The 129,517-nt window shown below is 50.8% G+C and overlaps 36 protein-coding genes across 36 annotated transcripts; 16 read left to right on the top strand and 20 right to left on the bottom strand.

The window, feature by feature from the left end:
- Positions 1-841, bottom strand: LY79DRAFT_497157 (uncharacterized protein; the record flags this gene model as incomplete). Its single annotated transcript, XM_060553346.1, has 2 exons — positions 1-659; positions 727-841. Coding segments are annotated over 2 exons (774 nt in total), but the record flags the coding sequence as incomplete, so codon positions are not given.
- Positions 842-9,323: 8,482 nt separating this feature from the next.
- LY79DRAFT_584126 (uncharacterized protein) lies at positions 9,324-11,231 on the bottom strand (the record flags this gene model as incomplete). Its single annotated transcript, XM_060560375.1, has 7 exons — positions 9,324-9,343; positions 9,486-9,827; positions 10,271-10,341; positions 10,434-10,569; positions 10,685-11,027; positions 11,166-11,171; positions 11,208-11,231. 7 exons carry the CDS (start codon positions 11,229-11,231, stop codon positions 9,324-9,326), a joined length of 942 nt encoding a protein of 313 aa, XP_060408410.1.
- A 4,584-nt stretch (positions 11,232-15,815) lies between these two features.
- LY79DRAFT_527117 (uncharacterized protein) lies at positions 15,816-17,657 on the top strand (the record flags this gene model as incomplete). The annotated part of the gene is made up of 3 exons (XM_060555901.1): positions 15,816-16,557; positions 16,769-17,371; positions 17,455-17,657. The coding sequence occupies 3 exons, from the start codon at positions 15,816-15,818 to the stop codon at positions 17,655-17,657; spliced, it is 1,548 nt and encodes a 515-aa protein (XP_060408411.1).
- A 3,211-nt stretch (positions 17,658-20,868) lies between these two features.
- LY79DRAFT_527168 (uncharacterized protein) lies at positions 20,869-21,912 on the bottom strand (the record flags this gene model as incomplete). Its single annotated transcript, XM_060555905.1, has 1 exon — positions 20,869-21,912. The coding sequence occupies one exon, from the start codon at positions 21,910-21,912 to the stop codon at positions 20,869-20,871; it is 1,044 nt and encodes a 347-aa protein (XP_060408412.1).
- Positions 21,913-22,875: 963 nt separating this feature from the next.
- On the bottom strand, positions 22,876-23,579 carry LY79DRAFT_45620 (uncharacterized protein). The gene has a single exon (XM_060553191.1). The coding sequence runs from the start codon at positions 23,433-23,435 to the stop codon at positions 22,959-22,961; it is 477 nt and encodes a 158-aa protein (XP_060408413.1). The 5' UTR covers positions 23,436-23,579; the 3' UTR covers positions 22,876-22,958.
- Positions 23,580-23,983: 404 nt separating this feature from the next.
- Positions 23,984-24,811, bottom strand: LY79DRAFT_570044 (uncharacterized protein). The gene has a single exon (XM_060559113.1). The coding sequence runs from the start codon at positions 24,620-24,622 to the stop codon at positions 24,170-24,172; it is 453 nt and encodes a 150-aa protein (XP_060408414.1). The 5' UTR covers positions 24,623-24,811; the 3' UTR covers positions 23,984-24,169.
- A 491-nt stretch (positions 24,812-25,302) lies between these two features.
- Positions 25,303-27,827, bottom strand: LY79DRAFT_674091 (mRNA cleavage and polyadenylation specificity factor complex subunit; the record flags this gene model as incomplete). Its single annotated transcript, XM_060564253.1, has 7 exons — positions 25,303-25,433; positions 25,489-26,341; positions 26,390-26,741; positions 26,798-27,001; positions 27,061-27,191; positions 27,247-27,412; positions 27,484-27,827. 7 exons carry the CDS (start codon positions 27,825-27,827, stop codon positions 25,303-25,305), a joined length of 2,181 nt encoding a protein of 726 aa, XP_060408415.1.
- Positions 27,828-28,975: 1,148 nt separating this feature from the next.
- Positions 28,976-29,341, top strand: LY79DRAFT_594389 (uncharacterized protein; the record flags this gene model as incomplete). The annotated part of the gene is made up of 3 exons (XM_060561679.1): positions 28,976-28,983; positions 29,047-29,174; positions 29,253-29,341. 3 exons carry the CDS (start codon positions 28,976-28,978, stop codon positions 29,339-29,341), a joined length of 225 nt encoding a protein of 74 aa, XP_060408416.1.
- Positions 29,342-29,815: 474 nt separating this feature from the next.
- On the bottom strand, positions 29,816-31,893 carry LY79DRAFT_527136 (Sds3-like-domain-containing protein; the record flags this gene model as incomplete). The annotated part of the gene is made up of 4 exons (XM_060555902.1): positions 29,816-30,253; positions 30,305-30,788; positions 30,846-30,915; positions 30,969-31,893. The coding sequence occupies 4 exons, from the start codon at positions 31,891-31,893 to the stop codon at positions 29,816-29,818; spliced, it is 1,917 nt and encodes a 638-aa protein (XP_060408417.1).
- Positions 31,894-32,459: 566 nt separating this feature from the next.
- Positions 32,460-34,655, top strand: LY79DRAFT_570054 (uncharacterized protein). Its single transcript, XM_060559114.1, has 4 exons — positions 32,460-32,630; positions 32,684-32,747; positions 32,804-33,904; positions 33,967-34,655. Exons 1-4 carry the CDS (start codon positions 32,620-32,622, stop codon positions 34,498-34,500), a joined length of 1,710 nt encoding a protein of 569 aa, XP_060408418.1. The 5' UTR covers positions 32,460-32,619; the 3' UTR covers positions 34,501-34,655.
- Positions 34,656-34,698: 43 nt separating this feature from the next.
- LY79DRAFT_570055 (tubulin/FtsZ family protein) lies at positions 34,699-37,113 on the bottom strand. The gene is made up of 5 exons (XM_060559115.1): positions 36,860-37,113; positions 36,603-36,661; positions 36,205-36,515; positions 35,635-36,138; positions 34,699-35,582 (listed from the first exon to the last, which is right to left on the bottom strand). The coding sequence occupies exons 1-5, from the start codon at positions 36,869-36,871 to the stop codon at positions 35,104-35,106; spliced, it is 1,365 nt and encodes a 454-aa protein (XP_060408419.1). The 5' UTR covers positions 36,872-37,113; the 3' UTR covers positions 34,699-35,103.
- A 4,758-nt stretch (positions 37,114-41,871) lies between these two features.
- On the top strand, positions 41,872-43,791 carry LY79DRAFT_642567 (3-beta hydroxysteroid dehydrogenase/isomerase; the record flags this gene model as incomplete). The annotated part of the gene is made up of 2 exons (XM_060562379.1): positions 41,872-42,486; positions 42,551-43,791. Exons 1-2 carry the CDS (start codon positions 42,243-42,245, stop codon positions 43,789-43,791), a joined length of 1,485 nt encoding a protein of 494 aa, XP_060408420.1. The 5' UTR covers positions 41,872-42,242.
- A 4,060-nt stretch (positions 43,792-47,851) lies between these two features.
- On the top strand, positions 47,852-48,680 carry LY79DRAFT_527157 (uncharacterized protein; the record flags this gene model as incomplete). The annotated part of the gene is made up of 3 exons (XM_060555904.1): positions 47,852-47,966; positions 48,059-48,135; positions 48,285-48,680. 3 exons carry the CDS (start codon positions 47,852-47,854, stop codon positions 48,678-48,680), a joined length of 588 nt encoding a protein of 195 aa, XP_060408421.1.
- Positions 48,681-49,503: 823 nt separating this feature from the next.
- LY79DRAFT_527144 (uncharacterized protein) lies at positions 49,504-51,809 on the top strand (the record flags this gene model as incomplete). Its single annotated transcript, XM_060555903.1, has 2 exons — positions 49,504-51,571; positions 51,676-51,809. 2 exons carry the CDS (start codon positions 49,504-49,506, stop codon positions 51,807-51,809), a joined length of 2,202 nt encoding a protein of 733 aa, XP_060408422.1.
- Positions 51,810-52,776: 967 nt separating this feature from the next.
- LY79DRAFT_674098 (uncharacterized protein) lies at positions 52,777-53,901 on the top strand (the record flags this gene model as incomplete). The annotated part of the gene is made up of 1 exon (XM_060564254.1): positions 52,777-53,901. One exon carries the CDS (start codon positions 52,777-52,779, stop codon positions 53,899-53,901), a length of 1,125 nt encoding a protein of 374 aa, XP_060408423.1.
- Positions 53,902-55,336: 1,435 nt separating this feature from the next.
- On the bottom strand, positions 55,337-55,737 carry LY79DRAFT_570080 (uncharacterized protein). The gene has a single exon (XM_060559116.1). It carries the CDS (start codon positions 55,634-55,636, stop codon positions 55,430-55,432), a length of 207 nt encoding a protein of 68 aa, XP_060408424.1. The 5' UTR covers positions 55,637-55,737; the 3' UTR covers positions 55,337-55,429.
- A 1,945-nt stretch (positions 55,738-57,682) lies between these two features.
- On the bottom strand, positions 57,683-58,306 carry LY79DRAFT_527097 (cupin domain-containing protein; the record flags this gene model as incomplete). Its single annotated transcript, XM_060555898.1, has 1 exon — positions 57,683-58,306. The coding sequence occupies one exon, from the start codon at positions 58,304-58,306 to the stop codon at positions 57,683-57,685; it is 624 nt and encodes a 207-aa protein (XP_060408425.1).
- A 1,731-nt stretch (positions 58,307-60,037) lies between these two features.
- Positions 60,038-62,316, bottom strand: LY79DRAFT_45877 (oxidoreductase family protein). The gene is made up of 2 exons (XM_060553192.1): positions 62,271-62,316; positions 60,038-62,199 (listed from the first exon to the last, which is right to left on the bottom strand). The coding sequence occupies exon 2, from the start codon at positions 61,981-61,983 to the stop codon at positions 60,364-60,366; it is 1,620 nt and encodes a 539-aa protein (XP_060408426.1). The 5' UTR covers positions 61,984-62,199; positions 62,271-62,316; the 3' UTR covers positions 60,038-60,363.
- Positions 62,317-62,631: 315 nt separating this feature from the next.
- Positions 62,632-63,350, top strand: LY79DRAFT_527173 (exonuclease; the record flags this gene model as incomplete). Its single annotated transcript, XM_060555906.1, has 2 exons — positions 62,632-62,676; positions 62,748-63,350. The coding sequence occupies 2 exons, from the start codon at positions 62,632-62,634 to the stop codon at positions 63,348-63,350; spliced, it is 648 nt and encodes a 215-aa protein (XP_060408427.1).
- Positions 63,351-63,811: 461 nt separating this feature from the next.
- Positions 63,812-66,050, top strand: LY79DRAFT_570087 (phosphoglucomutase/phosphomannomutase). Its single transcript, XM_060559117.1, has 5 exons — positions 63,812-64,031; positions 64,207-64,304; positions 64,378-64,581; positions 64,644-65,657; positions 65,709-66,050. The coding sequence occupies exons 1-5, from the start codon at positions 63,979-63,981 to the stop codon at positions 65,999-66,001; spliced, it is 1,662 nt and encodes a 553-aa protein (XP_060408428.1). The 5' UTR covers positions 63,812-63,978; the 3' UTR covers positions 66,002-66,050.
- Positions 66,051-66,644: 594 nt separating this feature from the next.
- Positions 66,645-69,011, bottom strand: LY79DRAFT_45895 (uncharacterized protein). The gene is made up of 8 exons (XM_060553193.1): positions 68,136-69,011; positions 68,001-68,077; positions 67,878-67,945; positions 67,676-67,821; positions 67,394-67,620; positions 67,212-67,323; positions 67,016-67,143; positions 66,645-66,905 (listed from the first exon to the last, which is right to left on the bottom strand). Exons 1-8 carry the CDS (start codon positions 68,567-68,569, stop codon positions 66,658-66,660), a joined length of 1,440 nt encoding a protein of 479 aa, XP_060408429.1. The 5' UTR covers positions 68,570-69,011; the 3' UTR covers positions 66,645-66,657.
- A 693-nt stretch (positions 69,012-69,704) lies between these two features.
- Positions 69,705-70,801, bottom strand: LY79DRAFT_570092 (uncharacterized protein; the record flags this gene model as incomplete). The annotated part of the gene is made up of 1 exon (XM_060559118.1): positions 69,705-70,801. A coding segment is annotated over exon 1 (857 nt), but the record flags the coding sequence as incomplete, so codon positions are not given.
- An 830-nt stretch (positions 70,802-71,631) lies between these two features.
- LY79DRAFT_674105 (HMG box protein) lies at positions 71,632-72,214 on the bottom strand (the record flags this gene model as incomplete). The annotated part of the gene is made up of 3 exons (XM_060564255.1): positions 71,632-71,661; positions 71,729-71,946; positions 72,151-72,214. The coding sequence occupies 3 exons, from the start codon at positions 72,212-72,214 to the stop codon at positions 71,632-71,634; spliced, it is 312 nt and encodes a 103-aa protein (XP_060408431.1).
- A 5,998-nt stretch (positions 72,215-78,212) lies between these two features.
- On the bottom strand, positions 78,213-79,358 carry LY79DRAFT_46036 (centromere protein H (CENP-H)-domain-containing protein). Its single transcript, XM_060553194.1, has 3 exons — positions 78,977-79,358; positions 78,756-78,921; positions 78,213-78,685 (listed from the first exon to the last, which is right to left on the bottom strand). The coding sequence occupies exons 1-3, from the start codon at positions 79,134-79,136 to the stop codon at positions 78,310-78,312; spliced, it is 702 nt and encodes a 233-aa protein (XP_060408432.1). The 5' UTR covers positions 79,137-79,358; the 3' UTR covers positions 78,213-78,309.
- A 386-nt stretch (positions 79,359-79,744) lies between these two features.
- LY79DRAFT_498361 (uncharacterized protein) lies at positions 79,745-82,132 on the top strand (the record flags this gene model as incomplete). Its single annotated transcript, XM_060553349.1, has 3 exons — positions 79,745-79,812; positions 79,875-79,986; positions 80,042-82,132. Coding segments are annotated over 3 exons (2,271 nt in total), but the record flags the coding sequence as incomplete, so codon positions are not given.
- Positions 82,133-83,221: 1,089 nt separating this feature from the next.
- LY79DRAFT_494810 (autophagy-related protein 11-domain-containing protein) lies at positions 83,222-84,013 on the top strand (the record flags this gene model as incomplete). Its single annotated transcript, XM_060553334.1, has 1 exon — positions 83,222-84,013. A coding segment is annotated over one exon (792 nt), but the record flags the coding sequence as incomplete, so codon positions are not given.
- A 1,628-nt stretch (positions 84,014-85,641) lies between these two features.
- LY79DRAFT_642605 (uncharacterized protein) lies at positions 85,642-87,631 on the top strand (the record flags this gene model as incomplete). Its single annotated transcript, XM_060562380.1, has 2 exons — positions 85,642-86,399; positions 86,455-87,631. 2 exons carry the CDS (start codon positions 85,642-85,644, stop codon positions 87,629-87,631), a joined length of 1,935 nt encoding a protein of 644 aa, XP_060408435.1.
- Positions 87,632-88,359: 728 nt separating this feature from the next.
- LY79DRAFT_527114 (Sodium:dicarboxylate symporter family protein) lies at positions 88,360-89,906 on the bottom strand (the record flags this gene model as incomplete). Its single annotated transcript, XM_060555900.1, has 2 exons — positions 88,360-89,531; positions 89,621-89,906. 2 exons carry the CDS (start codon positions 89,904-89,906, stop codon positions 88,360-88,362), a joined length of 1,458 nt encoding a protein of 485 aa, XP_060408436.1.
- Positions 89,907-92,769: 2,863 nt separating this feature from the next.
- LY79DRAFT_677727 (vacuolar sorting protein VPS1) lies at positions 92,770-94,993 on the bottom strand (the record flags this gene model as incomplete). Its single annotated transcript, XM_060564488.1, has 4 exons — positions 92,770-93,000; positions 93,048-93,353; positions 93,426-93,569; positions 93,617-94,993. 4 exons carry the CDS (start codon positions 94,991-94,993, stop codon positions 92,770-92,772), a joined length of 2,058 nt encoding a protein of 685 aa, XP_060408437.1.
- A 2,228-nt stretch (positions 94,994-97,221) lies between these two features.
- On the bottom strand, positions 97,222-97,526 carry LY79DRAFT_570108 (uncharacterized protein). Its single transcript, XM_060559119.1, has one exon. The coding sequence runs from the start codon at positions 97,485-97,487 to the stop codon at positions 97,239-97,241; it is 249 nt and encodes an 82-aa protein (XP_060408438.1). The 5' UTR covers positions 97,488-97,526; the 3' UTR covers positions 97,222-97,238.
- A 3,348-nt stretch (positions 97,527-100,874) lies between these two features.
- Positions 100,875-102,042, top strand: LY79DRAFT_584149 (uncharacterized protein; the record flags this gene model as incomplete). The annotated part of the gene is made up of 2 exons (XM_060560376.1): positions 100,875-100,935; positions 101,015-102,042. 2 exons carry the CDS (start codon positions 100,875-100,877, stop codon positions 102,040-102,042), a joined length of 1,089 nt encoding a protein of 362 aa, XP_060408439.1.
- A 3,161-nt stretch (positions 102,043-105,203) lies between these two features.
- Positions 105,204-106,612, top strand: LY79DRAFT_570112 (uncharacterized protein). Its single transcript, XM_060559120.1, has one exon. The coding sequence runs from the start codon at positions 105,658-105,660 to the stop codon at positions 106,366-106,368; it is 711 nt and encodes a 236-aa protein (XP_060408440.1). The 5' UTR covers positions 105,204-105,657; the 3' UTR covers positions 106,369-106,612.
- Positions 106,613-107,785: 1,173 nt separating this feature from the next.
- Positions 107,786-108,733, top strand: LY79DRAFT_594409 (HAD-like domain-containing protein; the record flags this gene model as incomplete). The annotated part of the gene is given in 4 exon segments (XM_060561680.1): positions 107,786-108,016; positions 108,026-108,232; positions 108,287-108,395; positions 108,636-108,733. Coding segments are annotated over 4 exon segments (645 nt in total).
- A 2,706-nt stretch (positions 108,734-111,439) lies between these two features.
- On the top strand, positions 111,440-112,790 carry LY79DRAFT_677739 (uncharacterized protein). Its single transcript, XM_060564489.1, has 4 exons — positions 111,440-111,795; positions 111,855-112,221; positions 112,277-112,421; positions 112,477-112,790. The coding sequence occupies exons 1-4, from the start codon at positions 111,502-111,504 to the stop codon at positions 112,553-112,555; spliced, it is 885 nt and encodes a 294-aa protein (XP_060408442.1). The 5' UTR covers positions 111,440-111,501; the 3' UTR covers positions 112,556-112,790.
- A 290-nt stretch (positions 112,791-113,080) lies between these two features.
- Positions 113,081-114,241, bottom strand: LY79DRAFT_527106 (aldo/keto reductase; the record flags this gene model as incomplete). Its single annotated transcript, XM_060555899.1, has 1 exon — positions 113,081-114,241. The coding sequence occupies one exon, from the start codon at positions 114,239-114,241 to the stop codon at positions 113,081-113,083; it is 1,161 nt and encodes a 386-aa protein (XP_060408443.1).
- A 4,191-nt stretch (positions 114,242-118,432) lies between these two features.
- On the bottom strand, positions 118,433-119,776 carry LY79DRAFT_594412 (histidine acid phosphatase; the record flags this gene model as incomplete). The annotated part of the gene is given in 5 exon segments (XM_060561681.1): positions 118,433-118,722; positions 118,756-119,274; positions 119,329-119,440; positions 119,450-119,726; positions 119,763-119,776. Coding segments are annotated over 5 exon segments (1,212 nt in total).
- Positions 119,777-129,517: the final 9,741 nt, after the last annotated feature.

Consider the following 129,517-nt stretch of genomic DNA (forward strand, 5'->3'; position numbering starts at 1 on the left):
TGTAAACTGGCTGCTGGCTATTGACTCAGCAATGCTGCTTCGCCTGGAGTCGAGGTACGCGTCATTGGGGCCGATCCGCTGTATGTCCTCCTCGGGAAACGCCCATGCCTGGCCCTTTGTGGGCTCCGCTGCTCTCGCAATATTACTCGTCGCGGGACCGGTGATGGCTGGAGCAGTCCGAATGATCTTGGGGTTCTCGGGGTTCCTGTCGTTGCTCGGTTGGTATCCGTTGGAGATGCGGTGGACAGAAAGGTTGTCGAGGCCATTACGGGGGTTGCGTTGCTGATTAAGGGTGTTCTGGATCGAGGTTGTCGATTGATTGTGGCTTGCATACGGGGAGTTCCCGCCCAATCGCATGTCGTGAAAGTTCTGGTTTATTCTACTGTCGACGCTCTCTCTGCGAGACCCGGGACCCATCAAGTCGTGGGCCATACCGGAGTCCAATGACGTCGGGCGCTCGACTCGACGCGGGTCGGTGCCGCCGACAGTTGGCGACACCATCGAAGCAACGCTCATGTTGCTTTGGGCAGGGGACACCAGCGGCTGAGGAACCATGTTTGCGGTGACAGGTGAGGGTGTCTTGTCGGCCAGCGAAGACTGGTAGCCGGAGCCGGTGGGACTGAGGACATTGGTGCCCATGCCTGAGGCGGTTGAGTTGTCTGCACGAGTATCGGGTCAGTCACGCTTGATCTCAAGGCACGTTTTGTTGGCTCTTGGTCAACATACGCTTGCTCGAGGCATCTGTACTGGAAAAATAAGCCGAGTCACGGTTCTCGTCCGGGTTTAAAACACCAGCCAATCCCGCGGGGAGCTTCTGAGAGCTTGGTCGCTGCGTGTCCATGATGTGATTCGGAAGTCGTCTGAAAACCGGTGCCAAAGAATCACGGCCGGGTACGAAGACGACGCGCAGGCCTTGTAGTTGTGCTAAACAATGCGGTTGGGAAGAGACGAGGAGATCAATAATGGGCGGTTAGTTGGTAGAGGTAGTTAGCGCGGAAGATCAGAGCTGAATTATGCTGAACATGCAAAAGCGACGGCGGCGTCCCGGAAGGCGTCTGCACGCGCAGGCTGGTCGAATCGTAGAGGGGTTGACAGTAAACGAGCGGGGAGATGGCGAAAGGAAAACCTGAGCAAGGGGACGAGGATGGGATAGGGAAGGTTGTATAGGACGGAGTCGAGGGGCAAGGAAAAGGAGGACGTCTAGTAAAGTCGAAGGTGAAGGTGCTATAAGGCAGAGAAAGGCGGGTGTGGAGGACAGCCGGGCTCAAGGCAGTCCAGTTTGAATAATGGGGAGCTGGGGTGGGAGGGGATAAGATGGAATTGAACAGGCGGGAGCGCTAGGTGGGTGGGTGGAAAGGTGGTCGACTTGGGCCTGAGCAGATAAGTACCTCTGGAGGGTACGGTAATAGTGTACGGGTACACTGCAGTGGTGGTGGTAAGGAAAGCGGAGGGGTGTAGCGGCAAGACGACGGCGTTCGTACGGGGGTCGGGTCGGGGCAGAGAGGATGCACGGGACAGACAGGACAGGTTAGGACAAGTCCAGGACAGGGCAAGACAGGACAGGGTTTATGGATACAGAAGGTGTGGCAAGGGGGAGGGGGGGGAGTGAAGTTAAACTCTCTCTCTCTCTATCTCCCATCTCCCCCTAAGGCTCGCTCGCACATACCCGGTAAATAGCACGAAATGGCATGGCATGGCATGGCATGTAACTCTCTCTTCCTTTTCCTACGTCCCACCATCACAGCAAGGAGAACCGACTACCGGTATTCATCCACAAAAGACAAACGAAGACAGGGGAGGCTGCGCAGATAGACTTGCGGATACTCACCTACCTAAGTAGCTAGCTAGGTAAGTGGGTATGTATACGGCGGCAACAGTCAGTTGCAGAAGCAATGGGCAACAGTGCAAGAGGAACGGACTGGTATGATGCGACGGCGGCTCTGGCAGAGAACGTCGTCATCGGCAGCCACCATCCACTCCGCCTTGGTCTTCTTCTGTTACTCGCCCACCACCTCCCATCTTCCAAACCATCCAGGGCGTTTGGGGTGTCCTCAAACCTGGAAATAAGGTAAGGTCGGGAAGGTATCCGTACCTACTGTATCGCCATCGCAGGAGGGCGCTCCTTGAATAAAGTGTAGCAGTAGCTCGATCGAGTGAGTGCATGCACCGCGCCAGCCCACGCCTCCAAGAGGGAGCAGCCAGTGCACAGGGGGGGTGGGGGGGGGGGGTTACGCTGTACAATACAGTCCGCTTTGAGCCAGGCGAGGCAGTACTTGACGGCCGAGTAGCCTCGACTCAGTCCTTGCACAGCGTGCTCGGGGAGGGGGGGTGCCACCCGATCCATCTCTTTGTCCTACCCTGCAGACAGCTGGCTTAGGGGGCTACATGGCCGCGTAGGCGGCAAGGCCGAACTCTATTCGGGGAGTTTTGGGCACGCATGGGCGTTGTTCACGTTTCTTATTTCCCGGACTCGGCTGTAGCGAGTACATAGTCTGTATGTCTCGGCCCACGATCGCCATCCCTGTGTTTGTGAGCCCCATGACTTTCAGAAAGGCTGGCATTGCACATGTATCGATACGTACTCCCTACGCCCTCGTGGATGTGCCATTCCTCTTCTGGGAAGCTCGAGGGGTGGACCGTCTCCCGATTAGAGTGGGGTCGTCGCCCTCACATGCATCGAGCATCCCCCCATCGTCGTGTGGCATCCTAGAGAAGGTTTTTGCTAGCAGCCGCGTGTGGTGGGCGTGTGTGTGTGGTGTGTGTGGTGTGTGTCTGCGTGCTCTTGTGTTTTGTATGCCCTCCAGAGTAGGTAAAGTATTCTCGGGATAACAAAGCCTCTCTGTTCAGCTCCAAGGTAGATGGCTCGGAGGCAAAACATCTTTCTCCAGCAACCTGTGTGCCATCCCATATACCGCCCCTTTCCCGGTGTCTCGTGTTGTTTTTCTTCTTCTTGTCGCTGTTGTTCGGTCTTTGCCGATAACCTTGATCTCGTTGTCCTCCAATCCTAGTTTAGTAGCCGTAGAAGCGTACACCGGAGGATTTTCCGACAGAACGAATGCTCGAGATGGTGAGACGGTAGTGAGATTATGGCGGCGGCGGTTGGCAGCAGCAGACACGTTAGGCACCTCGATGCCATGCCCGACCTGGCCAGACCGGCACGTTGGACCTAAGACTGGTCTCGGGGACGTCGAGAGGCGGCTACCAACAAAAGGAATGGATGATGATGATGGTGATGACGATGATGATGTGGGACTCTGATGACGGGTCCGTTGTTTTCATGTTTCGTCTCACAGCGACCGAGACCAGATGCCGGGCCCCGGGGCTTGCGAACTGGAGGGGGCCAGAAGCAATTTTGAGAGGCTCGGCGGGCCACGAATGCCAGACAGGCCGACGCAAAGAGATAAGGAGGCCGGACCGGTGTTTAAAACAGAATGTATCGACGCCATCGCGGCCACGTAGGCGTCAGTCTCGTGGTTCGGACTACGGTGCCGATCTGGTCCCTGGATCAGATGTCGACGATGGGGGGGGGGGTTTGTCCGCAACCCCGGAATAGGGTCACCAATGCCCGTCCGTACCAGGACAGGTATCTGCAAGCCGTGCCACGTCGTAGCGCTAAGGTCCACAGTAGGTACCATGTCGACTTTTTGGGAGGCAGGTACATGCGCCGTACCGTACAGAGGGCAAAGGGGACGAGGGCTGGCCGAGAATTCCAGCGGCGGCAGCGGGGGCCCATGTGCTGCCAAATCCAGCACATTTCCCATCGTGCAACGTGTTGATGTGCTACGGATATCCAATCGATGGCACGGGGGTTGCATAGAGTGTTCCAGTTAACGACCTCCACTATTACCTACCGGTAGTGCCAAGCAAGGACAACTAACAAACAAAGCAAGGGAGTCGACCGTGCGTCCCCTATAGTATGTGCCTGGAGGCCCAGTATACTTACCTACCTACCTACCTACCTACCTATCTACCTACCTACCTATTTACCTACCTACGGAGTACTTTGTACGCTATTCCCGATTCACAAACTCGGTCGAATGCGGACTGCTCTGCTGCTACAGTCCTGTGTAGTCGGCCATCTTGGAGTTTTACGCGTTGTAACTTGCCGAGTGGAGGTATAAGACAGACGGGTATGGTGATGTCGGACGCCGATGGAGTTGGAAAATATAAAGTCCAGGGTGCCTGCCTAGGAAAAACCCGCTTTCCTCAGAGAAGGGAGGGATATGGGTGGAAGCACAGGGCTGCCCACAGCCTACCGTACCATACTTAGGTACACTATCCGTACCTACCTACAGTACTTATGTCTAGACGTACGAGTACGTTACGATACACTACACTATGCAGTGTAGAGTGAAGAGCCCCCGGTTCCGGGGATGAGCCGGAAGAGGACGGTGCCTCTTGTATCCCGGTCGTAACTGTGGGTAATTAATCACCTTGGGCAGTATCCCATATATGGCAGGGGGCATACACTACGTACAGGTATATACCTTGACAGGACTTTTGAGTTTGTGCACATGCGCCGAGTGGGCACCATCACACAAGGCGTGGCACCCGCGTGCGGAGCTGGTAGCGGTCATGGCACCTCGCGCGTTCCAGCCGGGGCCTTGCAGGCTGCGTTGGCTGCTTGCCTCGTGCGTACCGGGCTGGGAACAGCTGGGAGCGGCACCACTTGCGACGGGCAACGGGCGGCGGGCGATAGGTGATGGGTGATGCGGGATGTGCACGTCCATTCGTGGGTGACGGGCCCATCCCGCCATGTCAGTAGCGTAGCAGGTAGTAAGTAATCCATTCCAGGCGACTGGATTTGGGCCGATCGGTCCCATGTGCAGACCATGCGGTAGAGTGCCAGCCAGCGCCAGCGCCAGCGACGAGGTCGGATCGACAAAGCAGCTCCATGGCCCACCGTCATTCGCCTCTTGTGGTTCATAGCATGCACTACGTACAAAGTCTACTATGTAGTAAACCAGGTAGGTAGGTAGGTAGGTAGGTAGGCATAATAGGATGCTTACTCCGTCCGTAGCCGTTCGCACCTGGAAACGTCCAGCGCCAGCGGAGAGAAGCGTACCTACGAGTTCCTCGACCCGGACGATGAGCAGGACGACAAGAAGGAATCCTGACAATCCACTCTGGGAAACTAATCACTATGAGATACCTAGGTAGGCTGTGGGTGCGTACCATGTCTCGGTTCTTCCGGGCACCACTTTGCTTTTGGCTTTCGGCGAACCATGGTAGTTACGGTCCTGTCAAACAGGACGTGACAGTGCAGCAAACTGGCCGTCTGCCTCCTTGGCCGACAGCTAATTACAGGTACCCGCTGGGCTTGATTGTGCTTGTTTGTGTCACTGACGGCGATGCGATGCGTAGGCAGACAGACGAGGAAGGGATGCGCACATAGTACAGTGCGGCACAGCACAGCACAGCACAGCACAGCACAGCAGAGCATAGCACAGCACGGCACGGCACCAGTACATTGCGTACACGACATCCAGGGAAGCAATCTCGGAATGGCCAATAAGGTGATGCTACTGCTTGGTGTCTGTTGTTGTGGCAGGCAAAGATGCAAGACAATTAAGAAAAACTCCACGTTGGGCGCCCCCCCCCTTTGGGATTCAGAGTTCCCACAGTACCTGGCACACGATGCAGACTGTTTGGATTTGAGCCGAGCTGTTTTATGTTTGCACGTTCTAGGACGACCATCTTGCAAGAACACCTCCCGACGGCCCATCTCTGTTTGGTGGACTGGTAACTGTGCTCGTGAGCGAGGTTCGCACGAGTGCTCGGCTCTGAGTCCACCCCAACTCAGGGCCTGGAACGTCCGTCTGATTCAGACAAACGCCCCGTTTCCATGCAAATACCGTCAAGTTTGTTTCCCCTCCTAACGTGCCAACCAAACGACAAATATTGACAAGCAGCTCCGGAACCCATTAGGTCCGCGCCTCAGTGGCTGGCGGCTACGACGGAAAAGTGGAAGAGGTGGATAGGCCCAGTCCGGTTCAGTGCGGTGTGTCTCTATTACGGATAGTTCCTACGTACACTATAGTCTACACTGATCTGGTGTATGTGTGAGTGTGTATGCAAGTGTCCCGGTGTGGTGTGCGCGTGTGTGTTTATCAAAAGGTGTGATGGCGCTAGCTGCTAAGTCTCGACAAGGGAGCCTCGTGCGAAGTGGGGCAGGGAAGAAGGTCTTTCTTTTTTCTTTACTTTTTCCCTTTTCCTTTTCCCCCTCTCCTCGACGGCACAGTCTGTAGGTAATCTGCACCAGATGAGATGCTGATATACAATACCGGGGCTTGTCAGGTCCAGGTCAGGTATGAATCGACACTCTGTAATTGCTCGCTCTCCTGATCACCGCCAACTGCCATGTATCTCGGCTTACCACTGATAAATCAGAAGATTCTGTTGTGCGTTACATCTTGGTCGAGATGAAGACCAAAACTGGGCATGGGGCACGGAGACCAAGTCCGACGGCCACCGCTGTCAATCAGGTCGCGCGGCAAGTGCAGGTGCTGCAAACTACCTACCACCTACTAGTAGGTACCTCCCATGTGCTTGCACTTTTGTACATGGCACTACTCCGTACCTAGCTATGTAGGGGGCCTCAGCTCGGGAAGCATAGAGCATCCCGAGGCCAAGGCACTTGGCTTTCTCGGGCACGTGGAGACGTATCTAGATTCCCATGCCTGCCTGCACACATTTTGGCCGGCCGTGACTTCCCACACTGCCTCATCGACGTCCGCGTCTGATTGGCGGTTGCCAAAGCGCCTGTGGGGTTTTCCTCCATAATACCCACGCGCGACGTACCGGTATTGTGTGCATGCACCTGTTTATACTTGGATTAGGCAGTAGCATGCGATGTATTTGTACCTGTCTACCAGATACCTACTGAGGTACCTACCTACCTACCTAACCAGGTATCTGACTATTTGTGCTCGAGGCACATTATCCACCTACCTACTGTATTCGTCCACTACCAATACCAGGTCCACGTCCACCGTTGATCTTTCCGTCCTTCCTGCTTGGCCCATTTCCATCCTATTCTTCCCCACCTGACAGGTGCTACAATGCGCGATCTGCCGACCACGTGAGGCTTGCACCGAGTACTGGCCAAGTGCAAGATACATTCAGCGCTACCTTTTCCATTGGGAGAATGGGGAGGGGTGTAGTGTGTGTTAAGAAAGAGAGAAAAAAGAAGATAAAAAAAAAAAAACTTTCACCCGTCGTCAATCACCTGGTTACCGCAGCCCCAGCAATTGCGCCTTCATGGCTGTCGGTTCGTCTGTCCTCGCCATACTACATCATCGCAGATACCGCGCCAGTCACGTCTGCTCTTGAGTAACCTCAAGCGTACGAATACGAAAGCCTACATATGAAAACACATCCTCTCCTCCTCGACACCAGGTCCTACCTTTCCGGTTCCCGCCTTGCTAGGTACTGCCTCACCATCCACGGACAGGGGATCTGCCATTTCTCCATTGCGGCAACCCTCCCGCACAACGGAGGCTTGACGTCGATCAATGCTTCTTTACGTCTTTTGCTACCGCAGGCACGCTCCCGGTAGCCATCGAAAACTCTTTCGGACTTGACCTCGTCCGCGGAGACCGAATGAATGCAGCGGAGAGTACGGTGCTGCACCGCCTTTGCCGAAGAATGCTTGCATGACCACACAAAAGTCTAACCTGCCGCGAGCCACGTTATCCAGACCGGTCGGCAAGCCGGACCACTGGCTCCCTCTTCTCAGCCCGTCGTCTTCTACCTATTCCCATAAGTATGCACTATCGTTCTGACTCGAGCAATTATTACAAAGACGAAAAGAAAGGAGAAGAAAAAGAAAAGAAACCCTCCGATATCATTCACCAAAATAAAACAATTACCTAGTTCGGGGCTTGCTTTTTCGCCGATGAACATCCTATTCCGGTATCGCCGTTTACCAACCGCTTGCTTGCTTTGGATGCCTCGACTAGATAGCCGTCTGGAAACTCTCGTCACGTCACCGAATCCTGTTTGCCCTGAGGGGACCGGTCAGGTACGTACCCAACTACCTCAACAAGGTGCCTGCAAAGTGAATGTACTGCGTATGTACAGGTATGTGGCCTTGCCAAGCTTTTGGCATGAATCTGTGTACACGGTCACCTCTTGACGCCCATCATTCGGATGGGTCCGAGTTAGAGACTTTCTGAGCTTTTATAGACGCCGGTCCTCTCCACATTGCTACCAGCAAGAACCCTGAAGAATCCTTTCGGCAAAAGGATGCTTGGTTATACGTAGTCCACACTAGTATAGTGTGCGCGGCAATCTTCGCTGTTGTCACAGTTCCGCCGATCTAACTCCCATCTACGATTTGAAACTCGGCCTGAATTGACACACCTTCACGTCAGCGACTGTCCGTCTTCTTCCCCACGTGGCGAGCACAGCTCAGGACACGTTAGTGCAGCTAAGGAACGCAATCATCAAGGCTGCTCGGCAAAGTCTCCCGCGCCATAGAGACATGGGTTACAAAGCGACCTCCCAGGTTGCCGTCACCGGTCGATGGCTTTCGCAGACCCTTTCCTGGGCATGTGTCCAGATTAATCTGGACCGGGTCTTGCTTGACTCGATGGCTATCAATCTTTTTCCAAACATGCTGCATCACCGCAAGCCCTACGGCGACACCGACACCGCACCCGCCACACAGGCAGGGAGTTGGGGCTAAACAAGTACCCGGGGGGGGGATGCCGAAACTACTCAAGAGAGCCTCTGCGTCCAAGCGTCTGTTCCTATGATTCAACGCTCATGCCCATGTCTTTCTTCGGTTGATGGCAGCGATATAGCCATGACATGCGGAGTCATTACATGGGGCAGCGATTGAAAGCATCGCCGCTAGGACGGGAGCGAGGGGCACACAGTCCTCAACACTAGACCTACTCTAGTGAAAGGCTTTTCAGTCCCCAACGGCGCATACACGCACGCGATCCCTCATTTTCTTTTCCGTATCAATGGAGGCCACAGAATGGCATAGCATCCGAGTCAAGTTCCCAGAAGGTGTCTCCACAAACAAGCTTGGGAGTCGTCGCACCACTCCAGACATGATCAACAAAATCTGCTTGCTCAAACATTGTGAACCCTAGCTGTCAGTCTCGACGAGTTTTCTTTATCGGTTTGGCGGCCACAACTGTCCTCACCAGTGAAGGGCAGCACTGGATGTCAGCACTGACGTACCGTATAGGTACAATAATACTCCTGCCACCAACCAATTCCAGGATACCTACGGCACCTTGCACATCATCATTAAACGCAAAATAGTGGGTCTATGGTAGTCGTCCCACGTGGAGTTGCAACGAGGGGAATCAGGCAGCGCCATCGTCGGCTATTCAGTACTTAGTTACACTACAGATACTGCAAGTATGTCGACATGCTCAGTCACCCCCCTCTCACACTCTCTCTCTTTCGCTGAGCGATGGACGCAGAAGAAAGGAAGGGAAAACTAGAACAGGACTGCCCGTTCATACCATGAGCCAATGCAGTCATCGGCGCATCTGAAGCATGCTGCGTGGGCAGGTCTATCCGCACACCTTCAACATACACAGAAATGCGCGAGTACCGGTACCACTCTGGCTGGACCTCGACGGTCGATTCGATTCGACGGATGCGTTTCTCGAGGTGCGGGGGGTTGGCCTTTGGGTTGGTGGGAAAAGGCACCTTGCTTCGCACGTCCGCCTGCGTGACGGCCCATCGGTTCCTCGCATTTGTGTGCCACGTTTCTCCCACCTGCCAGTGTGTAGGCACTGCTGAGGATCTTCGCTGCTGGGCGGCTTCCGGCTCCCGGGGTACAACCCACCAGAGAACGTTTACTAACGGCATGGGACATGCATGCAACACACCACGCCAGCATTCCCTTGTCGGGCAATAGCAACAACATGTTTTCCTTACTCTCTGGCCCCGGCGCCGGCTTTACCCTTCACGGCCTGTAGGGGAGGCGGACGCTTCCTCCGAAAAGGACGGCTGCCCGAGACACCTGCTGTTATACACGTACATTCGATCGCCTCTTCACAACCAGATACCTAGATAGATACCTGCTCTTCTGCAGGCATGGACCATATTAGTGTTATTTGGTTGAAAAGCCCCGTCCCAATGGGGGGAGAAAAGGAAATTATCCCTTCTTTGCAAAAAGAGGGCCGGGAAAAAAGAAGAAGAACAAGAAGAAAGGGAACGAAGAAGAAGAAAGGCCAAGGTAGATCGCATGAAACAAGCCTACTGTGCCATCAAGTTCCGCAAATGGCAGCGATAATTTTACCGCGGCTGGGCATGGCTTTAGGCACTGAGAGCACAATATTAGGCGCCGTCCAGATCGCCGGAGACCACTGCCTTTATTTATTTGTTTGTTTGTATGTAAACTGTGTACGCTTCTGCAAGGTGAATACTGGTTCTGAGGCCATCTCGCTCGAAGTTCGGCTTACCTCTCATCTTCCCCCAGTTCATCGCGATTGAGCTTCCCCACCAATGGAAATGCGGTTGTTTGTTCACCGTCTCCGCATGATTCATCGAGTTCGGACATGTGGCCTTCTTTGTTCGTGCCCTCCCCGATGTCGGGCCCTTGACGCGGGTCGCGGCGAGTCGTGGTAGCCCGCCTCAGATCAAGGTCGCCCCGTGAGAGATTTCGGACGGACAGGCAAACGCCCTGCTCGTTTCGTCCATGTACCCAGCTTACGCTGCATTTCACCGATACAGAGCCGCCCCCTGACCCATGGACCTCGCAAGACAGGATCGCTTGGTCGGCCGAGTCCGTTTTTGTCCATGTGGGATCGTTTGCGTCGGCCGCGTCCACCGTTCGGGATGACTGCCTTACGGATGCCGAGCAGCACATGCAGGCAGCTTCCAGTTTCGTTGTATGCCAGAGATCTATCAAACCTGGCGCAAGAAGCCTCTACCTTTTCAGTTTCATCGACATCGCCTTGCTTTTCAGGAGTAGTCGCTTCCTGCCTAGTCAACACTCTAACAACGCTCCCAAACTTTTCCGGTTTACTCTTCTGGTCAAGGAAGACCTCTGTCGCCTGTCAGTCCCCAATCAGTGTGCTTCTTGCGGGCATCAAGACTACTGTTCCCAGGCACGCGCTATTGAGAATTCATCAGCACCGCGTCCCGTCTGCGGCCGAAACTCACTCGTAATGCTCTCAGTACGCTGTACTTACTATGACCTATTGCGCGTGTTAGGCCATCAAACGCGTGCTCACGTGTTTGTTCTCTGAGCAGCACATTTTCCCGTCGACCAGAGTCCCCGCCACTCCCTCGGCAGCATCTGATTCGGCTCCCTTCAAACAGTTCAGCGACCCGAATGTGCTTGCTTTCAGGCACCGTGGCTCCAAATGAGCCCCTTCGCCAACTGCTGGGTTCGTAAGCGGCCACCCCAGCCCGGGCACGGGCGTATCACCAAAGTTCGGATGGATTATCCAGGTACCAGTACTTGATTTTGAGCTCGACGTCTAACCTTTATGCCTTTTCGCCTCATACGTAGCACAACGCGCTATGCCCAAGCAATCCTCAGACGGCATCTGCATGGTTGCCAGCATGCTCAGAGTTTCCTCTTACAGTCTCGCTCGGGGAGCCCCCATCAGCCACGGACCATTGTTTGCTGACTGGCAACCGTTGGAAAACCGGATCCTGGCAGGAAAACCAGTCTTGCGGTTGAACATCCAGAGACTGGGTGTGCCCGGGAGAAAGGAGCCAAGCACGCCGTCAACGGCTTTTAGCTCTCGCGGCTTTCGGACGATGTCTCACGCGCCGTCCAAAACAGCAACGATGGCCAATCCATAGCGTGATGCTTCACGCTGCTTCCACGCGAGCCAGGCGCGTGGGTCCAACGAGTCCGTTCAGGGGTGGGTGTGTGTGTGTGTGTATGTGTGATGCATCTTGTCCCTGTCCCGACCCGATCAATGCTGCACGACAGGATATGGACACAGCAGCCAGTGTCACTGGGTGTTGTCCCAGACCAACGGGCTTTTGATGGTGGTTGTCTTGACCAATGATCTACACCAGGAAGCGTACATAATATAATGTACAATGCAGCCCCTTGCGGTCCGCACAGAACAGCCGATGACCCCGGCGTCCTGCAGATATGGGTCCGGAGAGGCAGGCCGCGTCCGGCAGTGCCAACACTCTGTGGCGGCGGAAGAGGGGCGTCAGGAACAACGAAACAAATACATCACCGCCTCCGACTCATATACCAAAGGGGGGGGGGGGGGGGGGGGAGGAGTACCTTTGCTGAGTCGGCGAAAGGACCAGTCTGTGAGCATTTCACCTACTGCGAGTAGCGGCTGCAGGTGGCCCTCACATTGACCGAGTCTGGCATGTTTAGGGAAGAAAGAGGCGGCGAGCCAAGCACTGTATCCCCGCGCAGAGTCACTCGGAATCTGCCCACAATGCCTCAAGGCACAGGCGCTTTTGTCGTCAGTGTGCTTTACCTTCCGAATGTCTTCGATTTGCAGCGTCCACTCGGCCCATGGCTCTCCCTCCGATAGAGAGAGAGAGAGAGAGAGACTTGCCAACGGGCCTACTCTTCCGTGATAGGGGCGGGTACTACAAAATGTGCCAATCGGTGGGGGTTACTTGTTCTGCATTGGTTCAAGGCGGGCCCGGTATTCTTCCTTTCTGCTTTGACACCCCTGCGACGAGACCGAGGACCTAATCTTGTTATTTTCCGACCTGTCAACGATGCCGAAGTCATTTGGCTCGACCCATAGCGCGCGCGCGCGCGGAGGCTGGAACGCGACGGTGTGGACCGTCAATGCTGACGAAGCTTGAGGGAAGGCTGTGGAGGGCAGTTTTTGGGCATAGGATACAACGTGTTTGTCCATCTCAATACGCACTAGGCCGCCGCCACAACTAAGATATTGGAGGTGGGGGTGGGATGTCTGAGACACTCAACCTGTGCGACGAAAACCTGTTTGCAGCTTTCGTCTATTGCCTCGTGGCGTCGTGCCCTTCGGCGGCCCGCAGCCAAAAAGTCTGGCTTGCGTTGCACCCACTCCTCCCACCAGCGACGAAGGGGAGTACAAAATGCAGATAGCCTTTGTCTCCGAGCCATTGGTAACCAGGCAAAGAGACGATGCTTCCGAGACATGGGCTGTCTTTGAGGCATCGTGTGCGGCCAGGAGGCCATTCTTCGGACGACATGAGTACGAAGAAATCAAACCCTCACCCCCCCTCCCCTCCAAGAGCCCGCCCGCCGCCTCTCTTCCCAAGAGATGCCTCTGCTCAGTAGCGTGGTTTCAAAAGGCACTCCCAGTACACGAGATCGTGACAAGCCCCCCACTTGCTTTTCTGGACAGTAGAGCGCCACCGTGGGCGGCCAGGAGGCTGGCGGAGGAGATTGCTGTCAGTGACACCAAAATGTGACGATCTCATCGCGATCCGGGCATCGGCCTGTGCGCCGATGTGGCGGCAGCCACAAAGAACAGGATACGGCCCCTATCCAAGGCTCATTCTCGACCATTTTGCTGCTCGCCGTTGGCCCTTGGCCTGAACCTGCGAGGGCAGTCCAGTGATCTTCGTCGGACTAGCTGGATCTTGCCATTGCTGATTCGGAGGACCGTATTCGAGGCCCATGGGGGTTCGCCGGCATTGTCCATCGCGATATAGTTACGTTAGAGGCTACAAGAAGGCGCCCCGGGCATGATCGTGATGGGCACTACCATCGGGAACGTTTGGGTGGGCGCATCCATCCCCGTGGCTTGAGCTGGCTTGCACGGCCCAGGGGGAGAGAAACTGCGGACGAATGTCGGGCTCCCCGTTGCCTCTCATTCCCTCTTTTCGATCATGTTGCGTAACGATGCGCAATCCTCGGGTGTCTTGTTTACTGTTGCACCAGGAAGCACTGCTATGCTCGTGCCACGTTTGCTAGACCCCCACCCCATGATGAGATGAATGGACGCCTGTTCGGCTTTTGAAAGGTGGTGTACCATGGCAACCCAAGGTGATCCCCGCATCTCCCCTTCCCGACCTTTCGAACCCGACCTTCTTTTGAGACCAGTAGATTGATACACCTTTGTCAGTGGACCTAGATCGTGTGTTACGCCCGGGTATGCTGCATACGGGGGCCGGGCCCTCCAGCTTCCTTCGTCCGGGGATCTCTTCGTGGCCGGTCCGTATAGCGAGCGGCATGGCAAAGTGCAGAAGGGATAGCAACAACGACCGGTAGCGGCTGACATGGCCCGGCCTTGCTATTTCTTCTACACCCTGAAAGGTTTCGCGGCTACGAGCGAGGCTGTCTGGCCTGCACTCCACCACTCCTTCGGCAAAGGCTTGAACGAGGTATGGCTACGACCCGAAACGAGCGCTGGCGAGTCCGGGCTTGACCAAATCCGATACGAAGCAAAGTGTTGCTAACAATGGACGTCGATGTAAGGAGGCATACCCGTCCGCGGCTGTCATATTCGGGCGTATCGGGTTGGTAAGGTGTGCGACACGTAGCCAGGTCCGGGGGCCCGAGTGGCCTAGATCCTGTGGAGATAACGGAGAGTAGGCGAGACGGAATCCAGCTGTTCGGTTCAGCGGATAGCCTGTGGCAACCCCATGGCAAGGTCCCTGCTAAACGGCAGCTTTGGGTCGGATGAGGTATGGGGACCATCATATGGTCTCGGTGGCGTGGGCGATCGCGACGTTACCGGCGAGAGGCTTCGTGGCAGGTGGGAGAAAAAGGGGGAGGGTTGGGCTAAAAGTCAGCTGCTGAGGTTCAAGCGCAAGGCCGCAATCAGCCCCATGTCGGATCGCGAGAAAGATTCAGTGGCATCGGGCCGGGGATGGCTCGCCCGGGCGCGGCTGTTGGACTAACTGGTGCGTCGATCATGAATGGGAGGATGGGCATGTGAAAGCGTGCAGGGACGCGTCGTAGGGCGATGGCCTGCCGCAAGCAGAAACTAGCAAATTATGGGGATGTCATCGACGGTAACGGAAAGTAAATTGTGGGTGGGTGTAAGAGCTCGGTAGCAACGCGAGAAAGCGACGAACGATACGGGACGCTGTGGTTTGGTGGGTGGTTTCTGGGAGCCGTCTGCCGTTGGCGGCGAATCACTAAGAGGGCCTCGGGCTCTTCTACATCGCCGGATTCTGATAGCACAGCATGGCCAAATGATTACTTGGACGACACCATGAGTTCATCCCTTTTCCGCAAACAGATAAGCGAGCAGGTGGGTGAGGCGGGGCCGAGACGAACTGCGGGAACGTGGCGACAAAGTGCCGCCAGAGCAGTGGTGGCATCCGCTTATGTTCACACGTGGCATTGCATGCTCGAGGGAAGGGTATCGCGAAGTGGGTTGGGCAGATGCCAGTGTTGCGGAGTTTCGGTCATCGTCGTTGCGGAGTTGTTCATTCATTGCTACGGGGAATCTCTCCCACGGGTAGCGGTGGCCGCCGGGCGGGGCCGCGCATCGTGCGGACTTTTGGGCTTACGCGCGGAGCGGAGTTTGAACCTCCACAACGACATTCCCTCCGGCCCTCTCCGCCCCGCCCCAAATCCCAGCAATCTGACACTGGGAATCAACCTCCGCCCAACGGCTGACTGACCAAGCGTGCTTACGGCTTACGGACATAGCCTACGTAAGCTCAGATCGGGCCTTTCTATCACTCTCGCTCTGAGACCATCGACTTTCGACGTGGGGATCACAAGATTCTTGTGGCCCTTTTCTCAACCTTACACACTCTTCTCACGCATTGTTAATCGGACCCAACTGCGCGTACCGACCTTTCTGTCCTTTGCCCCTTCTCTGATGCTACTGCTTAACAGGGGGGAACAAAGCCTAGTGCCCAGTACAGTCTCCTCCCAGCAACGGCAGGGCAGACCAGAAATGCCAGCTGCCGAGGGCCTGGATATGGTGAGTGACGTAGTGGACGCCGCGGACAAGTCGCGGCAGAAGAGCTGCAACGCCTGCGTACGGAGCAAGAGGCGCTGCGACAAGCGGACCCCACGGTGCACCCGCTGCGCAGAGAAGAACTTCTCGTGCGTGTACCAGAACATGCCGCCTGCCTCCTCCGCCGCCCCCGCCGCTGGGAGTGGTACTGGAGCCGAGGCGTGCATGCCCACCGCCAACAGCAACCCCGGCCTTGCAACCTCCTCGTCCTCTCCCTCCTCTTTACCTGCGAGCTTTGCTGCCACTGGCCAAAACGAACCCCTCGAGGCCATGGACCTTGGAGACGACGATGACTGTATGCCGTCTTTCAACTTCAACACACTCGACGCTCACCATCCTCAGCATCAACACGAACAACAACAGCAGCAACAGCCTGGATCGTCGTCATACATCGACGGCGGACTCCGGACTTTGGTGGTGACAGAGGACATGAGAGATAGCGGCAACAACAGCACGCCGTTGTCGTCGACGCCGTCGCTGAACCTCGGCATAGACGCCACGAACGCATCCTTCGACTTCAACTCCGTCATGGACTTCATAAACGCGGACCCGGTGACGGGCGGCGAGATACAGCTCTGGGAGACGCCGTTGACGCCTGTCGTGCAAAAGACCATTACGCCCGAGCTGAACCGAACGAATGCCTCCATTTGGGAGGAAGAGATGCCGGGCATGTGTGTAAGTGATGGCTTTACTTCTTCTACATTGCCTTGTCGCGCATATCGAATTCGACTTACCCGCGTATCCCGAACTCTGACGTTTCTCTTATCCTTCCGTTTGCACTCTGCCTCTTCCTTCTACTTCTACTCCTTCTTCTCTTCCCACATTCTCCTCGATCTCCTCCGTCACACCAACCTGACAGAAAAGAATGAAAACTCATGGACTGCAGCCAGAGGGCGGCGCGTTTAGACCATGGGAGATTCACGAACCCTCTTCGCGGGTTGGCCACCTCGTCGGCGCTGTTAAGAATATGCACGTCACCTTCGCCCAGACAAAGCAGACTCCTTTCCTCCATCGTCATCTCTACCGCGGCACACGCGAGACCCCACGTCCCCTCTTGGCCGCCTACACCGCGATCTCGGCATACGTGGGGCGCACCGAGGCCAACAAGGACTGGGCTATTCGCGCCCTGTGTGAGGGCACGAACGAGGTCCTCAAGGGGTCTTTGGGCACGGCGTCGCACCTGACGGGGCACGAGAAACTCGCCAGGACGCAGGCACTGTGGCTGCTGCAGACGATTAGGTGCTTCGATGGCGACATATATTTGAGGGCGCAGGCGGAGCAGGACATGGCCGTCCTAGAGGCGTGGGTGAAGGAGCTTGAAGTGATGAGGGACAACTTTGACGAGGTCCACTTTCTGGATGAGGGAGCGGTGAGAGGGAGGGCGCCACGGTCCTGGGAGGTATGGTTGTTTAACGAGTGTGTGAGGAGGATGGTTTTCATGGGACACATGTTCATAAGCCTTTTTGAGATGCTCAAGGCTTCTAATGATCAAGGTACGTCGCCGTTTTTTCTGTCTTGGTTTCATCCTCTCCATGTTCGACGACGGTGACCTGTGGTTTACTGACATCTAGGACAGGCCCGGACACCACGCGCTGGCTGTTGCCGCACCGATGGACCTTCTCGAGGCACCTCTGGGAAGCCGAGTCGTCGCCTGCCTTCTACTCGGCGTGGCGCGAGAAGCCGATGTTCCTGGTCAATAGCTTCTTCTTGCAGCAGGTCGCCAAGATGGCGCGGCCAGCGGATGTGGATGACTTTGCGAGGTTGTTCCTCACCATGTAGGTTTTCTTACCGTGTCTGTTCTCGGCGGCTGCTCGTCGCTCTTCGTAGACGGGTTGCTAACGGTTTGGGATGACAGGCATCTTGGCGTTGAAGAAACGAAGCATTTCATGCTTGAAGTATGAGACGGATACTGATAAAGCGTAATGATAACGAATCACTGGCCTACAATTTTTTTTAGATTTTTCTTTCTTTCTTTCTTTCCCCCCCCCCCCTTTCACAGAATTAGAGACAGGGTTTAGGATGAAGCACCCGGATCGGTTTTCTGTCCAGTGGCTAGGGATCAGTTGAGCCATCAGGCTGGCGCTAAAGCTGGCTTCGACTCAGTCAACCTATCGAGTACTGCCTCTGAGACAAGCAGGTGGCAATAAACCGGCCAGTCTTTGAGAAGCAAAGGGATAAGGGACCTGTGTATGTCCAATACCTGGTATAAAATGTTTCAACGAACGCCGGGAGAGGAGGATGTTGGGCCGTAGGATCTATATCGCGTCCAGCATGCATGGGACGTTTACAGCTTGTCTGGGATTCATATTTAGCGTATGTACTTTGACGATCAGAAATGATCATTCTGAAGGAATCAAGAGGAAATAAAGCGCACGACTTTCGACGGCATACAACCCTTGTCAGATGATCGACACCGCACAGTCGATATACCAGCGTCGATTACTTGGCTGAGTGAGGAATCTATTGTGAATAGCCTCTTCTATCCTGGCGGCGTGTGCAGTTAGGAATCCGACATTCGAATATTGAACATAAAAATCTTTCGTAATTGTCTTCTAGAATGATTGATCGTTGCATGGCACATACATAGCACATGGGTTAGAAGTCAAATCGCATCCCTCTTTTCCCTGGAAGCATTAGTCGCTTGTCGAACGACAATGATGACTCGGGCATCCGTTACTTTCCTTTCGTGCCCGAAGCACAAACCATATCTCCAAGCCTCTAATATCAGTTGGCAAGACCTGTTTGCATCCCTCATGTTCAAGCCCTGCTGCCTCAGGCTTTGCCACAGTGACAATCCCCGCTGGATTAGTTTCCCGTGATATGAAACGATGCCATGCTACCACATGATTTGAAAGCCATCTCATTCACTGATAGCCCGGTCGGCTGCGACCACTCCACGCACCCCTCCGTTCCTGGCGTCAACATGCTTCCTGCAGGACGGTGCTGTTGAGACCTCAAAGAATGCTATCGCATCGCTCGTCATCCAAAAGATGAAGCAGTTCGATGTGAATCATCATTAGCGGTAAGGTGTGAACCACAACAGTGGAGGAAAAAGGCAGCATATTCACCTGTCCATAGAAGAAATGGTGCTTGGTATAAAGGCAAAGAAGGTATAGAGAGATTCGTCTTCTCCTTCATTAAAATAACGAAGCAACCGGAGCGCACCGAAGAAAGATCTTAGCCTATCCCGTCTCATTCGCCGAGCAAAAGCGAGAACATGTCGGACAAGAGAACCCCCATATACTACCACGACCCCACAAACCCTCCATGGCAGGACCCCGGCCGTGGAAAAGGGACCTTGAGCCACGGGGGCCATGGCGGGGAAAAAACACACGGCAGCGGCAGCGGTGGTTTCCGTGGCTACGGAGGGGGCAACGGTGGCGGCGGTGGCGGCCAACAGAACAGTGGCAGCAAAAGTGGGAAGAGTTAGTTACTGGTATTCATTCAATCAGTGCAAAAAGTATAAGGAAGCCAGCCCATAGACTCCTAGGAAAATAAAAGCCATACGTCGACTGTGTAGTTAGTTGTGCTTCACTGTTCTGTATTCGAATATGTTCTTATTGTAAAGAGCATATTGAACCGATGGTCAGGCAACGAGGCCTCCTCCTGGTCACCTAGCCCCTTCTGGTGTGAGAACTCGAGAAAGAGCTCCGACTAGAAGACTCGAGCATGATTACAAAACGGACCAGAGTCAGTCCTTCCCAATATGATCCATAGCCCGATATCAGAGCGTAAAAGATCCCCAAAGCTCTAACATGTACATTGAGAGCCAACATGTATATCAGCAGGCCAGAATGGCGTCGCCAACGCCCAGACTAACTCGTGCTGCCGCCGTCAGCCCCGTGCTTCCGAGGGCGGGCACCGCTTGAACCCAAGAAGGCGGCGGGCCGTCTAGCCTCCCGCGCTTACGGCTGTCTTCCGCGCCGAACCGGGTTCCGCCATCCGCATCGCCGGGTGGTCCTCGTGCGCCGCCGTCGTTTCTCGATCCTTGCCCAGGTTATCCACCGGGCCCGTAAATGATGCATGATTCTCTGCCGCCAGTCAAAAAGCAAGAAAGCAACAGGAGCGCGGAGCCCTGACGTGTTCCGTATACTGTTTCACTGCTCGCGCGCAGCCGACGTGTTCATGTCAGTGCGCCGATATAGGCAGAGCGGCCGACCCAAGGGCTTCCGGCGATTATACGAGGGCGAGAGCGCCCGGGACAATGTTAATCAAAACGTGGAAAACTTTATATTGTCTTTAGCCCCAAGATATTTACTCATGGGCACACGCTCCTGAGGCGTCTAGCTTTATAGACAGTCGACATCGACTCGGGAAGAAAAGCCTCTCTCTGTCCCGCAACCAAAAACTCGATCCAATTTGTACGCCTGAACTCCCGTCTCTGATAGTCCTTTGTATTTGAGATCAAACCATTTTCGGCCCAGTTTGGCCTACTCCGATGCCTTCGAGTGCCCCTCCGGCCCCAAGCTGACCTTTCCGTATTGTGGGAAGAAAAACAGGAGTTGTAAGAAAAGAACAAAGCCCAGCGGCCCCTGTATACAGAAACTCCCTAGAGTCCATGTCTGGTCTATTCGTGGTTCTGTTTTCAGCGCATAAAGCTTGCCCTTTGGGTGCCATTGGCCGAATAACGTGAAGAGATGGGAGGCAACGAATGGAAAAGAAAAAAGAAAAAATCGGACGTGGCCCCTAGAGCTTCATTGTCTATGAATGGACGTGCCGTGGCAATGGTTTCGTTGGGTATACGCGACTGTCTTCGCTTTCTTTGCTATGCTATGCTGGCGCGGTGTAGATTGCCGATATAGAGCAAGAGTGGTGTGCGTTTTCGGCGTCGTAGGTGTTGAGTTAGGTTATGGGTATAGTTGCGGTTTGGCGAGCGTGGCATCGGCCGGGCATGGTTCGGCGGTTGCATTGGATCGCGGCGGAGCCGGGAGGCGGGCGTATATATCCCAGGCACTGGGAACAATATCCGGGTGCGAAGCGACCGAGGCAATCATTGTAATAGGTCCTTGACGTTTTCCTTGACGTTTAACGCCCATTTCAGCCTCGCCAAAGTCGACCTTGTCTCTTCGAGCAGCCTTTCTTGCTCGGTGTCCCTCGCGGCCGCACCCGCTTTAATGTCCTTGAGCAGGAATTCCTGGTGCGCCTTATAAGCCTCGAAATTCTTCTCGATCTCGTCTTTCTGCCGCCGAAGCTCTTTGATGTTGCCGTCCTGCTGGTCGCACAGGTCCCGCAGCGTGGCGATCTTTTCGTCGTCGCGGCGGCGCTCCTCGACGAGCCCGGCAATCTCGTCCCGCAACTTCAGGTGCGCGCGCTTCACCTCGTCGCCCTGGTCCTTCCAGTGAGAACTGATGGCGTTGTAGCGGCCCTCCATGAGAGCGGCGTAGGCATTTGCGTCTTCAACTTGCTTAGTGGTGGTAGCACGCATCTTCTCCATCTCATCGCGCCACGAGCGCTCTCTCTCCTGGGCGTCGGCCGTGCGTTTCTTCTCGAGCTCGACGTTGGCGTTGAGAGTCTCGACCTGACGCTCCTTGCGGCTGAGGAGGGTCTTGGTGACGCTCGCCTCGAGAAGGCGGCTCTCGTAGTCGCTGATGAGGCGCTCCATCTTGTCCTCGACAAGCTTGGCCGCCTGCTTGGCCTCCTCGGCGCGTAACCGCTCAATCTGGATGTCGCGCTTGAGGGACTCGTTGTCGCTGACGAGCTTGTTGATGACCCGTCCCGTCTTGCCTAGCCCCGCCTTGCCGATGGTCGAGTCCCATCCCGAACCCTGGGTGTCGGGCGTCACGCCGACGACGTTCTCGTCGTCGTCTGCAATGGGCGGCGTTTCTTCTCGTACCTTCATGGCGGTGGAGTCACCGCTGTTCCAGTCGTGTTTTAACTTGACGCCGGGCGTCCTAGTTTGGTGATTCGATGACATGCTGGCGGCGCTGACGTTACTGTTTACGGAGCTTGAGAAGGCGGAATTATGAGAGTGGGTGTCGGAGCTTGTGTCGCTCGCGGCTTCGAAGCTGGATACTGTTCGGATGGTCTGGACCATCTTAGGGGTGCCTCCGAGAGACGAGGAAGGGCTGCTCGTCGTCGACTGCTTTCCGTCGAGGCGAGTGTTTACGGTGCTCTTGCGGCCGGTGCGAAGGGCGATTATGGCGGGTGGTGAGAGGGTACGGCTGCTCGAGGTACCACTTGACGAGGGCGCCGTCGCTTGGGAGGAGGCTTTTGCGGGGAGTCGTGTTTTGTCCTGCTTGTTGAGTTTTTGCAGTCGATTAGGCATGTCTCTGAGTCATCTCCTCTGCAGGATGCTCGGCAGGATGCTCGGCAGTATAAAATGTGTTTGGCCTCTCGTCCAGATAGGCTAGTCGGCACGTCGGTAGGTGGTCGTGGCACGGCTAAGGCAGAGTTCGATTGGTGTTTCAGTGATGGTGGTGGCGGCGGCGGCGGTGGTGGGAGCGGCAAAGGAGAACTGGAGGGGGCGCGTTCGTCTTCGGAATCGGGGGATGCTTGTATCTTCCCCGGCGTAATCAGATGCGGCTGGCTCGTCTGAGCCTGAGGCGGGATGCGGCTTGGGTGGATTTTTGGGGAAAGCGTGAGGAAGAGGGGGTTGGAATGTGCGGATGTCCCGGTCCAGGTGTAGCGTAAGGTCGGAGATTCCGGCACGCAATGCAACAAAAAGGGTCGGGAATCCGGAATCCCTCTGCAGTCCTTCTCCCTCTGGGTATTCGTAGGTAAGGTACGCAAAGGGGAAGTAAGTGGAGAGAGAGAAACCACTGGGTCCGGTCAATGCGAAAGTACAGGGTCGTGCCGAACTACGTCAGTCTTCTTATTCTCCATCTAACGCGAGGTGGGAGAATAAAGGAGGGTTGAGCGACGAAGGGGAAGGCCTAGCTACATAAACCAGGAAAGGCGGCCGAGACAAGCATAACGTAGTAGTAGATCAGAACGCGCTCTAGTGTTTGTCTGGGGCCGGTCAAAGTGGTCGTTTTTTTTCCTTTCGCCTGCGGCTCACCCACCCCAGGTTTTTCCCTCTCTCTCATTTGCTGTGGACTGACTGATTGCATGGGACGGACTGTTCTCAGTTAGATGTCTGGTTCAGCCGGAATTCGGTTGCTTTCCCATGTCTGGTCTGCGCACAGCCCAGCCCCACAGGTACAGGGGCAAGGCAGCATCAACATCAACATCAACACCAATACCAACACCATTGAGACCCTTCTGCAAAGCAAACAAAACGCAGTGCCGCATCAAGGCCGCATCGGGACACACGCACACCATCCCTTTGTGAATGCTACAGTGGGCAAATAGCGGCACGGTGGGACGGGGGTTGCTGCAGACAGAGCAGCAACCTTGGCTGACCACTCCACGCTGTTCCCCAGCAACGAAGATCGCTGCTGCATCCCCCATCTCCCTCCCGGTGCTGTGCCATAACACCACCCTGCATAAGACAGACGCGTTGGGCGAGGCGTAGGTAGCAAGGCAATGAACGGGGAAAGGGACGCGGAAGTAGGTAAGCTGACATTTTCGCGAAACGAATGCGCATAATGTCGAATTTCCTCTCTGTTTGAAGTGCATATACCCGCCCCGCCCCTCTTTCTTCGAGATAAGTATAGCGCCCCAAACTATTAATGTGTTGTTGCATAATCAAAGCAAATCGCAGAATAGAAAGTTATACAAATCATCATCAACTCAGCCTCTCCTCCCGTCCCATCTAATTCGTCCCAAGTGCCAAACCCTTCTCACTACCCGCGACCCCCTGGCGCAGATCCAATCTCAAGGTCTGTCCCCCTTTCACGTCACGATCCTGGGCCCCCTTTATCTCACCACTATGTACACGTATAACCCGGCAAGCGGGGCCATCACGTCAATGACAACCCAGCTGAACAACCACAATATACCGTAAGGTATAACCGAGAGTTTTGCACTGATTAGTATCTGGCGAAGGAGCCTGTGCCTTAGAATAAATCTCGTCCTGGTAGCTCAAAGGATTGTCCCAACCATCCACACAGTGACGTGAGGGTTGCCACAAAGGGGTTTTACAGCAACAGACCCGCATATACATCTATGCCCCTCTTCCATTCTGAAAACCCCCCAGGCGTGCTACAACAAACTGAAATGAAAAGGGAACATGAGGAAAAAAGGAAGGAAAGAAGGAAAGAAAAAGAACGGAAAGGAAAGGGAAAAAAAAGAAGAAAAAAAGAAAAAGAAATTAAAGAAAAAAAGCAAGGCGAAAAGAAAACACCTAAAAAAAACCGTCTATTCTCGGAACCCCATGTCAAAGGCCACCCCATTGCATCGCCGCTCATCTGTCAGAAAAGGGGAGAGTTGGGGGGTGGGGGAGGGGGTGTGTGTTGGGGAGTTGAGAACATCTCTAGGCTTTCGGTCTGCATCAATCTACGCCACCTGGAGACCCGAACCAGGATGTCCTCGAGCACCTTCAAGAGTTCGTAGAGCTCAGGGCAGCTTTGCCCTGGCCTAGATTTGTACAATTCCATCCCCAACCAGCCCGGAACACGTCCCCTATGGTCCATCACCGGGTCCCTTCCCGCCCGCCGCATAAACCTGCCAACGCTTTGTATGTCCCCCAGTTGGATATCCGTCAACGTCCAGTATCCTCGGCGCCCAGACCAAAACGAGCCCCGGGACACGGTGCACATCCCGCTCCGGCAAGGCCCGTGACATACCGCGCCAAGACTCCAGCTAAGGAGAAGAAGAAAATCAAAGAACAAAACAGCACTCACCCAGGCAAGAAGCCGGAGCATCGAGGCCACCACCGAAGACACCGACACAAAACGCCAGACCACCTCTCCACCAAAACCCCGTTTATGTATTGGATCTGAGCATACCCAACCGTTGCCGCGTTGCAACAATGGTTGACGGAAAAAAAAGAAAAAAAAAAGGAAAGAGAACAAGACATCAACGATGGCATAGGAGGAGACCCAAAAAAAAAAGGGTTTGCGTACATTTGAAACGCCGCCGCTTTCCCTAAACTTCATTTTACTGACTTTTGTTTGCCAGGCCTGTTTCCCAACCAGGCCGTCGCACCCCTAAGTTGTATGTATACATGCCGGTCCATCCTTTACACTTCCCACGGTCTGAACGGGGAGGCCTATGCCATCCCGAGGCTTCTGCGATCCACTTTGTTCTTTCCTCCCAGTTCGCCTTCTTCCGTGTTCTGCCTGGATGCTGTCTGTCGATGCTTGTGGTTGTCTCATCATTCCAACTCCAGTTTGTTAGGGTATGCTAGTCGGACTCCGTGACCATCAAAACTCTGCGGACCCCGTCGCCTCCAAAGGGAGATGCTGTGGCGTGGTCCTCCCATCCCATGTGTTAATGATACTTTTCTCGGTAACCAAATATGCGACACTGCGAGAATGCGTTGTGCTCGTCCGTGTTACGTTGTCCAGTGGCCGCATACCGGCGACCTGCGCAACGGCCTCAATCACGTTGAGATTGCCGTCGCGTTGTTCGCCGCGGGGTTACCTACGCCCTCCGCTGCTGCTTTGGCCGATTCCAACCATGCCGGTCGGAATTTGACCAAGTACTTGGCCGCCAGAGGTCGCGCGTCCTCGTCTACAACGATCAGTTAGCATGAGGTCATAAAACACTCAGGCGACGAGAAACCTACATTCTGTCCAGATGTCCTGAACCGTGTCCAAAGCAAGCTCCTTGGCCGGCGGTCTCATCATGACCAGATACAGCAGACTCGTCAGAGCCAGCGGCACCACCAGGGGATCGCGACACATGAGCTTGACGCGCGAGAGGATGGCAGGACTAAGCTCAGGGACCTCGCCTAAGAACCGGGTGAGGACCTTATCCTGGGCATTGAGGTATTGCGAGAAGCCGTCGATCAGCTTGAGCGCCCATTTTTCGTAGTGAAGGGGGCGGTTTCCCTCTTGCTTCTTCTGCAGCTGATCGTTGTACCACTCTTCGTGTAACCAGGTAATAGCGACATCAATACGCCGTCTAAAGTCCTCGAGTACGTAGGTATACAGTGAGTCTCTTATGCTGTTGCCGAGAGACGGCCCTGACACAGAACCGCTGGCCTCATCCTTAGGGCTAAACTCTTCCAAGCCGGCCGACGAGCGGCTAGCCAGACGTGTGATGACGGCAATCCAGGATTCCCGATCGTTAGTACTAGCCGCTAACCGGTTGACACCGGACTTGGACTTCTTGCCAGGCTCTTCCAGAGTTTTCACAAACTGGAACAACGACATTACGGAGCCTTGACCCGCGCTTAGCGCCAGTTCTGGCGTAAGTGCAGGGGGGGGCGGCAACTTAAATGTTCTCAGACCAAGATCGGTATCGTCTGGTCTGTTCAAGGAATCGCCATCAAGCTTGTTGAGAATCTGCTCATTGTCCTCAGCGGCAGCGAAATCGGGCTCGTAATCGTCATCCTCGTCGACGCCTAGAGGAGCAGTCTCGGGGTTGATTTGTGGTGGGGGCTGTGCGGCCAACGTGTTGAGCCGTCCCCGAATGCCCTGCAAAACGTCAGAGTAAACTCTTGCCAATGTCATTCAGAGACCTACCTCGATGGCTTTCGCGAGAAGTTGCGCGTCTGTTCGGATGAGGGTGTTGATGCTGATTCTTGCAGCCATGGCTGTCGGGAGTGTGCCCACGTCGAAGGCCTTCAGTCCTTCGCTCCCAGTGAGAGTAAAGACATCGCCTAAGCTGTGAGGACCTGGAGGTAAAGGTGTGACTTGGATCTGCGGCGTCGTTGCCATCTGAGGCGCAACCCGCTGGCGCTTGGCATCCATCCCCGCGTGCTGCTGGGCTTCAAAGGCGCGCTTGCGTCCGGACTCGTCGAAGATTTCGTGTCTCATGCGCATCATTCTCTCCACATGCTGCTGAATCCGAGGCCCCATTGGGTTGTGAGGGTCGCTGCGTTACGAGGTTAGCAGGTGAGGTGGGATTCATGGAGAAGCTCTGGGTTGTACCGTTTGGACAAATGAATCAAGAGCATACGAGTAGTCTTCTCCATGGACTTGACTATCACGCGGGTTCTAGGGGTCATGGGCGAGTTCACAAGCTTCATGGGGTTGAAGTTGAGTACGGCATTCAGGATCCTGTTGGCCGTACCCGGCCGACTGCGGATCAAGATGGACAGGCAGTTCAAAGTAGCATCAACGAGAAGAACATCACTGTCACCAGAGTGCTGTGGTTAGCTGTGATCAAACAGGCCCTCCATCGCAGTCCTTACCTGCTGTTCTCCTGCAGCACGCTCAGCATCCTGTCCAACAATCCAGCTCCTTCGGCGTCGAGAGTCCTAGCATCCAACGTCTGATGGTTTGGTGGAATCTTGTCTAGTGAGATGTCCAGGGAGTCACCACGCTGTGCAAGATGTCAGTAAGCCCCCCAAAAGGAAAACGTCCAAAGCTCGGCCTACTCTTGGTTCGTTGGGGTTAGCCGCCGATTGCGCGAGGACGACTCGTTGCGCAAACTTGATGCAGCATATCCGCACCGTTGACCCGGCTTCATCCCATATCTGAAGAATGCGCGTCTTTATCGCGACCATTCGTTCCCATGTGAGGGTGTCGTACGAGTTGTTAATGCTATCAATCTAGTCAGCCTCCCGGCCTACGCGGCCAGAGCTCTCGATCGGAAGCAGGGCATGCACACGTACATCCACCGCACCGCAAAGGGATAGATGCTGGCGGCCGTCTGAATAGCGCTGCGCAGGACGTGAGGGTCCTCGTTCGGGGTCTCGACCATGGTTTGCAGTGTGTCCAGCACGAAGAGCTGCATCGTCTCCTTTTCGCTCCCGGGCAGCGCCGGCGTCGAGAAGGCCTCGGCCAGGAAGTCGGCGCCCCATCTTCGAAGTTCGACACGCGCCGTAGGCCCGACGATGGGAAGGATGCTCTTGACAACGGTCGGGTAATACTTGACGTCGCCTAAGACGAGCTTCCTTGCATCATTGAGCTGGCGAATCTGGTCGCTCACGGATGCCTGCGGGGACGGAGCCGCCATGATCGCGGGCGAGCTCGAGGCACAAAGACGCTAAGAGTATGGGTGTGTCTGCAGAGAGAGGAACAATATGTCAAAGTTGGCTTGTGTGCGGCCGTTGCAGTTGGACGTTGGCAAGGCGAAAGGGGGAAACTGGGGATCACGAGGGTGAGAGCTGTCGCGACTTGTCGAAATATGGAGAGCTCAGGCTTTTCCAGATCACCATCCTCCAGCGCGCAGAAAACAATCAAGTCGCAATCGGGTAGGGTCGTACGATTCGTCGGCGTGAATGATGGGGAGAAATCGAAAGGACGATGGGGCGACTCTAGGCTGATTGATGGCTGCTACCTGTCGTTGCAATGGCCTCGTTTTCCCAGCTCTAGGAGTTTGACGAGTTTCCTGCCGTGTACTTTGCAAGGAGGCAGCAAGCAAGTAACCTGGCCGATGTCGAAAGACTGCGTGACGGGCTCCAGCGACGCGGGTAAACTACCTATGACGGGGCGTGTCGACCACCACTGCTGGCTGTTTTCGGTTAGCGCACCGGCAGCCCTAGAGCCTCAGCTGTTTGTGCTTGGCCGCCGCTCTAAGAAGAGAAGTTGCCTTTATATACCACCCAGAGGAAAATGGCAGGAGTAGGGAAGCAAAGGAGATGGTTATTCTTGTGGTATAAGAACCATGGATTTATCTCATGAGACAGAAGAGAAGTCGCTTGCATATGTACCTAGATAGGTAAGTAGGTGGTAGGTAGGGGAACAATGGAATTGAGGATTTTAGAGCCTGTTGCTGCAGTGCATCTACTACGAGCACAGCAGGTCAGAAAGGTACTGCGCAGTTTGCGACCACCACCACACAAAGATGACCCGGCTAGACCCTTGCCAAAGCTTATCGAGCCAATCCTACGTCACTATCGATTTTGCCGTACTTTTCCCGTCTTATCGATAATGAATCGGCGTGAAGGGAATGGCTCGGCCTGAGTTTCCTCTGATTCGATCCCCGGGCCTTTGCGACAGGCTGAGCATTGAATATTCAAGCTCTTAAAACTCCACGGCGCAACACCACGAACTGCCCCCAAGGGCCCAAATCGAAGAACCCCTCCTCCGCCCCTAATCCTTTCCCACAGGACAGCCGCCCAAATATCGTCCTTTCGCGGGGCTCCTCAGCATCGAGTCGCAATGGCCATGTACGCCACCCCGTTCCCTCCCGTCTGCGCCGGATGAGTGGTCTGACAAGTAGAGAATTACAGCCCCCAAAAGTCATCGTACTACGACCGGAACCTCCGCCAGGGTCCCGCACTGATTCGAGCCCGCAAGCCTTACCTCGTAAAGAATCTCGCTGTCGGTGCTGGGCTCTGGTGCTTTGTCGGTGCAGTGTGTACGTGATCAACCACCCCACATGCTCACCCGATGCGATGCTCGAAAAATTATGTTGGACTGACCAGCATACCCACAGACTGGTACACGATCAAGGCGGTCGGCCAGGACGAATTCGAAGACGTCAAGGTCCCCGATGCCCCGAGGCAACAGGCCAAGTCTAACTAGACAGGAGGAGTCGAGAGGATGAAAGCAGTCGTGTGAACAACCCATCGCAGGAGAGAGCTCCCAACAACACAAATGCTGGAATAACTGGGCGTGCGAATGGGCATTTGCATTGTGTAATATATACCAGCGAGTACCAACTTGCTTCCTACGCCGTTTACATCAATGTAAAATACCAAATCCTCAATCAACAACTCTGTACATGTCTCATTACAGGATTGGACCTGACCATCCCAATGCAGAAGTAGCTTCCTACACCACTCCAAACCCCAGCTTTTGATAAATCAAGGACCCATCTCGACTCCACGCGAGCCCAGAAAGCAAAGTCCGTCGTGGTGTCACGTCTGTACGCCAGTATAGATAGCTAGTAATAAGGAGAAGAAAAAAAAGGGGGTGGGGGATCGCCCTAGCCGTCGTGGGGTATCATAACAGTATACTAAGCCTCGAAAACGCCGCTGGCCGTCTGGTGATGCCGCCCTAACTTGCCATCGCCGACACCGGTTCCTGTTTAGGAGCCGTGTCCTTCGCAGCTTTCGACGTGCGGCTCCCCGCGCGCTTCATTTGAGCGCTCTGGGTCAGAACATTGGCTGTTCGCACCATCTCGGGAGACGCTGAAGTGAACCGATTCATTTGTGGCGACGCATGCGCGGCGGCATGGCCATTTGTGATGATTGGCATTGGATGAGCGTGAGACGGGCCTGCTCCTGTTTTACTTGCTTGCGTTGCTTGGGGTTTTGCGCCAACAGCAGGTACTACTGGCCCCGTGGTGATCTTATGCGCAATGTGGTTCGGGTTGGCCCAAGGAGTGTCTTTGATGAACTGCTCACCAGCAGGTCCAAGATTTCCCCCGAAGGCAACCGCCTGATAATCCTCAATTGGCTGCATGATTGATCGCTGACGTGGCTTTGAATTGCGCTGTGCACGGTCAACGACTGTCTAAATGCAAGAGTCCGGCTAGCGACTAACCTTCATGGCCTCCAGATCATCTTCAATCTCCGACCCATTTGCGCCTCGCATGGGCGGCACTGCCGGGAAACCCTCGTGTTTGGCAAGCCCAGCCAGAAAGGAAACTTCCGAATTGTACGCGACAGCGTTCCTCGTGCGCTGCGTAGGGTTGGTAGGAAACAGAAGTCCGTAGTCCGGAACACTGTGTGCGCTGCGTCTGGCATTCTGCGTCTCGTACCATTCCTTGTTGAGGTGTTCGAGCATCTTTGAGCGTGATTCTCGAGCTCCCTGGTAAAACTGATTCCATATCTGAGCCCGACGCGCCACAGCCAGTCGCTCCAAGGCTTCGACCGATAGCTCATACTCTTTTTCAATGTTGCGGAGCTTCTTTTCTAGCCGTTCGTCCAAACATTGCTTCATGTTTAGATATTCAGGGTGGCTCGGCGGCTCGGCTTGCAGGGACTGTTCTTCTTGTTCGAGGCGCTCTAGTCGATCCTTGTATAATCTGTGTAATATTCATCAGCATGTGTTCTGTGGCATATGCTTAGTGTAGAAGACGTACCGTTCACGGAAGACCACAAACTTCTCCTCGAGATCAGTCCACTCCTCGACTGCTGCACGCTTTCTTTCCACTGTCGCAATGGTGTCAGTTAAGCAATAAAGTGTCAATTGAGATGCTTCTTACTCTCTTCATCATTCTTTGACGCTTCCGCATCCTCCTCGCCTTCTTGCTCAGCATGGTCGTCAGCGTGAGGTCCCGAGTCTTCGTCATTGCGACCGTCATCCCGACCGTCACCATCGAGACCCTCGTGCTCGTTGGTCTCTGGGGCGTGACCCTTCCGCCTGCTACCGTTGCGGGTAATCTTTTTCGTTATTTGTAAATCCTTGACCGGGCTGTGGCCGTCTCGCAAGGGACCACGCTTGATAGGCGGCAGCTCTGGAGCATTGTCGTCGGTCGCAGAGTGGTCGTCAGTGTGGGAAGCTATGGAGGGGACCTCGTCCTCTTGCATCTCCACGTCATTCTTGTGCTGGTCCTGCTCGTGGGGCACAACCGACCCAGTGCGCTTCCTGGCGGGCTGGCCTGGTTCAGACGACTCCGCGACCGGCGATCGCTTTCTCTTTTTCGTATCAATATTCTCAGTATCATCCTCGGTAGATGGGAGCGTGGTGGATTTCTTGGGCTTGCTTGGTGAGGCTTCGTCGGCGTGGCTTGAGATCATCGACACGTCGTCGCGGTCGGAAAGACTCTCGTCGTCGCCATCGTCAGTGGCGTCGACGGAAAATGTTTTTTGGAGCTTGCTTGGTGTGCGATCGAAGACCTGCCCGTCGTTGAACTGATTGACAACCACGTCCTTGTGGCGCTGGTTCTGCGGAGTGTCGAAAAGACGCTCAGTCTCCGCCTCAGTGTCGTTCGCCTCGGACAGGTTGCTGTCGGAGTCGAGCGCTTCGTCGGGGTCTTCCTGAGGACGGTCCAGCTGCATGCCGTCTAGCGAGTCACCCTCGCCGTCCTTGTCTTCGACATCGCTCAGAGGGCTAGAGATGTTGCTGTCGTGATCAAGCGTCGCCTGCCCCGGAGAGAGGGCAGGCGGCGCTGACGCCGTGGCTGCCATTTAGGGAGAAAAGGTTGAAGCTGTTCAGTGGAAGTTCAAATTGGGTGGTCTGGAGTAGATGTGTGTCGTGAAGAGGTGCAATTCGGGTAGACTACTTTTCGTGGTAACGGAGATGGGCCGCGGAGGGACGAGCAGCAGCGACAGCGTCAGGTCGAGGAAGCGGGCTGGGTGCTGAGGGGAGGAAAGCAGACGTCTCGCAAATTGAAGTGACAAAAGAGGGTTGTCGAGAGCAGCATCAACGCGTGTGATTGTCTGGTCCCAAAAAGCAGACGTGGGTGAGCGCAGGTAGTGTGGTGTTGTGGTGGGTTTTCGGAGGAGGAAGAGAAGCGTTAGTGACCTGCCGCTCCGTGGAGAGAGATGCGCTCACCTGCTCTGCTCCCTCTCTGCCGCCTACACCTCCCCCCCCCCCCCAGCCCGGTGCGGAACCAGGATCGGTCGGCAGAAAGTATTCGCTCTGACAGCGAAAGCGGTGAGAGCTGGCACAACAGTGGGCACGGGGCACTTATTGACGGCAAATAGCGGTCTTCTGAAGTTTTGCACCAATTGACGGTTGTTCCGCCTCTTATCGGTGCCGCCTTAACCCTCCGAGATTTCTTATCGGTTTGCGCGCAGAGATAGCTTGATATTTTTTCTTGATGCGGGAGCGTATTGGGGAATCGGTGCATCTACAGGAGGCCCATCGCAATACATTTTGATCGAATAATTCGAAGGGAAACTGTCGCAGCAATGGCGAAGAGGTATGTACATTGTGCGATTAAGAAATCTCATATATTAATATTTGTCGTTAAAGCGCAAAACTGGCCGCGTCGGGCAAGGCCATCGACCCCACCCTTGATGCCCTCTTCGCATCCAGTGTAAGTCCTTCAGTACAAATTGAGCAATGAGAGCAGGGAAATTCTAATATGAATAGGCTGGACCTGTGAAAACTCCCGAGAAGACGAGATACGCGGAACTGTCGGCACCAAAGGCAAAGGCTGACCCCGAAACCGCCGACTCCGACGAGGACCTTCCAGACGCCGACGAGGAAGACGATGAAGAGCTGTCCGAGCTTGGCAGCGAGGATGACGTTGACCTTGACGATATTGCTGAGGATGAAACTTCACCCGAAGCAGACGAGGACGCCGAGGACGTGTCAGACGCTGATGAAGAAGAGGAAGTCTCAGTGGTAGCCCCGAAGACAAAGAAAGAACGGAAGCGCAAGCGGGAGGAGGACGATATTGAGGGCAAGTATCTGAGCAAGCTCGCGGAGGCAGAGGAGAAGGAGAAGCCTGCCGAGAAGCGCACCAAAAAGGAGACCAAGGCCGAAGAGGATAGCGAGGAGGCGACCTCGGACACATCGTCCGAAGGCAAGGATTCTGACGAGGAGACACCCCTTGTCCACGAGTCCCTTGCCGCCGACGCAAAGGCCAAGGACAGTGAAATAGAAAAGGCGAACCGCACCGTCTTCCTCTCCAACGTCGCCGCCGACGCCATTGACAACAAGTCGGCTAAGCGCACCCTCGAGGCCCACCTCTCTAGCGTTCTCGACAGGGACGCGACCCCGCCACAAAAGATCGAGTCGATCCGCTTCCGCTCCGTCGCCTTCTCCGGTGGCGGCCTTCCCAAACGCGCGGCTTACATCACAAAGTCCCTTATGAAGGAGACGACAAAGTCGGCCAACGCCTATGTCGTCTTCTCTACGCCCGCCGCCGCGCGCAAGGTCTGCGCCGAGCTCAACGGCACCGTCGTCCTCGACCGCCATCTGCGTGTTGACAGCGTCGCCCACCCAGCGCCTACGGACCACCGCCGCTGCGTCTTCGTCGGCAACCTGGGCTTTATTGACGACGAGACCATCGTCTCTACCAACGACGAGGGCGAGACGGTCCAGAAGAAGCGCACAAAGGTCCCCGCCGATGTTGAGGAGGGGCTCTGGAGGACGTTTGGCAAGCACGCTGGCAAGGTCGAGAACGTGCGCGTCGTACGCGATCCCAAGACGAGAGTGGGCAAAGGTTTCGCCTACGTTCAGTTCTACGTAAGCATATACATGCCTCTGTGATGCTTCTTTTCGTACACGGCAAAACTGACAGAAAGCAGGATGGAATCCACGTGGAAGCTGCCCTCCTCCTGGACGGCAAGAAATTCCCCCCTATGCTCCCCCGCATCTTGCGCGTAACCCGCGCCAAGGCCCCTCATAAGACGGCCCTCGCCATGGAGCGAAGCAACAAGGCCAGGGCTGCCCAATCAGGCGGGCCGGGCGCTCCCGGTAACACGAAGTACCGGGCCAAGATCACCCCCGAGCAGCAGTCCAAGGCCGGCCGCGCGGCGCGCCTGTTGGGCCGCTCCGGCGCCAACCGCGAGCGCCTCGGCAACAGAAACGACAGGGAAAAGCCGCGCGCCCCGGGCAACGGCTCCGGCGTCGTCCCCAAGGACCAGATGAAGGCGCCCGAGGACTTTGTCTTCGAGGGCCGACGCGCCAGCGCCAAGGACGGCAGACCCAAAGACCTCAAGTTCAACAAGCGGAGCAAACCCAAGGGCGCCGGTGGCGGTGGCGTCAAAAAGTCGAAGCCTACCGGCCGCGGCGCCAAGAGAGCGTCGGAGTGGAAGAAGAAGCAGGGTGGATCGAAGTAGACAGGGATGTGTATAAGGCAGGGAGACGTCTCGCATGTACAAATTTCTTGGCATACCAGAAGTGAGCATAGATAAGCGTCGGGAAAAGGAGTCCAAAATTAATCGTCATTTCAAAACAAATGCCTGTTCCTGGTTTTCGACAGCATTTACACCAGTCAAGTCACAAAATAGTGGCGCGTTGCTCGAGACCGTTAACATAACGCCTCGCCGTGCTGTTCAAATATCTGGAAAAGTAGGTAGGTGCATTTACAAGTGACTGCATTGATTCCCCCGCGGCTTCCGACAGGCAAGTTAGTGTGGCTAACACATATACACTTATGTGGAAGAAGAAATTGACTTGGGTCTCATCTATTATCAACTCGAGCTTCACCCAGTAATATCCATTCATGGCTATAGGGGAATCCAGTGCCTTTCCGCGCGTCCATCTTCGTTCAGCGAGAACGACAACAGAGAAATCTACCGAACCGAGCCTCCAACGACCGCCAAAGAAACAAGCTTTTTCATGAAATTCGTTCAAAAGGCTGCCAACAGGTTCGTGATTTGTTCGTCGCGGCGGCCGGCTTACCGCAACACGAAAAATACAGGCAAGTCGCCGAAGCCGGCTTAGTACTCGGCGTCGTCCTCATCGGCCTCGAACGAGTCGGCAGCAACCTCCTCGTAGTCCTTCTCGAGCGCAGCAAGGTCCTCACGGGCTTCGCTGAACTCACCCTCCTCCATACCCTCGCCAACGTACCAGTGGACGAAGGCGCGCTTGCTGTACATGAGATCGAACTTGTGGTCCAGTCTCGACCAGGCCTCGGCGATAGCAGTGGTGTTGGAAAGCATGGAGACGGAGCGGTCGACGGAGGCAAGACCACCGTCGCCGGCGGCGGCGGGGACAGCCATGGGCTTCTGGTAGTTGATGCCGAGCTTGAAGCCAGTGGGGCACCACTCGACAAGGTTGAAGGAGGACTTGGCCTTGAGGGCGGCAATGGCAGCATTGCAGTCGCGAGGGACGACGTCTCCGCGGTAGAGGAGGGCGACAGCCATGTACTTGCCGTTGCGGGGGTCGCAGACGACCATCTGGTTGTTGGGCTCGAAGCCTGCAGTTGGTTAGTCTCTTGGCGCCTGCAAGCGGGAGAGGGCGTGACATACACTGGAAGGTAAGCTCCTGAACCTTGAAGCTCTCGTGGGAGCTCTTGTTGGCGGAGATGACAGGAGCATAGCTGATCAGAGGGTAGTGGATACGGGGGTAAGGGACCAAGTTGGTCTGGAACTCGTTCAGATCGACGTTGAGGGCACCGTCGAAGCGGAGGGACGAGGTGATGGAGCTGACAACCTGGGCGATCAGGCGGTTCAGGTGCTCGTAACCGGGACGGGGGATGTCGAGGTTGCGACGGCAGATGTCGTAGACAGCCTCGTTGTCAACGAGGAAGGTGCAGTCCGAGTTCTCGATGGTGCTGTGGGTGGAGAGGACGGCGTTGTAGGGCTCGACAACGGCGGTCGAGACACGGGGGGCGGGGTAGACGGCGAACTCGAGCTTCGACTTTTTGCCGTACTCGGTGGAGAGACGCTCGAGCAGGAGGGCACCGAAGCCGGAGCCGGTACCACCACCGAAGGAGTGGAAGATCAGGAAGCCCTGGAGAGAGTGGCAGTTGTCTATAATAGTGGTTGGTCAGTCTAGGCGCGGCCCGAGGGGTAAGTGGGCGGCAAGTGGAGACAAACCAGCGACACGGCGAACGCGGTCAATGACATTGTCAACCATCTCCTTGCCGATGGTGTAGTGGCCGCGAGCGTAGTTGTTGGCAGCATCCTCTTTGCCGCTGATCAACAGCTCGGGGTGGAAGAGCTGGCGGTAGCCTCCAGTTCGGATCTCGTCAATGGGAGAGGGGTCGAGGTCGACGAAGAGGGAGCGAGGAACGTATTTGCCATTGCTAGTCTCGGTAAAGAACGTCTCGTAAGAACCGCCATCGACGATATCCTTGGCGTTGGGATCAGGACGACCATCGGAGCCGAGGCCATGCTCGAGGAGGTAACTGTGCGTTGAATTGGGCCGTCAGCTTCATCGGCTTTCGCATCTCCCTTCTCGGCAATAAGAAGGAATGGGATGAACATGGACGTACAGCTCCCAAGCAGAGTTACCCAGCTGGGTACCGGCCTGACCGAGATGAAGGTGAAGAATCTGGAGGCATTACTGTCAGTACTAGAGCAGCGCACCGAGGTAAGAGTAGGAAGGAACAGCTAGCTCGGTTGCCAGGGGTCGCTTCAGCAGGCGCAGCAGTCGCACTGAGAAATGGCCAGTCGACGACGATGCCTCTGGCGCTGCGACAATTGAGGGTCGGGAGAGAGCAGGAATAGCACAAAGCGGTGTTCGGCTTACCTCGCCCTTCATTGTGTATTGTGACTCGACGGATGTTGGAGAATGCTGCGACACAAGATGGGATGGAGAAGGGGAATATTTTCACGCGCGCAGCGCAGAGTTGAGGTTCGGAAGAGCTAGGGGGGAGGAACGGTGTTGGTGATGGTTTTCAGACGTTTGGAGGGTCTCTTGTTGTGGGCAAGGCGGGGCACAGTCACCAAGGCCCACCAGTGAGTGGCACAATAGGCTTAGGGGGTAAAGGGTGTTCCCTCCCCCCTCTTCTTTACTGGGCCTAGCGCCTGTCTGCCACTTTGATGGTGTTGGGGGTCTCCAGCACCAAAAGTGATGGCGGAAGGGTGCTGTCAGCCAATTAGGCCTTGGTGACACTCTCACCGCCACATGGTCCAAGCGTTATTCCTTCTGGTCTATTGGGCTAAGTTCAGGGGTGCATGAAGATACCCGCTTACTGCCACCTGCCATCAACAGTTTCTTGCTCTCCGGCAAGTGCGAGTTGTAAACACACCAGGCAATTGGTGGCACTTTCTAGGTACCTGCGGCCTTGATTGACCCTGAACATCGAGGCAGAAAGAGTAATAGACTGAGAACCATCAGTTTTCCTATTTGCGCTACCTTCACCGCTCATAGTCAAAGTGAACTGCCTGTAACTTATGTGAGATCTACAATAAAAGCTACCTCTAGTCTGTGCGGCAAATCCAGGGTCCAATGCATTGACTTTCAGCAACAAAAGGGCTGGCTGGGTATTTGATACATCTCTCTTCATCCATACCCATTGTACCTCAGTTGAAGGTGCCGCAAGCAAAAACCATTAGCAGCTTAAACCAGACTCTGTCCCGCTCTGCAGTTGTCTACACAGTCTGGCTTCAACAGCTTGTGACTACCTAAAGCTATTGCCAAGTACCTTTCTTTTTCTTTCCATTTTCTTGACTTTACTCCTTCGCATAAGTTTCGGGAGCATGCAATCACATGTTGTCTTCCAGTTGTTTTTAAACATGCACACAGGTCTGGCTATATCATATCCAGACAGATGCTCTCAGTCTCAGGGTGGAGACATACATGCCCATGCCACATCCCAGCAGCATGGACTAATTTATATACGACGCGATCCCGGTGATATAGAACTAATGAGAGTCGCGAGTTGGTCCTTTCCCGTTCTATAGCCTGCTCTCAACTTCAACGCCGGCATCTGGGGAGAGATCAAACACCCCATCGCATACAATCCGCTTCCGCCCTTGATACGTCAGCAGAGAGCTTGGAACTCATAATCGTTCGTCCGACGGTGGGTTCGAGGCTTTTCAGGACCTTGAAAACGTAAAGGATCTCCAATATAGCCGCCGTGAAATGATCTGAATAGTATCAACTGCTTGAGTCTGACATTTTAGACAGACTGTTTTCGCTTGTTGTAAATGCTCAACAATGTCAATTTAGCGAGAGATTTGCATCGCTCCCCGCGTAAAGCTCGGGGTGGTAAAACGCCCTAAGTCCATCCCTACCCGCACAATATCACGGAACACAGGACCTTGACGTTACATATCCTAAAACTTTTACCAAGCCGGTCTCGATGTTCTGATTTCATTCTGGATAATTGTCCATTAGAGTCGTGCCTAACAATTTAGCCTTTATCTCCGAAGACTCTTATTCGGGGCTTGAAGAAATAACTGGTCAGCGACGACACCCTTTCCATAAACAAACACCCGAAAATACCCATATTGAACTACTATCCATCAAGAAAGAAGAAAAGGAGAAAAGGTACAGATGTTTCTGGACTCTGCCCATTAGCCGTTGTTCTTCACGAATCTCCGGCCTAAATTATTGCTGTTCTTGCTCACTTCAGGCATAAAACCTTTGAACTGCTTCAATGTGAAGCGAAACGGAAAGATGCATACTGAGAAGAAGTGCCAAGTTAAAATGTGCCGGTGAATCATAGTAGTGAGAAAGCGCAGCACTTCTTGACAAGTCTTGTAACAGTGACGGAAGTAACCTGGGCCAACGCCTCTGACCTCAGAGCTGATAAGGCTGCATAAAATTGAGGAGGCCCTTCATCGGTACATCTTTCCCTGTATGGCGTTGTCCCTGTGTGGTACTGACAAAGGGACGGGGATTTTATACCAAGGATGTCAGAGAGCAGATCTAGCAGATATCTCGGGTTATCTTGGTACAAGGCGTAAACAGCTTTGCCTGCATCCGGAACAAGAATTTCCTGATCAGTGTCCAGGATTCGTGCGTCGCGTAAATTCTGTGGGCGACTAGAGCAAGGACTCGTGACACTGGGCTGGCCGTTTCAACAGTAATCAAATCTAATCCAAAGAGACCAAGCCCCTAACGGAACGTTATGCGGACTCGGGGTGGTCTGTCGACACGAGATTGACTGATATCGTACTTGATCATGTATTAAAATACGAAAACGGCGTGTGGCAGTCCCTTTCAACATCTGGAAACTGACACGGATGTCTTTGGTCCGTTGCAGGAATAGGGCACAACTGGCCTGCCGTAGCCCTCCTTTAGGCTTTCAGACTCATTCAGACGTTGGAATGTTTACACTCGCACACCTTCATGGAACATAAATGGAATGAGACCAGCGATTCAATACATCTTTGTCCCTACGCCACCCAGATTGAACATGATAGTAGATAAGGCCTATGCACTGTCTTTGGGGGTTCCAATCGGTAATCATTACCAGAGGCGATCCTGTGCAGAACATGACACTCGTACAATCAAGACATCCACTTCAATCTGGGTGTAAATTTGATTCAACTATCAGATATGCCAAGCCTCAGGGGTAGTTCGAGTAAGAACCTAGGCGTATGATTTCCAAAATAAGATCGGATCTGCGATCACATAGTTATCATGTGGCTCCAAGATTTTGGAACATCAAGAAGAAAATATCTATCATCTCGCTTTGTTTATAGCCCTCTTGACAACAAGCCTTGGGTCGGGATACCAAATATCGGTGGCCGAGTGGCTCATGTGTACTGTTGGTATGAGGTTATGCAACATCGACACGTGCGTAAGCACACTAACGACTATCATCAATAAGTCATCAGGTCTTATGTTTCTACGAAAGTAGTAGCCTCACACTCTAGTACCTAGCTCTGGCCCAATCTTGCAAAACTACTACGGTTCATGTCACCGGAATCAAGTCAAGAATTTCTCTCGCACCGAGTCCATAAACTTTTATTATGCCCAGGCAAACAGCTATGCAGGTTACTATTTATACTGCAGACCGTATTAAATGAGAATGAGTCTCTCAATGAAACCATACTGTTCTGCATGGGACAAGGGAAGCCTGACAATAGTAAAAGGGCGATAGCTCCCGTCGGCGGGGTTAGCACCATTATTGAAAGGGCAGTTGCACCTCGTGGGGTGCATCAAGATCGCCAGCAGGAACTTCATTCAGTACTCACATTCATTCCGCAAAACAGATTCAAGAGTGCATTTTATTAGGACAAAAGGATGATCGAATCCATGTCAATGCCAAGTTACCATGGGTTATTGGCTAGTAGCCGTACATATATCGAGTGGGCGTATTACCGCGTAACTTAAAGAGCTATGAAGGAATAAATGCTTTAGTTGATAGATGCACACCTTATCATTTTGTGTACGGTCCATGGTAGTGTTCGGTCAAGCGAGCATCGCGTCCAGCTGTCAACTTCCGTATGGCTTGCGGCTAACGTTTTTGGATCGGGGACAAAAAGAGTCACAAACCCCGAGTCGGCATTTTTCCCATTGCATAAGACGCAATACATTGCTTACCGTGAGCAGTATTTCTTATCCTACGTTGTGTGTTTCGCCCGAAAGTGTAGTTGACATGGACGCAACTATGCCACGAAGCCGAGCGAGGCAAAAGACAGTCAAAGTGCACGAGGCCCTCACTGCTTCGGAACGGACCAGTCATCATGCGGGCAAATCGATCCATCTCATCGTCTTTGCGAGGCCTCGTTGAGGAGCGGCGTTCTCAAGAATCTCACTATTTTTGTTGGCGGATGAACGGCAGCAAACTGTGGGCGTAGGCTCAGGTTGACGAGAAAGAGCAGATTTCAAAGAGTAGGTAGTTGACAGTTAGATAGCAATGTCCTGCTTTGGTCCTAATAGAGACGCCATTAAGTCATGGTCATAAGTACACACACCCACTCACCCACCACCCAGTAAACCAAGAAAGAGGGTGTCGCCCAAGATCTTCGGGTTCGTCCAAGACCCGCAAAGGCCCACGGGACACGAGCAATTGTACTACCAGGGACGAGGAAATAGAATTTGAGGCGCCGCGCCGCCAATGACTGACTTTGTCACCTTCCCTCGCCCACCCGGGAACGGACGTCGTTCCCACCGAGGAATCTTCCAGAAAGAGCCTCAAGCTGCAGCCCTCGTCTAGAAGGCTTCCCCCGAACCCATACGACTGGGAAAAACGTGGGCTGCTTGTCGCACTGAGTCTGGGTACGGCCTCATGGCAGTCTGATACGGGTCGCCCTTCGGCGGAGACACGATAAGGTTCTGACAGAGCGGCGGGCAACAGACCCCCTCCGTGCTTCTTTCATGCTGCACGCATCGTATAGGCTGCAGCACGGCTCCGCTTGTGCAGGGGGGAAACGTCGGAGAGATCTCCCTCCCCACACTAGCAAAGACCAAGCGCTGTACCTAAATCACTTGCAGCTGCGCTCATAGACCGCGCGCCGTTGTTAGTTTTGGATCGCACCAGACGAAAGTCTACAGGCCAGGTGTGCATAGGTGGTAACTTCGCGTGGATACTTTCTATGTATATCTGATGCTGTCTGCCAGTCTCGTTCAGGGCGGAGCGATCGCGGGCACTGGGAAACTCCTCAATGCTCTCTCTCTCTCTGAATGCTCGTGTCACCACGCAAGCGGGTACACGATTCGCTTGGTAATACGAATAGGACATGTCTGGGGAGTTGGTGAAGCTGTCCGGGTGAGTATATGCCGCTACATACACTACCTACCTACATACATAGCTTAAGCAGGACGATTGCCCCCTTCACCGCTTGTGATTTCGGTTTTGAAATGGAGGATGAACCCGAAGCTTAAAATGGCATTTGGCGCAAGGACTGGTGAAGCGGAAAGACTTTGCGCAAATCCCGGTTTAGCGCATTGATCTATTCAAGTCCAGCTGTGACACGCGTGTCGTGTAGCTCATGCTCGTCATGACAATGGCACTGTATAAAAAGTGACACGACCCCTCCCCCTCCTGGACGTTGCATCATTGAAAACAAGCTTCTTCCTTAGCCGCAACTCTCTCTCTATCTCTCTCTCTGTGTCTTGTTTTTCTTTATTCCCTTTCTTACTGTTAGCAGCATCAGATCGCGCATACTCCTAGCTGATTATCGACCTTGGGCACCGTCAACAAGCAAGGTCGTACCGGACGATATTTACCAACATGGTGCTGGAATCATGGACCGCCAGGGTCGCTCTCGGCCTGGTGGCAATTCTGCTGGTGTATCTCTGGAAGATCAACCACGCCATGTCGACCATTTACCCTGAGGCTCAACGGATTTCGCCGTACCGATGGACACCAGAGCTGGTCAAGCGAACCTTTGAGCGAATAGAGAAGCAGCCCATCGACTGGACGCCGCATCTGCCGCCTAAGCTGGACAGACGTTACATCGTCGTCGGTGGTTCTGGTATGAGTATCTGTTTTCTCACGGTCGCGTAGAGCACACCCCACTGACCCACGATGCCACCTAGGTTTGGTCGGAGGGCAGATCGTCATCCAGCTCATCGCGCGTGGTCACCCACCAGAAGCCATTCGTGTCATTGACTTCCGCAAGCCCGGGCGCGACGACATGAGCGAGGGCCCGGTGTCCATGATCGATTTCGCGCAGGCCGATATTTCATCAGAGTCTGCGACCTCCGCAGCATTCGCCAAGCCATGGGCCGAGTCCGTCACCCATCTTCCGTTGACAGTGTTCCATACCGCCGCAGTCATCCGCCCGTCTGAGCGCAGCCCATTGGTCTACGAGCGCTGCTCCCGCGTCAACACCGACGGGACCGCACACGTTGTTGCTGCTGCCAAAACCGCTGGTGCCGAAGTTCTGGTCTTCACTTCATCCTGCAGCGTGGCCCTGAGAGCCGTCAACTTTTTCAACGCCCTCTGGAAGAAGTGGCCGACAAACTTTTTCCAGATACTGGACGAGACCGACTTTTATAAGCCGCTGCGAGCGCACGAAGAGTTCTTTGGCAACTATTCGAAATCCAAAGCCGAGGCGGAGCGCCTCGTCTGCAGCGCGAACACTATACCACAGGACCCTTTGCAGCCAGGCGGCTTCCGCACCGGGTCCATTAGACCGGGCAATGCCATCTACGGGCACAAAGACGACTACCTCGTCGGCGCAACGTTGCGCATGGCCAGCTTCCCGACCTTCACTGGGCCTTTCATGCAGAACTGGGTGCATGGGGCCAACGTGGCGCTGGCGAATCTTCAGTATGAGGCGGCCCTTCTCGGGCCGCACGCTCATAAAGTAGCCGCTCGGCCGTTCTCGGTCACGGATGCGGGCCCGCCTCCGATCTTCAAGGATTTCTACACACTCGTAGAGTCTCTCAGCGTAACGCGCTTCCATGTGCAGTATCCGCCACCGCTTCTCCTGCTACTGGTAGCACACTGCATAGAAGCTTATTGCCTGACGCTTTGGCGGGTACCGATGTTGCAGAAAGTGTTCCCAGAACCTCAAATGCCGTTGTGTATGCTGCAACCAGCGAGTATAGCTGGGTCCATCAACGCCATAATCAACGATTCCGACGCGCGTAAACGGGTAGAAGATGGAGGCTTGGGATATCAGGCCAAGTGTACGACCATGGAAGGGTTGAGCATGCAGCTGGCGGCATGGAACCGATGGGTGAGGAGCGGAGGCGAGAAAGTGAGGAGCGAGAAGGGCGTAGTGAAAGACGTGCTCGAAGTAGGAGCAGAGCCTGTTGCGAGAAGAGCCTAGATTCGGAAGGGTCCACACCTCACAAGAGAAGAGTGTTTAGTAGCCGGTTAGATGGCTACTGGATGTGGTTGGAGTGTGTTGCATATCGAAGCACGCCAGACAACTGGCGATAAGAGCCATTGAGCTGTCATGCTGTTGCTGGTCTCGGACATTTAGAGCAGAATGCATTGTAGAGCAAACCTCGGTTCGTCAAACCGTTTCTATCGTTAAGCTCAAAGGATCCCCAAATCCGCGGAACATCAGAGGCAAGAGGTTTACGTCAAGTATCCGTATGCGATATCTGATTGAGGGAACCTGATACGATGTCTAGGCACGGACACGGAGACGCGGAACCTGGATCCTCGTCGGGTCTCCACCGGCCGGCGTGCCAAGTTAGTGTACCTAGTGGCGTTGGGGGCGGCTACACGGCATCTTGTAGATCCTTTCTTGTCCCATGATGGGATTCTCCAAAATCCCATTCCTGAACGAGCTTCCGCCTTTCGAGGAGAAAATCGTTACGCTTTGAGAGGGGCGGGAAAAATGAAAAATAATACAAAAAAGGCATCGCTTCGGTTCACCGACTTTCTGAAGAATTGAAGAAAACAATTGGCGGGGGGAAGGGGGGCCCGGCAATGATAAAGACGGACGTAGCTGAAAAAGCTCATCGAGCCCAGCCCCTTAACAAGCAACAGACGCAGTGGTACTCCGTAAGTGTGGTCGGAATCCCTAATGGCGGGGCTTTATTGGCGGTGCAGAAAGCAGAGTTCGTATCAGCATGTTGGTGTTATATATTCTAGGCCAGTTCTGGGTGCAGCATGTCAAAAGGCTGCAGTTGTATGCACATGCATGGCTCGGGGTGGTTGGCGATGGAGGAGGGTGTGATGCGACGAATGCAGCTGGAGGTGTGTGTGGCTACGGATGGACGGATACGATGTCGGCTCAGCAGCTCAGGAGCGACTTGGCAAACTGCTGGCAACCGTCAAATGTCCAACGTTGGATTGCCAGGGGATGAGAATGGATGTGGAACCTAAGAACTTGGATAAGAAAAGCCAGAAGCTATTGTCGTGACAGACCAGAATTAATTGGAAGTCGACAGACAACAAAGTCTCACTCGGCGTTCTCCAGCGATCAGCCCCTCACCCTATGCCCCCCCGGCTGCTGATGACGATCACCAAAAAGCTGGGCGTGCAATTGACCATGTTGATTGGACAGCAAGCTTGCAGCTAGTTCGGCGCCCAAGACGCTGGGGAGCTCACCCGTTGGTTGCCACAGCCAGGTTATGCTAGGTATGTACGAATAGGTCAGGTCGTGTTCGCACTACGTACGGATACTTGCGGTGGGCGTGAGTGAGCCGGCCCCAACTCTTCGGGACGAGGAGGCGCCCGCCACTCTGCAGGGTGGCCTCTTTGCACTACAATGGTTCATTGGCGGCGTCCAATGGCGTTGAGGCGCGAAGGTCCGCTCGTGCCAGGCTTACTCCACGACGAGGCAGATACTATGTAGATGAGTGGATGATATTTTCAAGGGTAGCAGGACAGGATATTGAGTTAAGGCCGAGTTTGACCGAAAGCTGTCATCCATTCGGCGGCCTACTATGTAATATAAGCGGTAGGTACTCTGTACCGTGCGGTGGTCGAATGCTAGGAGCTATCTGGTATCTGCGTTGGGGACAGACGGGTTGAAAGCAAGGGGGTCTCGCAAACAGAAACAGGCCATGGGACAAGACCGCGGCAGGGAGCCAGTGAGCATGGCCGCATTTCGGAGACGCCAAGAAGAGGACTGAGTGATATGATGTGAGAAGGGGGCAGGATAAATCGTGTTCGTTTCGGAAGATGAGACATCGTGAGGGAGGCTAATGGCACCATGCCGAGTATCCGTAATCAGAGGAGATGTCGGTTGTCGTCGTTGTTATTTTTGTTGCTGTTGCTGTTATTGATGGTGCTGATCACCGCTCGACCTGACCGACCAGGCAGTCCGGAGATAAGGCGGGAAGCGCAAATCATCCATGCAAAGATAGTGTGTAAACTGCGGAGAAAATCCATCGAGTGACTAGTAGGTAGTCGCCGCGTCAAGTCACTAAAACCCGAGAGAATGCGAAGACGACGGGAGCAGAGAGCGAGAGGAGAGGGAGGTGAAGGCAAGTGGAACGGCCGCAGGGGGCATAATGGATTGCGCCTGATTGATTGGTAAGAGATAGTCATGTATCCATAAAACATGCGGGTACAAAGCATCTTGGCTTGATCCACACAGGTATAATGTGAAGTCACTATAATGTGAAGTCTCCACGGACCACGGCAGCAGCTGCATATCTGTGGCTGGTGTTCCTGGCGGACTAGTCCCGATGGGGGATGGCTTCTTCGCCGGTAAGCCGAAGAGAGTGGGGGATGGAAGGAAATGCGGAAGGTGGAGCTGTGTTGGGTAGCGGTAGCCCGAGATGAAAAGCTCGGGGCTGCAAGAGCGAAGGACGCGGAACCTACCCAACGCCAGCAAGCCTTTTCTCTCTCTTTTCATTCTTTTCCGTCAGGTATGAGGCCGGAGCCGCGAGGAATGTGACTGCCATGTCTCCGTAATGGCACCTGGAGCTGCGACAACGCCTGTTCGATGGACAGACAGAGACGAATACTACAGCTAAGAGGGCCTGGTTAAAGCCATTATCACATGTTGCCCGTCGCCATAGGGATGACAAGAAGGAGGAAGAACAGGGGCGAGGGGAGAAAACATCCATCCAGCTTGGCATGATCAAACTCGGCAGCAGTGCCGTTGGCGTACGACTCCCGGGCCATGTCTGGAGTAGTGCTGGAAGAAGGTGAAAAAGAAGCGACGACGCGAATGAGGCCATCACGAGGAACACAGGAAAGTTTCAGTATCCAAAGTTTGAAGCGACCGGGGCCAGGTATTGTGGTGAACAGGGCAGCCCATGCCTGCTCACCCACAGGCGTCCACCACAAATGTACAATGTACTTGCGTGTACTCCGTACCCCTCAGCAATCGGCGTTTGACGACGGTGATTACGCCGCAAAATCACGATCGAAACCTAGCCCCGTCAACCTCACGAGCTGGCCGTGTTTTGGCCTTTTCTCACGACAGCCATGTCGAGGAGAAGAGTTGGACATTTCACGTCCAGTGCCCGAACCAGCGTTCCCAGGTTACTTCGTGTGAGGCTATTGGGTACGTACAGCCCCGGTCGGTCGGTCGTCAACCCATCCCTGCAGATAACAGAAAATCGTGGGCCGTCTGCGTGGACTAGGTAGCTGGCGACTCCGATTCGGTGTCGAGTCGCGATGTGAGGAACATCAACAACACTCCGAAGAAATTGTCAACGGAGAAAGACGCTATGGGCGCGCTAGGAGGGGTGGGTACCTTCCTTCCTGGTCGTTTCCCTTCTTCACCTCCCCCAACTAGGTATGACCCGACGTGTGGATCCCAGCCACACGTACACAGTTTGTGTGTGGGAAGGAGCCTGCAACTAACTTAGAGAGCACACACACACACACACGGAAGGGCGGCATCGTGTGTGAGGGAAGGAGGAAAAACATTGCGGTCCGCCGGCCGGACAGGTGCCGCAATCAAACCATGCCTTGCCTGTCTTTCTGGTTTATGATGTTTGCAAAAGGAAAGGTGCGGTTTCTCTTGTTCCACCAGCCACCCTTGTAATTGTCTGTCTTCCAGCACCTCCGACTCCGTACCTCCCTCCTCACACTCCCCCCTCCCCCCATTGCGCTTACCGCATTCGAGGCAAGCGCGGCCCGAAGCTAGTGTAGACGTGGGAACCATACCTACCTATCTGCCTCTTACCGTTGTTGCATGCTTGCCTCATAATAAAACCACATCGTTGCCCGCGTCGCCCGTCTGCTGTGATCGTTCTTTTCTTCTTTTCCTCTTTTCCCGCCCGCCGTCCGTCCAACATCACCACGAAGCAGATCAGACACAACATCCTCAAATTGTCGTCTACGATACCTTGGAACTCAGTATAGCTTGCTTGGTCGTTAGACATCTTCACTGTCTTCTTTCGTCGATCCAAACGACGCGACACCAAAACCACACATTCTACTATCTCTGCGCAGCATAACAACCCGCCAACATGCGTACTTCTTTCGCCGTTCTGGCCCTCTCGGCTGCCTCTGCTGTCTCTGCCCAGCGCAAGGTCTTCACTGCCGCCGACATCAACGTCGGCGCTCTCAGTATCAACGAGAAAGGTGAGCCAAGTCGAACTGCAACGCTTTTGCCGGCGCCACCGTCCTTGCCCTACGTTAGAGTCCCGGATTATGAAGCTGACTTTCATCCCCAGCTCAATGGTGTATCGCCCAGCGCAACACTTGCCTGTCCCTCTGCAATGATAGTACCAATAACAACACCTGTGACGCGGTAAGTCGCTTTGTCTTTCTCCAACATCAGCTAGCCAACTACCTTGTTCTCCGTCCTCTACATGCTCTATCTCTCGTTGTCCCTCCCCAAATCTCATCTCCCTGCAAGAATGTTCCAGTACTGTAGCTGTGCTAACTCCCCATTGTCAGCCCACCCTCCAGTACTCTTGCCTGTGCTCCTCCAACGGCTCCGCCCCCGGTCTCGAGTACTACCAACAGAGTTTGCCCAGCTACATCTGCGTCCAGGCAAACAATGATTGCATCCTCGCCAACGTTGGCAACAAGAACGGCCAGGATAACTGCACCACGTCCATCAAGTCTCAGTGTGGCAACCTCACCGTTCAGGCTAACCAGGCATCTGGTTCCGCCTCGGCCACGTCTGCGGCCACCCAAGCTCCCAGTGCAACTGGCGGCTCCAATGCTGGCGGCACTGCGGCCCCCAGCACTTCCACCTCGTCCGCGTGGGCCGTCCCGACTGCCAACCCTGCCCGCTACGGCAACGCTGCTGCCGTTGCTGCCATTGGTCTCTTTGCTTACATGCTCTGAACGTCTACGATCCCAAACATGCGGCTACCCAAAATTGTAATTGGTTCATGCGGTGACAAGCGTAGCCACCGCAGATTTGAGGGATGGCCTTTCACTTCTCTGTATTCACCTTCCCCCTACTACCCGATCCCGCGTGCCTACCGCGCGGCTCTAATTATTTGACGAGGAACACGTGGAATCACGCAATGGAGACGATGGATATTCCCAACCGTTGGTATCTTGAAGTTGGAGGAGTCAGTGCGTTATAGGGCATGGGGTGATGCCACCCAGTGTTTTTTTCCCTTTTCTTTCCGCTCTGCATTTTGCGTTTTAGGCATGATTGAGGACAGTCAAGACGACGTCAAAAGAAATGAATTGATTCCCCCCAACCTTTGCCCATATCTGCTTTGAGTCTCGGATCTGAGTGTCGGTATGGTTTGGCCAACAATGAGCTGAGACAGCCTCTGGTGCCTTATCCTCAATGTACATTGTGCGCTCTGTCGCTGGTGGCTCACTAACAATCGTCTTTATCACCACAACCATCAAAGAACTTCAAAGGACGGTTGTACTAGTGCCATTGTCTCGTGCTGCTACTGTTCTTCAAGAGACATCACTTGAGGACAACGCTCATTGTCTTTCTAATGGCGTAGAATACTTTGACCGCAACAGTCGTGATAGTACATATTCTGCCTCTTCCCATCATGGACAAGATGTTAATTCGACATTTCTGACACATATTCCAGCAACAAACAGTAATATATCGCATCACTGACCCGTCGCAACCATTCGACTCTACACCAACCAAGACAACCAGCTTTGTTATCAAGAAAACTCCGAATAAGCTATGGATGGCCTCAAGAAATCCACCACGCCCCCACGGGTTTCCTTCGGTGTGGAACTCGAATTCTTCGTCGCCTTCATCCTAGAAGGAGAACGCGACCCTGATGCAGACATCAAGGACCAGTTGCAGCCGCTAATTACCGTTCCACTCGACTGGGAACGAACCGCAGAACAGAGCCCTAAAAGTGGCGTTTCAGGTAGGATTCATAAGCCGAAAACGGCACACGTGTATGGCCAGATCGAACGTGCTCTAGCCGATGCGGGTCTACCCGTGATGGGCGACAGGGAACAGTACGGTAAGCTCGGTTCCGCCCAAGCCATCCACGGCGAACAGGCCATGTCATCATTCCGGCTCGTGGAGGACGTCTCTCTCAAAGCAGACCACGTCGACGGGTACCGTTGGGAACGGGTCGAGTTGATCTCCCCGGCCATGTATGACATGGAGCTGTCCTACGACATGCTCCGGGTCGCGGTAAGTACAGTCACAACCAATTTCCGGTGCCGCGTGAACCCCAGCTGCGGCTTTCATGTCCATGTGGGCGCAGGACCGACGCAAAGGATCGATGCGAGGACGTTGCGGCAGTTTGCTGCATTGTTGTGGGCGGCTGATCCTGTCATCAGCAGACTCCATCCCCCTTGGCGTTCCGCCACCACATACAGTCAATCTGCTCGAGTGAACGAAATCACTGATCTCGGCAAATGCCATAACTCGGCCAGCGTCATGCTTGATGGGATCCAGAGAGGTATCAATCCCCAACACCAGGACGGGAAGAACCCGTCAGGATTCAAGATGACAAAGTTTCTCGGGAGAGACCGCCGGCTTGGTGAGTCGGTTGAAGTAGATATGAGCCCAGAGGTGATATCTCTCGAGATCGAACTGGACCAAGAGGATGACATGGCGCTCCTTGAAACAGAGCCATGGCAGCACCAGCAGGACGTACCGGTGGCAGAAGGAACCAGGCCGAACGAGGGTGACGCAAGCGAAGAATTCGGATTCCCTCCGTTCACTTACGAAGCCCCGGGTCCGATGCCGAGGAATTACCGCAACCCTAGAACCGACATATACGCCCCTCCCCGGCCTCGCCCTCCACCCATCCCCCGCCGCTACGGCCGTTTTCCGGGGACGATGCGAAAGGACATCCGCGAGGACCCAAATTTCCTCGACGGGTATCTCATGAGCTCCGGAGGCAACGTCGAAGTCCACGGTCGCAGGGTCCCGCCGCTCCGATCGGATGTGATGTCCGGCGTCCGAGACCTCTTGGGTGCCGACTTGACAGTCGCCCAGGTCGGAGAGCTTATGAGAAACAAGTTGTTCCCCAAAAACATCAACTACAAGTTCGACGCGTACAGCCTCCGCAGTGTCAACGCCCAGGACCCGAAGCGGAAGGCCGACCCACGCGAGTGGACCACCGACTGGTCCGACCCCAAGAGTAACACAATCGAATTCCGCGAGGCGGCAGGGTCGCTCGACATGGAGTGGATCGCGACGTGGGCGCGGATCTGCTGCCGACTGCTCGAGTGGAGCCGGGACGCGGCACCGGCAGAGTTCCTGTGCGTAATCCGCCTGCTGGCGTGGGCCCAGGAGGAAGAGGGCGCGCAGTACGACATCATCGACTTTCTCATCGACCTGGGGCTCTTGAAGGAGGCGCGGTTCTGCGAGGAGAGGCTGGAGAAGGGCGAGGCCGCGTGGTGGGAGTGTCTGAACCTGGGCAGGCCCGAAGGTTCCAGCGAGGCCTGGCAGTCATTGCCTGAGATGGGGGAGGACTTTAACCTTCCTTGGTATGGAGACGCTGGCCATGGACGGATCGCCGAACCCCGGGGAGTTGCCGGTCATGGGACGGCCGTTGGAGATGTGTGGGGTGGAAACGAGGGCGAGTACCAGTTCGGCGAGTCGGAGGATGACGACGAGGACGAGGAGCTGCAGCCGCCTTACGACATGAAAAAGCTGCAGGAGCCTGTCGAGCTTGATTCGCAGGGGCCTGTTGAGCTGGATGCCCAGAGCCTCCCGCGTGAGGGCATTACTCTCGATGGGGCTGTTGCGAGCGGCGACGGCGACAGCCGCGCGGAGCAAGGTGAGTCGGCGGTGGTGACAGCGGCGGCGAGGACCTATCCGAGTACGAGCGGGAAGCGTTTCACAATTTATTGATTGTATGTTGTGACTGATTTCTGACGATAGCATTCGTCGGAGATGGGGATGCGGATTCGAATTCGGAGTTGGAGCCGGGGTACTCTTGGGTCGGAAAGGCGTTTTCTGAAAAGGAGGCTGTGACGGACGAAGACGGGTTCGAGATTGTGGATGACGAGGAATGAGTTTGGCGTTTGGTGCAGCTGACGAAGGATGACTGGTCTAGATGGCATAGTTAATATTCAAGATTATATTTTGATGCTGTTTCCACTATAGAGAATGATTGTTTCTGATATTGCATTTGCCATTTGGTCAATTACGCTGGGTGCAAATATGGCGGCCATTGTTTGACCAAAGCCCGCGTAGCCACTTGAGCTCTCGACTCCCGTCTATCGTCCAGAACATTGCCAACACAGACAGAGTGACCCCTCAGCGCAACACTAGCAAGGAGTTGACTGTTCATCACGACCCGGAGGAGCCAGGAGTGCAGAAAGCTATAGGAGGAGCACGATCACTCTATTCCATGGCAACGTGCTGTACGGGAAAGCAACAGGCAGTGTCAGAGTGCTATCGCGTTCCCACTGGAAGAGGGCGAGGACTGGTCTCGGCACGTTTGCTTTGGATGATCGTCGTCTCAGGGGCCAGATATCGGGAACCCACGCGCTGGTGTAGACTCCACAGAAACAGGTTGCGTAACATGTTTGTCTCTTTTCCGGAGCAACAGAGAGCTCAGGACCTATCGTGGATCGCCAGGGGCGCTCGCGAAGCCAGCAGGACTCGAGCTGTGAGCAAGACGACTAGATCCCTTGACCTGAACAAACCAGCCGAGCGTGGCTTTCCGTGGCCCGGACCTTCCACAATGCTCACCAATGTTCGAGGCCTCGAAAACTGGCGGCCAAGCTTCAATGCATTGTTCACTGCCTCAGGCTGGGCCAGGGTTGTTATTGTTGTTGATGCCCGCTGAACAAAGAGACAGATCGGGCTGTAAGCCGCTGTCGAAGATGGCTTGGGGCTCTATTAAAGGCTGGTGCCATGCGTTAGACATGTAACTCAGAATCAGTCTCTATCGGGCTTAAATACTCCGGACTACAAGACAAAACCACGGCAAAATCCCAGCATACTACTTTAGATCGCATAGCATCTCACCCCATCATGGACTCCAACGCAGCACTCCCGTCGGACCTCAACATACTCGATCGCCTGGCTCTTCTTCCCATCGAACTCCAGTGCGAGGTTCTCTTCGATTTTCTAACGGAAAGTAGCCCCTGCGCCATGTCACTCTTCGTCCCGGACTGGGACGTTTGCACACACGCGGCGGACCCCGTCAACGACATTTACGACCTGCAGCGGATCGACGTCTACACCAGGGGCGCAGGTATCATGCGAGGTAAGTTCGAGGCCCGAGTGAGGCATGACGACAGCTCTGGCGGCCACGTGGTTTTCCCGTTGGCGAAGCAGACGACGCCTAACGGCTGTGGCGCGCTGATGAGCGAGCTCGGACGGAGGTTCCCGGACGCGATGAGGAGGGCTGTGCGAGACCTCGAGCGGCACGGGCTACACTGCTTCGAGCAGCTCTGGCCGAGGGGCCCGGACGACGAGATAGGTAAGTGCATGGCGGGCGGAGCGTTGGTGTTCCGCGAGCAGCGCGGCGGGACGACTGGCGGTCCGGACGCCGGATCGACCACGGCAAGCGCCGCGGTGCCTCCTCTCCGCCATTTGATGTTCAACGGCTTCCCCAGGGACCCTTGGCGCGACCTGCGCCTGCGGCGCAACGCGCTCACCAGATCCCGGCTCGAGATGAGGCTCCTCGTCGAGCGGGGTCCGGATCTTCTCGCCGTCACATGGGGCGCCATGACGCAGCTCGAGTCTCTCTACCTCGACCTGCGAGCCTACGGGCGGGGGCAAGTAGGCGAAGACAGCGTCCGCCTCGGCGCGAGGGCGATGGCGTGCCTGCGGCTTGGGTCTCTCGTCATCGCCGGACTGCGGAGTGGCGAGCGGTACGCGAGGCCGGCGGGCTGGCAGCTATGCGACTGGGAGACGGACGAGGCGGAGGCCGGGGGCGGCGGGGTGAACTGGGTCAAGGTGTTTTGCGGGGCCGTCAGGGAGGGCGGAAGATTAGTGTTTGTTGATCGGCGGATGTTGGATATCAGCTGGGAGGGGTGGAAGATGAGGGCGGAGAAGGAGGGGCTGCTGTCGCGCGAAGCCGAGGAGGCGGTAGTGATCGGGGAGTCGGAGAATGCGGCGTATATGAGGCACGTAGAGAGGGTGTTGACGTAGAACGTAGACAGACCAAGACGTCTTATCTTTTTTCTCTCCTCCCGTCAAAGACTCTCTGCCAGACTTCGTTCGTGGCTGTCTGCGGGTCCGGAATCTCTGACCAGGGCAAGATGCCGCCGACCGAGCGCGCACGCCAGGCGACCAGAATAGGAGACAAAAACAACTAACTATATTTCCTATCTCTAAAGAGCTAAACTCTTTTGCCCCTACGTTCTTCCTTCCCCGCGCTGCCGCGCTCCTTGCCGACGGAAGCGCTCGCGCTGTTGCATGTTAAGGTTGCTTGACAACCATATGTCTGTCGGTCTGACGATCTTGCCCAAGGCCGACAGGGTGAAATCGATGTGTACTTCGCACGAGGCGTCTTGCCCCTGTATAAGCGCTTCCCCCTGCCACGTCAATGGGAAGTTGTCGCGGCATTGCCTGGTTGTGGGCAGAGCTACTGTGACAGTTGGCCTCGCGACACCGTTGCCTCCAACAAAGCTGCGACTCTTTTGCCATTAATCCAGTGGTTGTTGTTCTTCCGTCCCCTCTTTGCGAATCCTATTAATTGGGCAGTCGAGATGCTGACCCGCGTCATCTGAGGCTCCCGGTTAGCTCTTCCGTCGACTTCTGTCCGGGAGCAGGCGGGCGGGCGGGCTGGTCTTACGGGCAATCTGTTCCGTGGGGACGTGTAAATGGGGTTGTTTGTAGGCCTGCGGACAAAGACGTTTCCCTTCTTCTTCTTCTTCTTTTGTAAAACCGCTCATCCCAGACCCAACGTTCGCTAAATTTCCCTCCGCACTTGGAGCGGTGGGGATGAGGAGGAAGTCACGTTCACTCGTCCTCGTTCTCGGCGTCGTCGGCCAAGACGCGCAACCGCGAGGCCTCTTCCTCGGAGTCGCCTGGGGGTGGCTTGTTGGGCTTGATGCCCTCCATCTGGAGATACCGCACGAGGGTCTTGGTCGCGCAGGTGACGCCGGCCTCGCGCTTGAGCTCGGCGTAAGAGACGGCGGGCTTCTCCTTGAGGACGCGCAGGAGGTTCTTGACGTCCCTGTCGGACAAGATGCGGGGGCGGCCAGGGCGCGGGCGGTCGCGACCGGCCTGCTGGAGGCGATAGCGGGTGACGATGCCCTTGATTGAGGAGACGGGGACCTCCTCCTTGAGCGAGATCTCCTTGAGGGACATGCCGAGCTCTGAGAGCACGGCGATGCGGGCGCGTTTCTCCGGGGAGTACTGCGGCTTACGGGGTTTGGGCTCCAGGGCGGCGCGGCGAGGCATGCTGGGCAGAGAAGGGCTGCTGGGCTGGGCTGAGTGCGGTAAATGAGCGGTGTGAGGAAGGGGGTCTGTTTCGGCACACGAAGAGGAGCAGAGCGGTGTCGCTGAAAGGAAAGGGGATGAGTTTGCTTGAAGGGGGACGCTGGGGTGATGAGCTTTTGGAGAGTGAGAGGATGAGAGGATGAGAGGGCGATGCTCGAATTTTCTTTTTTTTGTTTTTTTTTCTTCCCTCCTTCCCACGGTCCGGGTGGCCGACCCACTTTATCGGGGTGGATCAGGGGTGTCGCATTCGGAGTAGTGGATACGAGGGCTCTTGGGCGGGTCGCGCTTGTCTGTTGTCTGGGGAGGTCAGAGAGAGATGTTTGTTTGTGTCTGGTTGGTGTGTGTCGGGTGAATAAGCAAGTTGGGAAACCAGGCCTGGGTCAGAGGCACTTGCCTTTTGGTTTGGGACCGCCGGTTTGTAGGGCAGCACCACCACCATTGCCTTCCATCCTCCTTGCACATGACTGTCCTCTTGTACCCTCGACTTTCGCGGTCAGATACGGCCTGAGACCGCGGGTCGGAAGTGCTCGGCTAAACTCCGTATCAAATTACCGTATCCACTCGTTAGATTCGTACACTGCACTGACCACCCACTAGGCCTAATTCAAAAGGCGGTCAGCCAGCCTAGCCACACACCCACCCATCTAACCCTAACCCTTGCCACCAAACTTGCTGCTGACGTTGACTAACCCCTACATTTGCCACTTCTAGATCCCTGTTTCTGCCAGCCCGCTAGGCCCTATCCAGCAGCCCATGGTCAGTGCAGTGTACGAATCTAACGAGTGGATACGGTACCCGTCTACCCACGATAACTCTAATCCCCGTCGCGTCAAATACGCCAGCCAGCCAGTCAAGTCACCTCCTCCAAGGTCTTGTGGCAAAATCAACCATTGCGTGAAGTTGACTGACTGACGCGTTGCTTATTATGGCCGATTTTGTGAGGAAAACAAGGGCATCCCTGCAGTTACCCGCCTGAAAGCGCGTTCTCAACCGCATCCAGCTTTCTCTACACTAGTCCCGGTGCAGCCGTATCGTCATTTTCTCGACTGTTTCTCCGTGTACGCTTGAGACCAGGGTGCATGGGAAAAGAACCCTCCGTTTCAACACGCGCCATCTCCTTGGCCAGAGTCGGCAGATGTTCGCGACGAATGGCGTCCAAGAAGCGAGCGAGCACCACGTCCCACCTATTGAGTTTGGTCTCACTCCTGTGGGCCAAAAGTCACTTTGCTTCTTTGCGCAGCCTCCGTCGCCTACCTGCTGGGCTCGGTCAGCAATGCTTTCTTTTCTCGATCAACTCCTCCTGAGATGATTCACCCCCTGACAAAACCAAAGCCCGCTGCAGTGACTACCCGAAATCACGTGATGCCCTCGCATCAGGTAGTGGCTGAAAACCGCTAGTAGGTAGCTTCGAAATAGAGAACATAAGTTCTGAAGACTAATAGCTTTCCCAGAATGTCCCAATTCAGGATGCTGGTTGGACTCCTTTCTTTTCTCCTTTTGTCTTCTTTTTTTTGTCTCTTTTCTCTCACCCTTTATATCCCGAAAGGGGAGTAATAATTCAATTCTTTTCTTTTTGCTTCCTATTGCCACCTCATGACCCCCTGCTTGGACCTGGATTTCCTTCGCCGAAAGCTGGTTGAGACCCCGGCCTGGGTCGAAGTAGTCACATGGGTTCAACACTATCGTCGTAGTCATATTGGGTCGATTATGGGCCTGCTTCAGGTTGTTTCCGTCGTGTGCCCATCAACTCAAGGGCGGGGGTTCCTGTGATAATATTGATCACTTTTCGTTGAGTAGATTGTGTGATGAGAATCAAAGGCAGATAACAAGGAAGGGCGAGAGAGGCGACAGCCGTCATCCCACCCAATGGCCAAAAATGGCCGACGCGAGTGCTTTTTACCTTGCTGGTATGGAGACATCAACCGCCACCGCGTTGAAACATAGCGAATCCCTCGGTGGTTGTCGAACAAAAGACGTAGCTTTATGGTTTACGTCTCAAGCCGATATAGATACTTATTAGGCGATATATATGCCCCTGTACGCCGTCACCGTCACGATCGATGGTCCCCCCGGGATTCCCGATTCCGACTTCAGGAGATGGTGCCTTGGCTCAACTAGTTAGTTGAGTCCCTACAATCAGGTCTTCGGGCGTGCATTGCATGCTCTGATTGTCATCCGACCTTGGAGCCCTCTTGAGCCGGTCAACGGCGCCCTTGGGCATGTGGTTGTGCCTCGGAAGACCCGGAAGTCAGAACACCACGGGCTAAGCTGGCTCAGTGTCGTGAAATGTGTTCATTCTTCGTGGTGTATTTGCTTGTAATAAGCCTGTGCAGAGTCCTGCCAACTAAGGGGAGGCTCTCGAGGCGTTACGATTTGCTCGGCTACTCTTGTCACATACTTCCCAGCGTTGACGAAGGACGCGTTTCATTCATCGCGTGCCACGTCTCTTAGAATGGCCATAATGAACCATCGCAGCTCTGCTCCCTCAATCACGTTTCCCAGCCTTCTTCTTCTTCTCCTCCTCCTTGAATTTCTCAAAGTCCGCCTGCCTGTCCGGCGCCAGCTTCATGAACGGGATGTCGTCCTCCATGACCTGGCCCGCAACCCGTACCGGCTCAGCCGGCTGCAGACAGAACACCACCCGCGCCCACTTGTCAGTCGCGTTCTTCCATCCGTGCATCGTGCCCCGTTGGATCATGATGTCGCCCTGTCCCAGCGTCCTCACGGCGCCGTCGTCGAGGTGGCACTCGACCTCGCCCTTCAGCACGATGCCGTAGTCGCACGACTCGGTGCGGTGCATCATGGGCTCCGTGTGTGGGCCAAAGTCCACGACGCGCAGCACGGAGCCTGAGGGCAGGTGCAGAGTCGGCATGCGCGGGTGGTGCGGGCCGTACTCGGCTAGGTCCTTGTCGTTGTCCATCTTGACAGGCGACTCGGAGGTCGTGTAGCAGGTATGGAAGAGCATGTTGGGCAGAGGGTCCGGCGTCACTTCCAAGGGGAAGGCGTCCGAGTAGACGGCACGGCCGTTGGCGTCGTGTGTGGTTATGTGCCGTCGGACAGGGCCGAGGGGAAGGTCCCCGGGAGCGGGGACAGCTCCGGAGGACGACATAATGCGCCGTACGTATGACCGGTTGGGTGAAGGGACGCACAAGACAACAGATCGGGCTGACCTGCGGAAGAAGGAGCTAGGGAGAGGAGCTTGATGACACGGGCTTGCCCTGAGAAAGAATCTCCTGTTGCTTGAATCCCGATGCAGTCTCTTTTTTGGGAAGTCGTCCGAGTGGGTTGTCTGTCTCACAGGTCAAGGCAGTGCTTGCTCCTTGGAAGCAGAGAGTCATGAGACAAGATAGGGAACAAAGGTGGCCTTTTTATGAATGTATTGGCTTCGGCGCACAGACTTCGGGTTCTCGCTGACAGAGTTCGACGAGAAAGAGGAGAAAGCCACGGCTCTAGCTGGGCTTACATCTTCCCCGCAGGACTTTTCGTATTATAGTTTCGCTTGGGTGTTAGACACCGCTTCGAGGCGGATAACGCACCAGGCTGGCGTGGCTGCATACTGTTCTTACATCCTGCTCTCGCGCTCTCTCCCGAGTGGTTGGGGAGACGTGATGGTGGCTGGGGCAATCATGCTAGAGAGATCTATCTGCCGATGCTAATCATGGCTCTTCCACTTATTCTACTGTGATTTGCGCACGTAAGGTCAGGAGGGGATATCCAAGACGTGCAGGAACCGTTAGGCGCATAACATACGGCCACCAAATGGCGGTGGAGTACCGATATCGTGCAGTAGTGAGCCCGTAGGCCAACAACTCCGAGCATCGGGCATGACGAGCTCACCAATGATGACGGGGAGCTCGCAAGCAAGAGTGGTTCGGTTTTCGAGCGGCAGCCCGTCACTACGTAGCTGTCTGGACTGCGTGCGTGCGTGGCTTCGGGTTTGATCACTCATACATAGCTGTGGTGTAAGTCTCAGAAAATGGTAACCGCCTGCGCCGACCGTACTGATTGTACCCGCTCATATCTATTGATAATCACCTGTCCGAATTGAGTTTGGTTGCACAATGGTTGCACTCTGCGCAGGATACGTAGCAAACATGCAATGCTCGCCTTGTGCGACAGAACGTCAATAGCAGTGTTTGGTCCTTGGCAGCATGTCAAAGGTTAAGACCTAGTAGGGCTCAGTTGGGCTTCGCTTTCTGGGGTAAAATACTAGGACAATTCGTGCTGTCAATTGCGGACATCTGGCTCCAGTGAGAAACCAGTTTAATTCAATGAACTGCTTGATATATGGCCTGCGCCAGACCAACCGGCATTGATAGGCTATTGCCGAAACCGAAGCGATTCGTGGAACTGCAGGCCTATCAAAGCGCAATATCGTGGTTGCCTAGGTCTTTGATCTTATTCAGCCCGGCTGACGCATTTGTTGCAAGACCTGCGGTCGACCCACGTTCTGACGCCGGTCTGGACAACGGGGAGGGTTCCTTTCTGTTGCTTCGGGTTCTAGAAGGCCACTAGCAGAACAGCCTGCGCTCTTGAGAAACCTTGTTGTTCCCGAATGTTCACTTGAAAGCGGCCCTCCTCAAGGCATCCACCCCCGATTCCATCTGCCTCGTACAACAGTCCTGAGAAGAGGGGATGCTCTCTGTAGGTTGCAGTCGAGGTCTTGATTCTTCTGACGCAGCATATCAGGGACACGGGGGGGAGGGCTCTACCGCCGGGTCATCTTGCCGATGACACCGGTCCGATAAAAGCGGCGATTTCGGTGCGCCCGCCTCTGGCGTCGAGCCTCTTGAAGCACGCTTCGAACGATGAACGAACACTCATCCACCAACAAACCAGCGGCTATCCTCGCCCGCTAGCTCGTTCTTTCTTCGGTAAGATGTGAAGTTGATAACAAGGCTGGTTGAAGGCCATGAATATAGCAACCTCGGGAGGGTGCCGCCGGGACCGAGTCCCGGGCTGATAAGAAGATATCAACGATGGTATCCCTCGACGTGGTTGTCTGAGCGAGCGAAGGGGGCCTCGTCCATCGAACTTGCTGTGCCTCACAGCTTAGCCTCTTGGAGCTCAATTCTTTTGATTGAGACGACAACTAAGAATGTTGCAGCTTGGGACACTCCTCCCGTCACTGGATGATGTGGTGACCTGACAATGTGTTTGCTGTTCTCACCCGCTGCCTCTGTTGGTAACATTTCTTGACCACCATTCCTCCCAGCCAACAACCTTCTTCGCCGTTCTGGCCTCTTCTGCTGCAAACACCATGGCGTGCGACCGAATGACTTCTTCGAGAGAACAACCGATGAATTCGTTTTGAGCCCTCTCTGCAGTCCAGCCGTGGTTCTTGACCCGATCAACCGCCAGGATAAACTGCCGCGCGAGGCCCTTATCGCCACCCCCGTGGCCGGCATCCTCGATGGTTGGATGATATGATTGAGTGGCGCCCGTATTGAAGTCATCAATGGTGATTGTACGAGCGTCGGCGTATACTTCGCCATCGACGCCGTATATGTGCGTATACCTCTCGCATATCTTCTTTGTGTGCGCGACCATGTGTAGCGTTGCAGATTTGGCCTGCTTGGGGGCTTCCGAATCTGCTGTGATGGCATCGTCCCAGGTGATGGTCACAGTCTGATCGTCGCAAACGTTGTTATCCGCTTCAAATACACAGCGCCCGAACCAGTTTCGCGAAGCTACTACGTCCTTGGGGGTGGTCTCATCGTAGTCGTCGGCAAGCTTGGCAGCCAGGGCTTTGTTTCGTTCAGGTGTCGTAGGGAAATCCTCAATCTCCGGAAGCACGATACTGACCGGCCAATCGGTATTCCCAGAACCGAGGCCGTTAAGATCTGAACCAAGGTAAACATTCTTAGCCGAGTACTTGCATCCTTCCTCACCCAGCGGACAAGTCAAACAGTTCGTTGCGTTCCCTGCCGCGGCGGGTTTTCGGCCTTTCCTGAATAGTTGCAGGGAACCAGTAGACGATACGGTGGATGGAAGATGGGGGATACCCTTTCCGGCTTTGACAGGAGCACTGAGAAGCCAGAGAAGCAGATCAATGTCATGACAGCTCTTGGTCAGAAGGCTCGGTGCTGTCGTTTTCTCATTTCGCCAGTTGCCGCGCACATAAGAGTGTGTGAAGTGCCACCAGCCCACTGGTTCAGTATGCACGATTTTGATAATATCACCAATGACACGGCCCTCGAGAAGGAGTTTGCGAAGAAGCATATTGTGAGGGCTGTAACGAAGAACATGACCAATCGAGAAGACGTTCGTAGGCTCTTGGCCGGCAGGTGGCTTGAGAGCATCGAATATGTCGAGACAATCGGCGAGGGATGTCGCCAGAGGCTTCTCGCACATGACATGTAGGCCCAGGGGGGCAAGACCGACGACGACATCGCGGTGCATTTCGTCAAGAACACATATGAAAGCGGCATCGACGCCAGGCGGCACATCTTCACCGGCGGCCTCTCGCTCGCGACGGCGTGTTTCGTAGGCAATAAACTCGGTCCAGTCGGAAAACTGTTGTCCTTCCTGTGGATTGTCCGAACCCCAAATGTAGGTTCGGCCAAAGGTCTGCCGCTTGTAGGCGATGGGTTCAGCTACCGCCGTAACGATACCGTTGCAGGAGGTCTCGGTCGCACGAGCGTAGGCCTGACCGCGAGAACCAGCACCGATAATGAGTATGCGAGGTGGTGAAGCGGACATGGCAGGTTTCTCTGGTGGTACTGGATCTGGCTGCTCATCATAAGGGATCGCAACTGGTGAGCCCGACTTCTTGAGGGACGACATGACGAAGGAGCTTTTGGAGGAACTCGAGCCTTGAATCTCCTTTGGCTTTGGCTTCTCAGGCCGTTAACTGATTGTTGACGGTCGTTTCAACTCGGCGAAAGCATGAAGGAGTGCAGATTGTGTATCCGGTGGCAGGAGCCTGGGTGGTTTATCATAACGGCATCGAGGTAAGTCGGCCAAGCGGGGTCTTGAGAGTCTTGGCCAATGAACAGGGTGCTATTTGAAGACGAGTCAGTATGAGATGAGTGATGTTTTATCGGTCCTGATAAGGAATGCAAGGTACGTACTGGCTCGCTGCCCATCACCCCATGAGGCTTTTGGCGGTGAGAAGACGAATATTAAGTTGGAAGCTGCTGCTAGGATCACTAGATGCCTCGTGCACAACACAGACCCCTGTTGATGTGTCAATGCTAGCAGGCCACAGCCGAGCTTTTCTTGCTGCCGACAGCAACCACCCCCCCACCCTCACGTCAGGTACCACCTCGGAGACAGAGGCTGCATGTTGCGAATGCCTTCCTTGCCGCAGCTGATAACGCAAAAACGTCCAGGGTGTGATCAAATCATCAGAAACTGAAGCATCCAGTCCAGCTCACCATGGAATTCCTCAGCCCTCTCAATCCTCTTAAGCCGAAGGCGCATGCGCCCAAGATGCAGTCTGCGTCGGATGGTCCGCTTGTGTGGATTGACTGTGAGGTAAGCGTCCTATATTTTTTTCTTGGACATGTTGCTGCCCTAAGAACTGGCCTGTATTAACATACTCTCAGATGACCGGACTAGATCCTGATAAGGAAGAAATCATTGAGATTTTCTGCATTATCACCACCGGAAACCTGGAGGTCGTTGACCCTGAAGGTTGGGGCTGCGTGGTGCACCAGACCGAAGAGCGCATGGCACAGATGGACGCCTGGTGCACCCGGACGCACCGGGACAGCGGTTTGACAGAAGCGGTCATCAAGTCGACGATGACGCCGCAGCAGGCAGCGAAGACGTTGCTTGAATATATCAAGCAACACATACCAGAGCCGAAGACAGCGCTGTTGGCGGGCAACAGCGTGCACGCAGACCGTTCGTTCCTCAACAAGCCGCCGTACCGCAAGGTGGTCGACTATCTGCATCACCGTATTCTCGATGTCAGCTCGCTAAAGGAGGCGGCGAGACGGTGGTGCCCACCACATATTGTGGATGGCGCTCCCGTAAAGCAGGGGCTTCACCAGGCCAAGGAAGATATTCTTGAGAGTATTGAGGAGGCAAAGTACTACAGAGAGGCCATTTTCGGCTTAGCATGGAGACGGGGAGATGCCAGCCTGCAAGAGACGCCCATCAGCGAGCGTGATGAGGATGAAGCGTGGGCAGACAACCTGCTATAGCCGGGAACGGTGAGGTAGAAAGTCTGTAGGCAATCCTATCCAAAGTAGCCGGCGTGGACATGAGTGCATCACCAGCAAGGTGTTGCGGGATTGATGTCAGTGCATCATCGTACATTGTAGGTATTATTGACCACTCCCAAGACGTACAGTGCATTGAGGGCTACACGCTGTCTGGAACGCGGTTAGTACTGCGCGTCGACTACTGTGCGAATGACGGGAAATGCACTACCGTAACCCCCACTTTGGTGAATGAGGGGCTCCCTGAAGCTGCCCCTCCTTTGCTGTGAGGTGACCCCGCCCATGCCTGGCCTCAAACTGATATCACTGGTCCAAGCACCGTGAAGCCACCCCCACTACGGCGAGCTCAGCTCGAGTGAATGGCATGTTGGGCCGTCGCCTTCTACCAAAAGCTGCCACAGTGTTCTAGGGTCTGCTCTCACCGCACCAAGCTTTCCTTGTCAGCCCCGCCCCCCGCCAGGTCTGTTGCCGCTCCTAATCCGGTTCGCATGAGGGGATGAGGGAGACAGATACTGATATTAGTTAACAGCTCCCAACATCCTCCTTTTCTCTCTTACATCCTTTGAGACACTTCCCTCTGGAACCTCACAACCTCAAATTGCACGGCATCATGGACGTCAAGACTGTTGAATTCAAGCCCTTCCAGGACCAGAAGCCCGGAACGTACGTCAAGCCCTTTGCGAAAATCCCTCTCTCTTCCTCTCTCTCTGACGTTATTCCTACGTCGTCACAACCCCATCTCTCCCGACTTTTCGCGACCCCGCCATAGCTCCCTCCTTGTCTCATACCAGAACACACATCCATTTTAACCACCGGGAGTTGCTAACAAACTCTGCAGTTCTGGTCTTCGCAAGAAGGTTACTGTCTTCCAGCAACCTCACTACAGCGAGTCCTTCGTCACAAGCATTCTTCTGTCCATCCCCGAGGGTGTTGAAGGTAAACACGACCCCAAACCCCCCTTTGCATTCTGTCATTGGCCCCCCCCGAAACTGACAGGCCGTCTTTCTAGGTTCTTTCCTCGTCATCGGTGGTGATGGCCGCTTCTGGAACCCCGAAGTCGTTCAATTGATCGCCAAGATTGGTGCTGCGTACGGCGTCAAGAAGTTGCTCATCGGCCAGAATGGCATCCTGTCCACGCCTGCCGCCAGCCATGTCATCCGCAAGCGCAAGGCCACTGGTGGTATTCTTCTGACTGCCAGCCATAACCCCGGCGGTGTGTACCCTCCTAAGCACACTGATGCGCCAATTTGCGGGCTAACCGATGCTTCCCGACAGGTCCCAAGAACGACTTCGGCATCAAGTACAACCTTGCCAACGGTGGCCCTGCCCCCGAGTCCGTTACCAACAAGATCTACGAGGCCTCCAAGGCCCTTACCTCTTACAAGATCGCCGACATCCCCGATGTCGACATCGCCACAATCGGCACCAAGACCTACGGCTCCCTCGAGGTTGAGGTCATCGACAGCACCACTGACTACGTCGACATGCTTAAGGACATCTTTGACTTTGACCTGATCAAGAAGTTCTTCCAGTCCCACCCCGACTTCAAGGTCCTCTTCGACGGTCTTCACGGCGTCACCGGCCCCTACGGAACCGCCATCTTCGAGAAGGAGCTTGGCCTCAAGGGCGCCACCCAGAACTGCGTGCCCAGCCCCGACTTCAACGGCGGCCACCCCGATCCCAACCTTACCTACGCCCACTCCCTTGTTGAAGTTGTTGACAAGAACAATATCCCCTTCGGTGCCGCCTCTGACGGTGACGGTGACCGCAACATGATTTACGGCGCCAACGCTTTCGTCTCTCCCGGCGACTCCCTGGCCATCATCGCCCACCACGCCAATCTGATTCCCTACTTCAAGAAGCAGGGTGTCTACGGCCTGGCCCGCTCCATGCCCACCTCTGGTGCCGTCGACCTGGTCGCCAAGAAGCAGGGTCTGAACTGCTACGAGGTCCCCACCGGCTGGAAGTTCTTCTGTGCCCTCTTTGACGCTAACAAGCTATCCATTTGCGGTGAGGAGTCTTTCGGCACTGGAAGCAACCACATCCGCGAGAAGGATGGTCTTTGGGCCGTCATTGCTTGGCTGAACATCATCGCCGGTATCGGTGTGCAGAACCCCGACGTCACCCCCTCCATCAAGAAGATTCAGCATGACTTCTGGAACGAGTACGGCCGTACCTTCTTCACTCGCTACGACTACGAGGATGTCGACAGCGAGGGCGCCAACAAGGTCGTCGGTGTTCTCAAGGACCTTGTCGCCGACCCCAACTTCATCGGCAGCAAGGTTGGAGGTAAGCTTTCTCTCGACGCGAAATGTTTGGGCCAAACACTAACCCCTACAGACCGCACCGTCACCGGCGCTGGCAACTTCTCCTACACCGACCTTGACGGTTCCGTCTCGTCCAACCAGGGACTGTACGCTACTTTCTCCTCTGGCAGCCGTATAATCGTCCGCCTTTCTGGTACCGGTTCTTCCGGTGCTACCATCCGTCTGTACCTCGAGCAGCACAGCAGCGATCCCAAGACGTACGACCAGGACGCCCAGGACTTCCTCAAGCCCGAGATCCAGATGGCAACTGAGCTGCTCAAATTCAAGGAGTTCATCGGCCGCGACGAGCCCGACGTCAAGACTTAAGCGTATTCATGTATAAAAAGAGGGGGGGGGGGGTGGAGTGGTAAAAAAATGGTACGCTTCGGTATAGAGAAGCCAGACATCCAAGTGACCTTGGATGATGTTACGATGGTACACGATTGCATTAAATTGAATCAATTCACCTAATAACGCAACAAAATTCGCGCAGATGTTTCGTTCCAGCTGCTTGTTTAGCCAGCATTTGCTAAATAGTGTCATCCGCTGCAGTTGAGCTGCTCGTTGAATGCTGTCATCACTCATTGTCCATTCTGTGCTAATAATACTTTTTCCAACTATTCATAACGTCATCATATCATGATTCATAAGACGTGGGGAAACAAAGAAACGGGAAAAGACGAGAGAAAAAAAATAGACTCGGGCTGGCAAAAGACTTTTAAAACAAAGGGAAAAACAGACATACAAATCAAGTCCAAACCTGCCGGCGTTTTCTGTCCTCTGGCAAATCCAGTGCACGCACTCTTTCGGACCCCTTTCTTCGAAAACCAACGTCTCCGCGACCATCTTGTCGGGGCAGGCTGCTGTCACGATGCTGTAAACGACAATAGGGTGGGCCTGGAATTGCGAAGAAGTTGCCTGTTGCTGGCTGGCTTGGATTCTTCCCGAGGGTTTTAGATGGGGGGAGGGATTGGGTTGGCGAGCTACTTGGCATCCTCGATGGCCTCGCGAGAATCGGTGGATGGTTCCGAAACGGTGGAGGAGAACGCCTCGAGGAAGTGTGCGGCGCCACTCTCGGAAACAAAGTTAATCTCGAAGGCGCCGGCCTCGCCCTTGCGCTGGTTCTGCTGGCGGTAGCCCTTGCAGAAGACGTATAACTGGACGTCCTTGAGCCAGACGCGGTGAGGGCTCTTGCGTCGGAGCCAGGTCGGTGAGGCGGACTGGTGTGTAACTGCGAGGCGCGTCCTTGTGAGTTTGAGGTAGCGATGGGAAGGGCGTAGCGAGCAGCGAACAAGCTTCTCCCTTTGGGGAGGGAGTGGTGTTAATAAGCAGAAGACATACCAAAGGCGGTCCAGACGGGACATAGACGGAGCTCGCCGTCCCAGACCGCGGCGTGGAGGCGGAAGCCCCGGGTCGCAATATCTTGGTAGACCATGAGGGAGTGCTTGAAGCCGTCGTCGATGATTTGCCTAATCATCCCGCGAGTTAGCGAACGACAGCTGCCGGCAGGGCTATACATCATCGAGGAGGCGCCTACGCTTGAAAGGTCTTCTTCTCTCCGGCGAGCTTGAACTCTCCGAGGTTCATGTTGGTGGTCATCGTGTTTCGGGCCTTCAGGGAGACGAAGGTGCAGTGGAATAGGGTCAGTTCTGAGGTGGTGGGTGGGTGTGTCAGCGATATCAAACTCTGACAGACGGCAATTCTAAGGGTATAGCATACCCTCCCATGTCTTGAAGTAGAGAGAGGCCCAGAGCTTTGGCGCCCCTTCGGAGAGACTCCAACGTTTGAGCTGTAGGCAGTTCTCTTCGCGCTGGAGGACGAGCTCGTGGGTGCCACGAAGGGAGAACCACGGGGCCCCTAGGTGGTAGGTCCTGAGCAGAATATAGGGCGTATGGTTGACGAGGTTGAGATACGCCATCAGCGCAAGGCGGTCTTCGTCAAAGGGCCTGATAAAGAGCATTAGCAGGCGCCCGTACAGCGCGGGGAGTGCCGTCACCGTACCTTCTGAAGAGCATCTTGGTTTCCTTTGGAATATTGAGTTGGCCCCATGCCAGGAAAGGACCGCAGGCTTTCGACGTTTTGGCGTGCTTCAGGGCCGTTCGGGACGGCAGCGGCAGAGAAAATATCTGCTCGGCCCAGTGTACCGTCTAAGGAGAGTCCATGTCAGCACAGCCTCTTCTTCATCTCAGCGAAAAGTGCGTACTGGATCTTGGGTTATCGGCATTAGCAAAGTCTCTGGTCGGACGACAGGCCCGACGTGGGCGGGTGTGGCTGGGGGGGCATGTTAGTCTAGAATTTGCTAGGGGATCCAGAGGGCTCTCTTTACGCAGTCCTCTTGCTTCTCGCATCTCGATTATCCTTGTTCGTAACAACTCCAAACCATTGAGATCGAAGGTGGGCGACCTGGAAGCTTGCTAGTACCTTATCTTCCCTTTGTTGACGGGAGTAATATACAACTTACCTGATCAGGAGCTGTTTCAGACAGTCCAAGAAGTGATTGTAAAGCATAAAACGCTGTGGAAGTGGGAGACCTCCGACCTCCTGGGTCATCTTGTGGTACATCCTTCGCCACCGGATGTCCTTGCTCACGGTACGGTCCTCATAGTATTCGATAATATCGCGAAGTGTCCGGCTCAGACACGGGAGTATGATCTGAAGGTAGTTTAGAAGGATGGAGACCCGGTTGAAATGCATTTGCGATAGGTCGGCCAAGTTCCTGAGTAGCTGTGCACACTTCCGCATGCCCGCGACCAAAGCATTTATGGGGCCGCCATATGACTCGGGTAGGGCCATCCGGAGCCCTTCCAGGCTCACCGACACAATGTCAGCGCGTTCGGCCTCGAGGCAACAGCCTTGAAGCAGGCGGTAGTCGATCTTTTGAAGACTCTGTTCCATTTTGTCGATGCGTGGGTTGACGGACTGGGCCTGAATGGCGGCGCTCTCCCTTCACGGCTCCATCGTCTAATGAACGAAGCAAGCTAGTAGGACGGAGTAGTGGCTGTACCTCCCGCCTGCCGTTCCGCGCGGGGTCTTGCCGTGGGTTTCTCGTATGTTTCCGATGCCCTCGTCCGGTCGAAACACTGTCCTCGAATAGTAGCTGAAGAACGCCGTGGGCGGCTCACAAGGGTTATGCCGATATACCGATTGGAATTAGTGGCAGGAGAAATGCAGGCCAGAGGGAAGAAAAGAGGTAAAACGAGGAAAGGCCCGCCTCTTGTGCTCAACATGGTCTTCTATGCAGTCGCGACTGCTTAATGGGTGGGAAGTCGCTGCAACTATGATTCGGAGCTGCAGGTTTCGATTCTGACGGCCGGTCAGGGAACAGACGCCACCACCCCGTCAAACCTTTGGGTGCCGTTTCCTGCGTTGGCTGTACGAACCGAGATGCCGGTTGTTTACATATGACGTGTACAGCGTCCTATGGTCTCAGTACATTGGTTACTGACGTTTTATCTGATGTAAAGAGTGGCCACGCTTCGTCGTGCGTTGTTGGGTAATTTAACCCCCTTGCTTTTTGGGGACCGACAGCGGCTGAGAGCGTGGTTCTGGAAGTAGCCAAACTTTGCTTTGAATTCGGTTTCGAGGGAAGCCGAGCACCCCCATCGGACACCAAAAAGGGAAAACGTCACTGCATCATATCAATCCGAGTGAGCGGCGCAAGTGTCGCCGAGGCCAGACGGAAATAGCACGAACTGTGCGGATTCATAGAACGCCAACAAGCACCTGCGCGGGAGCCCAGGGAAGTACGGAAGAAAGGAGAGCAGTGCATGCCTGGCCAGACTACTGGCACGACAAGATGTGTGGGCTCAACACATATCGATCTGCCAACCGACTAGCCAGAGCTTGCCACGACTGCTGGGGATGACCCCATGGGCCTGTACGGTTCCCCCTCCCCTCTGCATGCATTAGGGACGTCCAACTTGGAATGGCGGACGAATGAGGCCGGCCCGGAGCCGGCGGGGGTAGCGTCTGGCTAGTTAGCACATGCATGAACGATGCAGATAGGCAAAAAGAAGAAGAAAACCAAAGGAAAAAAAAAAAAACGAAAAAGATAAAAAGAAAAAGATTATATAAACACCTGTTGTTAGCAGAGACTTTCGGGGAACCCATGACACCAGTTGTGTCATGTTACAGAATGAGACCACTGACTGGCCGTGCTCGTGACGATAGAGTAAGGAGGCAGCAGAGAAAGTTATCTAGAGAGACAGTAGCAATTCTCGATTCGGAGAACGTCCAGCGCACCGACAGCCTGTGGAGGATGTGTCGAAGCCGATTGAGGGGCAGGCCTTGGTGGGACAATGACAAGCGCATGGTGATATGATATATGATGAGATGAGACGCGATATTCCCATGTCACATCCGCCCGTGACGCCTGCGGGAATGATGCTGATAAAATGTATCGTCTCGAATGAATCGCTTCTACCGAGCCGCCTCTCCGCAGCGCGTGGGATATGCCAGCCGCCTCTATCCGTAGCCTGTCGTGCTTTGTCGGCCGATGGTGCAAGGCGCGGAGAGTCAGTCCAGCGGGGTGAGATGAGGTTATCTTAGTGCGAGGTAGGCCGGTCATCCGAATTATGGACTTCCTGGACAGGGATTCAGCAGACCATTCGTTCATTCGTCCGTCCGTCTGATACATGTACGGAAAGGACCCCGCCCTCCAGGCCCGAACGCGACCGGACATCCACATTGATTCCCGCCCGACTGGCCGGCCGCCCCGGCAATCCTCGGAGGTGGCTATAAGTGTGGCCGGTGGCCGTAGAGAATGTGTTGCGCGTTGGTTTGGGGAGGATGCCGTTGAGGGTGGCACCCTCGAGCATGTTCGAGTTTTAGATACGGAATGACGGTGATGGTGATGGTGGTCGGTTGACTGCTCATCTGCAGATCCGGGAAAGTTGATAGATGGAAGTCGATGAGAGAAGACTGCGGCGGCGGGCGTATATGAACTTGACGGCCAAAGTTTCAAGCCATCAAACCGGGGCGGGACCGCGGAGGAAGGAGAGTGCCGGCAACCTGTCTCAACTCGACAGGCACCCATCCATCCACATACATCCATCACCCGTCTTGCATCGTCTGCACGCCATGTTATTCCTGCCTCGCAAACAAACCTACCATGCCACTAAGGAGAGCACGAATGTGGTTTGAATCCTGAGCCACCAACCACGCCGCAGCAAGTGCCTGCTCTCACTACTAATCGGGCCTGGCGGCCCCGAATGGGGACCAGCCACAATCGTCCCCACCCTCTTCCCCGGCGAGGGAGCCGGTGACTGATCAGGTTTACCTTGGCTCAAATTGCAGATCCAGCCGCGGAGCGGCGGGGCCGGGGGTCCAGCTAGGTAGTCAACACACAAGCTCCCCCAAATCCGGGTCATACAGACTGGCTCATCCATCTATCAGCGTCACGTACTCGAGCAAATCTGTAGCGTCAACGGCGGTGCTATCCTTACCCAGACCCTTAATTACATGGTCGATGAAACCAAGAAACCTCTGACCCTGGACCCTGATCCCAGGCGAAGACCCCTAATGACAAGGGCATGCCATATACATGGCAATTAATAACATTCAACACTGGCATTGTCGCATCGCCGTCGCCCTGCTCCACGAGTTCACGCACACACACACACACACACACACACACACACAAAGGCTGGATAGAACATAACAGGAAAAAGTCATACAAGTTTGTCAACGTGAGCCGTCAAATGTCATTTAGTCCCAATCGTGGACAGTTCCGTTCCGCGAATGGCGGCATGACCAGCTCTCCTACGGATGCGGGGCGGCTTAGAAGCGTCACCTGCCTCGTATCGCCCATCCTGCCGATCCTGAATAACGAGAAAAGCAACCCATTTCAATCCCATCATACACCGCCGAGCCCAAAGTTACAAGGAAAGTCCGAAAGATGTGCGGGAAAGTAACTCAACGCCACGCATTCGGACCGAGAAGCAACAGAAATACAGCAATCAAGAAGACTCATCCTCCTCTTGTTCGGCCTTCAGATTGACTAATTAGCTTCAGCACTACACAACCATGAAGCCGAGAGGGGAGGGGATGTCTTACGTTGTAGGCCTGCTTCTCGTCCTCGTAGCGCTTCTTGTCGGTGGCAGCCTTGGCCTCGTAGGGGGCACGCTGCTTGTCGTTGAGGGCCTTCCAGCGCTCACCGAGGATCTTGCCGACCTGGCCGAATGAGATGCCGGGGTTCTCCTCACGAACGTTCTCGCGCTGCTCATTGGCGAAGAACATGTACGCGGACAGACCACGCTTGGGGGCGTTGGGGTCTAGACAGGCGTTATTAGCCATCTGTAAATGACAGTGATGCATGTGAGCGCACGACACAGGGCGAGTGCATCAGCATGGGAGCCAGTGTCTCGACAGTAGCAGTGGACTAGCTTGGCAAACCTATCCACAGACTGCATGACATCTGGGCAACCACTACATGACGCGACTGGGCGAGTGTCTTTCGCATCTGATGGAAAACTTACCCTTCTTCGCGCGCTTCTTGTCGACCTTGCCGGCCGCGCCTCGCTTAGTAGAAGCCTTGGGCATTTTGAGTACCTGTATAGCAAAAGGGTTAATTAGTCTGCTCCATGATGAAGATGAAGCGAGATTGACAAGCATAGGCATTGGGCTATGTGTTGCTTTGCGTCTGGACGGCTGAACAGAGTCGCAGCGTCGTGGCGCGAGGGATATGCGATGATGAAAACGGGCCGCTACGAAGCGGGACCCGATGTGTAGGGGGCTGAGGCGCAAATGCAATTGTGCTCCGCAACGCGAAGTAATTGCGATTTGAAGCTCGAAGTCGTCCAAGAGGGGTCGAAAAGCATACCTGAAGGTGGTTTTTGGAAGGTAGAGAGGGTGTTGTGGTTGAGGTGTTCTGGACGCGTCAAGCTCTTGTTAGCTGGGAAGCTCTTTGGACGATGTTGGGTCTAGATGAAAGGTGCTCAATAGGATGAGCTGGAGGGGTGCACGCCATGTTGAAAGCTCCTCGTCCGACTACAACCACGATACCAACTTTGGAAAAAAAAGAGGTTTCTAGGTGATGCCAATCGAGGCGACGAGTCCAAAATGGCGGCGGCGTTGAAAACGGAAAAATAGAGTGATGCGCATGTGGTTGCGGTGCTGATGGGGTTGGGCGATATGGGCGGACGGTACTCACAGGTTGAGTGCGCGTAGGCTACAATGTGTGGTATTGCGAGAGTGCGGATTGTATGAGAGGAGGATTTGGGTGGGAGATTTGTATGGGAAAAGAAGAGGGAGGGAGATTGTATGGGGGAGGGCCAAGCAGCCTTTTTACTATGGGGGAGTGATTGTGCGGGAGCAACGCGCCTGGGTGCACTTGTTTTTGCTGGGAAGTCTGGGACTGGCAAAGACTGTCAAGGAAACTGGGGGGGCGTCTAAAGTGGGAGGGGGTCACCTTGGTCCTTCCTCCTCTTTTGCCTTGGATCAGCTCCCCTCTTTGCCTGGCCTTGTCACTTCTTGTCTGGGAGTCTGGGTGTAGACACTGTCCCGCCTGGAGGGTGGGCGGCTTGGCTGGCTGGCTGGCTGCTACCCGCTGGTACTCCAGCTGGCTGTTGAATGGCTATGGGTGTCTGGGTAGGTATCCGTACAAGGGAAGGGGGGAAGGTCTGCGCACTGGCGTTGGTACTAACACCGGCAACACTGGGCACACGCACGCGGGCAAGAAAAAAAAAAAGAGGAGAGGCAAGAGAGGGGAAGGCATAACAGGAAGGGAGAAGGGTGGGCGCGCCTTCCCTCCCTGACTGTCGAGGAGTGTGGTGCCCCCCCCCCCCCCCCCCCCCCTTTCCCTGTGCTCCAGCGTCCCTTCTCGTTTCCCCTTCCTAATCCTCCCATCACCCAGTTCAAGTCTATGTACGTACGCCCGCGCCCACCCTCAAGGTCAAGGTAAAGGTAAAGTAAAGGTACCTTGCTACGGACACTATCAGGGAAAGTACCTTGCCTTCCTCTTTCCCTCGCCTTACCCCCCTTTTTGCCGTCTGTTCGTCTCCCCAAGGGGACAGACAACTGCACCACCAACCGGGCAGCGACAAAATACTTTACGCAAGTACCTCAGTACCTTGGCAATACGGAACGATACTTGTCTGGTGTAATCTGCAGCGTGTGCCTGCCCGCACGCAACCAATCCAACACACCTTTCGTACTTTCAACTCCTACTCCTCTTCCTGCGCCAGAAGCACAGCGAGACCAAACCAGTTCGGGCCAGGCGCGCTCACACGACGTGAAATGCGAGCGCAGGAGCAACAGCAGCAGCAGCAACGGCGAAGTGGGCAAGGCAGAGGAAGCAGGGGCGACACCTAACAGCAGATATGGAGCAGCAAGAAGAAAGAGAAGGGGCCTTCCTTCCTTGTCTGTTCGTATACTGCTTCTCGCCACCCTCCTGCCTCCTTTCCTATGCCGTTGTCTTGTCTGTCTTCCTTCCTACTTGCTCCTGCTACGGTCCGTCCTTGCTACCTCGCTTCCGTCTATCTCGTTTGCCGCTGCTATTATTGTGCGGTACTGTACAGGTACAAGCGCGTGCGAAACTCCGCACCGAAGTACTGTACATACTCCTTGTACTCTCGTTTTACATCCGGTACTCGCACTGTATACTTTGTGGCGCGTTTCTCTTCCACCTCGTTTGCTACCGGTACCTACCTACCTTTCTTCGTGCCAGTCTTTTTCGCCCGCCCGAGAAGAGGTGGTGTGGTTTGCTCCTGAAGCATCTTGCGTCTTCCGTCACCCCACCACCGGTCACACGGACCACCCTTCTCCCATCTCCCCAAGTCGTGCCATTCCCGAACCTGCAAGTCGTTTGGTCTTCTCGCCATTTCCACCTTTGACGTCGACCGGCACTTACATAGGTAGACTGAGAGCGGTTTCCACGCAAACCGTATCACTTCATCCAATAGCAACACCACTTGTGGCTTCATCAAGAGTAGTTGTCTATGTTTTGCACCAATATCTCCGTTACCCTGCCCTAGTCACACCCTCCTCCAGTGACGGTCTTTGCTGCAATGCCCTCCCTCAAGCATTGGTAGCATGAAGATGGGATGCGGATACATCCAGGTTACAGAGAGCAGCGACAAGCCTGCTGCGACCGACTGGATTTGGTCCGAACCAGGCAATTCCTTCACCATGTTCACCGGCGCTAAGGGCTACCCTACCTTGTATAGCCTGACTGGTAAGGTCTCAACCTACCAGTCGATATACCCCAACCTCAGGTAGTGTACTTGACTCCCTCCCCTCTTGTCCTCAAGAAAGCCCGTGACGCACGGGGACAATGGAACTGAAGCTGGCCGTCAGCTTCGCCTCAGCCTCTCCCATCTGGGTAAGTACTGTCCATTCGACAACCAATTGCCCAACGTGGCTCGCTTCCCTGTGGCAAATACGATGGGTGATCAGAGCTATGGTCCTGTGCTAGTGTGCAACACCTGCGCGATATCTGCAACTCTCGAACTGGATTCCTGGAACTTCACCACTTCCTACACCCGGAGCAAACTTTCTCCATGGTAGACACCAATGACCAGCCTGTACACGGTACACACTAGGACGCTCATCATTTGCATTTTGCTGGGGTTGTGGGCGTTGGCGACGTCATGTTGAAGATGCTACTCTCTAGTAGTAAACGCTTTGTGCTTACAACCTTCTCGATTTTTGCATGTGGTCACAAAACAACAAGGGCCCGGCGGCTTGGATATGAGAGATGGATCACTGAGGGCACTTGCGGGCTAAGATGCACCGCACTATTCGTACATCAATTCATTTGGTGTACAATCCAGTACATTGTGCAAGTGTCACCCTAGGCATCGCTGCGGTTTCCCCCACACCAAAACGCTATTCGACACACTTTGCGGCATTCCCCTTTCCAAAAATGGCTTGTCCCATCATTATTACTCCCAAGCTCCCAAGCACACCAAACCCACTGCACCATCGGCACAAAGTTCGTTCCCGACAAACGCACTATGCCTGGCTCAGTGGCTCGCCCTGGATTGCCAGTCCACGCGATCAGGCGGGATACACACGGCTAAACCCATGTTGGCGCTCCAATGCGGCCTAGATTGCGACACCATTAGCTGAGTTCCGGCGCGAAGCCCACCCATCAGCTCCGACAAGCCTTGGGCAACTCCTTGAAAGCTTACGGGAGCAGCAGCAGCAGCAGCAGCAGCAGCAGCAGCATGGTGCAACCCCATGTGGACTCCAGCTGTCGAGGGTCCAGTTCGTCAGGTTCTCGCCGCTCGGTATGATACACGGGCCCCCGAATCTGCAGGGAAACAAAGACATTCGCCATCTGGTGGCACCCAAGGCCCGTCGGCGGTTTGACAAGGACGACTCGCGAGGCAGCAAGCTACCACCAGGCGGATAAGCCTCCGTTGCTCAGGGAGATGTGACAATGGAACGATGGCCGGCTGTCACGATGACTGATGGGGATGGCATTTGAACTGGTCGCTGGCCGAAACGGATCCTGGGTACTTGATTCATGCATACGCCCCATGTACCGTCATACGAGATTGTCATGTATCGCTACTTTGCCCAATGTACCGCTAATCTGGTCCACCGAATCCGGAATGAGTGCGCCCAATCACTCCCACTCGCAGCTCTCGGTACACTCTAGACTCCCCAACCTCCCTTTTCAGGTCGACTTGTCTCCTTGTCACTCTTGCCCCTCACCGGAGAAGAGTGGTACGTGCGGGACGTCTTCGAATCACTAACAAAAGATGACACAAATTGTCTAAGCCTCTCAGTGACTGCGTACGAGCGAAAGCACTGACAGTCAAACATCAACTGGTGGATGCTGAAGATGCCACAAGACGATCATGACCTGCGCCCGCCTTTCAAAGCCGTTCCCGAGTAGAGTTTTTTTCTTTCTTTTCGGGCTGGATAACTGATCCAGCAATCGGTTGTCAATGGCAGGCGCACTTGAGTCGTTTCTACGCAGCACGATATCAAGACAGTGCAACACTCGGCATCGAGGAAGAGTGGGAATACTTTGTCATGCGCACAAAATATGCGGGTATGTCCTGTACCTCGAGGCACCAGACGAGGTGATGCCTGCAAGACAATTGGAGGTGGCCCCCCGCACCAATGCACCCAATGCGCATCCACCCAAGACGCCCAATGCAGGCCTCCTCTTGCAAATTTATGAGCCGGCGCAACTTGTGGCCATGGGGCCAGACGGTGTCTGCCGGTCTGTGCCAGTAGGAGGGCGTTTCCTCACCATTCCAGATAGGCTGCCGGGCCCAGCTATTTTGCTTTTGCCTGCTTGTTCCCTGTCTGGCCGGGCTGGCGCTGGGAAGGCAGTAGTAACGGACGGGCGAACAAAGTGCGCAAAGTACCCACGACTTGCAGCGGATACACGGAGCCTGGCAATCTGGCTGGTCGAGTTGCCTTTGCCAATGCTGATACTGTGCTGTACCTGATGCTCCCCCGGCAATTTTGGCCCTCCCTGACCTCAGACTTCACACTCTCACTCACACACACCCCCTCCCAAGCCAAACATCCAAGTTGCTCACACCAGACGACATGCACACGAATGTACATGGAGAGTGTAGCTCAGCGCCAGCCAGCTCCACTCCCTCCCGGGTCTCCTGGCTGATCCGGAGCAGCAGGCACAGAGCTCGACTGTCGGGGAGCTTTGCACTCCCCCCAACTTTCAATCCCAGTTTCCCTCCTTTTCTCCTCTTCTTCACACACTCGGACCTATTGATTATCTAATCCCAAGAGCGCGTTCCTCGCGACGTGGCGCGAATGGCTCAGACTTGCGCGTATCACCCGTTCACGTGAACGCGCAGGACGGCTCTCAGTATTACAAACTATGGATAAACATTGGGATACTTTCTCGCTTCGAATGCACCTTCCTTCTTATTGCCCTTCTTGACTGGTTATTGAAAAGCGTTTCATCAAAGATATATTACCCTTTGGCCACTTCAGAGTTTCTACAGAGAGCGTCTAATGCTGGTAGGCTGACTCTACAGAGCTGAAGCATTGGCCACAGAAGCAGATCTCGGAGCCAAGCTCACACGTGATCGCTCCTCGGCATCATCGCGGTGGTCATAGCGCCTGGATGCACTAAGCCCTGTTTGGCTTCATCAGAGCTTCTAAGTGGTGAGGATCCTGTGGAGATCGGCAGGGGCCGAAAGCACCGCGAGCTTGGTGACCAAACGCGACCCTTCAAGTGCCAGCCGGTACGGTGCCTGTGTGCAGTGCCAAAGGATATCTCTACCGGTAATCGATTTACTGCAGGGCAGGGCAGGCACCGCGATCTGGGGATTCCATCTGGCCCGGCAAGCCTGCCCACAACCCGGTCGTCATTTGCCTGCGAGGGGGGCCGTACCTGCGTACGTACCGTGCATCGTGGGTTTGAGGTGAGTGTTCCTCTCTGCCGAGGTATTATTTGCTCAACCATAGTCCACTCCCTGGTGAATCCTCCAAGCTGCGTTGTTCCAAACGTCATTTGCCGTTATGGACGACCTAGATTTTCGATATGATGCAAGGTGAAGTTGTTCGTCACAAAACATATCACAGGCAAACCCATGCCCGCTTCCAACCCGCACTCACCGCTCTCGTGACGTAAGGGCATGGCCATGCCCCTCGTATATTATATCGATCTCAGGCCTTCTCCAATACCCTTTCGACTCATGGTGTTGTCAGGACTCATCCTCGGGGTCCAGTACGATATCCGTCAGTGTTTCATCCCTTGTCCAATCGATGCCACTGCCGACCACTATGGCGCTGGCTGTACCTTTCATGACCTTCCAACGCTGCCTACTGGCTTTAACCTCGGCCTGCAGTCTATACATATCCTCCTGCACGCCGACGTCGCCGATTTCGCCCATTCGCCTGGCCTCCGCCTCCTCAGTCAACCGGAGAATTTCGGCCGTGAGCTCGACGTTCCGCCGACCTACCCGCAAGCTCTCGGCCTCGACGTCCGTAAGCTCGTTGATGGCAGCACGAATGTCAGAAGAGGTTTCCGAGAGCGTGACCGAAGTGGCGTCGCGAGCATGAATGTGAGGGAGGAGATCGCTGGGTGCTATCAGTTCTCGTCCTAAGTGTACCTGCATATACAGGAGTGAGATGCGAAGATGCAACCAACGTTTCTATGGGTGTGGATTGCGTGCTGCTATGGACCGCTTTGAGAATTGGATTGGCGGTCATGACGCTATCCGTGATGTCGTTCCTCAGCAGCCATCCGGCACGCGCCTTGGCCGCATCCTGCTGTGCCTGTCGCACATCCTCCTCGGTATTTTGTAAGAGTGAATCTGTAGAGTCGTAAGAAAATGATGAATGAAGTGATTTCGTGCGTGGATGGGGAACCTGGGGTGTATCTCTGCTGTGCTTCAATGAGGGCAACCGTGACTTCGAGGTCGCGAAGTTCATCGTAGAGCGCCAGAACGCGACGTTCGTCATTCGATAGTAGTAGAGCAGGCGCGTCAACGGCTTGCTCTGCCGTCCTCTGGTCTTGTGGCTCATCCATGGTCGGGCTCGTGGTTGTTATCAGATGGCGAGAACCAGCTTGATCGAGACCGGTGCCCGATTCTCAACGCCCCGCCCTTCAGAGCGCGGTACGCGGACTCAATAATTGGAATCCGGCGTGTGCTGGTTTCGGTTCCGGACGTGGAGCCGGCGAGTGAGCTTGGGTTGTGGCTAGGGAGACTTTGTCAGCCTCTTTCGATGACGCTATCTTATCTGTGGCTAGTGATCGGCAAACGACCCAATCATATGACAGCAAGAATCACGAGGCTACATCACGCTATACCTCCTCGAGCTTTTTAGCGGGTTTGTAGTCTGCACGAGCTCCGAAGGGTGCCTCAGCGGTCATATGTGGAAGCCCGGCGAACGAACCTTCGCTCGCGCCTTGCAACAGCCATTCATACATGCGCCTTTTCGTCCGGTGCCTGGTGAAGCTCACAGCATCGACGAACAAACCGAGCAAGCGGAAACGACACGCTCAAACCTCGCATCAAGCTGGCACGTCGTCGCCGACATCATCGCATAGCCTCAAGATACATACCCCAGTAATCTTACCGCAAAGGCCAAACGGCGGGCTAGCTATCGCAGCTTCCGCTTGGAGATGTTCCGGTGATGGCGACGCAGGTGTTGATAGCCCATACGGGCCAGCGCCTGCAAGTGGACACGACGCAGTTCTCAGCGTATGTGATCGCTGCTTGCGATTCCGAGACGGGAGAGTGGGAAAACTGACTGGTCGTCGTAGGCTCGATGATTTCAAGGCCTGGATCGCAAGGCAGACGTCGATTCCGGCGCATCAAACTGTTGCTTTGACTGCCCAAGGACGAAGTGTCAAGCTGCAGACTCTTCACCAGGAAGTATGGCCCGCTTCCTTCCTCCATTAGATCAAGGACCTTGCTGACCGTTGCGCAGACGGAGATCTACATCTATGACATCCGTTTATCGCAACCCAACTCCTCTGGTGTCGCCTCTTCTCCCAAGTCCGAACTGCCGCTTCCCAAGCGATACTCCGTCCCGAACGCCCCCAACTACATCGGCAACATTCGCGTATTGTCCGAATGGCAAGCTTTGTACAAGGAGCGCCAGGTCTGGGCCCTCGGCATCGTCCAGGACTCTACACACATGGCAACCGAGATCCAGCAACGATACGGCGAGATGGACGTCATTATCAAGTGCCTGGACGCGGCAGTGGCCAATCTGGAGATTAGTATAAAGCAGATTGAGCCCAAGTACGCCGAGCTAAAGAAGTGGTTGCAGCCCGCGCTGGAGGAGTACGAGCAGCTCGCTGAAAACTGGGAGCACTACCTCACTATCGCGCGCAGCGTGCCCATCTCTGCCGCCATGGTGCGCTTCATGACATCTCGGGACCTCAAGAAGAAGCAGGCGACTTTGGAAGACCTGATCGAGCATGATACGGCAAAGAAGTCGGGACGATTGGCGCCAACGTCTTTGAAAAAGTTCAGTACCAAGGCCGCAGATTTGGACAAAGCTGCGGACAAGATGTATGGGGCACTGGAGCAGCTGATTGGGGACTTTGACAACCTAGTCGGTCGATCTGCGTTATCCCATAGCGGCGAGGCGGCGCAACTACTCCAGGACCTCGAGGCCGTGGCCAAAAAGATCGAAACAGACTACCACATCGTGCTGGAGTATCCCGACACGCAGCCTAACGTCTTACAGGCATCGCGGACGGCGGAGAACCACACATCACGACTAATCCCCAGCTTGAAGAAGCGCGCCGCGGAGATGGACGATATGCTGCACTATGTCACGCAGGCGCGAAACGCCATTGCCTCCGATTGCATCGACTTTATGCGGAACATCACTGAGATTACCACGTTACACAGCAGCGTTAAGAATCAGATTAGTCTCCTGAATCAAGCTGAAGACGACATGACGACATTTGACTATTTGCGTCTTATTCACCAGCTCCCGTACATGTACGCCTCCTTCGTCTCCGAAGCAGTGCGACGCCGTGAATGGTCTGATAAGATCAAGACGGATTCGTCAACGCTCGCTAACGAGATGGCGCTATTTCAAGACGAGGAGTCGAAGAGGCGGAGAAAATGGCACAAGATGGTCGGTAGCATGTACGGCCCCGACAAGGCTGAAGCCAACATCTTAGGTCTCGAGGTCAACTTGCTTGGCGAGGAAGAGACGTGGCCAAACATGGCTAAGCGAGATTTGGAAGAATTCTTGGAGCACCTCCAACGACAACAGGCCGAGGTCAACATCATTGACGACGTGGCAAAGCTGGTCAACGAGCTGGGCAGCCCCACGAAGCAGCAGGCGAAGAGGTTGAAAGCCTTCAAGAATGGGAGTGTTCATGAGGCCGCCCTTGGACGAAGCGGTTTGATGATCCGCGGCGATGACGACCTGCTTCGCAGCCTTCAGGATGACAAGTCAAAACTCGAAAACAAGCTAAGGACGGCGGAGAGCCGGGTGCGAAGGTTAGAAGACTTGCTCCACAGGCAAAGTGCGGCGTCTCGACCAGGCATCGGAGGTCTATTTGGTCACGAAAGGAACGATTCAACGAACTCGATCAAGTCAAATGCGCCTTTGGAGGATAATCGTCGTTCGACTGGGAACTCGGAGGCACTATTGCAGAGGATCCAACAATTGGAAAATGAACTGAACAGTCGTCGATCATCAGACAACTCAGAAGTCTTGACCCAGAGAATACGGCAGCTTGAAAATGAACTCAATGGCCGCCCGGCACCCGGTAATTCGGAGGCTCACTCGCAGAGAATTCAACAGCTTGAAAGTGAACTCAATACAGAGAAAGAAAAGTGCGCAGCGTTCGAAAGAGATCTTAGCGTCCGGGCTACCGCCCACGACGACGTCAAGGGCCGGATGGAGGAGGCGAACTCCACCAAAAAGGAACTCCTCGAGAATATGGAGGCCTTGCAACGGGAATTTGTCGAAGAGCGAAAGTCACTCGAGAATGAGATTAAGGGACTCAAGGCCCGCATCGAAGACACCGAAGATGAAATTGAAAACTTTGGCGAATCCAGAGAGAACGAGAAGGCCACTTACATTGAGCGGATGCATGACCTGGAGGCCGAGATCGAAAGGTTGCAAAAGGAACAAAAGGACGAGGCGCTCAAGACCCAAGGCCAAGTTGAATTCCTGCGCAACGAGGCCCGACTCCAGAGGGAGCAAAACGAATCGCTCGAGAAACAACTCCAGACGGTGAACGACGAGGCAAAGAGGTTAGCCAAGACTTTGAATTCCACTCAGGAGACCGTCGAGGTACAGCTGAAGGCACTTCGTGATGTTCACGCGCAACTGGCTGCAAACGACGACACAACCGAGGATCTTAATGATCTCATTGATGCGCTTGTCTACCGAGCAACAGATGTCGCAGCCAAGATGAGGACTCTGGAGAGCGATAGGTCGATAATCAGGACAGGCCTTGAGCAAGCAGAGGAGCAGATCAAGGCCTTGAAGGCTGATATCTTCGGAACAAAGGAAAAACTGGCCTCCGAGGAGGACTGCTCCAGGCATCTGAGAGAGAACTTGAACGAGGAGAAGGCCAAGGTGGCTGCCCTCGAGCAAGAGGCTGCTGAGAACCGAGAGCAGCTAGACCAACTCCGCGCCAAGATTGCCGATGGCGAAACGGGTTCAGAAAGCCTCCGAAAGAAGCTGGACGAAAAAGAAGAGCGGATCAGCTCCATCACCGAGGAACTCGCGTCCCGGCAATCCCAAGTCGGTAGTTTGGAAGAGGAGCTTCGGCTCTACAAGGAAAAGATGGACAAGTCTCAAGCCAAGCTCACGGCTGTCCTTGGTCACTTCGAGTCTAGATCCGAGAAGACTAAGGATCTGACACAGCGTCTCTACTCCCAAAACGACAGACTATGTCGACTTTTGGAGCGATTGGGTTTCGCGGTCACTCGCCAAGACTCAACGATGATGATACAGAAGGTCCCGAGGTCTGAGAGAAGCACTATGAGCCAGATTCACAATGCCAATGACCCATCGGATCCTGGACAATCCATGATGCGTCGCTCTGGCATGGTTGCCGGTCGCACTTTGGCCGATAGCACCGACCTCGCGCTATTGTACTGGATGAATGACGCCGAAGATCCTGACGCGGAGACGGATAAGTACGAGGCCTTCATGACACGTCTGGGCAGCTTCGACATGGACCTATTTGCCGAGACGGTCTACAGGCGTGTCAAGGATGTCGAACATCTCGCTCGGAAACTTCAGCGAGATGCGCGCGCTTACAGGGAGAAGGCGCATACCCTGCAGCGGGACTCGCATGAGAAGATTGCCTTCAAGCATTTCAAGGAAGGGGATCTCGCTTTATTCCTCCCCACAAGAAACCAAACAGCCGGTGCCTGGGCTGCGTTTAACGTGGGCTTTCCTCACTACTTTCTGCGAGAGACTGACGCGCATCGTCTCCGCTCGCGTGAATGGCTCGTCGCTCGCATCACTCGGATACAGGAGCGTGTGGTAGATCTTTCGAAGAGCCTGCACAAGCAATTACCAGATAACGATTCGGTCAATGACGAGGAGGATGACAACCCGTTCCAGCTCTCAGACGGCTTGCGATGGTATCTGATCGATGCACACGAGGATAAGCCGGGTGCCCCTGCCACACCTGGATTGGGCAAGTCTACAATCGCGACAAACAATGTCGAGGCCATGGCGGATATGCATACTCATGCGCAGGCAAGCGGCAAAGACAAGCAGCGGGCAAATCCTCACAGCATTGAGGGCGTCAGCAAAGCGCTGAGCAAGAGTCTCGAGAGTCGTCGGAGCAGTTCCAACTCGAAGAAGGCTCTCCCTTTCGCCGTTGGTGGAGGTGCGGCGCTGCTCAAGGGCAATGCTTTGGGCAGCGAAACCAACTCACTCCGCGCAGCTGCGCCGGATACTCCGACAGAAACGAGCCCGCCCGAGGACGGGCCGCCTGAGTCATCGGCTAATGGGCACGAGCATTCGGGACAGGCTGGGCAAGCTTCGAGCCCGCTTGCGGAAGAGGGTCACCCCGCGCAGGCGGGTGATGAGAGGCCCAGTTCGCCCGAGGTACGAAACACGATCGATTCCCTCGTCGGTCCTTAGACTCCCTTATCTCTGTGTTCTCTCCCCTGGGCTACACTCACTGATTCCGATCAGAAAGCTCGATCGCCCTCAAAACTGCAGCGCCAGAGGAGCGGGGCCAGCGTTGAGAGTCCAATGAAACGGAGTATCGTATGGGACTCTCTGTGGAGCGTTGACTTGAGCTTTGAGAGCAGCGGCAGTGGCGGCGCCAAGAGAAAGCGGGAGGGGCAGGAGAGGAGGTGAGGTCTTGAGAGAATGGGTAAGGGGGCCCAGCCGGCAATATACAAGCATTACACATAACACCCGCAGCCTGTCTAATAAGGGGGTGTCCTGGAGTATCTTCTGCTTTCTTTGCTTTCAGCACGTTGGGATAATTCATCAGCTGCAAGCTAAAGGCTATCCAGAGGCCTGAGCTTATGTAGTGTTTGTTGTACGATGTCCTTTGTATCGGTATTTCCTTTGAGCTATTTTGGGGCAAAGCCGTGTCCGGTTTGCACCTATGGCTGTGTACTTCGGGCCATCTGCTTCTGATCGAGGACCACCAACGACGGCGATCGTGCTCCTGCAGCTCCATTTAGAACATGTTTTTACAGGGTATTGAGAGTGCGGGTCTCTGTTAGAGAACGGCAAAGCGGGCGCAGCGCAATGGGAGATTTTCTTATTCTTATTTTGGTGTTCATTGGAATAACAAGAGAGGGAGATGGACTTGGACGAGATTGCATGGCGTGTTTTGGGATGGGATAGATGACCTTACCGATATCTTTCTGGACTTTGCTCATTATGGTCGTGCTTCACTCAATATTCCCTACTTCATGGTGATCTCAGGATTCAGTAACACAAGTTGCTGGGCTTGACGTAGCTCAACTGAACTTGGTGTAATAACACATGACTATCTGATTGTCACTTGGGTGCAAACGGCTTAATGCTTGGTATCGGTTATTCAATCATTATATGTAGCAGACTCCTTCTATGGATTTTTTGGCGATGAACGCTTGATCTATGTTCAGCATGACTTGTCCTAACGTCTTAGCCTAGAGCCTTTGGCCCATTGTCCGTTCAAATGGCCCCCTTGGACAGAAGATATTCATAGTCCTTTGATACAGTTTTGGCAGTTGGATTGGGTCTATAACAATGTGTTCTGTTGAGTACACTGTAGATTCAAGTAAATCGTTGGCATGCGTGATTCTAACATCTGTAGCATGGGAGTGACACTGACGACTTGGAAGATGTTGCCACACTTCACAAAGGCTATCAAGTCACTCTTGTTGCTCATCAAAGAAATACCTGTGCAAAAGGATGGCAACAATGCACCTCCCTGAAGCCCTCCCCGAAGTAACATTCGGGGGCTCAGCTGGTGGTAGAAAGTTCCCATTTGCTACTTATATCGACTCTTGAAACTGCCGTTATATTTCTCAAGCTTTTCTTTTTCACCTGTTAATATCACAGCGAACTGAAACCAAAGCGGCATGAACAATAACTTGGCCAACGCATATCAAAATCCTCCCGGCCAATGGGTCCGACCTCGAGCAATACCATCGATCACAGAAATTCTTGGGTGCTGCCCGGACTACGGAGACCCCCAGCTGGCTTATAGGATCCTTGGCTTACATTCGACACAGCAAACACCATTAGCTCATAGACCGGACCCAGTGGACTTCACAACGTGGTGCAACACAGTGGCCCAGTCGATCTACGACTCGGCGGAATTCTCGAAACCGGGTTCCGTTCAGCAACGACGCTTCCTCGAGGCCAACAGACGGTTTCTGTCGGCGATCCACAGTCTCGCGGGCATACGGAGGCCCGAACATGAGGACTGGAGACCAGACAAGAAGATTCAGATCGCCCCCTGGAGCAACGCTGGCAGATGCGACGACGCTCCGCTTGATCTGGAGGCGTCCAACTGGGACGACATGGTTGTGGTTCCACTACCATACAATGATTTTCAGCGGACTTACGGATCGATCAAAGTGGCGAAAAAGGAACAGATGGAGCGAGAAAAGGAGAAGAAACGAAGAGCATGGCTGGCAACGAGGCATATGATCGCCGATGCGGAAAAACGAGAGCTGCACGACTTAAGGGACGTTTTCTCTTGCTATGGCTTCTGTGCCGAACCCGTATTTCGATTCCCTCAGGATAAGCTAGCTAACCAGAAGCGGGCTCTCAGCCACACCTTTTACGCCGGTCCGGTTCCAAGAGACGAGAATAGCTTGTGGTACGCCCTCGCGTAAGTATGGCCCTATCCCCCCTGCGTAGGTTAGGCTGACCAACGTTCTTCTTAGGATCCTGGTCGAAGACGATCCAGTTGATGCGAAATGGATCAAGGGAAAAGTTGCCGAATGGTTCTATGAGAATCTAACAAACCCATCTTCAGAGAGATACCGAATGTACCATCACTTACTCTCAGACTCGGTGGACAGCGTGGACCCGGACGACACGGACGATTGGGGTGCGCTCGACATCCTGCGTTGTTTGAATAGAAACGACGTGATGGCAGGAATGCCGAGGGAAGCAGGGTTCCACGAGATGCTTCATCTAGTGGCGGACTACTTTGACACTGAAGTCATCACATTCACCCGTCCCCCATATCCAAGTACGTACAATAATGATAACCAGGGTATGAAGCAGTGGCTACAGAGACATCCGTACGGCATGAGGGTGTACGGGAAGCAGTCGTCTCAGGAAAACTACCGGCTGTGGAGGTTCCAGGACAGAAAGCAGATCCTTCTCGTGACGGATCCTGAATTGCGGTACTTCCAGCCCGTTGTGCGCGTGACACCCGAACTGCCCCGGTACGAGGCCGGCGACAGGTCGCTTCACGGGCACTATATCAGCACGGTGTCGTTCGATGTCTGGGACCGCCACATGCCGATGCCATGGTGGCCCGGGTTCCAATGGGACGCTCAGAACGACCAATGGACTGGGGACTGGGAGCACGACCACCTGCGCAGTGCCATTTCTGTGCACAGTAAACTGGAAATGAAGCCGAGCGACATCACGACTGGCGTGATCATGCACTCGGTCAACCACAGCCAACTGATGGGGCCGTACTTCAAGTACGAGCCGCCCAACGTGGCTCCCGCTCTCAGACCATTGTACAACCTGAGGACCTCGTACGTTGGCGACGCAGACTCGAACAGGAAGGCTTTGGTGCGGTGGAACAAAGCATCGCGGCTCAGGTGGACTTCTGCGAAACCCCAAGCTGGCCAAGCATTGGATCCTCCGCCGGCCGTCCGGGACTTCGACGCCCGAATCGGCTCGAACCGGCTTCTTCCCCGGTTTCCATCCAAGAGGGAGTGGAATGCAATGACGAGCGGAGGCCGGGACTATCTACACCAACACTACATGGGACGTCACGAGAGTGGTGGATGGCTGAGGTTAGAAGCAACGGAGACGGAGAACAGACGTCCGGATTGGCATGATAACAAGCGGAGAAGGAAAGTTGCGGGCAGCACTTAGCTAGCAGGAGAATTAGGGGATGAGACATAGCTTGAATGCGCTTTTGCTGGAAGATCTATGTGATGCTCTGCTGATACTAGTCGTGACATGCAACGCATACACGGCCTAGCCACGCGAACCGGAGCCCATTCTCGAGGCTCATACTGTAGGGTCACGCTTACAAACGACATGTCCTGAACATGGTTTGATTTACAGTTATGATTTATGAATGCAGCAAAACGTGGTTTGTGAGATACCAAGATCCGGATGGATGTCAAGCCAAAAAAGCAGCATGCATATGCTCGAATTCGACTTTCAGCCAAGTGAGGGTGTGTAGGGGAGCTCCAACATTAGCCCAACAATGCTTTGCTCGTAGCACGGTTGAATTCGATGGACAGGACCTCAACGGGAAACCGTGATTTTGCCGGGCTACCAAGGAGCACATTCGTGTCGGGCCTCCGGTCCTTGAACGGGCAAAAGACGGAACCGTCTAGACTTGTTATTAACCCTGGTGCGGCATTCTTGACCCATTGCCGTGCGACACTGGAGTCACTGAGTGCCATCGTAAGAGAAGGGCCAGCAATTATAAGACGAGGAGAACCCTCGCTGAGATATGTGTGTTACTAGGAGAAGTTGGTGATATCAAAGAGGCCTGGTTCTCATAAAGATCGAATCAAAGCGATATTCGCTTGTATTTACACAGTATCCTTCACGTTCCATCTTACACAAGACATTTTATTCAAAGGCCCTCAGACACGTTCATCATTCTGGTTCTGGCTGTATTCCCCAACAATTTCTTCCGAGCCATCATCAGGGTCGGTAATGCCAGTCATTTTGGCAACGACGACAGCGGCGAAAAGATCACCGCTGACATTGGTGGCGGTACGGAATCGGTCAATAAACCAATCAATGGCGACGACGACACCATACATTCCACTGGGCGGGATGCCAACGCTAGAAGAGATCATGACGGTCAAGACCAGAGAGGAACTGGGAATGGGTGTGGTTCCAATACAAGCCAGGGTCGATAGCAACAGGATGATGATGTAGTCCGCTGCGTTGAGTACGTGACCCTGCGTTTGGGCGAGAAATACGACAACGATGGGGAAGTAAATGGCGGTTCCGTCCATATTTACAAGACACCCTAGTGGGACGGTGAACTTGTTGACGGTCTCGGGAATCTTGAGCTTTTCACGGCAGCAGCGCATGGTAACGGATAGAGTAGCGGCCGAGGAAGCGGTACCCCAAGCTGTCAACCAAGCAGGCGAGCAGCTGAACCACAATGTGTAAGGGTTCTGGCGCGTGAAGGCGAAGAAGAGGATGGGGAGGATGACGAAGAGGTGCAAGAACATTGAGCTGATGGCTCCACCCATCAGGACACCCAGGTTGACACCAATATCGTTGATGTCAAGCCTGAACATGTTGGGCAGGATGAGGAAGAAGACACCGATAGGGGCAAGCTTGATGAGGAAGGTAATGATAATCATGATGAGGGCCTCGACCTCAGTGACTGCCTTGATGATAGCGGAGCGACCGCCGCGATCGTCAATGAGGTAGCCCACAACGACGGCACTGACGAGGACGGCGAGGAGATGGTCCGAGGCGAGGGCATCGACAACATTGGCTGGGATCAGGGAGTTGAATAGCTCGGTGACGGTGGCTGGGATGTCTTGGTCCTTGCGCGACTCGTACGACTCTTGGTCCTTAGCGGACATGCTATCCGTCGCGATGGAATCGGCTGAGGCGACAGTCATGAGGCGGGCCCAGACTTGAGATGTCATGATGATGGAGTGAACGATGGCCAGGATAGTGGTAATGACGTAGTATCCGATGGTCCATTTTGCGAGCTTGGCGCCGCCATTGGAGATTTCCTTGAGCTTCTGAACAGCAAGAATCATGGCCGTCACAATGAGGGGCAGGACTAGTGGTCGTGTCAGCTTGCGGCACTCTGGAGGGAGTACCTGGAAGATGATCTCTGGGAGTATGTAGGCGAAGAAAAAAAGAACATACCGACAGCCTTGAGGGACCGCAGCCAGAGGTTACCGGGGATGATGAGGATGGTCGTCGCCGCATCAGGGATATCCGGGTGGACGCTCTTGACACCCAGACCGATGGCAACCGCGATGGCGGCGGCGATGATGATCTGTACGGCAGAGCCTGGCTCGATGACGGGGTGCCACCACGGCTTCTTCTCATGAACAGATTCGTTCGAGGCGACGGAAGGCTGCTGAGCCTGCTCCATAGAGGAGTTCTCCTGAACGGCCTTGTCGGCGGTGCCGTACTCCGACTTCTCCATCGTTGGCAGTTCTCTTGAGCTGTAGCACACACGACTCTAGTGGATCATGAAAAGAGATTTGGAGATGCAGGGTTGGGAAAGAGATGGATATAGGAGCCCGCAACAAGATCGCTGCTACGCTGAGAAGGGAGAGGAGAGGAGAAGAGAGGAACTTCGACCCGGATCGACGGCCCTTAGAGAGGGATATATACGGGAAGACAACCGGGTTCGTGGGTTAGGTTGATCTCATGGGTTGCACCGAGAAGTCTTGTCTATCTATCAGCATGTGGCGATCCGGGACCAGTTGTCTGCGGTATAAACACCAAATGTGGTTACATCTTCCTGAAGAAAGGGGCTGAGCTGGAGGCAGTCCGCATGGGTGGTCTGCTGGTTTGGCTGGGATGTACCGCCAGGAAGGATTTCACCGAGATAGGGCACGGCACGTATATTTATCTTGCCAATGATGGAATCAGAACTGATAAGGCACAGCAGTTGGTATCTTCCACGCGAAAGGAAGGTGGAAGAGGATCCACTTCGTCCCGCGTTACCCATCAGTCACTCTCGATTTGGGAGCGGGCCGCCTGCGGTGACTTGGCCAATCCTTCGTTCTGGACTGGCAATTCCTCGTCTGCCTGTCTGCCTTGGGCATTCGTACCTGCACACACACATGCGAATGAGACATTGGAATGGCCACAAACTGGCTTGGGGCTCGTGGTACAAGAGACAAAGTCAGATAGCGAGGATGTGGGCTGCATGCATACGTAACTGGGGCCATCAGGGGTCCGGAAGAGGGGGGGTGACGGGAGTCTTTCTGGGAACCAGAGACTGTCGTCGGAAGGAAGCGGGAATGGGCACACTAACCCGTGGACACCAGACACCAGACGACAAGCGTCAAGAGATAGGGAGATGGGGACTGACTGGTCGAGTTAGTTCGATGCGTCGGGGTGTTCGTCTGGGCATTGGCCTTGGCTCGAAAAACAACTTGGCGGTGATGACGGGGCTTTGATGGTGGAATGCCACTAAACGGGCGAGGAAGGTCGTCTCCCGATGGCCTGCTGCTGCCGTCCGCCGTCCGCCGTCCGCCGGCCGCTATCGTCGGGATAAAGAGCAAGGTGTTACGGGATACGCGCAAAGAGCCTCATTTTGGGCTTTGCAACCTTGCAGTCACGACGGGCCGCTTATATGATCAACTCGACATGAGACTAATACCTTGGATTAGCTGGGAGACTTCAGACGAGTTCTCCATTGAAAAAGTTTCGCTTTCGGAAATCCACTCAGTAGGGCACTGAGAAATTCATCGCCTACCCATAGTAACAGAAGAGAATGACACGGCAAATGGGTGCTCAGACTCCAGTTTTCAGTCAAGTCGCGAGCTAGCCAGAAGACCCGTGAGTGGAAGGATTCGAGGTTCCAAGACCATCCAAGGCTAGATACCAAGAGGCTAGAAAACAAGATGTTCATTTGGCAGCGTCAGACATGACTCTCAAGCGAGGTTAGCGTGAGGTCACCGCCCGCCTATTGGTCTGAAACGGGGGATGGCGTGCCGCGCCGAGCATTGCCGAGAGGCTCGGCGGGAGCTACGAAGACGAGGGTCGGGGATGGGCTCCGAAATTTGAGCATGGGGGCGGGGGAAAAACCAGTAGACAAATGTCTTGGCCGCGGCGGCTGGGGTCTTTCACTTCATCTGACTTTCCGTCTACTGCTCACTCCACCCGGATACTATGGGTTCCGCCTGAAGCCGCAGGAAAGCGTCGCAGGTCTCGTGGGCGGATCGATCGACATGCTGTCAATTGCTCCCTGTTCTCGCGGCAGGGAGCGCTTTCCTTCGCATTCCGTTACCCGTTGTCGACTTAAAGAAGATACACACCAGTCAACGTTCCTCGAATATTACGTAGAGCGTTACAGGATGCAGGGTACTTATGTGGGCAGCCACGCGCCCAGGAAGCCTTTGTTTGTAATGGCTTGGATATTATAGCTTGGGGGCTCGAGGACGTCCGAGTCTGACCATTGACATTTGAATGGTCACTGCGGTTGCCCTGTTTACTGGTAATCCAAGCCGATAAGACGTTTTTTCTTGGGGGTTTCAATGTCTGTTTCATGTTTCTTGTTCTGCTCGATGAAAGTCTTGTCTATCTTTCTGATGGTGGAGTTGGGTGTGATAGGGTCTTGATTTTGGCGCACCCAGCTCATTTGTCACAATATATAAGCTACTATTACTGCCCACGTAACTAACGGTATCGTTTTGTTACGTGACATCATTTGTGGGGAGGCCAAGTATGGAGAGTGGGCATTATAACCGTCCGATACTCTGTTTTCCTATTGTTGGGACTGGGGAGGGGACTCCCGTGCTGTTCAGTCTTCCGCTTGGGTGGTCTCGAGGACTGTACACTTGATCTATGGCTGCGCGACCCTCTGTTTCTTGTACGACAACACGGTCCCTTGATCTCAAACTAACGAGTCGTACAGGTAAAGCCATTGAGCAAAATTCACCTCCTGACAAAATGGATACCAAGGCTGGTACTGTTGACATAAATAGGTTGTTGATCGCCAACCGTTAGCTATATCATCTGAACCCGCAGCTTCTCGTACAATTCTTGAAGGCTCATCCATCTGCATCAGTTACTACCATAAGAGCCAAGGGATATTTTTCTTATCTAGCGTGCTTTAAAGTGAAAGGCGCTGGAAGAGTCCGGCGGGAAGAACCTAGAACCGCGATAATGTCTATGAACAAACAATTTCAGAGCCAAAGCATAAATCAGCGAGCCACTCACGGCTTCCGTCTCGCGAGTACTCTGTTGTAGAAATCTATGGAGTAAAACCAAGCTAAATAGACGAAAGCCATCCTTTGAGTAGGGTGCTTAATCCAATAAGCGCCGGACTAGATCTAGGTTATTAAGCCCTGCAAATCAACGAGACTGTTCCGAAGTCCATGGATTTCCGTGACTAGCTTTTGGCGCCGAGTAGTCTGGGTCTCCGGCTCAGAACCAATGCGAAGCAGGTCATCGTCAGAAAATTGAGAGACGGTAGTTGGGCAGAAAATTTCTGGCAGCGGCACCAAGATGTGACGCTCAACAACCTGCTTGCAAACATTGTCTATAAAAGTCTTCATTGCAACCTATCGAATTGTGAGAAATTCCTATAAGAATGGGGGACATCAGCTACCTTGTAATAGGCATTCAACCCAGACAGAGCTTCTTCACAAGCCTGATGATCCATATTGACACACATTTTAGGCTGTAACGCATCTGCAAGCGGGTTACAGTCGTCTGGGCGAGACTCAAGGTCCAATCTTGATTTGGAAGGAGCCATGGGATCTATAGCATCTTTGGGAGCCGAATTATGGTAGTCTCTGCGAGCTTTCTGTATGTTGTCGGTATAGTAATGGTTGTACGTAATGGGATGTCTTTCTTCATCAAGCAATATCTTGCGTAACTCTTCAAAAGCGTGAGTTCTGAATTTTTCTAACCGCTCTTGAAAAATCATGGTCAGTTCTCGTCGCAAGCGATCTTCGGAGAAGAGTGTAGAAGCCGCCTGGTGAACCCATTTGCAGACGCCGTCCATAACTCCAGAAAGGTGGTCCTCTGAAATCTGGCGCCATGGACCTGACTGTTCATGAAAAAGCTCGGCAAGCAAAACGTGACTGTAGTTACCAGGAAGCTCCCGGCCCCTGGTCTGTAAATAAGTCTGCAGCTGTTATTCACTACTCAATAAAATGGGAGCGAAGAACATACTTGCTGAATCCACATAATCATCTCGTCTTTTGTAACTGTGAGCTGCGCATTTGCATTAATATCGCTGGATTTATTTGCCTCACGATTTGGATCGTTCACTATTGTTCGTTTATGACCCCGACTACGCATTAGTGCGGCAAATTGGCCGTTTTGTTGATGAATAAGAGAACGGAGACGGGTGCCATTTCTTTTGTCAAAAAAGTGCACATCTGAGCTGTGGTAATTTCCTTCGAGGGCGGCCTGAGCAAGCGTGTAGTATCGCATGCTCAAATGTATCATAAATGAGCGGATGTCACCAAGAGACCGGCGCTCTGGTCCAATCGCCTCGAGTTCGTCCTCTTTTGATGCTAGGACCCGCCGAATCTCAACCTTGACCTTCGGTAACTCCTTCTCAAGGTGTTCATCTAAGAGTTGTTGCAAGAAGATCTTGAGGTTTTCTATACCGACACGGGCCATATCAAGGTCTTGGACTTTCCAAGCAGGCAAGGTGAAGAACTTTGCCTCCAGCTCAGAGCGGTTCAGCTTCGCACCCAAGGCCTTCATCTCCGCAGGGCTTGGATTCTTGAGCAGGAAGAAACCAAGCTTCAACTTGATAGTGTCTTGATTCTTTGCAGTTTTAGCAAGCTTATCTTCATTGCCGGTGTTGATAAGATCGGGCTTGGTGATAATTCCCACAGTACGTTGGCCGTCTGGGTCGTACTCGCGGGCGATCTTGATGATGCCTTGGTTTGCGATGTCGTTACTAGCTTGAACAACAGCGAGAATAATAGTTCTGGTGCTATACAAGTAGCTCCTGACCATGGCATGGACAGTGTCAACATCTCCTTCGGACTGTTCCTCGTTGGCAACAGAGATGAGGCCAGGAAGGTCGACGACACTGAGTTGTAGTCCGATTGGACCTGTAACTTCGATGCGGAGGGCATCTGAAGCGAAGGCCGGATCGTTCGAAGAACCGGTAAAACCGCGGATTCCCATGAGCTTAGATGCCTCTTCAATGGCAACTGGAAGGTCCGAGAGGTCTTCTTTCATCTCACGCTCATAGTTGCGAAGGGTTTGTGCGACATCGGCGGAACGACCAGAATGAGGACGAATGAATGCCTTGGCTTTTAACGGCTCATTGGAATGGCGCAATATGATCTCAGTCGGAAACCGAGTGCAGAGACCCGCTTCTCGAGGAAATGGTATACCAGTGATTCCCTCAAGAACAGAGCTTTTCCCAGCAGACTGATCACCGCAAACAACCAGCTGAGGCAAGTCAACCAAATCGCCAATGCCGCTGGCTCGGATCTTCTCAATCTGGTTAAGACGGTGGGCAGACCGTTTAGAACGCAGGCCATCAGTCGGGACAGTGGTTCTGATCGGACCCGATACTGCCATTGTGAAGGTTTGTCGTTTTGGCTTGAATAGATCGCAATAGATTAATATGGAAGAAAATGGTTTGATTTGTTAATTGTGATAAACGATACGATACTCATAAATACAAAACACAAGAAGAGTTGTAACAGGTTATTTATCAACAGAAGTTTTGGCATTTGAACCCGCTCTCTCATATGAAAATGCATGTGAAAAACACATGTTGCAGAACTTATCTCTGTATTGGTGGTCAGTCCTGTCCTATACTCATCTAGGGCGATGATGCAACCAGAAGTAAGTTAAGGTTTGATCTAATTAAGTACATGCAGATGCAAGAAAAAATTGCCCTTACAGATCTCATCAGTAGGGCATGGAATGTGTTGGATCAATCATACGTTGACGCATATGCATGTATGCAGGCAACTCTGATATCAATAGGTTTTCATATCAAAACTGCAAGCATGGAAGGAAACTCCTCAACAATGCTAATCATATCCCATGTGATCATGTTTCATGCTGAAGGCATTGGTAATAAACCCAATTTTGGTGGTAGCATGCAGCTTTGTACTGTTGCTGTTAGCAATGGGCCCTCAAAGAAGGTGAGTGAGTCTCTCGCAAGGATGTGCCCTGTCATGAAGATAGAAAGCTGCTCATGGGTACTGGCAATAAAAGTCACATATTAATAAAAGACCGCGAGGACTATTATGGAGTAATATACATAGTATAATCAAATATCGCGACTTGCGATTATTGGAAGTCTTTCTCAACAAACTACTTTCTTTGGGGCTAGGTGCCCAATATTAAGAGAAGAAGCTTCAAAGTAAGATTTGGGATGGTCTATTTACACCCACATGATTTTATTCCATCATCACCATCATCACTACGCGTCCCTTTCCCACACCATATGCTGGATACATTTGATGAGCCCCATGCGACACCTTTGCCGCTGAGACATTGGGTTCTGTAACTATTCATGTTGTTATCATGACCACTCAACCCAACCATTACCTGACTTGGTTTCATAAACAATAGCCAGATCCTTTGGTTTGTCTCCCAGTCCGGACTGTCTGATTTAGGATAATTCGAGATTATCAATCTTTTCTTGAATGTACCAAAGGCTGAAAGGTAGCGAAGATAAGGGATCGTGGCACATGCCAGAAACCTGCTTCAAACGTCTAACAAATTGCTTATCAGAAAGGGTTTTTCTCATTGGATTAATTGAATGGCTAGAGTTTGAACCTTATTGCCTACGCAACACTACATAATCAGGGTATGAATCAGTTTACCGACTACTTCACCATGACAGCTTTGTTTACTTTATCTTTTCTTTTATTTTAAGTAAAAACTTCGATTGTCAGGTCACCTTCTACCTAGCAAGCCTATTCCTGAAACTGGCTTATCCCAAAGTCTGCAAATAATGTTTGAGACATTGAGGCTTGTCTATCCCAGACCCTCTGGCCTTCACATGTGAACAATGCGGTGAGTAGGCGATGCCACTGAATCGTTGATAAGAAGCTCATGTTACTGCACAGGAAGTCAAAAGGCAGCCGATATTCTCCCTCGCCAGGAAGTGACTTCAAAGACAGAGTTCCCGGGCATTTGCAAGATTGCGTCAATTTTGTGAAGCCGCGGGCGCTGACGTAAGGACAGACAGATAGCCGATAATTACGCCACCACTCTAATCTTCTTTTAACCTATTTCTGCCGCAAACACGGTCTAATTGTCAGAGTTAGGATTCGTCGAGGACCTTAGACTCGACTGAGCTCGTTTAGCTTTCACCAGCTTTAACCTGGCCCTCAACATCAGCGAACTTGAAATTTATCTCGACTAGCTTTCACTTTACAGATCATCCAATCTCGATCTATCCTCCCACTAATCTAATGATTGATACGTTTTTTTATTGCATCTTTCACATGCTCGCCATAAAGTCGAAGCGTTCTGAAGCTTGTGTGTTGTTATCTCATCGGCTCGGAACCCGAACTTCAGAGTAGAAAAGCCGATGTCCTTCTCTCCCTGAAACAGGTAATTGAATAAGGTAACCTAGATTTCTGTGATCACTTTTCGACGTGTGATGTAACAACAACGTACTGTTTTGGTCTTTAAGACATTCAAAATTCTACAACACCGTTTGGCTTTCTTTCCCATCAAAGGAATATTAAAAATTCGCACTAGTAATACAAATCCATTGTGTATCAAAGTTCCTCATGAACTTATGAGCAGGAAGTGCTCGTCCTCTCTTTGGAGACGCGTTAGTCAAGGTGAAGTCTTCTCATCCTGGGTGGCTTTGCCTCCACGAGGCTATGAATAAATGCTCTACCAGAATAGAAGGGTCTCCTTTACTGTGGGTATGCTCATGGGCCAACCACCCAAAGCCTTCTCTTGGCAACACCAGTACATCCCCAATCTTCCGTGGAGCCATCAGCGATTCCAGTTCGTCGCCCGTATGTTCTTGACCCGTTGCCCGTGAGAAGTAGTCCATCATGACTTGAGTAGATGCGAAAGGGCCTGTGGTAGCCATTACGTCTTCAAAAGTGGTTGGGGAACCCTCGGACGTGGAGTTGAGTAGTATTTAAAGGTTGTCTGTTACTTGGCCAACCAGCATTTGCATAGCTGGATGCCCCGGCTTAGCCAGTACTGTGTACTGGCAAAACTGTACTGAGTACGGAGAGCCGCTCTAGATGGGCTTCTTGTGGTGGTCGTTCTCTTTATGCGCCGTAGATATACGTATCTTCCGGGGGGGCGGGTTATGTAGGTGGTCCGGACTATTATATGTTCCGGTCCCGGTGAAATCTCGCGCGATGCCATGAAGGCATCGCGACAGCATTATAGCATGACGTATTGGATGCTTGCCAGTTTGGCTGCGGTCTATAATTAACCGTTTTCTGTATTTTTGTTTTAGCTCAAACATCAGTTAAATCAAAAACCACTACAAAAGCAGGGTTTAGCCACCGCCAATCATTGCAGCTTTCCTTGGCGCATCGAGTGCTTCCCACAGCCTGGTCAGTAGAGAGCATGTTGCTGACAGGCCTTTCAACAGCCGCAACAAAGTATCACTCAGCCTAGGCTAGACATCATCTCGCGCTGATCATTAACAGTCAGCTGTACCTACAATTTTTAATGAAGGCTTACCTAGTGTAGTAATTCTCAAAGAAGAACGCAAGCACGTTAGCCGATAACATTGACACGTTTTTCCTAGACATGTTGACAACAAAGGTAATCACTTGATGGTCAACAAGTAAACTGACATAATTATTATTGTTAGTTAGTAATTGGCACGTATTGTTCTGCGATAAGAGGCTTTTACACTATTCCTTATATCCGCGGATACAGGAGCTTTGTGTGATGGTCAAGTATCGCTCAGTGCAAATAGCGTTGCACCTACTAGGCTACTAATGCTTTGCGGGAGAAGAGCGCATAATTAGCTGAATGCATAGGGGTCAAGAAGATAAGACAATTCTTTTAGGGATTAGGACCAAAACATGGTCAGACCTTGGCATTATCTTTAGCAAAGGCTACACTTTAGGTTTTAGGAGTAGAATAGACTTAGGACAAGCGGAAAGAAGGGCTGGTAACAGAGTCCAGGAGCGACAAACGGTTAACAGTGCTGTGAGAAGTTTGTTACCCAGCTGTGGTGTCCTCAGAAGAAATTTAATAAGATAACCAACTAAGTGCATTTTAAAGATCTACTATATCGGTATTATAAAGACATCACAATTACTACGCGATATATACTAATTTATAGTGTTTTTACAAGGTATTACATATCTTTTCTCATGATAACTTACAAAACCAGCTACTACATGTTTTTCACAGCAGCACGAAATGTCAACCTGCTTGGATCCAGGCACAGTTTAGAGATGTGCTATTGGCAAGCCATTCTTGAGTGTAACCAATCTCGTGGAGGAAAGTCTACGTGGCATGAGGTATGCGTTTCAACACAAGAAAACAAAAAAACCAGCAATACCGGCACTTGTGACATTACTTTAGCTATGTTGAAGGTGTCTCATCAATGAAACAACCCATGCAGTTTCTGTGACAAAGCTGATAGCGTTTATGAGGTCCGTCACATGAAGTGCAGCAAGATGAAAAGTCCTCCTTGCTGGCAGCTGACTTGAGAACAAATTCCATCAGATGTGACCATTCTATTGTACAATGGCTCCAAGCGGTGTATTCATGGATTCGTCTCCAGGCCCTCTTGATACTCACTGAAACACGCTGTTTAAGGATGACAGCGAGAATAAACCAGTGTGAAAGTAGCTAGGCTAAATGAGGGTGGCAAGGTAAGTTGATACGGTTCGGGTTGTCGAATGATGTGTCAGGCAGTTATTGTCGCACGAAACAGCTGCCCCACCCTCCTTGACCGGAAACGGTACACCGTAACTTTACCTTCGGGGTGAAAGGGCAAGCAATCCCGTGGTCAATATGGGGGAGCCGTGTAGTGTACAAAAACATGAGACGAGTGAGGATCGGGTGCTACACACTACGGCAAATGTTGCCGCCAACCTTACACGTGCATATCCAAAATGCCGGTAACCGGGTGTAACTGAATGCGCAATGCAGATCAATCAAAGCGTGCTGTCGCTTGCGATCACTTGTAACAACACTCACACAGTCTATGAAAATCATGTCGTGCTTAGTGGCCGAGTCATTAATATGTCCTGGGTTTCCAATAATGGTTCAGACTCATCTGAAAAAGTGCTCCCTTGCCATGGTGCGCATTTTTGAGGGCCTTAGTGACAGGTCGCTATTAACACGAGTTTGGACGATCAACTTCGTGGGACAAAAATCATCTGATTTCACTCAAAGTCTGATCCGGGAAACCCTACAAGAGGTGGCCTGGTGAGGAAAATATTTGTCAAGTCTAGCCAGTCTATATTTATGCCCGAACAACTTGCTAAAGAAGCCTGATCAATGAACTACGATTGAAACCAGTTTGCGGGAAATGTTCGATGATCGCCTTAAAGATCAATGGACGGATGGACCTCAAGTTCAAGTGTTTAATCCATACGCAAGTCGATCTGCGTCTGCCAAGACTCGGATCATAATACATAGTGCAACCAGATTCTGGGGAAACCCGTTTCTTCGGTCCAAGTCTTGGCGTAAACAAAATTTCTGGCACCATATGCATCGCACGTCGGAACTTCACTCCGGTATCCCTGTCCATTAGGAGGCACCTAGACGAGTGTGATTTGAATACGAGGAACAGCGAGCACGCTTCAGGTCACGGTGCCGTCACGGTGCCAGGACCATCCCAGTTTAAGTTTGTGTCAAAAAAAAAAAAGGGGGGGGGGGGGGGGGGGGGCTCTAGGTATCTGTGTACTGTCGTATTTGCGTGCAGGGGTATCTGTTTGGGAAATCAGTCTTGATTCAAGATGCCGGAACCCGCAAACATCCGTCCGAGGGCAGGCTGAGTTAACAGGATCAACTCAAGTTTGGGATGAAGACGCATCTAGGTATCCTGAGATAAACCAAGGACGCAACTAGTGCTAGCCTGGCCTGCGGCACTGTCACGTTGTAGCAACTGCTGCGGCCGGATAACCGGCTTCTAAACAAGTCATGTTGCAAGATATGGCTCAAAGATGCCACCCCGAATAAAATATGCTCATTTGTGGTGCCACGGGGAAGGGAATGGTTAGTACAAGCCACCGCTTGAGGTTTCAAGACGTGGCGGGAGAGCCCATGAACATAGAAGTCAGTAGGCAGAGGATATGTATATAAAGGTCTCGGTGGAATCTTCGTTGTTCAATTCTTCTTCTTCTTCACTCTTGAGCATCAGCATTCTTTAGTCTATTCCATTCTTCGATCTTTGGATTCATTCCGTGCTGCGCGCGGTTGTTTACTTCACAATCATTACTTACTACGACCTGGAGTCATCCTTTCATTACACGTACGAAAGCTGTTCAACATGAGGTTCACTACGGCCACACTCATTACCCTGAGCCTTCTGGCCGGCAACGTCGTTTCTGGTTAGTTCACTCCCCCTCCCAGAGCTGTGGCATAAAGACGCCCCCAATGAAGATGACGGTTGACTAACAACCGCCTCAGCTCCCACTGCGCCGGTCAGCGACGTTGCTGCTCCCGTCGAGGCTCGTGCTGCAGACTTTGTCGATGCCGCCCACCTCGAGGCCCGCAAAAACAAGAAGAAGAAGAAGAAGGCCAAGGCCGCTGCTAGGAGTATCGCCAATCTAGAGGCTCGTGACAATGATGACGACACTGACGATGTTGCTGCCGTCGAAATCCGTACACCAGACTTTGTGGCCAACGATGCCGCTCACCTCGAGGCCCGCAAGAACAAGAAGAAGAAGAAGAAGGCGAAGGCCGCTGCCAGGGATATTGCCGACCTCGAGGCTCGCGACGAAGAGGGGGATGATGCTGCTCACCTTGAGGCCCGCAAGAACAAGAAGAAGAAGAAGAAGGCGAAGGCCGCTGCTAGGGATATCGCCGACCTCGAGGCTCGCGACGAAGAGGGGGATGATGCTGCTCACCTTGAGGCCCGCAAGAACAAGAAGAAGAAGAAGAAGGCGAAGGCCGCTGCCAGGGATGTTGCCGACTTCGAGGCCCGTGACGAAGAGGGGGACGATGCTGCTCACCTTGAGGCCCGCAAGAACAAGAAGAAGAAGAAGAAGGCGAAGGCCGCTGCCAGGGATATTGCCGACCTCGAGGCTCGCGATGAAGAGGGGGACGATGCCGCTCACCTTGAGGCCCGCAAGAACAAGAAGAAGAAGAAGAAGGCGAAGGCCGCTGCCAGGGATGTTGCCGACCTCGAGGCCCGTGACGAAGAGGGGGACGATGCTGCTCACCTTGAGGCCCGCAAGAACAAGAAGAAGAAGAAGAAGGCGAAGGCCGCTGCCAGGGATGTTGCCGACCTCGAGGCCCGTGACGAAGAGGGGGACGATGCTGCTCACCTTGAGGCCCGCAAGAACAAGAAGAAGAAGAAGAAGGCGAAGGCCGCTGCCAGGGATGTTGCCGACCTCGAGGCTCGCGATGAAGAGGGGGACGATGCCGCTCACCTTGAGGCCCGCAAGAACAAGAAGAAGAAGAAGGCGAAGGCGAAGGCTGCCGGTGCGGCTTAGATTGATGACAACTTACACAGGGCTGCGTAGGGCAAGGGAACATGCCGCCACCACTTGCGAGTGTTTGCAGCACCAAGCATCCACCGTTGATGGTATCACCTGACATCTGGTGCAATTACGGCGACAACCCAAGCGTATGCGGGTGTATGATAAGCTTTTTTGATTGGATGTCTATCAGGAAAGAACAATGGAAAGGAACTGCAAATGTAGTTATAGTCTAAGAACAAATCGGATACTTCTTCGGGCATTAAGCCACGCTCTCGACCTGTTTGATGCTAGTATGCGGTGATATGAGCCTATGGCATCTTGCGTTCTGCATCGTCAGTCATTCAAAATTTTGTGCGTTTATAGCCATAGTTTTCCAAGTGATCTGATCACAGACCCCATGTTCCCGATGTCTGTAGTAGTTGTTTTCTCCGACTTTTGCCAAGAAAACATGATCTGCGTCTCTGCCTATAGTTAGGTAATCATGCCAATAGATGCCAAGATCAGACATATGATCAACAAAATTACAGGTGATATGATTGACCTTGTATGAAGAGTCATGAGCGGAGTTACCGGTTGGGTGCTAGCCTTGCCCCTGAAACCTATAGAACTGGTAGGGTTTCATCATACCGAACAGCGATCCCAATATGGTATGAAGTGAGCCCTAGCAGACGGACGAATCAAACTTGAAATTTTGCGGGACGAGCATGACCACCAAATGGGAAAACCGTTGAAACTCAAGCATATTACCCCTTCTAAGTTTGCTCCAGCTACGCCGTATGCTTCGAAGCACTTCCTGTTTTAAGTACCCAATATCCTCACATTTCATCGTACAAAATTCATCTGCACACTACCAACTCCGAGTCATTATGTTCTTTCCTGGATACTACCTTGATTCAGGCATTTCTCACTGGTTCCAAATCCGATATACCGATTCGATCCGCCGAGTCCATACGGTTGCACTCGCCTTCACCAACATTCCTGACATACTGTTTCTGTGTTGTTTGTTTGACAATCTGTCTGGATCGAGAGGTTGCGATTGAGGCAGTATGAAGTCGGGTGGTGCCTCCAAGATCCAGCGACGTCTTGAGACTTGTATTTGTAAACTTGATTGATAATTCGTAATCAAAGGCAAGAATGATGCTTGGCTCCTCGCTTGCATGAACAATGACTGGCCTGTGAACGAAAATTGATCTATTGTTTTTATTGACTTATACTATGGTCAATCTCGAAACCGAGTCCGATGTCTTTCACTCATAGAAGGCTGTAACCACCGCGTGTCCTAGATGCATGTAGAGCTGGAGGAGACCTGAATCCCTACGAGCTGTATGTACGGGGGCCAATGTAGTAACAAGGATTGCGCAAACAAATGCAACGTGCCTCAGCCAGCAATTCGGCAAACTTGGCTAGGGCTCCAAGAAGAGTTCGCGCTGCCTAAAGGCAGAATGTAACACCCGTAACGGCTGAAATATTGTAATAACGCCAGCCGCAACCGACAAGGGGTCCATGGTACGGAATCAAGGTGTGATATGGCCCTGTTACGGAGCCAGGAGAATTCGACGTGGAACTTGTTAGAATGGATTGTGGAACCGATGAGTTTCACAATCAAATTGATGCGTTGACTAGATATACTTTACACAGCCGAGAGGCTGCAAACTCGGGGTTCCCTCACCCCTGGCAACGAGACGGCCGTTCTAGTCATGCGACCTGCTTCCACACCGAAACGAAACTGTGCACAACCCAATCAAGTAACCAGAGCTCATTAATCAACGATACAGACGTGAACGAGTCAATGGCATTGCTGGCAAGACGGGAGTAGGCAGTGCGCGCTGGTAGGCACATTGTCTTGGTGGCAAACTGCCCAGATATACAATACATCTTATCCAGGGGGCGTCAAAACCGCCGCAGCAGACCTTCAATAGAAGCAAGGTGAATTATAATCGTATTTATCCAAAAAGACTTTTCATTTGAAAGGGCTGGAAAATAAATCAACACAGAAACATCGGTCTCATAAGAATCCAGAGCCCCCTTTCCAAAAGGCAAACCTCTTAATCTTGTTACCATACTTAAGCAAAGAGGGAAAAAAAAGAAGAAGAAGAAGAAAGAAAAAAGTCAAATGAATCCAATTGTATGTAGAAACAGTTATGCCTGTAAGGCGACTAAACCATAAAAAGAAGGATATAAAACTCTTCCCAGAAACGGTCCACGGGGATATCAAATGAGGCAATCGGTATACATTATTGAAACCGGGCCTGTTGAAATAAGTTGCTTGTATTTTCAATATCACAAAGGTCATTGAATATCAAATTCTCACAGCCAACTGGCGTCTCGCCAATCTACATTGTGGCTGCTCTGCTTCCACCCAGCGACGTTGTCGTGTTTACCCTAGTGATGGAGCTCGGTCTCTGAAGGCCCGTCGGTCCTCGTTTGATTAGGTCACCGAGTCCATCCCGGCCATGGTGATACCCCGCTATGATAACTATTATGATATTTTCCCTATCTCTCATTGATTCCCTGATTGGACGAGATCGAAGGCTTTCCAAAGGACCTCGCCGTCTCCATATGTTTTGGCGTTTAGACATCAGGTTGATGGGGGAGCTTATCGTGACAGGCAGATATCACAGATCCCAATGCTCGATGGTGATTTGCTCATAAGTGAATGAAGGAAATCATATGGTTCAGGTTCGAGAAGACGGCAGGTGGACGGAGTTCGAGACTCAAAAGCCTTTGGAAAAGCCAGAGGCGTCTAGACGATCTCAGCCGTTGATGCGGGGAAGGTTGCTAGCCCGTGGTGGCACACTTCAAGTAGCTTTCCAAATTGCTTGATCCAACGTTCCACTAAACACGAGAATAGTCTAGCAAGAACAGGGCGAAACCAGACTTCTCATGCATTACACACATCACACACACACACACACACACACACACACACACACAAATTGGACTTGTAGCAATCGGCATCTCGTCCACTTTCCTCTCTCCAACAACCTCCCCTGATCAGGGGTACCCCTGGTCTGTCTGAGCTGACTCAGCGTTCTGGACTCCAAAAGATCGCCGCACAGTTGCATCCCGCAGGACTGATGTCATTTTTCGATCGCAGGTGCGGGGCCGCCGCTGTGGCCCCCAAAGCCGCAATGATTTGCAGTGTAGCAAGCCGTGGTGACCCGTCAGGTGCAAGCTCTCCCCCTCTCTCCGTCTCTGTCTCTCTCTCTCTCCCGCGCCGTGGAGTGAAACCCTGTTTGGACTCTCGACTGTGCTGTGCAGCCGCGACGCCTGACGTCACCTCCAGTCGAGAAAAGCAGGAATTCAAGATTCGTTCGGCAATGAGAGTAAACTCTGGGACATGGACGTCAACTTACGCGCAGGGGCCTGCGTGACTGGAGACATCATACGCCATAATTATCCCTGTTCTTGCCCTCCCGAGGCCCCTTTTAGTGCCGTCTCTCCCAATCCTCTCTGTCGGCGCACATAGTCCGATACACCAACTTACACAAGCCCGATCGAATCATTCGGACTGCGCAGACGACGACAACAAACGCGATTCACTACAGCACATCTTCCAATACGATATACCATTAGCAACATCACAGCATAGCGAAGATAGAAAGGGAAGAACAGAAAGAAGCCAAAATGCCTTCCGTTCTCGGTCTGACCACCGATCCCTCCCCCCATGGACCCGGAGCAGATGAGCGCCAGAAGAAGAAGAAGAAGCCCCAGTTTCAGGGTGGTGGAGAAAATGTCGACAACAAGCAGCTAGCCCGTCGCGAGAAACCCGATGGCGAACGCAAAGCATCATCGTCGCAGTCTCCCCCGGCTCCCGAAGAGAAGAAGAAAAAGAAGAAAACGAAGGAGAAGAAGGAGAAGAAGGCTGGCAAGCAGATGCGTCACTACTCGTCCGACGAGGAAGAGGATTCAGAGGAGGAGGGCCCCCTCAACACCATCAAGCTGCGCAACCACGCAAAGGCCATTGAGATGGAGACGCTGCTCTGGGGAGCCCTCTGCCACAAGCCCAAGAGTGCCCTGAAGTACATAGGCAAGGGCGCCATCATGTGCAATCCCATCATCTTTGGCGACAACGAGGTCTACTCGGAGCGCTCCGAGCCCACCCTCAAGGAGATGCTCAAGGAGCACGCTGACCCGCCCCTGAGCTTCAAGATGCACAAACCCCACGTCTGCGAGGTCGGCCTGATGGCCATGTCCATCTGCTGTGACGTCACCTTCTTCCGCATGGGCGAGGACAACACACTTGAGGCCGAGGAGTGTAGGATTTCGTCCAGTTGGAGACAGTGCGCTAGCGGAGACTGGGAGATGGGCAGTTGCATGGCTGGATGGCAGGATTAGAGCGCGCACCGATTTGGTATTGCAAGGCTGCTTGGCTATGGGTTCCGTTACGTATGTATGGCGTTGATTAGCAGTTTCGTGCAGGGTTTCATTTCCGATTGTAATTTACCACGGCCTATAATGACCCCTTCCGACTATAAGCACATAAACGGTGAAGTTTCCGATAACACCCAAGCATGTAAAATGTTTAATTGCCGTTGTTAAAACACCCAAGGTCTAAACGAGTTTTCTAATCGAATTTGCAGATTGACATTACCTCAACGCTGGGCCATGGTCGATACGAAATAATGTCATGGACCACAGCCTGTCCGCGGTGACTGGTTTCATGCAAAACTCTTCTCTCAGTTGCACGCTGCCCTGCATCGGACTAAACCCAAACGAGGCAAAACAATTAAGCATAATCCGCTTCCAAGCTGCCTGGCATACAACGGACTGGATTTGGGACGAGTCTAGAGTCTTCCGACAGCTCATGGCTGTTCTACGGTCCTTCGTCCGACTTTGCGATTAGGCAGGATATTTGCCGGAGCTTTTTGTCCGCAATACCAGAAACGCAGCCGAGCCTGGAGATGGTTCATATTCTTCGGCATCCCGCACCAGATCGCCCGTAGACGATCCAGCAAGGAGGATGCTCAACTAACTCCCATGCCGCTGAACTTGACGTGCGACTTTTTTGCTACCTTCAAATCGACATCGCCACATTGACTGCCTTCCTGTACACCTTCGGAGCTGGACGGCTTCCTCGATAGCCTTACCGGCCATACTGCATCGCCCGTGGCCATTCAACCGCAGGTTAAGGCTACTCTCTTGGCGGTCCTGGCCGCCGGGGCTGCGACGCTGTACTTCCGCGCCATAGGGGCCGCTGTCATCTTCGACGAGGCCGTCACTTTGCAGATGATCTGGTTCGATACTCTCATGGCTGACAATCAGATCAACCTCGGGCGGCCCAACGCCGCGTATCAGCACATCGGGACTGCGTGTCGGAAGGCCTTTTCCATGGGACTACACAAAGAGTCCTGAAAGACGCACTTAGGCGCGACTATGCTGCAAGATCACCGCACAACCCTTTGGCTTCTCTACTTTTACGAGACGTGAGTCGGCCACCCAATGTTAAGCGAACACTCAGTTGCTGATGCTTCCATGGTTTAGCTTTATCATTTTCTACCTTTTTGAGCTTTTTCTCTCTTTTTCTCCTTCACCTATGGTGTATAATACTGATACTATGCGTATACCTTGCTGGTTAGCAAGTTTTCTCCTTGACTCACATTTTTCTCCTTTTTTGATATTGCCTTTTTTCCTGTTTTATCTCCCCTCTCCTATTTACTCTTCCCTATTCTTGTTCCTGCAACCTCTCGTTACATACACCTACACACACACACATACACAGCACAACACAGCACTGGTGCGTGGGCTTTGGATTATGGAGTCAATACAACACAGAAGTGGCGCATTGTTGTTCGACTTGGATAACACACTTTTTGATCACTATTACTCCCTGAGATCCGCTATCTCGTCCATCCAGGCAAGCTACGATAGTCTCAAAGCCCATAATCGCCAAGACCTTATTTCCAAGCACAACAAGTCACTTCAGAAGGCCTACGACGAAAAACCCCAGCACGAAATCACTTATGAAGAGGCAGACTTTAAGAAGGTTCGCTAGTTTTTCGGTGAGATTGGGCTCCCAGAGCCAGATCACAAGCAGATCGTTGAGTTCCGGAACATCTACAAATCAGCATACCGGAATCAACGAAGGGCGACGCCGAATAGCGTTGAGATGCCGATACGCCTAAGCAGGAATGGCTTCCGAGTTGCGATTGTTACCAATTGTCAACCCAAGGATCAGCTGGAGAAGGCGAAGGCCATCGGAGTGCATCACCTTGTCGACAAGATCGTTGCCTCATAAGAAGCAGGTTGTTTCAAGCTCGATACCAAAGTCTTTCGTCTGGTAATTGAGGTATTGGGGGTGTCGCCTCAGAAAAGCTACATGATAGATGATTCTGTGAACTACGACATCAAGGGCGGCCTTGACGGTGGACTCAATGCTATTTTATATTCGCTCATTGCTACCGACTCCACACGCGAATTATTTGGGACAGCTGTGCCAGTCATCCGCAGCATGTTCCAGCTCCCAGAATATCTCAATATTAGCCTCCCACGATTCGCCCCACGTATCTACTCACAGCATTCTCAGGTTATCGCAGAAGGAATCGGGATGGATGTGTTCACTGAGCCACGCCATTGTCTTTGGTTAACGAAGGACACAGTGGTAGGCCTTTCAAGACAAATGGCCGATGTCTTGGAATACATTTCCAACGAGAACTATGTCTCTGCCATCGCCCGACTTGAAGCGATGATCAAAAAGTCGTGAAAACTGCCTCGCCGATCGACGAGACTGTCATTCAGATATCGTACCCCGGCCAGGACCACCAACTAAGCGGAGCGAGCACCGATTTCCCAGCCTATATCAGGGAGAGACTAATTACATAGCGTCCGCGACGATCACGAGAAATACGTCTTCGCATCCGAACTGACGATGAAAGCTCACTTACGAGAGTGCATTGAATTACTTCAAAGCTACTGCGACAACCTCATGCGAGACCACTCAAGAGTAGCACTACGCAACCTTCGGTCCGTAATGTTGGTACTGGCTAAGGATGCTGGAATGCAGACTTTTATAGTCATTGACGGCGATGGAATTGGTCTGGACGGGATTTAAGGAACCATACTGTTTTTGGGTGGCTTAAGTGTCTCGGTGTCTTTGACATTGTATCTTTAAGTCTTAGTATAAATACCAGCTTATGTACACGTTACCGTATCTCCTCCCTTTTTGGTGCTAGAGCCATGCCACATAGCCTTTTACGGGACGAGCCTTCCAGAGGCTCTGATGGGATTTATCTTACGATTACGGGACTAACAAGCTTTGCGGGTCTTGTCGAACGTGTTAGCAGAGCAAGCGAGCAACCATGGAGCCAACTACCACTCACCCTGCTCACCCCAGGATTGCGCGACCTTAGGGTGGCTGATGATCCGACCGCACCTCAACCACGTAGTGGCAATCGATGGGATGGACAAGATTCACGTGCGTCAGATCAACACAGTGACTTGGAGGACTCGGTGGTATATTTTACTATTTTCTGAGTTCAAATCCCTGATTCGTATCCCGACAGAGTTCATAGCACAGCATCTTGAGCATCCAATGATGTAGGTTCTTCAAAGTAGTTGACATGAAGTTCATGCTTGCTTCACCTTGACAAAGGTTTACCATTGCACACAATAGCACGTCATGGTGCGGATCGGTATTGCAATGACCAGGCAGCTAAACCAGAGCGATGTCTAAAATAGAAAATCACCTAGCAAATTCTGTTGAAAATGTGCTGACGTTGCAGATCTCGCTCAATTGAAACCACATCGATGTGCCCAAAGAAAGGAAGAATAGTAGTCGACCCGACAACTATACATTCTGAATGGCTCCCTCGAGGATATATTATACTTCTCAGAAAGGGTAGAGTGGTACATATTTTATCTCACGGGGTAGCAGACAGTCTTTTTGGAGCCTGGAACGTTCAGCCGTCATTATTAATCCAGCAGCTTACCTGCATGCAATAGTCAGGATAGGGAGACAGGCCTCAGGTCAAATTGCTGGCAAAGCAGGTCGCCTCTATGAGCTGGACTGATTGGATGATCCCATGATTGGCTTGCAGTAGCACCCTATCCGTCGCGGATAAACGGCAGCGGAATGACGTGATGAACGGACATGAGCACAGCCAAGTAATTATGGATAGCATAAGAAATCAAAATTTTCTTGTGTTAACGTCATCCCATGAGTAACTGTAATGCATTGATAGGGACGTTTTGTTAAAAAAAGGTCTGCGAATAACTTGGAGCAATGGACGTGCATGAATGTCTCCGGGCCAGAAATGGAAACGAAGCAGAATCATTGGATAACTGCAGCCTTTGACAACTGAAAGCACCACTAACGGTGCTTAGAAGGGGAACGCATCATATTCTGCAGGCAGCTGTTTCATGGATGCCAAGTAGTCGCAAGCAAGGTACTATATGATATGATTATCGTAATCATGAAAGTGAGAAAATGCCTCATAAATACCATAAACTTGCCCCCAAATCGTGCAGATCTGCGAATAGAGCTACCCTGTTTCTCCAGGCACCTGGCGAGATGGCTCAAGTCAGTTCAGAGCGCGCAGCATCAACGAGAAAGAACAAAATATAAGAGTGGTGCCGCGGAGCTTCAACATCTCAAATGAAGTGGAAGGACGTTGTGAAGGACGAAACCGTCAGTAGGCGCTAGAGGGAGTTAAAGCGCGCCTCAACGAGCTTACCATGTCTGGGGGGAGGGGCAGAAAGGTTGGACTCCCTTAAACAGATGCACTGTGAAGCCGATTGAAGCAAGTTCTCCCCTAGGCCAGCTACATAGGACGTGCACGTTGAGGATCCCCTTCAGCCGCGACACGGCTGTGACAGTGGTGATAACTCAAATAGTCCGTCCCCTAGCAGGCTAGGCCCATAGACGGCCCGAGAGGGGCCATGATCAGAGATACAAGTGCTTGTCCTGCTCATCACGGTGGCTGTGATAGTAGCAAGACTGGACGAAGGAGGTCAAAGAGTTTTCTTTTCGCATTGGCAGGTGAGAATTTCATGTGCGGGAGGCCGAGGCAGATGCCGTCCTATGAGCCCAAAGCTTGTGGTCGTGCTTTCCGGCAAATATCGCTGGTGCACGGAACTTCAAAAGGTTAGAACTAGAGTTTCACCCTATTATCCTCCTGTACTTGCGAAAGTCTCTGAGATGCCGGACCATTATCAGACGTTGCCGTATCCTATTGTAATGCCGAGAAAAAGGGATCAAGGATCCAACAACCATGGATTTCGCATTACTTCTTCTTAGCGTTGCATGGGGCTCACAGCTCCCCGCGTGGTACCGTTCACGTAATGACAAGGTACTCCTTCCCGACTCTGTCCAGGGATGTTGCGAAAGCTCTTCCTTCTTCAGAGCCCTTCTTATCAAGTTCCATCAATAATATAAAGCCCCGCTACAGACTCTTGTCAACCATGTGTTGATTGTCTCTGCCATGAAGGTGCTACTCTCACTTCATCAACTGGTATCCCATTCGGAAACCGAACATGGCTGTGGTGCCCCTACCAGGATGTGAACATTGTTTAAGAAGTCAAATGAAAGCGATGTACTTCCTTTCAAGAGCAGCCAACCAGACCTATTCGATGACATCTGAGCCGAAGACTACGGTGCCAGCACTCAACGAACGTGCAGACGACGATGCGAAGGCCAAGGTCATGCAAACAGTTCTGTGGATTCTCGTTTCTCTATCAGCATTGTTTCTGGGGTTAAGGATATACTGCAAGTTAACCTATTCATATACGAAGATCAGGTTTGAGGATATACTTCTCATTGCGTCTTGGGTAGGGGCCTCTTTGCCAAAGTTTTGTCATCAGGTTGTTGCTGACCCCGGAGTCTTTAGGTGATTCTTGTCGCAGATGCTGCTCTGACCGAATTCATAATCAAATCTCGATTCGGCCGGCCTGGGTTCCCCATCAACGCTGACAATATATCAGTCCTTGCAATCGTCGGCCTGGCTTCAATCACCTGCTCGTTCGTCGGCCAAGTTTGGAGCAAGACAGCATTCGCCATATCGCTTTTACGTATGTGTGATGGTTGGAAGAAATCCTTCGTTTGGTTCGCGATCATCTCCATGAACATTCTATTCGCCTTCTCTGCCTCATCATTCTGGATCGGGTGCGTTCCTCTCAAGAAGAGATGGGATATATTCAGTGATGGAACTTGTTACGACCTGAAATGGGTGGTGTCATTCGGCATTTTCGTTAGCGGTAATAAGTTTTGGTTCATGATTATTTTGCAAGCTTGTACTGATGAGTTTACAAGTATATTCTGGTGTGCTCGATATCGCTCTGGCCGTCATTCCCTGGTTGATTCTTGTGCGGCCCACGCCAACCGAAGCATCGTCAGGTCTGAGACTGAGCAAGAAGGAGAAGATTGGCGTCTCAGTGGCACTGAGTATGGGAGTTCTGTCAGTTCCGGATGTTCGACGCATTGGGTGCACCGCAATAGCTAACAAGAGATAGCGCCGGAATTGCAGCCTTCATCAAAGCGTCCTACATGCAGTCGGTTAATGACACAGCAGGCGACTTTTCCCGTATTTAATGTCCAAATTAACTCTTTGCAAGTTCTATACTAACTCTACAATCAGATGGCGGAGCGGAGCTGACCCTTTGGGCTGGGGCCGAAACAGCAATCACCATCATGGCCGCATCAATCCCAGTATTGAGAGTCTTTCTACGTGATGCCGCTATCAAAACGCGATACCTTCCCCAATCTATCAAAATGAAAGTCCATCGTACAGTCAGGAGGTCTGAAAGAGTTTTGGGTGAGACCGAACCTCATCCAGAAGAGAGATTGCCCATCGTCTCTTCGGGAGTTTCCATGTCTACAGAAGGGGCATCCTCCTGCTCATCAGGGTCATCAGTCCAGAAGACATTTGTACCCATAAAATAAGATTTTTGGCTAGTGTCTAGGTAGATGGGCCGATGACTTATGACATCACTTTGACGAGTTCGGAAACTGGATAGTAATGTGAATGAACTATCTGGTTCTGATCTATCGCATTGAAAGTTCGATCATGATTTGCCCCTTGCTTGCTTTCGAGCATACCTTCGACACCACCAACTTCTACTCCTGACCAATGGGCTTGCCTTGAAGTTGCCAATCCATCGGGGCGGAAGCAGCCACTAGAGGAGCCGTTGGACCACCCTCCCTTGGGTCATCTAGAATGAAGTCCATCGGGAAACCAATGTGGAACTTTTTGATGCTTTCGATCGTTTGGATCTGATCCTCCGTGAGACATATGCTCAACGCCCTGATGTTGACCTCCAAGTGTTCTACCTTGCGGCCTCCGACGACGGGAAATACGTAGCGAGCCTTTTGCATCACGTAAGCCAGGGCAATCTGCTGAATACTCTCGGTCCCGTGTTCCTTAGCAATTTGCTCTAGAACTTCGCTGGCCCTGCGCTCTTCGTCCGACTGGTTCGGGCCAAACGTGCATCGCAAGCCTTCGCCAGCTTTTTGACGGGCTTCGAGCTGTTTCCTGGACTGCAGTTTGCCGCCTCCAAGGACATCCCATGGACACAAGGCCATGCCGAAGTGCCGGGCCATGGGAATGATGTCCCGCTCGACATCGCGGATCAAGACGTTCCAGCGACCCTGGTAGACGGAGAAGGGGGTCTTTCCCTGCGCCCTGGCATATGTGTTCGCAGCGGACACGACCCAAGCGGGGGTATCAGAAACCCCGAGGTACAGGACCTTACCCTGCTCAACAAGGATGTGGAGAGAATCCATCAACTCCTCGATGGAGGTGGTCCAGTCCCACCAGTGCACGTACAGCAGGTCAATGTAATCTGTCTGCAGCTTCCTGAGAGAATCCCGGACCGAGAGGTGCAGTGACTTCTTGTGATTGCCCGAGTAGTTGATGCATTTGCCGGGCCCGAGCTCATGCTTGCGGTACTGTGTGGTGAACTTGGTCGCAACAAACATGATGTCGCGGTTTCTCCTGGCGGCCATCCATTCGCCTAGAATCTGCTCGGATTCTTCATTCTGGTAGTTGTTGGCGGTGTCGATAAAGTTGCCACCAGCGTCGACGAAGGCGTCGAGAAGCTTGTAAGATTGGTCTTTATCCATTGATCCCAGGAATGACGACCAGGCCGAGCCAATCGACATGGCACCCAGGCAGAGCGGGGATACCCTGACACCGGCGGTAGTAGAAAGGATGCGATACCGACCGAGCTCGGTTTTGGGCTCTGGCGCCGGCGCGAAGACATCTTGGATAGCGGACATTGTGTGTCACACTTGACATCCGACGGAAGTTTCGCGGTTTAAAGATAGTAAATCGAGTAAGGGGCACACGGGTGGAATGGCACAAGGCCCAAAATCGGACAATAAGCGGCACCATGGCCTTTATACCGACATCGTCGATACACACGGCCGGTTCCCATGGTACCGAGTGAGGAATCATAATTCAATCAGACACCTGAGTCCGGCAACTCATGCAGGGTTTCGTTGCAAAGCCGTCTGAACGATGCCGTCGAACTAGGCAACGTCTGTGCTCCTCACCCCGCCATGACATTCAATGGGGGCCTTGGATTCTGATCACGATCGGAATGATCGGACTCGGTCTTGAGGTGAATACGATCGCCACTTATCCACAAACCCGGCGTGCTGTGAGTCAAAGTAAAGCCTTTCTATGATTATCGTCTACTTGCCTTCAATTTGTATTTATCTTAAACGGAGTGATCAGACAAGCTGATATTGTCCCACCCCTGTCAACCCAAGAGTACCGTGCATAATAAAGCTCAGCAGACAGTGGGTTTAGTGATAACATAATACCTTAATAAAAAAAATAGAGGCAAAAGGGATGGTCTTGGCCCATCCCGACCCAGAGCGCAGCGTAAGAAGCAGGGTAGGTTAGTACTATTTAAACCCTCCCTGGCAGAGCCATTTTAGAACTTAAAAAATCTAAGAAAACTAGATTTAAACTAGATTTAAACCTGCAGCCTTTAAAATACCTATACGTTAAAGTAAGGCTATATAATACACTTAACTATATAAAAGTATACACCTAAATCTTAAATCTACCTTTACTATTAAATTTAACCTAACTTATAAATAATAATAATAATTATAATTATTATAAGATTTAAAAAAGTTTATATTAATTTATTTAATTAAGGCAATTGATTGGGACGCACCAGGAATTGATATGGGCGCACCAGTCTTACGGACGCACCGCCATTCGCTTTTCTGATTGGTTCAAAAAATTCTTATTAGTGTAACCAAATTCTGCCAGGCCCACAGGAGGTAGCCCATCGCGGCAGCCCATTAAGGCAGCCCATCGCAGCCCATTAAGGCAGCCCATCGCAGCAGCCTATCGCAGCCCATCGCGGCAGCCCAAGGGGGTCCTTTTTGCGGCCGTGAACAGTGCCCCTTGAAGAGCTAGGTAGAGGTGTTAGTGCAATTGCCCTCACCGCCTTTGTGGGGATGTACTGTTTTTTTTGGACCAATCAGAAGGGCAAATAGCGGAGCGTCCGTAAGACTGGTGCGCCCATATCAATTCCTGGTGCATCCCAATCAATTGCCTTTATATTATATTATATTTTGTATATTTTTTAAACTCTCTATAAGTAATACTATACTATAAACAAAAAGATATAGAGTATTATATATAGTTAGTATAATAGATTTAACTATTCTTACTCTTTATTATATATTAATATGTTTCACTTAATATTATACTATAAATATAATATAAATACATATATTTTTTCTCAATATAAATAATATAAGTATATATATTATATTTATGTTATACTCTTATATTATGTTATATTTTATATTTTTGTTAAACTCTCTACTACTAGCCAGCAGTAGGATAAAGCTATATTTATTATCCTATAGTTAAACGCTTATTAGTCTACTAATGTACAGCATTAACTACACTAGTTAAACTAGTTAGGCCTAGATAGACTAGATACCTACACTATCTGTCAACTATCTAGAAAGGTGCAAAAGGGGTATAATAAGCAGGTATCTAGAATAGCCCTTCTAGAAAGGCAGGTTAACGTGTTACAGGCCTAACTAGAAGACCAACGGTCACGCAAGAGGAAAAAGGTCCCCCTATCGCCTAACAGTAACTTCGCCACCATAGAGCATATTCAGTGGGCCAGAAATACAGAAGCCGGCGATATAGATAGTCCGGATGAGTCCAGGGTATCTAAATTATCTAGCTAGGCCGAAAGTTGCATATGGGTGGGTGGCAAGTCCGAGGAATAAGTGGTGATAGAAGTGGCGATCGTGGTGATGATGATGGTTTGGATGTGGGGGTGGTTCGGATGTGGGGTCGTTGAGTTAACTGTTGTGTTGTCAGAGTCAGCTGGACTCGTAGGTATGGTGTTTGACAACATTCGAATTTAACCTCCTAACTATCGTGGGTGGGAGCAGGCTTTTACTCCTCGTGGGCTGACTAATAGGGGCCCTCCAGGGCCTCCGCCAGGCACCTGATAACTGTTGACTATTTACTGTTAGTTGTTAGACCTCTTCTTGGGGACCAAATAGGATTTGCTATTAATACTATATGACTTGATATATAAGTTACCCCTCCCGCTTAAGGCGTTAGCGCCCAGCTGGCAGAACCTACCCATTATTGCCTACATTGGGCAGTGGAGGGATGGGGTGGCATGTTGGTACGGGGGCAGGCACCACATGGTTACAGCAAGCCAATACCAGTAGTACTATTAGATAATAGGCCGTACAGCTAGGGCAACAGGTCTAATTGATAGATCGATTTTAATAAGCAATAATAGTGTGTATCATGCAACTCATTAACAGCAATTGCCCACTGTTACTAGCCATAGACAAGCTTACATAATACTATACAAAGCTCTACCTACCTATTGAGATAGGTTAAGAGTTTGCATGAGAGAAAGGGGAAATTCGGCCAAATATCAATTAAGAAAGCCGTTCATTTTCTTGCTATAAGGTACTATCCCTTACCCTACTTATAAGTAGGCCCCACATATCAACATGCAAATAACCGCGCCATTATCAACACCAGCACCTTCTCCCAGCCAAACAATTCATATATATCGCCGAACATCACCATTTACACAGGATACCTTATTAATTACATCATGAAGCAATGCACCAAGTATCAGCTCCAAATAGCTATTCAGGATGTTGCTGCTAGACAATCAATTAGCCACGCTGCTCGCACCCGGGACATCCCATCTGCCACTCACTCTCTATCATCGGCTCAAAGGCACCCAGTCGAGAGATACTGTCACGTAATAAAACGATACCGTTGTTACGTGAGCATTAACAGTAGCTTATATATCGTGACAGATACTTACTGCCTGGGCTGACTACCAGCGACTATGCTAGACCCAGGAGGATAATCTCGCTGCCTATATTTGCCGTTAAGAATCCCTTGGCAGATTCTTTACCCATCCGCAAGTGAGGGGTCTGGCAGAGCGCATGCTGGGCGATAGGCAGCGACCTCTGGGGAAGAATTAGATGCGCCCAACCAAGCAGCGAAACCCATCTATTAGAACCAATCGATCCAAAGCAATAGATGCCCGGCGATAGGTATCAATCATCAAGTGTGTGTCTGCTGCTAGACTGCTAGTTCTGGATGCCCATTAGATCTTTATATCTGTTGAATTTATGTGGAAATGCTGGCAGCATAACATCTATCCGTTACTTCTGCCGCCTCACTCCTCTACTGAGACTATCTTCTTATTGGTTTGTTGGTTATTTATCACCACCCTGTCCAAAGACAAAACTGTTCCTGGATTTTTGGTGGCTTAAAACGATTTCTAGCAAAAAGCCCACATTACTATACTAGTGATGATGTAAGTAAAGTAACTACCTCCTCACTAGGTTTTCCGACGGTCGGCGCGGCCTTTTCGACCTGCTAAGCCTTGCATAATGTAGAGTCACTATGATGAACCCAAAACCTGAACTGCAGTTCTAGAAGATACGCTAGGGGCGGTCTAACATCAAGCACTAACATCTCGAAATCGTTCCCAACGGGGAAGCAAGCAACATGTTAGGGCACTCATTCCATTATATACATATCCTTGTATAGCTATCTAGCAATAAACTTGTAATGCGTTCTCTGAGTGACTTTATATAGTATCTAACCTTGAAGATTTAACTGACAAGAAGCTTTACAAACTATCCTTACGACCTTTTGACCATAAAACTCATCACCGCAGTGTTGAGCAAACTGATACGCTGATGTTACGGTTATCGAGTATCGATCTTTGTTTTACTCTTAGCGGAAACTCTACTGTTGGATATCTGACTGTAACAATGTCACAGCTAGGGCACACACCACCGTGATCTAAACCACGGGAATCCGACGTTACTTATTAAGTACAAGCGCTGAACCAAGACAAACAATATTGCTACACTATAGAGGCTAAGATAGTATTGCTATTTAACTCCCATGATGAGGAGTAATTATCCCTATTAATGGAAGCATTTATTCCAGTGCCCCCCAGCCCTCGCAAATTTCAAGCCTTCCACAAACTCACTCAGCTTGCACCGGCCGTGCCGATCAACTTTGCAACCAGATGGCAGCATCACCCGGTCGTTAACCAGCACCCGGACAAACTCCTCGTTCGCTTCGCCGCTACACTGAAGCTTCTCTACATACATGCGGGAAGCAAACGGAATTAACCGACTCATTGAGAAACCCTTAGCCCTTGCTAACGGTGTCATATGTGTCTGACTAAGAGGCTCTGCCCCATTAAATAGCCCTAAAGCACTATATATAGATATTATAATATTACCACAGGTAAAGTTAGCATATATCTTCTTATTAAGTAGGAATGTTTTTGGATCTCCAGTAAGCGTTGTGTTAGTTGATGTATGGTTAACAACTAGCTGCTGTGTTAACTGTGCAATAAGCTCATTAGTAAAGCCTACTCCTTGTGTTGGGCCTAGCGGGTTGCCTGGTCCCCAAGAATAGTATTTGCTGAGTGTATCGCCGTATTCATCGTTTTTGAACTCCTCTGTTGTAAAGAGGTTACAGACTTTCGACTCTATGCCATTGATTACTGTGTTGATTGGACATAGACTCATTAATCGCTTTATCTGGGAAGGTATAAGGTTTGCCCTAGGTAGTAGTGCCTTATTTGCCTGTTCAGTAATTGGCCTAGAATACTCTTGAATCCACTGAACTGGCGCTTCTGAGGTACGAGCATTAACAGTCTTCTCAAAGGCTGGACAACCGCCGTGATGTAGTGAGTTATTAAAGCCCTTTGTCATAGGTATAATTTGAATACGTCTGGTAGTATCTGGGTCGCCGCCTCTTCTCGATTAATAGAAGCCTTTCTTCCAAAGCAAGGCTGTGTCAACCACACGTTCCTCGCTAACGCTTCTTATAAAAGGGTCGTGATTAGTAGCGAGATGCCGGTACCGTTTATAAAACGATATGCCAGAGTCCAAAGCTTCTTTCTTGCCAAACGGTGAAAGCTGTTCCACATAGCGGGGTATTAGATCGTTAGACTTTAGGATCTCCAAGCCCTCGCCATGAGTTACGGTAGTCCGAATGTGCTTAATTATCGCCTTGGCTTCTTGCATCTCTTGTGTCTTGGGATATTTGGAACCATGCCTGCTGAGGACTTGTACGAAGGTAGCCTCGCAACCTGCAGGTATAGAAGGGTCGATTTCTGATGGTACCGGGTAGAAGGGGCTATTCCAGCTCCAGAAGTGAGACTTAGGCTCTATCCCACCAGGAAGAGTCTGGCCACTAGTGCAACTATTCTCGCCCTGTTAGTTTGATAAATTAATAAACTTATAGTGTGGCATAGTATACCTAAAGCTAATAGCTAATAAAAGGATAAGGACTAACGCTATAATGCTGGTTTTAATGGGAGAGGTTAGAGGGATAAGAATAATCTTCTTTACTTACCTTGTGCAGTGTCTAGAAGGGTATTTTATATAATTTTCATTAATAAGGATGAGATATGTCCCCGACAGGCTATAACATTAGGAACATTTACTATTATAGTTTAGGTAATTAGGCTAGTAATAACCTAAACAGATTAAGATACTAAGTAGTTTACTTATTTAGTTCTATAGGGTAGCAGAGGTAAGTTAAAGACCCCTATAATGTTACAGCGCTATATACACTATAATTTATAAAAACTATTATATTTTCTACTGCCTTCTATATAGCTAAAATTTACTATTTTATATACACTTTATTTATATTAATTACTACTTAGTGTAAAGGGTTAGTACTACCTTTTAACAGGTGTATAGCAACTTAATATAATTAATCTAGACTAAGGAGAAAAGGCTATTTATAGTAGTATATATATTATATATATAAAGTTAAATAGGGGTACTAACTAAGCGCTAACTAAGTACACCTGCCTTACTAGCTTATATATTATAGTAGGTAAAGCCTTACTACACTTACTATAGCTTTAGCCTATAATATATACCCCCTCTTTACTAGTAGTTAGAAAAACAAGGTTCCTAGGCCCTACTAGCCCTCTATTATATATAACTATAGAAACTTAGCCTATAGTTATTACCTAGCGTAGACTACTTAACGTTTTTTCTTTTTTTTTTCCTCTTTTCTTTAGGCCTCTTCTTTAGTATTATAAGTATCCTTTTTTACTATTATATATTATTATTATAAAGTAATTATTTTACTAATATAGTCTTTATTAATTAAAGATAATTAAAATTAAAAAATACTAGTAAGTTATTTTTATAAGTATATATATATATATATATAGACCTACTATTAATTTATTACTAACTTATTATATTATAGCCTTTTACTCTTAGCTAAAGCCTTTTACCTAAAGGTAAAAAGTAGCTTATACCTAAGACCTTATTACTACTATTAACCCTAAGTGTACCCTTATTACACTAGTCTATAAGTTAACTTATACTTATATTATAACGTATATATATAGTAAGTAGTATATTATAGTAAGTAGTATATATCTACCTACCTTTCTATCTTTTTAATAACTTAATTTAACTAGATTATACAAAATTAATTAAAAATATATATTACTTTATTCTTTATTAGTATCCTAAACTACCTTATAGGTTTATATATTATATCTAGTCTTCCTGTAATTACTATATTATTGTACAAGTGGTTTACTACTCTCTATATAACCCCCCTTTTAGGATATTTCCTTACCTTTAGCTTTAATAATGTCCTTTTCTCTTTATAGTGCCTCTACTTTAGCTATATTAAGTAATCCTTTAAGACGTAGTTAGGTCTTTTTAGCCCTCTAGCGCTTACTAAGTACCTTTATCCTTATATAAAGTTAATAGTTCTTTACCTTAATAATAGTAAGTTAATATACTAACTTACTAATACCTTTTAACTATAAGTTAATTATCTTATATATTAGTGTTAGTAAACTTCCTTAATAGTCCCTAATCCTTTTTTTTAATAAGGTAGAGCTTTATATACCTTTAATTACTATTATTAGTGTCTTTAGGTCCTATAAGCCTAAGCTAGTTAGATATAAGTTAACTAGTGTTAGTATCTTTAGCTTAAAATCTAGGCAAAAAATAATAACTTTAGGATTAAAAGGTATAAGACTAGCCTATTAAAAACCTACTTATATATTTATTTCTCTTATTAAAGTAAAGAATACTACTTTAAAGGTAGAAAAAAAGTTATCCTTAGTAATATATATAATTTATATCTATATTACTTTCTTAATTTCTTTACTATATAAGTGCTTTAAAGGGCTAAAATAGCTAATATTAAGAGGCTAAAGCTTATATAATAAATAAGGAGGTATATATAAAGTAATAATACTTTCTTCTTTATAGTAGTTATTAAATTTAGTTAATTTATAGCTATTATAGCTATCTAGGATTAAAAGGTAATAAGTACCTTTTATATAAGACTTTATACACTAATTAAAGTACTTTAGCTAATCTAGGCTAATCTTATTTATAGTCTATCTGTTTTTACTTAGGTAAATACGCTATATAGCTAGAAATTTACTATTAAGGTACTATAATAGAAAGTATATTATTAAGTAGTACGTTTAGGGGGTAATTTATGTAGTTAAAAGTGGCTTATTTCTTCTATCTATAGTGCTATAATCTATGTTCCTTAAATATTGCCTTGCTTAGTAGATTCTACTGCAAGTATCTATATTTAGGAGCAAGGGTTAGATTAATAAGCAACGTTATTCTAGAAGGCAGTGTTAGTTAGTAATATCCTATATAATATACCCCCTTAGGCGTTAGCGTAGGTTGCTGTACGCCTAGATATAAAGGAAAAATAGTTCTTTTAGCGTAAAAGGGCTAGTTATTATATAATTATAGGCTATTAGTATTAGGTGTTCTTATTAGTAGGGCTACTTACTATAGGGCTAGCCTACACGCTAGTAAATATTTACCTTAAGGCTAAATTTATAGTTACTTTTTTTTCTTTTTCTTTAATAACTATAATAATAATTATAAGTTATATTATTATTTTTATTATAATTAATTACTAACTTATTATCTTTTATATTACTATACTACTTTACTTAATTACTAATACTTCTTTTTTTTTTAGATATTTTATAAAACTATTACCTTTAGTAAGGCTTATATATACACCCTTGTAGCTACTATAGGCCCTAAGGCTATAGTAGTCTTACTACTATATAACTACTATAGTTACTATAAGTGTACCTTGTCTTCTCTTAAGGAAGAGAAAAAGACCTTTAGTAGGTCTACAGGGGAGTAAAAACCCCCTATAGATAGGTCTTATAAGTATTATTTTATTACTAGTTAATTAATTTTAGTACTAAAGAATAAGTGTAGCTTCTTAAAAGTAATAATAAGTAGTTTCTCTAGAGACTAGCCCTTCTAACTTTAGTTAAGAGAAGCTATATAACTTAGGCCTAGATTTACCTTTAACTAGTATATTACTACTTATTATTACTTAGTTATTTCTTAATTACTAACTTATTTTATAGATAATAAAGTAGTAGTAAAGTAGTTACCTTTTTACTTTTATATTAATAATAAAGAAAGCTTACTACTGTCTCCTAAGGTTAAGAAGGATTTAGGCAGTAATAATAATGCCTTTATAGAAGTACTAGAGTACTAAGAGGGTATAGTAAGGAGACCTACTATTATTAGCCTTTATAAGTGTTACTTAAGGAGTATACTTATAGGTTAATTTAATAGTAAGTATCTCTTAGGTCTTAGCCTTAAATATTACTAATATATTATATATTAGTGTATATATATACTACTTACCCCTAAGGTTATTAGCCTAGCTAATACCCTCTTGTGTACTTTAAGTAGTAAAAGGGCCCTATATAAGGTAAGTTACTTCTTATTTATATAATAGTTACTTTTACTTATATATCTTTATTTTAGGTAATTATAGCTATATAGTTATATATATAAGTAGTCTTACCTTAAACCCTAAAAAGAAGAAGGCTACTTTACCTATAACTATCTTTTTAATAAGGACAAAAAGGAGAAAAATAAGAAGGAGAAGGAGAAGGAGGAGGTATACAATAGAGTAAGTAGCCTTAAGGATCCTTTATAGAGGCTATTACCCTTAAGTGTTCCTTTAGCTTTCCTATTAGTCCTTATATATATTATAGTGTCTCTATTAGTACTACTTACGCGTAGGCTAACCTTAATAGCTTTATTAGTAAGCTCTCTCTTATATAGAGGACTTACTCTATGTTTTATTATTTCTTAGATAATTATATAGATGCCCTCCTTTGTTAATAATAGGCTCCTTAGCCCTTAGGCTATTTTTACCTTTTTAGAACGTTAGGCTCTTAGCCTATAGGCTGTTTTTTAATTTTTGCTTTAGCTTAGGCCCCTTAGCCCTAGGCTATTATTTAATTTTAGAGGAGTTTTTGCTTTTACCTTTCTTGTTGTTTATTAATTAGGTCCTTGTTTCTTTTTATCCTACTGTATACTATATATCTTATAAGTTAAGGAGTACTCTAAAGTGCTTAAATTTAGCTTATAAGAGATTCTTAGTAAGTTTATTTACTAGTATCTTGTTTATTAGTAGATATATAATATTAACTTTACCTTCTATATAGACCTCTTATAGCTATATATTCTAGATATTAATATAGTAAAGTTATATTATAATCTTCTTTTTTCCTTATAACTAAGTAAATTATTACTAGTTATTATATTATACTACTTATATATTATCTTTTAATTTAAGGTAGATATTATAAAAGAGGCGTTTTAGGGTAATAAGCTCTTTAGTTATATAGTTAAAAGTAAAAGCTTAGCTTTAGTTATTAATATTATAACTATTGCTTAGTAAGTTGCTTTCTAATAGATTAGGCTACTAAAGAGATATATAATATACCCTTAGGATAACTAATAAGTAATTATATTATTAGTAAAAGAAGTATTACTTACGTAGAGAAGTTATATACCCCTAAGATACTAAAGTATATTAATAGATATAAGGTATAAAAGAGGTATTAAATATACTACTTTACTACTTAAATATAGTATATACTTAAGTTTATTAGGTACCTAGAGAAGAGTAAGTAGGTAAATACTATATTTAGCTAGATTATTATAGTAGTATATAGGATTAATCTAACTATCTCTTAAAAGAGCTTTACTTTACTAGTGTTATTATCCCTTGTTTTAGAGAAAGTCTATTATTAGTAGTAGTATTATAGGAGAAATCCTATCTATATATTTAAACTTTACTACTATATTATAGATATATTAGTTATAGTAGAAAATATCTTCTAGTTAGGTCTATTATATATAATATAAATACCTAGATACTACTTTCTTTCTAAGGTCCTTTATTTTATATACCTCTTTTAGCCTTATAATAATTACTTCTTCTGCCTCTTTACTCTCTTTTAGGTATATAACAAGATATTATTAATATAAAAGAGTATATATATAGTATACTCCTTAGAAATAAAGAGACAGGGTCTTCTTTAATAACAAAGCCCTAGGCTTTTTAGTGTCTTTATAAACTCCTTAAACTAAAGAAGAGGTATATTATATAACCTATATAAGGCCTATGTAATAGATGCTGCTTTTCTTCTTGCTAATAACCTAGTAGTAGCTTATAGTATACTAGTTTCCTAATAGGTCTCTTTTAGTATTAAGAAATATATTAACTATATTAAGTTACTTAACCTTAAGGTTAAATTATATAGTAATAGCTATTACTATATAAAAGGTTTATACTATAAAGGTTACTATATATATCTAAAGAAGGGGTCCTTTTCTTATATATTCCCCCTTATAATAACTTATGCCTTACTATAGTTAAGATATCCTTCTAGATCTTACTTATATATCTACACCTACTTTAATAAGAGAAGCCTTATTCTAGTAGTAAATCTTGCTTATTAATTACCTTAAACACTTTAAGATACCTTAGTTCTATAATTTTATAGTCTATTACTTATTATAGTAGTTAATAAAGGTCTAAGGTATCTTAATTAACTCTTTAGTGTCTATAGTAGTCTTATAAGATTATTATAATAATATTACTTCTTATTTAATATTTATAGTATATAATAGGTTATTAGCTTATATATTACTATATTTACTATAGTATATAGTGTATAGTACTATTACTTACTTTAGCTTTTACTTCTTGTTAATTATTTAAGAAGGTTATAAAGAAGCTCTTAAGGCTTAGTCTTTTCCTTTAACTAAGGGACAAGAAGAATACCCCTTAGAGGCTACTAGTAGGCGCCTTACTCCTAGTCTACGCTTTAGTGTACTATAGTTAACTATACCTATATACACTAAAGGCGCCTTTATTATTAGCTTATTTTATTTCTTAGCCTTACTTCTCTTAGCTTAGACTATTAGGTTAATTATATAGCTATATATTAATTTATATATCTTTACTGTTTTAGAACACTAGTTATTATCTAGTAGTATAAAGGTTAAAAGGCCTCCTTTATATAAGGTTATAATCCTTTTTATACTATAGTGCTTAGCCTTGTTATATAATCTACTACTTAACTATTGTTAAGTATTATACCTAGTTAACTAATTTTAGAGGTTAAGGCTATTTAGTATTTAGATTACTAGGGCCTAGTGTTATCTTAGGAGTCTATACCTTTTCTTTTCCTCTTATAGTAATACCTTAGTTATATTACTTAACGTCTTAAGTAATTACTTTAGTATTACTTAATAAAGGATTATTATTTTATATTATAGTAACTATTATTTTAAATACTATTATTATTACTTTTATTAACCTAAGTATATTTATTATTATGTCTTGCTTATAGTCTTTATCTTTAATAATTTTAATTATACTTCTTGCTTTTAACTTTACTATTATATTATTCTTCTTGTCTTTACTTTAGAAGAACTTTATCTTATTAAAGCATATATTATATATAATAATTACCTTATATAGTAAAGGTACCTAAATCCTATAAAGGTTATATATATTTTATATATATCTTACTAAGTATCTAATATACCTTTATAGTTTAACTTTAAATTATCTTTTCTAAATACCTTTCTTATAGTTACTTATTAATAAATAAGCTTAATATTTATATATATATATTTATCCTTAGTAAAGACAAAGGTTATACTATAATACTACTGTATATACTAGTGCCTACTAGTAAAAGTACTATCTAAACTAAGCCTTTTTTTTCTTAATAGGCAAGGTCTAGTTATAACACTAGAGAGGGCTTATATTATACATATAGATTACTATAAGTACTACCTTTAGCTATAGTTTATAGAGTAGTCTAAAGGACAAGAGTATCTTTACTATATAAGTAATAATTTTTTATCTTACTTTCTCTTTACTGCCTATAGGCTTTTTTATATTTAGTAGAAGGAGCTTTATATTTATCTTAAGCTTTACTGTCTACCTTTTATACTCTATGTCTCCTTTAATACTAATAACTAATATATCTTTGTCTTAGTAAATCTTATAGATATTAACCTCTTGCTACTAGGTAACCTAAGTAATAAATCTATAAATAACTAAGAATATATTATTATAGGTCTTTTTAGGAAGCGTAACTCTAAAAAGCTAAGTAGTATACTTATCTCTTAAGTATATAAGCTACTTTAAGTAATTAAATCTAGTTAAGAAGTTAAAGAGATCCTAAGAGATATAATAATATAGATAAATTAAGTAGTCTTTAGAGGCTTACTTTAAAATTACCTTGCTTATATAGGCAATAGTATAATACTTATATTTAATATAAGATAGTCCTTTAATTTTTACCCCTAAGCGTTAACCTAGAGTATTATAAGCGCTTTAGGCCCTAGATGCCTACTCTAAAGGTACTAAAGGTAGGTATTATTACTATAGTCTACTAGTATATTTATTAATAAGTAAAACAAGGTTATAAACACTTATGTATTTACTAGTAAGGCAAGGCTATAAGGAATAAGGCTATATAATAGCCTAAGGTAAAAGAAGAAAGGTTTATATTTAAGGAAGACAAGGTTACCTTTATATACTAGCTTTTTTATAGTTATATTCTTTTTAAGTGTTCTAAAGTAAAAAGTATAGTTATATCCCTAATACTATGCTTTTGCCTTCTTAATTAGACCTTCTAAGGTAATATTAATATAAAATCTAGGAATAAAGGCTATATTTTTTAGCCTAAGATCCTCTATGCCTAGCCCTCTTGCGCTGTTAAGGAGGTTCTTTATAATATATATACTATATCCCTCTATAGGGTAGAATATTATACCTAATTTAATATAATAATTATCTATGTTTATTTTATAGAAGCTAGGCTTAAGGAGTAACTTATTATTTATAATATAAAGACCTCTATAGTTATTAAGAATAGTGCTCTTACTAAGAATATATAGGCTAATAAGCAGGGTTAAGAATATACTAAGAGTTAGAGGAAGTATAGCTAAGGTCTTACTAAATAAGCAAAGGTTAATAGTAACTATAACAAGGGTACCTTATAGGTAGAAGGGGTTAAATCCCCTTTTTTACTTCTTTTACACTTTACCCCTAAGGTTTAACTACTTTAGCTTTAAAAGCTCTATAATAATAGCCTTTACTGCTTACTTACTTAGGTTTACCTAAATAATCCTTAACTTACTAAAGAGTATATACTTAATATACCTATAGTTAATAGGTTTCTATAAGTAGTTAGACCTCTTATAAAGGTATTTAAAGTACTACTTTTTATCTTATAGTTTACTTTTTTTTACAAGGGTTATATATACCCTTATTACTTTATAGGATTTTATAGGTATTATTTATAGTAAATTACTTAGTAACTTACTATATTCTCTTAGGGTTATTTACTGTCCCCTGCGTTATTTAGTCTTTACAAGGTTATTTAGCTTACTACTTACCTAGGAGGAGTAATTTACTACTTAATAGTGTATAAAAGGTCTTAATTAAGAGAGTACCTTAGATCTTAAGGATACTATATACTTTAGCCTTTATTAAGGCAGTATACTATTCTTTAAGCTAAGTAAATAGGTTATTTATTAATAAAGTGTATATAAGAATCTTATTATAATTATTATAGGCTATATTGCTTACTTATTATAAAAAGGGTATATTATTATTTAATCTTTAAAATAGTTATATAAAGGTAAAGTTAATTATTATTTAGTAATTATAGCTATATACCTTTTATAATCTCCTTTATAACTATAGTTTAACCTAACTTAATAATAAGTTATTTACTTTTACTATTTATATATCCTTAGCTTAGTAAAGATAAATTACTTATAGTAATAATCTATTTTTACTTTATTACTTTATTATTAATAGTTAGTACTACTAGCTAAATAGGCTTTTAGCCTTACTGCCTTACTTACTAGCTAACTAAGAGGTTATTCTAGCTTATAAAGTTAGCTTTATATTACCTTTAGCGTTTAGCGTTTTACTTTATAATGTATTTAGCTAGCGTAGGCGCTCCTAGGTGCTTAGGGAGCTCCTCTTTGCTGTCTAGATTAATAAATTACTAGACTTTATGTTAGGTAGCATAGAAGTAAAGCTTTATATACTATAGGAACTAATCTTTATATATAGTTAAAAGGCTATAAAGATAAGTATTAGTTAGTAGGCTTACTATTACTTCTAAAGGTATTATAGGCGTAGGATAAAATTAAGAAAAAGTATTAGTTTTAAGAAAGGTATTTCTAAGCGTGTACTACTTTATAATAGTAAAGGTTATTATTACTTATAAATTAAGTTAAAGCTAGGCTTATAACTATTATTAAGTAGTATATTTAGGGGGTAATTTATATAGTTAAAAGTAGCTTGTTTCTTTTATCTATAGTACTATAATCTATGTTCCTTAAATATTGCCTTGCTTAGTGGATTCTGCCGCAAGTATTTATATTTAGGAGCAAGGGTTAGATTAATAAGCAACATTGTTCTAGAAGGCAGTGTTAGTTAGCAATATTCTATATAACAAAGTAATATTTACTTTTTATAATAATATACAGAGGTATTACCTAGCTATCTATATATACACCTTAAATAATAGAAACCTATTTATAATTACTAGGCTACTTTATATAAGGCCTTCTATATTAGTTAAAAGTTATAATAACCTTTATATACAA

This window comes from Colletotrichum navitas, assembly GCF_030913465.1.
Source record: "Colletotrichum navitas strain CBS 125086 chromosome Unknown LY79scaffold_107, whole genome shotgun sequence".
NCBI classification, from domain to species: domain Eukaryota; kingdom Fungi; phylum Ascomycota; class Sordariomycetes; order Glomerellales; family Glomerellaceae; genus Colletotrichum; species Colletotrichum navitas.

Coding starts and splice junctions, on each gene's coding strand:
- LY79DRAFT_45620 (XM_060553191.1), bottom strand. CDS start 23,435: ATGCACTTCAAACAGAGAGGAAATTCGACATTATGCGCATTCGTTTCG.
- LY79DRAFT_570044 (XM_060559113.1), bottom strand. CDS start 24,622: ATGCTCCGGCTTCTTGCCTGGGTGAGTGCTGTTTTGTTCTTTGATTTT.
- LY79DRAFT_570054 (XM_060559114.1), top strand. Junction 32,748..32,803: donor ATGCCCTCTTCGCATCCAGT/GTAAGTCCTTCA, acceptor TAATATGAATAG/GCTGGACCTGTGAAAACTCC. Junction 33,905..33,966: donor TCGCCTACGTTCAGTTCTAC/GTAAGCATATAC, acceptor GACAGAAAGCAG/GATGGAATCCACGTGGAAGC.
- LY79DRAFT_570055 (XM_060559115.1), bottom strand. Junction 36,139..36,204: donor CCGCGTTCGCCGTGTCGCTG/GTTTGTCTCCAC, acceptor CCACTATTATAG/ACAACTGCCACTCTCTCCAG. Junction 35,583..35,634: donor TCAGGAGCTTACCTTCCAGT/GTATGTCACGCC, acceptor AACCAACTGCAG/GCTTCGAGCCCAACAACCAG.
- LY79DRAFT_570080 (XM_060559116.1), bottom strand. CDS start 55,636: ATGGTGGTGGTGCTGCCCTACAAACCGGCGGTCCCAAACCAAAAGGCA.
- LY79DRAFT_45877 (XM_060553192.1), bottom strand. CDS start 61,983: ATGTCGTCCCTCAAGAAGTCGGGCTCACCAGTTGCGATCCCTTATGAT.
- LY79DRAFT_570087 (XM_060559117.1), top strand. CDS start 63,979: ATGGACGTCAAGACTGTTGAATTCAAGCCCTTCCAGGACCAGAAGCCC. Junction 64,032..64,206: donor CAGGACCAGAAGCCCGGAAC/GTACGTCAAGCC, acceptor CAAACTCTGCAG/TTCTGGTCTTCGCAAGAAGG. Junction 64,305..64,377: donor CATCCCCGAGGGTGTTGAAG/GTAAACACGACC, acceptor CCGTCTTTCTAG/GTTCTTTCCTCGTCATCGGT.
- LY79DRAFT_45895 (XM_060553193.1), bottom strand. CDS start 68,569: ATGGAACAGAGTCTTCAAAAGATCGACTACCGCCTGCTTCAAGGCTGT. Junction 68,078..68,135: donor CTGAAACAGCTCCTGATCAG/GTAAGTTGTATA, acceptor GCAAGCTTCCAG/GTCGCCCACCTTCGATCTCA. Junction 67,324..67,393: donor CTACTTCAAGACATGGGAGG/GTATGCTATACC, acceptor CCACCACCTCAG/AACTGACCCTATTCCACTGC.
- LY79DRAFT_46036 (XM_060553194.1), bottom strand. CDS start 79,136: ATGGATGAGCCACAAGACCAGAGGACGGCAGAGCAAGCCGTTGACGCG. Junction 78,922..78,976: donor ACAGCAGAGATACACCCCAG/GTTCCCCATCCA, acceptor ACGACTCTACAG/ATTCACTCTTACAAAATACC. Junction 78,686..78,755: donor CAATCCACACCCATAGAAAC/GTTGGTTGCATC, acceptor GATAGCACCCAG/CGATCTCCTCCCTCACATTC.
- LY79DRAFT_570108 (XM_060559119.1), bottom strand. CDS start 97,487: ATGGCTACCACAGGCCCTTTCGCATCTACTCAAGTCATGATGGACTAC.
- LY79DRAFT_570112 (XM_060559120.1), top strand. CDS start 105,658: ATGCCTTCCGTTCTCGGTCTGACCACCGATCCCTCCCCCCATGGACCC.
- LY79DRAFT_677739 (XM_060564489.1), top strand. CDS start 111,502: ATGGCTGTGGTGCCCCTACCAGGATGTGAACATTGTTTAAGAAGTCAA. Junction 111,796..111,854: donor TACTTCTCATTGCGTCTTGG/GTAGGGGCCTCT, acceptor CGGAGTCTTTAG/GTGATTCTTGTCGCAGATGC. Junction 112,222..112,276: donor ATTCGGCATTTTCGTTAGCG/GTAATAAGTTTT, acceptor TGAGTTTACAAG/TATATTCTGGTGTGCTCGAT.